The following is a 135,920-nucleotide window of genomic DNA, read 5'->3' on the forward strand; positions in this document are numbered from 1 at the left end:
TGAATATTAAATAATAAATTACATTTTTATCATGAAAATAATCTCAATGCAAAAAAAGCTTATTTTATTCTATTTTTTTTTTCATTCAGAGTGTGGTATGACATTTCTGAGTGAGCTTCATCCCAATTCTTTTATTCAGGCGGGGGAACAAGAGAGAGTTCAAAGTCCAGCTCTTTTCCCAAACTAGTGATGCTCTTTCCCTTTTAAATCGCACCCTCCATTCAGGTCACTGCACAATCGTGGCGGACCTCCCTCCGGTCAAGCCCGTTTCAGACACATGACCCGTGGAACGTGTGGCAGAATCCCTACAGAGGCTAAAGCCTGGCCTTCTGCTCACAAGCCCGGCAGCCATTTTATCATCAAAGGAGCTTTATCTTCCACAATAGCCCAATTTATCTGACAAACCGACTGTTACGCAAGTAAGAGAAACAGCAAAACGGTTTTAATTCTACAATGTACTCCGTACCAGAATCTTGAAGGAAACCCTTGGGCAGGGGTACCAACTCACTGAACGCGGGCAGAAGCACTGAGATCATCAATCACGACTTGGACTGGATTCTTAACCAGCAAAAGAGAAGCCTGCGGTACTACAGCATCGAGCCCCCGACCGGCTCTCTCTCACTAACGAGGACAGAAAAGACTTGAGAGAGATCAATAAAATGAGCGGGCCCACAGGAGCGTGAGCCTGGCCATGCTGCGACTCAGAAATAGGCAGCCTGTCAGACAGAGAGCTGCACAAAGAGAGATAGAGAGGGCTAAATGGAGACAAAACAGATCGAGACAGCAGAGCCAGCAAAAGAGCTTAAAACCGAGAGAGGGACGCCGAGAATGATGGGTCAGGTGTCTGCGGTGAGCTAGACGAGTGAGGGACGCTGCGGATGGAGGCTGAGACGCAGGCAGGATTGTCTAGTCAGTGGCTAATGACATCCCTCGTGACAGGTGCTGGCTTTCCCTACAGGCAGCTGGTTGATTTGCCAAACTCATCTCTTCGTCTTCAAAGGAATGAAGAGAGCAGATGTGACTCAATTCGGTTTGACAGCTCGAGAGGGTGGGAGAAAGCCAGGCAGCAACAGTCGACACATTCTATTACCTAAAGTAGGAATATTTCCAAGAGTACATTCTTCAAACCTCTTTCTCGCTGGCCTTGGCGGTGGGGGAGGACAACGCTTTGAGGTGTTTTAGCACGCTCCAAGCATTGATTAGAAGGGTCGCCGCAGCCAAGTCATGTGAAAGCAGGGCACTGTTTCCATGCCTGGTCTTCCAGGGGAATGTATTCGGTTAAATTAAGGTGAAAAAACACATTAGCTGTGTCCAAAGTATTAAAGTATTACAGCATCCATATACAAGTTCTCTTTGTGAAAGGCAAAGCATATTTAACTGAAAGGTATCAATTCTTACGCTTGCTCTCATGCTTGTGGTAACTACATCTTTCAGTTACAGTAGTTCAGCTATTTTCATAATAGTGCTGTACAACCAAAAGCTAATGCTAATGTTTTGGGCATTTTATTTATTGACCTTAGCATTTCTTGCACTATGTTCTACTTGTCTGACTTCATTCATCAATTTGCATCCTTAGGTGTGTTCAATATTGCATGCTGTTTAAGCACGTGCAGAAGCAGTAAAAATTACTGGACGTAGCACATCTGGCATGCTGGCTTTGTAATGTTACCTCATATTAATTACTTATGTCATTCCAAACCTGTAAGACCTTTATTAATCTTTAGAACACAAATTAAGATATTTTGTAAAAAATCTGAGAGCTCTGTGCATAGATAGCAAGGATCCTTACGCAATCATGGCTCAGAAATGTAGCAAGGAGATTGCTAAAATAATCCAGGTTCAACCGTAATGTTATAAAGCTATAAGAATGCTTTTTTTGTGCAAAGAAAACAAAAATAAAGACTTTATGGAACAATTTGTGTCATTTTTGAATAGAATAACATATGTAAACAACATAGGCGGTTTTGTGTCAGCTGCACCGTGCATGAATAAACGGTTTATGTTTACTAAGCTTTGATCTGAATGTAAACAATGTATCCACATACATACATGGCATGCCAAAATGGTGCTATAGGGTGACACAGAGAAGGATACAAAAAGTATTCTTGAAGTTTAACAACCGGGGGGAGGGGCAGAGAGAATGCATTGGAAATATCTTACTTTGTGTTCCAAAGACGAACGAAGACCTTACGACACAATTTTCATTTTTGAGTAAACTATCGCTTTAAGAATTTCTAGAAGTAGTAAGTCATCTGGGTACTTTTCAACTACTATGAATTTTGACATTATTCATCTAACATACCGTTTTTCCTGTTACAGTATGAAAGTAGACATTCAACTTGCATATAAATTGTTCTTACTCTATTATCAAACACTGGGCACTTGGCTAACTACCTTTTTTAAAACCATTCCAATCAAATACATTCACACTACCAAACCTGGATAAAAGTCTAAATATTGCAGACACACCAGCACTTCACACAGATCAGATTCTTGTCAATTCACCCCTAGTTTTCACCGATGTAAATGAAAACAGATTTGCCTTCGATTTTTGTTGTGATCTCCATTAGGTCTGCAAGTGGAAAATCAGAGCTAAAATAGGCAAGATTAGAAACATCTCTTCAGCAAGTCTAATAGTTATGGACCAACGTTTAATACTTCATTGTAATACTTATTAGTTCAAAACGCAAGCTCAAAGTATGAGCAATAGTAATGCTTGTCTTAGAAAGCACCATTAAAAAGCACGATGTGGATAATTCCAGACTAAAATGAAAAAAGAGCTGCAGCTACCTACTGTATAAATGCAAATTACTCAAATTAGCAGCTCTCTTATCAGTTCTGAACTCAAAGCCCCCAGACATAAACCGTTTAACCACTAGTGCTGCTCATCTAGATTAACGGGAATGATATATTCTGCATTCAAAAGCTTGCTGCAGTATCTTGGTAGTCCTAAGGCAAAAGGGAAAAAAGCATAAGGCTCAAATTGCTAGACCAGTATTCTCCCTGATGACAAACTGAGTATAATATGGAGTAAGGTTTTGTGACTGACTGATAATACTGACCATTGATTGATTAATCATCTTTTCAAATCTAATGTAACATTTTTGCAATTAGGAAGTTTTTATCCAAAGGCATTTACCCTGCATTCAAGCAATAGATATTTGAATTGAAATCATGACCTTGGTTTTTACTGGCATCATTCAATACCGTTACATGTAAGAGTTAAGCACAGTCACTAATGCATGTCGCGTCAAATTGCAGCTCTCACTGAAATGCATTTTCAGTCACTACAAATTGCCATCATGATGCCAATTATGCATATAGATTTAGATGCATCTAAAATACATCTATTCACTTTCTATTAGTCTCCTTTTAAAATTTTTGATTGGTATGCAATAAAATATCCATCATACCTCCAATTTTCCCGAATTACGTTTTCAATTGACACTCCGATACAAAAATGGCAATTGCTCTGGAACCCGACCCTTATTCTCAGTGAAAAGCTCTGATCTATGGAGAGGTGACTGAGTCACTGCTGCGTCCGCCGGCTGGGTTTGCTGCAGGGAGGCTGATACTGAGGTAACAGGATGGGTAATTAGGTTGGAAGTCTGAGTCTCGCAGAAAGACCCCTCGCCCTTCCCCTGCTAGACTTTCTTCAATCCTACTAAAATTAGAGCTGAGCCAAAGGCAAGGCACAACAACCGCGGAGGGTCAAACATGAGACCAGAGAGTGGAAGAGGAAGAAAACTGCAGGTTGGCAGGAGAGTATGAGCAAGCGAGGTGAATTACTAAGACCTGTAGAGAGCGAGAGAGAGAGAGGAAGGCAGAGACAGCCTGTGGTGGTCAGCGTTGTGACTAAAGCACAAGGGACGTGTGGGAAGCCTACGGCTCGGTAAAGAGCACACTTCCCCACCCCCACGCCTCCTTCCGAGGCAACTATTTAACATAAAAATTGATTTATATCGAGCCCCAAATTGCTTCCGAGGGATTCGCTCCCGTGGAAGCGCAGACAGGGGTCTGGAGTCAAGTGTGTGAGCTAATGAGGCCCAGGGTTTCCATGTGAACAGGAAGGAAGAGAAGCAGCGTGCGCGGACACGTCCACGTGGTCTGCAGCAGTGACCTGTGACAGACCGTTGGGTTTAAACTACATTCCCAACAAGAAACGATCTTTAAAAGGTGATTCTGGGGTTAGCTTGAGGAGGCGGATTCGCTTGGAAACACTAACGATAAAAAACATAAACTGCATCAACTGCAACTACTTTCCACATGAAAACGCTCCTGAGGCTTTGCTGCCATTTCAGTCTCACTCAGAGCTAACATATTGGCAGCAGACCAGTGAAGAGGAAGGATGAGAGCGGGCGGATTTGTACCATCGGCGTGGGTTGTAGGTCAAAATGAGAACGGTTTCCTTTTTAGTCATTTAGCTTTGCCAAACTATGCTCTGAAAACACAAGGATGGAAGCAATTACTCATCTATAAATACATGAAGACTCGATGGAAAGCTTCTTCTGCAACAACAAGAGTTCATCACCAAATTTATACTGTAAATGTGGCACGGAAGTGCTTCTCAAGTGCCATTTTAGTAGCTTTACACAGACTGTTCAATACAGCTCAGAGGTGGCATGAATGCATTTACATGAGAAACTACAATTGTATACTGAGGTGTGTTGAAGTAGGCATCATTTAGCTGGGATTTTATGCAGCATTGCATCCGAGCAGGCACAGAGCAGCCTTAACTTGGCCCTGTGAAGACACCATAAGACATGATACTTCCTCTTGAACTTAATGCTTGTTGAGCACAGCCAAAGGGCAGACCGGCGCCTACTTCCCTTCAAGCTGTGTATTGCCCTGCATGTCTCATTGATTCTCATCTGTTGCACCAGATACCTGAGCACACTCACATTAAACACACATTCCATTAAAAACACCACAATTGCTCAACAGACCCTGCTTACATCAAGGTTTGATCTAAACATAGCTTTCTAAGTGCCCGGCTCGTGAAAGCACAACCTCGTTGTGCATTAAAAGAATTCAAAACTAAATGGGAGTCTTCAATTATTCATGAGGGCCGCATGATGCACATCTTATTCATCCTTATTGGTTTCAAAACATGCTCAGCGCAGCAACCAACAGCACAAGTAGTTATTACACAGACAGTCTGAATGTTGCTTGCACTTACAATGGAAGTCTATGGGGAATCCATACAACAGCTGCCTCACGGACATCCACCGCAAACACATTTCTGCTGATTTTACAATCTGAGTTATGAGCCAGCACGATTTTCTGTGGTAATCGGCATGCAACAGATGTTATTCATACAGCTTAAACAAAGGTTTTTTTAATCACAAGTCTTCAACCCTGTTCCTCATCACTGCAATAATGTTGAAAACGACTGTGGACATTATAGTGAACTCTTTCAATCCCATAATGCACCTCATTTACATGCGTACAGTAGTCATGTGTAGACTATGGCTAGCCAATGGAGAACACCTGTGTTACCAGTCTTATTACCAAAAAGTTAAATTGCCCAACTCATTTGTTTTTATTCAAGGGGCTATGTAAGGGATATAATCTATGGAAATTCTGAATGAGAATATAAGGGCTGTTTAAAGCTCCAACTTGCCTCAACACACCTGTGTGGAGGTTTCTAATATGCCTAGTAAGACATTGATTAGCTGGTGTGTTTAATTTGGATTGGAGTTAAACTTTGAATTTCAGCCCCTTGTATAGGGTGGGATGGTTTGGATACAGACCAAACATCCTGCAAAGTCTATTTTCAACCTGCTTCAACAAACCTGCCTATGATTCTCAAGTGATCCTGAATACCTTGATTAGCTGGTTCCGGTGTGTTTAAATAGGGTTAAAGCTGAACTCCACTGGCCAGTAATTCTTCAAAAACAGGGTTGAAGACTTTTGCTTTAAAAGCACAAAGGTTTCATGGCTAAAAACAAAAAATGAAGACAAGGAAGCAACCAAATCCTAAAATTAAACCGTCAAGTTACAATCCTATCTGAGAAAAAGATGGTAACCGATTGAGTGCACTGCTTCTTTAGCATTCAAGAAGTTATTGCACTGCACATTTTATTATATACCATTTATATTATATTTTTATACATTTTATTTTACCATCATTCATTGCTGAATTTGAGTCCATTGCAGCCCATTCTGAAACCCTGAGGACAAGCCATCAAGAGACATGAAGACAAACAATGAAAAACACACACATAGGAGCCACTTCTTGAATTTAGTTTATTTTTGACATTACAAAACAGGTAAAAAAAAAAAACCATCTGTGAAGTATTCTCTTTGTAGTCAAACATAATTTGCAGGCTGTGTGTATGCGAGTGCTCTGGTACTCGGTGCATCCAAAACAAGTTTGAATGACTTTCAAACGTAAAAACATTTTCTTAAAAATTCTGTCCGCTCCCTCAAGTCACCAAATGCTTTCTCTGACCCCAAAGGCTTTAGTTTGCTTATACTGAGATAAGGCCAACAGCTAGGCACTTCAATAAGCTCAAACTCAGTTCAGTTGCACTGTAAATACAGGCTCATCAATCTCCTTAGGAAAACAAAAGAATTCAGACTCCCAGCACATGCATTTCATCACTAATCCCAAGCAACTCCCATGGTTTCCTGACATTGTGTTAGGTGCGTCTGCTGATGTGGATGTTGGAAAACATGCAATGGAATGTTACTTTAGCGACGGCCAAGGTGGAGGTGTCCAACTTTTAGTCCTAGAGGACTACGGATTACTGGAGCCAGATTCCACATGGATTTATTCAATTCATTTTCATCAGAGCACACTGAGAGAGACCTTTAGGAGGCTTAGTTATTACCAGCATTTCACACTAAAGGAGGTGGCCAGCGGCCACAGTACTCCAGGACACGAGCCAGAAACAGTCACAACTCCTCCCTGTGCACTCAAAACCCTGACTCCCTGGAGAGCATGTACTGGTTAGGTGTGAAACTAGCAAAATAGCCATGCAAGAAGACAGACCGTCAGTGGTGTAAGTGTTTTGCATTTCATCTGCATTCGCAAAGCCATGCTTCCTGTTTTCAGCATGCACAATGTGTGTTAAGAGGAAAGAGCTGCCAAGCCACAATCCCCCAGTTTCAGACTGCCACACATGCCTTGCACATTACCCCAGAGGCATTCCCCCAGCAGCTGTAGGCCACGCATGTCCGACGCAAACAGATATGGCCGTGTAAACAAAGAGCCATTAAGTACACACAGTGGGTTTGAACACTTCCTCCTCCTTGAGAGTAGTTTTTGTTACCCTCCCTCCAGCATCTGTGTGGGAAATGAATTAAATATTTCCATTGTCTGCTTTTGCGATTTCTCATTACAGTGAAGTCTGCATACAAACCGGTCAACCTCCTACCCACACACACACACACTCATTTCCAATTGTTCGATGGCACTTGAGCGGTGGCTGATGCTTATTAAAATCTGTGCAGAGGACTGATTTGTCTCTAATGCAATAAGGCATTAGTCCTGTTAGCCAGTCGGCAACCACTGGCGGCTCTGCAGGGGGACGGACACACTGTCAGCAGCGGTAATTGGTCAGAATGACGGGCTCAAATCCTGTGTGTGCTGGAGGGGAGGAGGGGGTGAGCAAGAGATGGAAGCTACAATGATATACTCTGACAGCAACACAGACACATGCCCAGCGCCAAACACAGCGAGCATTAGAAAAAGCAGAGTTTACGGTAAGCTCTCATTTAGGACAAAATAAGACCTTTTTCCACAAGGTAAAAATGTTTATATGATTTAGATCAACTGTTACGCTACACTACTGCAAAGCCCTGGAGCCTTCTGCGCTTGGTTCATCAGACGCAAGATTCATTTGTGATTCATACAAACTGCAAGAGAGCTCCACCAGCACAAACCCATTCAAACATATCTACTCAAGAGCACAATGAAAATTACCATGGCAATTAACGGACAAAGTCTGTGCTAAGAGATAGGGTCCGGACAGCTCCAAATTAGCATGTACGTTCCTCCGAGCGAGGAACCGGGGAAGACATGCTTGTCTTGCAGAATAAAGCACTGGAGTATTGTCTGAGGTAGACGTCTGGAGAGCCCGGACAGAATTTTTTGAGCTTGTTAAAATGATTTCTTGGCCAACATGAGCAAAAGTAGTCAATTTAAAGACGAAGTAAAGTATGCTTAGAAAGCACTTGATGAGGTGAACAGTAAAGAGAAACTTTCAGTACAGAGAAAATGACCTTGCGTTACGACTGGAGAGCCAGTGTAAACAGCACCAAGAACTCAAGCTTTAAACCATTAAGAGGTTGCTGGTTCAAACTTTAGCCGACAGGGCCATCGATTTCTGCCATTCCACACTGTTCAGAAGCCGTTCAGTCAGACTGTCCATGGTTCCTTAAAGGCAGCTGGTGTTCAAAGGTAAGACTGCTCTTACACTGCGAATAAACGCTTGTCTTTTCCTGTAGGAGAATTACAAGTCGATCAGCAAAGCAAGCAAGAGGGAGGAACACACACACACACCTCAGACATCTAAATCATCTACCATGATGAGTCCATTCATCACATTAAGCCACTGGAGCTACCAGTAATTACAGAGATGAGTAAATAGTGGAAACCGGAAGCAAGCCCATTAGGGCAGTGCAACTTTGTGCCATTTAGCGCTTCTTGCAGAACATGCAGATTTGGAAAGCTTCGACTCATCAGAATTAAGATGGACTAAAACTACAGAGAACAAACAAAAGTATCAACTTTTCTTAATGGACGGGCATTGATGCATGTTTGCAGTTTCAGTGGAAAAGAACTGACCTGAGAGGAGGTCTGACATTCGATTAAATGTTCCAATTTCCAGGAATTGCTAGGCATCACAACCTAGGGAAGAGAGAACGCTATGAGCGAACAACCAAACATTGCTATGACAAAAGTATTTTGTATTGAGGAAGCTCATGCAATCTGCCAAGTTTGAGTCATGCAACTCAAGCTTTTCCAGGTATCTTTTTCAAGTAGGACATTTGAGTTTTTCCAATACGTTAAACAAATCGCAAAAGAAAAAAAAAAAACAGGAGCAGCATTACAAACATAGATGGATCAAGATTTGACACTGAGCACTTTTAGCATGAGTTGCATTATAATTCTGCTCTAAAATGTTAGTACAGAAATATTATTATAAGCAAAATCTATTACTGCGTGTTTGTACATATTTTTTTCCACTTTACTTTTATATTTTTAAAACGATTGAATCTTTTAAATCATTGCACGCTGTTACCAAACAGTTTTAAGTATATAAATGTAACACTACTCACGTACAAATTTAGGGTTAGGGTTACCTTTACAATGCTGCACTTAAAGTTTAACAGTCCTCTCCTGTCCTCTTTACTAAAAGCAGCCAACTTGTCTTTGCATCAGTCTTGACAAATATGGGCCCCTGCATAACTTAACTTTTAAATTCAAATTATTTCAGGCTGTAATACATTTCCCATTCTTAGTGAGATCAAAAATAAAATGTCATTCAAGAAAAGTTTAATACATACCCAAGCATCGAATGCTTTAGTTCTCTCTATAGACATTAGGAAGCTATCCAGGTTATTTTAAAGAGCACAGGTCTTACCTCTAGGGTCCTTTTTAAGTATAAAAAGAGAGAGAAACATTAAAGGTGTGCTTTTAATTGTCAAATCAAACACTTTAAACAGACTCCTTTAGTGTAGTTTACGTCTTCAGACTACATGCATTGTTTTAAATTTAAAATCTGTTTTTGAAGAGGAAGAAAGGTTGGAACCGAAGGTTATGAGTTATTTAAAAGGCCATTTCAGATTTTATGAAGACAAAGAAAAATAAACCAGGTTAAAGTTTCATAAAAAACAATCTAGGCTTTATTGACATCTGCTGCAAAACATGTTTTGGACAGATTTAGTTACCTATTTAGGCAAGCTTACACAAGTCATTCTGCATTTTATGGAGAGGATACAAATACTAAATGGCAGTAAAGTACAGTTTGGATGTAGGTTGTTTTTTTTTTCCTTTTTTAAATTATGTACAATAGAGTCGGTTTTAGCTGCAGTATCCCTTTACATAAGAAAGAGATGACCCTTGTGGAGATTGTTGTCCAAATCCTTTTTTAAGCAGTTTGTGCATGCAGTTTATATAGCATGGTGCCATCCATGATAATCTGACTTTGATGATTTTTTTTCCTTTTAAACATAAGTTGCCAAACATGGGTTATTCTACAGAACATTTTTAAAAAAGAAAAGTAACATCTTATTTTAACAAATTAAGGATTTGAGGACATTCCATCTCAACAGCGTCTAATTGGGCTATATTTCAAAACTCTAAAAGATACAAGGAAAAATATTGAGGCCTAAATCTACATTTACAGCTTTTAAAACTATTTAAATCAAATGAGGAATAATCAATGGCTGTTGGAAATACCATTAAAAGACATTTTTGCATTTCAGTAATTTATATTCCTTATTACAAAACAAACATTACGTTTAGGGTCTTTTTGATATGCTAGTATTAAACAGAATTTTGAAATGTAGCCTACATGGGAATCTGCAACTGCACCTCAGCAGAGTTTTTAAAGGTAACACAAATTAAAGTGGCGTCCTGAGACACATAAAAAGTGGCTGTACAGTTGTTAGGCTTTACCTTTCAGCTAAATACTTTTCCAAATCATTGGAACAAATGTTTACCATCGACAAATGCAAAAAAGCAAGGGTAGGTATGAGCAGAGGAAGAGATATCGGCAAAACCAAAAAACAAATCAAACAAACAAAAACAAAAAACAGCCATGTTTAAACTCTAATCCTTCTAAAGGTTATGTTGATTCTTGAGGCATTCAAATGCCATTCGGTCAAGTTTCTTTAAAAAAGTCCGGAGTAAAAAACACAAAACAAAAAAAAAAAAAAAAAAAAAACTAAAAAACAAAAAAACCAAACAGACAATTACTTTTGTCGGGTAGCTTAAAGCGTGAGCTGCCATGGGAGACAGTTGTCATGGCGACGCGTTGGGTGACGTTCCACTAATCAGACTTAGTATCGTCCATAGGGGTGTTCCCTTAACCCAGGCTTAGTCTGTCTCTGAGTGGGAGCTTTTCCTCCGCCAGCAGGGCGCGGTGTCCCATTCCAGTCATCTTGAGCTGCGGAGCAAACAAACAGTGGAACTGTGTAAAACAGCAAGGAAACTATAGCTCACCAAAAGCTAATGTAAATGAATGACCTTCATTAAGCCCCACCAAGTCTTTCAGAATGCCTACTTCCATACTTGTATTTTGGCTTGCATATATATGCGCGCCAAAATACATGACAAGTGTGGTATGTCCACATTCATAGTATTCAAAAAGCCATATACTATTAAAGAGGTACATTCTGTGTAATATGTAATAAAGTTGCAAGTATTAACTAGATGGTATGTGATTTGACACAGCCAGTGTAACAGGCTTTATTTACAAGTAGACAATAACATTACTCAGGACTCATAGGCAGTAATACTTCCATAACCATCTAAAAATGTAGGAACCATTCTGCTCAGTAAAACCAGTGTTATGAATTGTAACATTGTCCTTAGCCTTGAAGTAATTACAACAAATGATTGAAAAACAACAGATTAAGTGACCAGAAAACTAAATTTACCGTAGTTTTCATAGCCTTCCTGTGTCTCTCCATGTCCATAGTCATAGTATTCTGGTTCTCTGAAAAAAACAAAACAAAAAGACATACAAGTACAAACACTGTTCAAATGAACAACTCTTGCACAAGAGAACCTGGCCTGAATTTCCTAAAATAACCAAGCCAAGAACATTACGCTTTTAAGACACTGGGATGTTTCCAAAAAGCCTCCATAAACCACAGTAATTATAAGAGAAGTTTGTCTTTTAAAAGGAAACTTGCACTTTCCATGTCTCAAACCAAAAGAATAAATATAAAAAAAAAAAAATTAAAATATATATATATATATATATATATATATATAACACAAATACATAGACATAAAATAATAATAATAACAATAATAATGCACTAATTACTTACGCTTGTGGCTGATTGTAGTAGCTGTCATAGGATTCATAGCCTGCCTCTGTGTAGCTCTCATCATAAGACTGGAAAGAAGGAAAAAAGTCAATCCACAGCAACAAACTTTAAAGCTACCTTTTAAAAGCAAATTCTGAAAATATCTAATAAAGAAACATACATATTCTTCATACGAGTCCTGGGTCGGAGGGTGTGGGGGTGGCGGAGGGGGCATCCTCTGAGACGCAGGGGCGGGTGGACGAGCACGGTTGGAAGCTGCTCCTCTGGGCGGCTGGGCTGATGGTCCTCCTCTACCTGCAGGCGCTCCCCTTACTGCTCCACCTCGAGGGGGTCCACCACGACCACCACGTGGGGGCATGCCACGACCCCTACGAAAGACAGTGTTAAGCTCTTCAAGTCTTACAATCTGTCTGAATGCAAATCCAGCTAACAATGAGTCAATTAGTCTATTAACAAAAAGGTGCATGCATTAGTGTGGGTACCTGGGTACTCCAGGAGGAGGAAGACCTCCACGGCCTCTGATTGGTGGTCCTCCTCGGCCTCTGCCCCCATGTTCCTGACCACCATTTAGGAACTTCATCTCCATGAATTGCTCCTGGCAAATCTCATCCATCATGTCCTGTGAGACGGGCACATAGCTTACTAACACGTCGATTTCCACAAGTACATTGGGACACGCAAATGGTAGCAGCCAAGAGTTAGACAGCAGCACGAAGAGAAACCTAAGCTTTACATACACGGCCATTAGCCGCAGTGCACAAAGGTTAAAGTCGTTTACAGCAGAAACGCAGTTTAGCGAAACCTTTCAGTCACATAGTTTAGACAGAAGTGAGCTTGAAAACAACCAATTTATCAGATTAAATATTAATCTGCCACCACGGGCAGAGCAAGTGGAGACGCAATCCAACAATGCTGGCGGTGTAGCCCATTTGTAATTCATAAATCACAGCACTGGAAACAGAAAGCTTAGACAAAGCATGATTTCTGGGATGGCCTTAAATCTAGAGCAGATTTCTGAGTACTTACAGGGAACAAGAACTTTTTGATCTCCTCCATGGCATGCGCCATACGCACATATGCCTCAGGAACAGGAGCAAACACCTCAATAAACACATGAAGCTCCATGGACAAGTGTGCATACTTCGGCTCTCCACTCTTCCTCAAGCCCTCCTCCTGAAAAACAAAGGTAGTTCAGCAGATCCACTTTACCCTTAGTTTCTCATTTAACCTTCATTCACACGGCAAGACAATAAGAACGCCATGTATCAAATAGCCTAGAATCATCCTTCATTTCTTTAGAGCCCTTTTAGAAATCCAGCAACAAAAGTGGGTGCCCCTGGTATAAGTCATTCTTGTAACACTCAAACTTTTGAAAAGAACCTCAATAACGCTTTACCTTGGTTTTGTCCCTCATGGATCCTTTCCCCAGCACAGAGATCTTAGCGCCAGTCTCCTCCTGCAGTCTCTTGATTGTGTTCCCCTGTGGTCCAAGGATCTTCCCAACAAAGTTAAACTGCACAAAAGCAACAGAAAATTAAATATTAAACCCACATCGTTTGAAGAATTCTACAGTGCCTCACTTAGCCTGACTGAACTTGTTTTCAAGGACTAAAAGCTCAATAGTTTTGATCTTCCTGAGCAGGACGAGATTAAATGGAATGCATGGAGATCAAAGGCCAGAGTCGTGCGCTGCTCGACACCAAAGCGAGGGGCAACATTAGGCAGTCTGGGAACTCACGCATGAGGGCACTCAGCTAAACTGGAGGGGGGGGGATAATATCACACTCAGGAGGCAACAAAACATCTGTTTCTTTGAACAAACAAAGACGAGTGCCACTATGGAAAAGTTAAGTCCAACATTTCAAAATCAAAGTCAGTCAGCAGGGAGAACCTATATATTTGCGGATAAATATATCCGTGTACAGCTGATAGGTGCAAGCCAAGTCATAAGCAAAGATCTCCCTTCATGTGTTGCCTCTAAGACAAACTCTGTTCACACAACGCACATCCTTTAAAATCAAATCTAAGAAAAAGCTTACAGTAAACCGTTCTAAAAAGAAACTCTTCAATTGGACTCGAGAAGCATAATCAGTCAGGCAAAACTTGCATACCAATCTGATATTCACGTAATGGCTAAAAAGGGGGGGGGAGCAGCGCTCAAGATTGGATTCTGGGAAGAAGCGGAGAAGTAAAATGTTACTTTTAGCTCGTCTCAACTGATCTGCCAAGCAAACTTTAAAGAATAAACAAGGTCACACTCCCAATAAAACAACAGAGGACTCAACGAAACAGTCTGATCACATCTGGCAGGTAAACGCATCACGGGACGCACACCAAAAAAAAAAAAAAAAAAAGCTCATTTAGAAAGATAGATTACAGGCCTTATGCAGGTTTCAACGTATCAATATTTTGCACAATTGTTGAAATATGCCTCAGGTGAGAGCCAACCCACTATTTCCCTCTTTACCAGTCATTTCCAATACCAATGCATTTACCTCCATGAAACAAGTTCTACATTCCTTGAACTTCTTGTACCCCTCAAGGATCCTTAGGCGACCTCTGCTTGCACCGAGGTGTTACACATTCATTCTGAATAAGTGGACACGTAGCGGAGTAAACCAGCACAGCACGCGCTCCCAAACAGCACAGAGACACTCACCTTAGGGTACTGTTTGACTGGTATGAGAACCCGTTCCTTCAGTTTGATGTTTTTCTGGGTGAAGAGGTCCAGATAGCTTTCTGTGTCTTTCTCAGTCTCTCCTTTCTCAACCCTCTCAATTTCTAAAAGAGGGGGAAAAAAATAAAATCAGGCATCAGAACCGAACATTTAAATATAAAAACTAAAGCAACTTGATATATACACACTTCAGCAATCACTGCTTAATCGGCTATTACATGCACGAAACTCAGCAGCTAGAAACAGCTGCACAAGTTTTGACTTCCACTTCAGACAAGGGGGTCAGAAAATGTATGCATTTCAAGAACCAAGGTCTAAACCCCAAGAATCGGTAACCCGATTCAAACCTACAAGACTGCATCATTGAAACATTACAAACCGGATAAGAAGCTGATGTTTACAGGTCTGGATTATTTTCTCTAGCAATCTCTGGGTGATTTTACAACAATGCCCAATGCACTCCTGAGACTTAAGTGGCGCTTGCTTCAGGTTGCAAAGAAAAGTGCTTGCTTCAAAGACTGGCAGCAAACCCCATCAATCAATAGACTCGGCTTTTTAAGGGCTTTTCACTGCAAGCCTGATGCTAAACAACGAACATGCCTCCAAAGGTAACTTAAGGAACCGATCTGCTAATATAAAACCACAAAACACGGTTAACCTCCCACTAGACTGATGATATAAGACATGTGGCGAAACGAGGCCAGGAAAAGACATTTCCTACACTAAAAAAACCCATTTCATCTCCAGATGCAACACTTCCCACACTAAAGGCGCATATGGTCCGGAGCATGTTTTTTATTACTACGACAAATCTCAAACTTAAGGCATTCAGCCGTCTTCAATTTCATCTGATCAGACTTGGACGATTTCACCTAAAGCTTTCCAGACCTTTCAGTCTAGACAAACACGATAAGCGCATGTAGGCTGAGACTCGACGCGTACAAAGAAACGCCACGTTGACCCCCTTTGATACGGAGCCCTCCTTATAAAAAATAAATCAATAAAAAACACAAAGGGCGGCGTTTTTAAAATTTAAAAATAAACCGTTTAAACGCGATTGTAATGCGACAGCCATTTTTAATATCTTACTGAAATATTGCCAATTTCTGAACTCATTAAAAGGGTGATTTACTGTGGTAAAGTTGTATAAAACGCGCGATCGGGTTCAAAAGTTTCCACTTCGTTTAACGCGCGGCGGTTAAAGCAAACCAACACGCGGCTCAAAGGCAGCACTGAAGCGGAAACGGGACCGCTGCCAGGGGGATGATGGGGGCACAACTCTACAGCACTACGCGTTTTAACGGAGAGGGGCACGGCGGAACAACATCGTCCAGCACAAGCGGAGTTTGTCTCTCCGAGAGAGAAAAAAAAGCATTAACTACAGGCGAAAAATGGCTCCGGCAGCACGTGCCCGGCTCACCCCCCGCGAGCCGAAGCGAGACTTTGTAACGGTCGCCCCGCGTCCCACGAACCAGCACAGTCGATCCTCGGCGTCTAAGCACAACTACGGCGCATCTGCATCGCAAAAAAGTTCCCGGGCCGGATCCCCGCGCCCCCTCGCCCTCGTTTTCGCAAAAAACGACGGCGTTTACCTGCTGTGATAAGTTTCATGGCGTGCGTGAACGACGCGTCCAGGCTGTCGCGCTCCGCCAGCAGCTGCGGGAGGTATTTGTTCTCGTTCTCCATGTCGAGTTTCTTAGTTGAGGAAGGTTTAGAAACCAAACGTCCGAGGGCGAAACTATTTCGGTATCCACTTCCTGCGAGAGGCGAAGCGAGGCGCGAACACGCAGGCGACGGCGGGGGGACTGAGTAGCAATGGCTCCTGCTCTCCGGCGCGGGGCTAGAAACAGATGAACAAAAGCTCGAGAGCGGCGCAAATGACTTGAGCTAGCGGAAATTACGTCACGGAGCGAGCCGTGTAGGACCGCCCACTTTGATCTGAAAGTTTTTGGACTGTAATGCATACAAAATTGCGTGAGCCTTGGGAAGAGGCTGCCAGCTCCGTGCAGTGTGTATACACCATATATAATCGTATATATCCGAAATTAACTTTTTTTTCATACTATCTTGTTTATGTTAAATTATTTCGGTTTAATAGCAATGAAAATAACATATTCGTCGTTATTAAAGTGACATTATTGACCTACACAGAGGAACCTTTGTATATTATATCTGAACTCTCTCACACACACACACACACACACACATATATATATATATATATATATATATATATATATATATATATATATATATATACGCATATATATAAGTTTAGTATACATCACACACACACACACATATATATATATATATATATATATATATATATATATATATATATATATATATATATATATATATCACATACAAACATGTTACATGTATACGCCTCAGTTTAGACATGATTCTGATACAGTATTATTGGTGCTCTCCTCATACAAAAATTATCTATGTTCTTCCAGTAAATATAAATCTGCTATGCATGAATTAATATGCTGTTATGCTGTCTGGTTCTTGGAGACATCCACAAACGTTTGCATAAGCTTCTGGGCTCATCTATGTGGTAAATTATGAAGGGATGGCGCACGGCGCATAATATAACGTTTGCTGCCCTCCATTGGACGGAAAAGGGTTTGCGGGCGAAGCACTGGACGGTATCAGCATCTCCTGATGCTATTAAAACCGCAAACGCAAACTTGATCAGTCGCGTATCCTTTGATTTATAAATTACAGTTTCATTAATTCACGTGTTTATTTATTTTACCCTGGCGCAGTCTCGTGCTCTCTGATCCGCCGGTCTGTTTTGACTTAGAGGAACATATGCTGTACTTTTACACCGCTCTTCCTTTATACGCATCTCTTAGATGTAAACGCAGACGTGCTTGTTTTCCTCCATCTCTCAGCTCCTCCTCTACTACAAACACAGCCTCTCTCTGCCAGCGCCGGGGAGCAGCGAGGTCAGCCGTATAGCTCAGCGTTGCTCGGAGGCCAGTGAAACCTTTTTGTCCGGCGAAAGCTTTCAGAACTGTCACACCTGCTTAGGCCTTTAGCACCACTACACCACTAGCACCGCCCTCCGCTCCCCTTTACCCCTCAGCCTCGCTCAGGGTTAACACACTCTGTTTGTGCATGTCAGACTATTCAAACTCATAACGAAGTGGCTGCTGACCGCTATGGCCTTTGAGCTCGGCGAGCGTATACAGTACATTCCTCTCTTTTTCTTCCCTGCCGCCTTTCTCTCTCTCTCTTAACAAGGCCTTTGTGACTGTAGACTTCACAAAGCTGTGTGTGGTCCAGTGCTGTTTGATGGCTAAAGCTGCCATCTGCATTAGCACATAAAAATAAATGTCATAGGCTATTGTTATTTGCTTGTTTTGCTGCATAGTGCTGTTTGTTTCCTTGTTGATATCAATTCCCTGACGTTTCTTTTAAAACTTAAAAGAGTTTAATATAATCAGGCGAGCTGTTTCACATCTCGCTTTGTTCCCTTTAAACTTCTTTCTCATCTTCTCAGCACCTGCTGGCAGGAAGGGTATGATAATACACCTTGTGACCCGAGGCAAACGCTTGAAATTTCCTTCAAAATCTGGTGTAACAACACATTTAACAAATCCCTTCTGCTCTGTTGATAACTGAGAAATGGCGCCTTAATTATGTTCAGAAAACATGCATGCGAAAATACAAACATTGGGTATTAGGTACTGAAATCCGGAGAAGAACACACTTCTGGTTCACCATTAGCTAATCAATAACTTCCCAGAGAACCGAGAAGCTATTCACAGTTACATTATTAATGAGAATAACGCGTGATTCATTTTGAAGTGTAGATCGTGGAAACCCAGCAGCAATGACTACAGTATTACCAAATCTGGCAGATGATTTGGAAATGTATTCTAAAGCGGAAAAAAGCATGACAACTCCATGACAACAACACAAGTGTGTGTAGTTTCTATGGAAGCCTGTTTCCGCCACCGAATAAAAAAAAAATCAGGTTTGCATCTCGCAATTCTGACTTGCAGTTGCAAGTTTATATTCCGACAAATAAAGCCGACAAAAAATTGTATCAAGCAATTTGGAGAAAAAAAGTCTGAAATGTGAGATAAAAAGTCACAATAACCTTTATTTTTTTTCAGTGGCAGAAACAGGCGTCCAAAGGTTTCTCAGTAGTTCTGGTATGAAAGAAACAGTGTCTGATTTAACAAATGAATTAGTTTCTTGTTAGCTAGTTATAGTAGTTATTGTGTGAACCTGTGTAGTCATTAGCGATATAACAGCTCAATCTAAATTGTTACTCGTACAGTAGCATGATAAACTCACCGAGCAAGTAATCAAGCCATACGAGAAAGCTCCCATGGTTTTATTAACTGCTGGTGTGTTGTTTTCCTGATGTTCGAGCGGCACATCAGGCTCTGACTTCACATTGCGAAGCCAATGAATAGTGACTTTTCGAGCCAATTTAGAAGGCAGATCTCGGTGAGGAATTGTTGGGCCTGTTTCTGTTGGCCTTGTGTCCCTCGACATCCCAAACGGAGGTCATTCATCATCCAAATCTCTCTCTGCATCCCTTGAAATGAATCGCACGCACGCGGGTTTCGTAAGGTAAAAATCGAGATTTAAAAATAACTTCAAACCAAGCAATCAATTTGACCCAAAGGGAGGCTAAATAATGGATAATTGTAAGGAAAATAAGTTAAAATTAGCACTCCGGTGTGTTTGATGTGAAGCAGCACTACTTTTAGAAGGGCCTGCAACGGCGCACTTTTCCACATGTCACAGCTTCACAGGAGCTCAGATAATTAATCAGCGCAGGGTTTGATTCCCTTTAACCTGCTTAAGGGCCTCAGGCTAGATCTGTTTCCCGAGAGACCAAAAAAAGCATAAGATACACTAATGATGTTGGAATAATCACTTCAAGCGAACAACATTTTCAAAGCTTTTCCACGCAGGCACACAAACATGCACGCACCAGCTGAGAGTGAAATGCCACGTGTAATGCGCTTTTCCCGCTCTCTCTTTGATCAGTTTCGATAAAGACGGCACGTCAGTGAGACTTTATCCGCTGCACATTTGAGCTCTGGTTTCACCCCAGACCTGTAATGATACAGAGAGATCGGGGGATGCAGGTTCTGTGAGTCCTGCCTTATAATGATCCAGACTGCACGAATGTCTCGTTAATGGTTTGCGATTCTGTCGCTGAGGTGGATGAGGTTAAAGTGCAACGGACACCGGACGTATCGAACTGAACTTGCGTGCGGGTTATTCGAACTTCAGGAAAATAAAGGGCTGTTTTTAAACAAGAAAGCTGCTAGAGATGATGAGCGCTAAATTATAAAAGATGCTGCCATGAAATTATAATGAGCAAATAGAGAGCGGTGATAAATGGCATCTGTGAGAGGCCCATAATGATTTCAAATCACCATGGTTTGCAAGTTCACTTCTTGTTCAGGTTCAAGGATATTCCAGCAACGCAGTGCCAAGCAGAACAAAGAGATTCTAACCCCAGACGGCAACGGTGTGTGTGTGAGTGTGTTTAAAATAAAATATTGTAAATTATTACAAATAATGTTGATTTTTGTATTTGCATTTGTATTTTGTATTTTGTATTTTGTCCCAGATGTAAGGGTCTAGGGTAAGGGAGTGAGAGGAAATAAGTAAACATGGAAAGTGGTTGGGGTGAGTGAGTACCAGTCCCCTGCCGCGCACAACAGACAAAAAAATCAATTATTGTGTATATCTTAATTTATTCCCGTGACGCAAAGCTGAAATGTCTCTAATTAGTGATCCTTCAGAAACCATTCTACTAGAATAATTTGCTGTTTAATAAACATTTCTTATTTTTAGTGGAAACTGTAATACATTATGGTTGCATAACGCAGCTTCTGATAAAAGTTATATAAACATTACGGTCACCTGTCGATTTAATTTCTCCTAGCTCAGTAAAAGTTTTCTTTAAATTTAGACAGTTATTATAGGCGCACAAACCGACGTAATGCATTAATTAATAGCCAAATAAATCCTACTGTGTGTAAAAATGGTCTCACTTGTGTGTTTTATTTTAGACAATCATCTGAGACAATGTTAAAATGTAATTCCAGCCCAGCTAACGGCATGCTTTTGAGGCATTGTGCCGTTTTAATCTCTTTTTCCCTTTTAATCTCTAAAAGTACCACACACCCCTCCTCCATAATGGCTTTGAAACGCTTCTTCTATTGTTTCTCTCAGTGCCTTTGAGGACATGATGTGCGACCTCACTTTGGCTTGTTTGATTGGCTACTATATTTCGTGAAGCGTTATCTCAAGTCTGCTCAGGTGAATTTGACTGTCTAACTAGATCCATCAGGCCTGGCCTTTTGTTTGGGTGAACGCTTGTCTCTCCTTTGTCAGTTTGAGGGAGCCGCGGGCATGTTTCGCAGTAAACGGTGTACTGCCAACTTTACTCTGCGCTTCACACGTAACCCAGTCATACGTACCTCGAGCCATGTTTTCAGCGCGCCCCGGAACGCCACGCATCCTCATATGAACCAACCAAATTAGGGTTAATAGCCAGTAATTTCCTTTTCTTCTCACTTAAATCGCGTTCTGTCCTTTAGGTGGCCTCCATGTGGTGTTTGTCATTCACGTCACTCACCGAAGGCCTTCATCGGGCGGCGTGCCAACGCATTAAAAGACTTTATAATTACTCGTGCATCAAGATTAGCCCCTCCGAACAGATTTCTCCTCTCCCCGCTGACTTTAGTCAATCTATATGTATTGAAACCAAGTAGACATTTAAGTATCTGCAAGGTCAGTGACATTATAGTTGCGTAGCTCCCCTGAGGGAACCTCTGTGGCTCCGATGCTAAAGGTACTAATTACCGCTCTACACGCGCGCATTTGCAAAGAGCAGACGCCGATGAGATGCGAACGGGCAACGGATCGGTGTGTGTGTGTGCGTGTATGCATAATTCAAAAGCTAAGCTGAATATGAGCCTAATGTAAATCATCGGCGGTCTACAGTGGAGATTAACCAGAACAGAAAGGAAAGAGATCGCCATGAGTAAACTACGCCACACGTACCAGGCCAGACTGTGTCTGATCCTAATCGCCTGTCAACGAATTAACAAGAGCCCTCAGCACTTGACAGCAAGACCTTGAGTGCGGTTATCACCCTCGAGTCCCGTCTCAATGTCAGGCCAGCCGTGTTTCACGAGCGCATATGCACACCCCCGCGCTCGCCGCCTGCCAAAGACACAAACACTCGGAGGACGGAGGGTGTAAATGACCTTTTAGAGCGGAGGCCTGAAAGACAGCAAACAGCGAAGAGGAATATCAGAGCACGCGCTCGTTTCACATCCACTGTCCGTATAACATGTGCATAGTCCAAATAAACAAAAAAAAGATGATACAATATGTTTACATTAAAAAATATATATATTTTTTTACATAAACATTCAAAAAAATTTTATTATTATTTATCATTTAGCAAAGATACATAAAATTGGTTAAAAAACTCCACGTTATTATGTTACAAAAGTGTTAGTTTAAACATTTATTTTCATCAAGTAATTTGAAATTGTAATAATGTCCCTGTTTTAGTGTATTTTTGATCAAATAAATGCAGGACTAACTTACTAAATAACTAACTAAATAAATAAATCTCTTTTTTTAATTACTAATATATATATATATTAACACTGGGAATATATTTTCTTTCCCTTTTAAATACATTTTGTACGATTTATTACAATCTAAAGTTTAAATGAATACCATATTTTTATATTTCGTTAAACAATATTTTAGACACTTTTTGCATTTTACCTGTGCAAAACTGCACACTTCGATAGAAATGCATGCCTCCTCTCAACAAAATATGACTGAAGTTTCATTCCGGTCTGAAGCAACAATTCAACTTTAAATACTTTAGGTTCAGAGGTTGATCCAAAACGCTTTAAGATTTAGCAAGCAGCCTTAACGATATGACGTACCGACACATTTTTCAGCGTTAACTGGCTGTGATATTGTGAATCTATAACTCGTCCTGCACTCCGGCGGGCCCAAGTCAAAAGCTATGTTGGCACAGAGGAAGGAAAGAGAGGTCGAGGGTGAGCTTTTAAGACTCCAGACTGTGTTGCTCATTGTAAATGGATGGTGTCTTGCCTTCTGAAAGCTTTTGAAGTCCTCTCTTGATATAACAGGTCTGTAAAAATCTGTGTGGCCGTGACATAACTGAAAGAATGTGCCGTCGGGGGACCTCTGAGAGCGTTAATGTACCATCACCAGATAAAAAAAACCCTACAGGACCCTGGAGAGATGGAGCAGGGCACATCCCATAGATTTCACACTCATTCAGTAGTAATAGAAGGTTTATTTCAAATGTGCTTGCAGTGCATGTCATCAAAAAAGCATGAATAAAGTGCACAGAAAGCATCGGGGTAATCCTTTATCTTCATCAGGGGCTCAGATCTGTCACTGGGGTCTTATTTCAGGAGATTCGCAAGTTTTAAAACGCTGGAAACTGTTGGAAATTGCTCCATTGGCATTGAGTCTGCTCTGTTCGGTTCTTCACTGTTAGCAGACGAGGTTAGCGTGTGTGATCTTGGATGAAAGCACTGTTAAGGTTTCCGACTTATTCAATCTTTTTTCGCTCATTTCTTATATCGCTTAATATATCTAGCAATATAAGTTATGCATGATTTGGAAAAGTCTTGTTTACTAAGGTAACATTGGTTTTTTGGTTGTTGTTTTGTTTTTATATATTTAAAAAGTGGCATTTATTCCTGTGATGCAAAGCTGGATTTTCAGTATCGTTATATGGTCTTCAGTGTCACGTGATCCTTCAGAAATCTTTCTAATACGCTGATCTGCTGCTCAAGCATTTACTATTATTATTAATAATGAAAAGTTTTGCTGCTTAATATTTGTACGTAAACCATACTTTTACTTTTCTTTGCTAAATAAAGCATACCTTTATTTTACTAAATCCTAATGATCCATATATGAAGGGAACTTTTCATTTTCCGCTGGTCTTAGTACACAGTATAACTACAGAAGAGTCTGGGTTTGAATAGGAAAAAAATATTGCAATTCTTTGGTCATTCTTGAACGCAATGCTACTGGTCTAATTGGATCAAGCACTTTATGCTTAAAGTGCTATTGCCGGACGCGGAGACCGGTCGAATGGATTCAAACACAGTGAAAGTCAGCTTATTCGCTCTGGGGGAGTGAGAGAATGAGGCCATTTCCAAAAAAAAAAAAAAAAAAAAAAGTGGAGCGTTCCTTTAAGATTTTTCACTGATTCTGCAAGGGGTGCCCAAACATTTGCACACCACCGCACTTAAAGCGGTTAATCGAAGAGACTTAAAATTGCTTAAGCATGTGCGTACCACGAAAGACATCATTTTATATGTTGTAAGACAGGCAAAATAACTCTCAGGCTTTAATCTCGCCTGGTTGCTGAACAAGCTCTCTCCCTCTGTTGTCTTGAAGGCAATAAAATAGTGGCCATTTCCAAGGATTATGCTATGATTTTCTGTTAGAGCCAGCAGTGTGGACAAGATTTTGACAGATTCAGGGCGGTTAGTGTGATTTCTTTTTACTGCACCCCTCTATAGTGGCTAAAATAGGACACGCTGAATAAGTACGGGTGCCAAATCTAGAACTTATCACCCTCTCAAGGGCAAACCGGCAACTAATGTTCCCTGCAATCGCCGCACTTTAATATTGAGATCAGAAAACAGGGCCATTTTATCACTTTTTTTTCCTCTGTGATCAAATGTGAGCATATATCAGCAGAACTGAAGAAATAAAAAGGTGATAATGAGTTCACAACAGCAGCATCAGAATCAAGAAGCTGAGATATTGTGACATCTGTAATGTCTGGAGAATCTTAAAGAGAAAAGCCACCAGTCAGAGTAATATCCGCTGTTTTTAACAACACTGACAAGACCGCCGGGGACCGTGTGCATTTTTTTGCCGTATAAAGGGGATTACGCTTAATTAAATGTGTGATGTGTGTTTGTTCAACTTAACTGTTTGTTTTTATTGTTCTGTTTTCTCCTGAGAAATTGAACATGAATGTGCTATTCTTGGCCATGGTTTTAGAATTAAGCAAAAATAAAAGATTTAAGACATTATTACTTGAGATAAAAACAAATAATAATGGAAATAAAATCTACAAAAACATCCGTACTTAAAAATAAGATATGAGTAATAATAACATCATTTCATTTAGTTTAATTTGATATATTGAAATGACATTATATATATATACATATATACACACACACACATATATACATATATATACACACACATATATATATATATATACATACACATATATATATATACATATACATATATATATATATATATATATATATATATATATATATATATATATATATATATATATATATATATATATATATATATATATATATATATATCATATATCATATATATCAAATTAATATCAAATTAAACTAAATGAAATGATGTTATTGTTGTTTTTTTCAAAGTATAATAGTATCCCAGTGAGTTTAAAAGAAAAATGCTCAGGTCATCTTTCAAAAACAGACTTTGCTGCCACCTAGTGGCCAATAGATTTAAATGCTGTTGAAGACTTGGCAGAAACGTGCAGATAAAATACAGTTAGATTGGCTTTAGATTGCAGACATTGTGCATTTGTTTGTTTTGTTTCATATATTTATAGTGACCAGTAAGACTGAAAACATGATTGGATTGGAACAACGTGCTCTGCATGATAGTACAATTAAAGCATCGTAAAGACCTTCACACATTTTTCATATTATTATTTTAAATGCCACAGCTCGGCTCTCTTCTGGTCTCTCTCTGATCGTCTCGGGTGTGTGTCTCTACTGCCCTCTAGTGACCGCATCAGAGCATCTCTTAAAGACGTTCAAATCTCACGGATAATACGATATTACTCAATGAATAAATAAATAAATAAATAAATGAAATCCAAATCTGTTTCTTTTGATGGTAGCCACCGACCTCCGTACTATCTCCTCTTCGTGTGGTTACCATTAACAATCTGGTTACTGCTCTTCAAAATGCTTTCTATTAGGTTCAACAGAAAAAAAGTGAACCTTCCCAAGTTAGAGTTACATTTTAATGCATTTGCTCCTGGGATGTGACTATGCGTGTATATTATGCATTAGCCTGTGCTACTTCAAGTCATCTGTGATGCATTATTTAGCTCTAAAGCACATATCGGGGTTAGGTGTCACGTGAGGATGACATCTCAATAAATACAAGCTTTTCAGTCAAAAATACAACTATAGATACGTACATATAATTATGTGAATGCCTACCTTTCAAAATCATTCATTTTGTCACAAAGTTCAGCTTCAAATGAACTGTATATTAAAAATCTGGAAAGGTTCAAGAAGTCCTGACCCACCTAAGCACATTAATTAAGATGAGAAGAAGAAGAATGGAAAAATGTTAAACCTAAGGTAGAAATATCAACAGGCCTGTAATATTTTCTTTCTGCACAAACCATGTAAATACAGACACGGAGATGCGCAGTATCTAGTATGCCACAATATCATGGTATGTTAGCTAACCCGTTTAGTTACAGACATCAACATGTTTCGTCTGACTTCGTGGATGTTACTGAGGTCTCAAATGAACGCTTGTCCTCGCAACTGTTACTAAGGGAATGCGCGCAGACCACGTCCTGTCAATGAGTCTGTGCGGTCATCATTCAAGGGAAACGGACCAATCAAATTTAGCGCGCACAGCAAGTCCCGCCTCCGTACCTGGTTGCCAGGTCTCGGTAAAATCTCCTATCAATCTTAAGCATATAAAATGCGTATAAATATTTGGAGAAAACATAACTTGCTATGGTTTCCGACTCATTAGAACGTTGTTTTTATTGTGTAAATAAGCTATTATTATTATTATTATTAGTTGAAAAATAAAAACGAAAGAGCCTGTTTAGCAACCTATTTAGTGAGAGGGCACCAGTAGCAGTTTTAGTTTTTAAACAGCCCAATCTGTGCAGCATATTCATAATACAATAAATTCAAAATTACAAAGGATGAAATAGTTCATTATATTAATTACTAATGCACTAAATATTATGTTGTATATAATTATAGCTAAACACATTTAAAAGCTATATAATTTTAAAATTATATAAGTACAATTTGTTAGTTCAAACGATTCGTGTATTTTATACACAAACATTTATATTTGTTATAATTAGCGAATACGGTCTTATTAAATTTGCGTATCCATTAGGCTTAGCACACCTTCATCTTAAAAAGGTGGGGTTTATTTGGGGGATCTGGCAACCTCTCATGCATCAGCGTTCACCGTGAATTGGTCTGAACCACACGCGTCTTATTTTCCCGTCGCTCAACTACAGTCTCTCCAAATTGTTCGATTTGCTTGTCATGTAACTGACATTTCCGGAGACAGACATTTACGGGTGAAAGCTTTTGTCCGGGGAAAAAAACCACCGACGTTCAAGATGGGTTGCGCTGGATTCACCTGCTCCAAGAATTCCCTGTGCGCGCTCAACATCCTCTATGTTGTGAGTAACCCCTGCGAGAACGGACGCGACCATATGGCACATCTCCTTCGGCCTTTTGTCGTGACATTAGCGCGCGAATCCTCATACGAGAGGCGCTTCTGTTCGCCCGCGTCTCGGGACTCGTGTGAATTATTTAGAGGGATCCTTTGTGCGGAACGAGGCCGGCGAGCGGTTCTGGTTTCACGCGCAGCCTGCAGAATAACATCCCGGTTTCCTCGCGACTCGTCAAAGTCACATCCTGCTTTTGTTCTGCCTGTGCAGATATCCTGCTTCGTTAGTCGGGAAGCTGATGCTGCGTGCTGATTGAGCTCCTGGACTGGGTTTGATTAGAAAGAAAACGTTATCATCCCCTGGGATCGTTCACTTGTTACTTAATGGGTGGAAGCAGAAGCTCAGGGCTCTTTTTTTCTTTATTGGTCAACGAGAGCAACATGGACGTATATCAGAATACTAAATCTCTGCTTTAAGGAACGAATAGGCTGAAACATGCTGTGTTGTAATGTGTGCTTGTGCTTTATTGCTCCAGTGGCATCACAGCTGTTGTTGGGCCAGTCTCAGAAGACGTGCCTTTTGCTTGCCATTTGTGTTGCCATGAATCACCCCTGACAGGAACCTGATCCCAATCACTTTATTTCATGGATTGAACTTTAACTGCGTGTGTGTGTCATTTAATCGGCCTATCAGATAGTAACTTTTTAGTTTTTCCAATACCCCATAACTAGATATTGAAGAAGCTGACAACATTATTATGAAAACATTTTGGAAGTTGACCAATTAACTGAATATTATATAGGTCATGCCTTCTCTTGAATCTGGAAAATTTAATGCATATTATATATACACATATATATATATATACTAAACTACTGAAAATCAAAACATATATCCTACAATAAAATAAAGTGGAATCTGCTGAAAATTTTTAATTTGGCTTTCCTAAATTTTCGTTTTATTTTTGTTATAGAATTGTTGCATATTTTGACTTTTTTTATATATACATTTTTAAAATTCCTAGCTTTTATTTTTTTATTTCAGCATGACTTTTTTTATTATTATTATTACTTCAACTTTTTAATTATTTAATTTGGTTTCCGAGGAAACATTTCTGCTTTTCAATTAAATTTTCTTTTTTTTTTTCATTTTAAATGTTGTTTTTTTTTCATCGAATTGTGTTTTGATATCACCGTTATTTGCGTTAATGCAGGTGTGTTTCAATAGCTTCACTAACAGTGCCGTACCTCCCTGTCTCCAGATGGTGAGTTTGCTGATGATTGGCATCGCCGCCTGGGGCAAGTGTTTTGGGTTGGTGTCGAGCTTCCAGGTGGTGGGTGGCATCATTGGAGTGGGGGTCTTCCTCTTCTTCGTTGCCCTAGCTGGACTTATTGGTGCCATGAAGCACCACCAGGTTCTGCTCTTCTTCGTATCCTTTACTCTGATCATCCAGTACTCTATATCTCATTTGTATAAATGCAGAATGAATAAATCGTTTCAACCGTTAACGTGAAAGTTAAGGCAATGCATAAAACGGTTTGTATCATTTTCTCCTTGTAGCGTCCAGTTTCTTCTGGTAAACTGGTCCCTGCTGGAGACAGACTGCATAATCAGTCAAAGCAAAATAGCTAGGAAATTATATAGATTTTTTTTTCCCCTAATATATAAAAAAAAGTTGATAAATGTTTTTTAAATGGCCCCATGCACACAAAACTGTGTGTGTGTGTTGAATAATGCATGCCAGGTCTTTGCATTGTATTGCATGATATGCTCTGCATTTTTCTTCATTGCTTCTGGAGATGAGACAGGATTATGATCTGCTCGTGTAATGCATTTCACTCTGTGACCATAGAGTGGTGCAGTTAACATGATAAATGACTTCTCAGATAAAATGAAATGAACTAATCCCAAGATGAATTTGGGCCATTACTAAAAATGCCCTGGAAGACGCTTGTATATGATTACATGCTGTTACTCAGTGAGCAATGGTTGCATGATCGTTTCGGCAGTCTGTTAAGGGATAGGAAACTATTTCAGTATATTACATTTCATACTCAATAAAACATTAAATAAGTTATGTTTGTGTTGTAAGCACTGCTTGCAGCTTAATACGGTTCTGCGTGTCATTGCAATTTATTATTGGATTTCAAGAGAAAAACCACAAAATTTTGCCTTAATTTACTTGTTAAGTCTAATTTTGTTTTATTGAAAGCTCTGCTATTTAATACAGAAGTTTCTACTTCTACTGAATGTAGTGGTGGACGGGGGGTTAATAGTAGCATTACTCTGAATGTTTCTTGTATTTTCATCCTTAATTGATTGGCAATAGTACATGATCATCCTGTTCCTGGTGTTTGTAGTTCAGTTTTCAGTGTCCAGTGCGTGTCTGGCTATCAATGAGGAGCAACAGGTAACACTCATCACTATAATATTCTCGTATTACATATATTATATATATATTTTTAAAAGTAATGTCTTACTTCAACGTGGATGCATTAAGCTGAAAACGAAATCAAAAGGTGTTATCAGCCTTTATAATGTCACAAAAGATTTCTTTCTCAAACACATGCAGTTCTTATTTATCAAAGAATCCTGAAATAAATATAGTGGTTTCCGCAAAAATATCAAGCAGAACAGCTGTTTTCAACATTAATAAAAATAATATTGAGAAATCAGCATATTAGGATGATTTGTGATGCTGAAAAATTGTTTTAAAAAATATTTAAATAGTAATAATATTTCACAATATTACTGTTTGCTTTTTAATTACTATTTTTGATTAAATAAGTGCATTTAGATATTCAAAATGGGCTAAACGGAGCTTTTTTGTAAACCTGCCAATAAACTCTCAAACCCAGATCTGAATAAAACTCTTATTGGTTGTTTCACAGTGTGTTTTGTCACGAGCTCTCACCCCTGTGTGCAGAATCACCTGTTGGAGGTGGGCTGGAACAACTCCCTGACCACTCAGAGGGATGTGGAGAAGAGTCTGAACTGCTGCGGTTTCTCTCGCATGGACATCAACGGAAGCTGCGCCGCTGTAATGCCCTCCAATACTCGTCGTTCTCCTTTAGTGTTCGTGTAGCGTTGCATGTGCTGAAAGATATAAACGACACCTGCGTGGGTGATAACGGTTGCGCTAATCATCTTCATGCTGATGATAGCGTAACGCAGACTGTAAGCGTCAATGGCACGATTTGTTGCATTATAATAACTTGTATTCTTTTGCCCTCGTGCAGCCCTGCTTTCATTACAGCACGTGCACCACGTGTGCAGCAAAGATCCAGGAGCACGCCGGCGAGGTGCTGCGCTTCGTCGGGGGGATCGGCCTCTTCTTCAGCTTCACCGAGGTCAGCCTGCTAAACCAACACCTGATTTCTCTTCTTCCAGATCCTTCATTAATGGCTTGTTTCCACTGTACGGTGCAACCAGAATGTAGCACAGAAAACATGTCAGTGTACCCAGAACATTAAGATTTGCTGAATACGTACTCCCCCCTCAGGCCAACCAAGGTGTAGAGGAGTTTGTTTCTTCATCAAAACAGATCAAGAGCAGTTTAGCATCACTTGCTCACCACTGAATCCTCTGCAGTGAATGGGTGCCGTCAGAATGAGAGTCCAAACGGCTGATAAAAACACCACAATAATCCAGAAGTAATGCGCATGATTCAAATGCAGCAGTTAACCTCTTTTGAAGTTAAAAGTTGCTTTTTCTAATAAACAAATCCATCATTAAGACATGTTTAAACTTAAAACCATTGCTTCCAGCTAAAACATGAGACCTCTGTCTATAATATTGCTATGTTCAGTGAAAAAGACAGCTCGCCTGAATCAAGAGAGATCAAACACAGTTTACAAGAGAAAACAAAATGGCAGCAAACAAATGTGTTGGTGGAAGACAGGGGATGCCCTTTTCACTGGAGAAAGTTACTATGGATTATTGAAAAAAGTCTTGATGGATTTAATAGAGACACGCCGCTTTTTGTTTCATGAGACATTAAGTGATGAACTGGAGCTGTGTGGATTACTTCTGGATTATTGTAGTGTTTTTATCAGCTGCTCGGACTCTCATTCTGACGGCACCCATTCACTGCAGAGTGACGCAATGCTCAATTTGTCCAAATCAGTTCAGGCAAAGAAACAGCCTCACCTACAAGTGCATTTCTTTGGGCGAACTAGTCTTTAAAATGGTTAACTTTAAGTTTCCTGCTCGTTTCAGATCCTGGGGGTTTGGCTGACATATAGGTACAGAAACCAAAAGGACCCGCGGGCGAATCCCAGCGCCTTTCTGTAGGTGTTTGATCCTCTGGATGCGTCGTCTGACCACTGGGTTTCTCACTGGAGCTGTTAAAGGGAGTGTGTTTGCTTTTACTGAAGAGGAAACCAGCCTGTTTGTTCTCGCTGCTATATATTAATATGTGCTTGATTTTTTCAAGAGTACAGTGTGACAGCACTGTGCTGTACGTTATGAGGTTGTACTTATGCTTGAAGAATTCCTCTCCATGAAAGAACAGAACAGCAAAAACCAATATGCAGTACCTACACTAATGGGCTAAACAACAAAGACCACTTGATTTTATGTCGACAGTTTTGTGTGGTAAAAAAACATAGACAGAAAATGAGCTGCCGTGATCAAAACATACAGTGTGTGAGCATGACACCATTTATGTGGACGGTTTATATATGCTGACAAAATCAAAATGTATCCATATCAGTTTCACACCAATTAAATGCACATGTTATCAATTAGCATGAAGGAAGGCGTTAAACCGAACCTGCTGGGAATCACTACAATGCAATAAAATTGCAATAAAAAAAAAACTGTCAGAAAGCTAGATACACTATTGGACTTCATAATTAGTATGAAAATGCAATTACAAAACGGATAGAAGATTGTTTTCTTGAGCACCGTTTGATGATCTCGGATTTCACATTAAATGTATCTGCTTATTTTATTTCCATCACGTGTGTGTTACTTAGTTTACCGACCTGATTTTGTGTATCGTTTTGGCTTCTTGCATGAATTCCTCATTGAAATGTACATCTATATCCAATGGTTCTGTGAACTACGCTCTCAAGCATTTGAAATCAGAAAAAAATATATAAATAAAGACCCTGAGGACACAATTGTGCTTTGGCCAGCTTTGTCTTTGTAATAACTTAATAGTGGGGTTTTCGCATTGCTTAGGGCTAATGCTTTTATTGTCTGAAATCCTTTTAGGGCGTATTTCAGGAAAACAACTTCCTCTAACCTCCAACCAATCAGACGCTGACACGCTCAGGCCACGAGCTCATTGTTTTAAAAAAGTGGCTAGTAACCAGGCAACCGTATGAATCTAAAACACGCTGCCGGTTACGCTGACTCCTCCCACCAGGATACTAGCCGGAGGAGACTCGTTAAAGTGACAGTTACACAAAATATGTAGCCGTCGCCAATGACTGTCAAGTAGTTTTTCCACATTATGGAAGTCAGTGACTACCAGCAACTGTTTGTTCGCCGCCATTCTTATAAATATCATATTATTTTGATTTTGCAAAAAATAGAAAAACATTAAGGTCTGGAGCAACTTTCAGCAGGTTTCATTTTTTTGGGCGAGCTGCCCTTTTAAATGTAAAAACCACACGGCTTCTGCCGCTTTGAATAAAAGGTGCGAATGTAGCAGGGTAAACAAATTACCAAGAGAAGCGAGCTTTCAAACGACTTCATTTATTGAAAAAAAAACATGAAAATAAAGCCCGAAGTTTCACATATTGTAATTTTTGTACAAGGCTTTACAGTGCGCTTCATGCCGTCAGTAAACAAATGACAGAATTACGGTGACCCTCGAGAAGTTACGATCCTTCCGGCTTTTGTGTTCACAGCTCTGTCTTCAGAAACTTCAGGGCTCTCTGCATGTTGCTCAGCACTGTGGAAACAAACCCAAAGCAATGATGCGGTCAGCCAGGCGGCGCGGAATAACTGATTTTGCCATTAAACTCGCTCCCGGACTTACAGAGTTTCATGTCGGCGGGCTCATAGGCGTACAAGCGGTTGGAGTAGCGGCCCGTGATGTCTGCTCGGACGGTCATGGAGGGATCTGCAGGACAGGACGCGATTGAATCGTTCGTGCACACCGTTTCATAACGTGCAGCATGATATATGTAGCGGTCGTGATCAAATCAACTCACCAACAAAGAGGATTCTGGGAACGTACTGGCCGTCGGGAGACAAGTGCTTATCTGTGGTCTCGTACTGTGAAAGAAAGTTCAATTTATACAACTAGAAACTACACAGACTGCATTACACGTTAACTAGGAGCAATGCATTTGTCGCAATGGGCCTATTTATAAATCTGCATTGATGTGAGTTAATTAAATAAATATTGTCAATAACCTAGATGTTAGCCAGTAGGTTTAATTCATATGCATTACGATGAATGAATGCTTCAGAAATACCTTTATGCTATTTAACTGTTAACTTGTTACTCACCACCAAGTTCAAGATGACGAAATCCTCATCGACCAGCTTCTGGATGTCTTTATCCTCGGCGAAGGCCTTCTTCAGAGCTGACGGAGTAATGCAAAACGTGAAAAACGAACTGAGAGCGTTAAACTAGCCGAGAGTGAAAAAGGTCAAAATAAAGGTCGGGCCTTACCCTGGCTGTGCGGGCAGTCCTCCAGGTGAAAGATGACCATGAGGGGCTTGTTTCTAATCGAACACAGTATACAGGTTGTAAAAATGCACGTTTAAAAAAAATCGGCTACACACACAGAAGTATGCATTGCTAAACGCCGTGCTCTATAATTATCTATTAATGAAAGCATTTCTCACTTGGACCGTGACCAAAACAGAGCTTCCTCGTATGTCTGTGCCCAAATCAGCTGATCGCCCCATCCTGAAAGGAAAAGAGTACTGAAAATAAATACTAATAGCTGGTATCTACTCAGCCGGTGTGAATGATCACTACTGCTTAAAAAGAGCTCTGAGATAGCATCTCACACAGTAAATGACTCTCTTATGCCGCTTTCTGCATATACAGCTCGTATGGCGCTTCAGTTATGCTATTCTAACATCAACACATTTTCACGAAAGCCGCTGAGAACCATTCTTTTGGGATGTGGCTGACCTCTGGAGAGAGTCTGAGGAATCCTCTTCTCTTTCTTGGGAGTGGTCTTCTCAGGCTTCCCCATGGCGGAAGACAGGGTCACCAGGACCAAGAGCACCGAGAGTATTCCTTTAAGCATCTTGTCACGAGCCGAAAGAGCGAAAGCGTTTCGATGATGTGTAGCTGTTAGGAAATGACAAAGCATGACTTTAACATCAGTCCCAGCAGCTAGCGGCGTCGAAGGCGACCTGTAGCGGAGCCTCCAGAGATATACAGCAGCACCAAGTCCCTGTAAAGAGTGATCCTCACCTGTTCTGAGCTGCTCTGTCGAGTGTGTTCAGACTCCGGGACTCTCACTCTCTCTCTCTCTCTCTCTCGCACCTGTGCTGCTCTTATACCTGTTCACCTGAAGCCCCGCCCCCTCTCTGCTGCTCTGGAATGTGATTCCGCGCTTTAGTGCCATTCCGCCTTATTTTGTAAGCAAACTTTTCATTAACTCTTTTGTTTGGCTCGGCTCCAAGGACGGGTCAGTTTTGATAAGGTATTGAAGAATGATTGGGCTTTTCGGGATTGGCTGAGCTCTGGTCCGTGATGTCAGAGGGCTACATTGATGGGCTTTCGTAATTTGAGGAATGACGTGGTGCTAGAATGAGAAACCTGTTTATTACGCATGAACGTCTTGATGCGTGTTTTTATCATGCCTCCATCAAGCACGCTGAATTGATAGAAGCGAGTCTAACTGCACAGTGTGTTTCTAACTGCATCTGAAGGAAATCTACTATTTGCATGTAGGAACATTTGGATATTTTACTAGTGCATTATAATCTGTTTTCTGTAATACAATAGGCGGTGTTTTGTGCGCAGGATTCTTAATAGTCTATACATGCGCTGTGTAGTTTGCTGGTGAAATCCTGCCTTGCAAACATTTGCTTAATGAAGCGCTCAAAAGGAAGTTTCTTGAACACCGTTCCTTCGAAAAGACTGACGTGTCCTTAAGACGACTGATTAGGTCTTTTTCTGTGTAATCGTATTATTACTATTATTTTAAATTATACTTTTATTAATATTGTTATTTTATTTTAAATTATTTTATTTCTTCTACCGCTTTTCTGTACTAATTCTAATATAGGTCAATATAGATCACCAGTGACTTAAGTATAATAATAATATATATTAAGTATATTCATAATGTCTCATGTTTAATCACTAAAGTAGTGATTAATGATATATATATATATATATATATATATATATATATATATTTTTTTTTTTTTTTCATTTATTTTCCCCTTTTCTTTCACTTTTACCACTTGTCTGTACCAATTCCATAAAGAAAAAACCACAGCCTTTTATGTTAGTTTTTGTATTTGTATGTTTATTTTATTAATTCTACAACTTTTCCGTAATAGTTAATTAAATTTTATTTATTACTTTGACCACTTTTCCGGACAAATCCTAATGAAAGAAAGCATAACCTTTTATTTTAATATTATTTCAATTATTTCGTTTTGTTTTATTACTTTTCTACACCAACTCCAATAAAGAAAAAGCATCGCTTTTTAATATTATTTAAATGATTTTACTTCACTTTGTTTTATTGCTTTTCCGTACCGTAACTCTAACGAAGGAAAAGCATTAGCTTTCGTTTTAATTGAAAACTGTGCTGATTATAATAAAGGAAAAGCATCACCGGTGCCCTTTCAGTTGAGCTGAGTTGATTTGCTGACATCTGTATGACATGACAGTTGTAGACGGTATTTTGTAACATCCTCTGTGGAGTTGCTCAAAGCGTACAGGCCATGTTAACATTTCCGTAGCAAGTCACTGCTGTAAACTGGAGAGGTGCATGTTTCTGGCTGATTTCATGCTCACTGGAAATGACTAGCTGTGAAGCGAAGGCCCAGCAGAGCCTCTTTCCACCAGCGGCTGCGGGATAAAGTGACAGCGGAGGATCAATGGCGTCTTTGTGCCGAGTGGAATAGAGTCAACCAACACCACTCGCACTCAATGAGGCCAGTCTTTTTATGACTTCACTCTCTGTGTCCTGCAGATGGACATTCGCTGCCCCCCGTATTGTGCTCAAAACGACAGGCATGACTTATTCCAACTTACAAACTAAAGGTTTGTCATAAACAAAACACAGCCGAGCGTATTTTAACACCTTTTATGACCCTTATGTCAAAGTGAAGGTGCTTAATCTTTAGGAAATTATTATAATAGTAATAGCAATAACAACAACGATAATGAATAGCACAAAGTATTAAATAAAATAACATGATTTTAAATAACACATTAATATGTATTTTTAAAAATTTTATCTTATTTTCTTTTGAAAGAGGTCTCGCCAAGTCTGCATTAATTTGATAGTATAATGTAAATAATAATTAAATATAATTCAAATATATAAAATAAATATTTTTTTATTATCTTTTTTACGTTTGTATTCTCACTGTTGAAAGACGATTCATATTTCTGTGGAAACCATGCATTACTGATTACTGGTAAATGATTTCTCAGGATTCCTTGATTAACTGAAAGACCAAAGAACAGCATATATTTGAAATTAAAATATTTAATATGAATGAATATAACACACACACACACACACTGTATATATGCTGTAACATGAATAAAATGCAAATCAAATCTAATATTTTGTAATAACATATATTGTTACAGAAATATACTATATATAACACTAAATAATTATTACATTTATGTAATATATTATTAATAACAGAACATAATCATCCATTTAATGTATAGATATATTTTGCAATTTAATATATTGTAACGATCGTGTCCTTGCTGAAATAAAATGAATAAATCTCACTGATCCCAAAACAAAAGAATGGACTAATTCTACATTTATTTTCAGCCCTGCTACCAAAATGAGTTACAGAAAACACCTGGGTGAACTTAAGTTATTTTACATTCAATAATAAACAATATAAATAAACAGATTAATTCCTTGCAACTATACAAACGCAAAAGAACGATTTTTTAACAGCAATCTAATGTATAGCAGCATTTTAACGCACACCGAGACCCATTGTTTTGTGTTCAGTTACACGGGACGCCTGAACTGCTGAGGTGTCCTTAACTCCGACTGATCCTCCAAGAAGGCAGGCAGAAAGTCGAAGTCAATATTTGTCCCCGAGGGCCGGGCGCGCAGGCCGCTCCTGATCACACACCGCAGCAGCCATCTGCCCGACTCCGCCCTGAGAACACGGATCTGACCGACCGGAAGACAAACGCGCCCGCGAGCGACTGTTAGCCGTTCGACCGGGGAGCGCCTGAACCTAATCCTGTTTTACATATTCAAATGAGGGATTTGGAGGTTTAAAAAAAAGCAAACAGGGAGTGGTCGTTATATAATGACGCTAATTAACCTCTTAGGACCCATTTTTGTTAGATTTTTTTTTTTTTGTTGTTGTTGTTGATGTCTTTAGAGCATTAAAAATAAGGCAAATAAAATACAATTTTTGAATTTTTTTTTTAAATCGGTTGAGGACACGGGGACTAAATAAAAAAAATGGAATGAACATGCATAGGCAAAAGCATTTTTTAAAAAAAAAAACCAAAAAACAATACGTTTTATTTTCAAAATGTATTTACTTTTTTTTTTTTTTTTAACCAAACTTTGTATAAAGACGATTTTCAATTATGTTATAACAGGATGATTCGAAAAACCATTTTTCTTCCGACAAAAATTCTGGTTATATATAAAAATATCTAACCTAAAATTAATTTGCATATGAATGTGCTTTTGGGTCAACGTGTAATAATAGGAGTATTAATTGACAAGGTGTTCATAATAATAATATATATTCCTATCCCTATTCAATCGTTATGTCTTCACAGGAAGCGTAATAAACATGCTTTTAATCGCGGGGTTTTGATATTTGAGAGAAAACGGCACGTTCCGCTGAATTTTGTAACGTTTATTAATTTACATGTAGAAAAACACTTTACATTTCTGAATGTGCCTTTTATTGTGTTTATGCAGAACTCTGACACATAGACATCTCTCCAACAACGATAGAAAAAAAAATTTTATCAGACTTGTATCAAAATAAAATCATGGGAAAATAGTGAATCAAAAGAAAAAAAAAAAAGAAAGGAAAAAACAAATCGAGTCCCACAAGAGACAATGGCCACGGTTTTCACAGAAAACACCTGAATACGTTTGGCCCTGGTGATAGTGGTTTGTAGCCGGGTTCGGCTCAGTTGAACACTGATAGAGCAGAAAAGACCCACACGAGTCCGAGAACATGAACGCACAGCAAATCAAGCCATAGCATCAACACCGATTCTCCTGATTGTCACACTACACAGAACCACAGCGGATTTCTCTTTAGCAGGCTAGGATCACTCTCCATCACAAAGTATCGATTCAAGTATTCAGCGGGACTTCGAAAATGCAAAAGGTGGCGGTTCTGAATAGCATTAACCCCTCGAGTACACGGCGTATCCAAAAATGGGGGGCCAAAAGTGAACACAATGCCAATTCGTGAATGCATTTCAGTGCAAATGATTAGGTTTTGAAAAAAAGTGTACTGAATTAATCCAGGACCATGCGTGAGGCACTTTTCGTGCCGGATAAATGTGGAAACTTGAAAGCTTCTACGCATTTCATAGAAGCGCGGTTTCTCCCTCTTCAATAGAAACCTGAAAATAAAACATCACAACAGTACGGCAAGAGGGTCTGAATTCAACCAGAAAATCTTAAAATAAAAAGTTCTGTGCTGTAGTAGTAACGTTTCAAAGTGTTGATCTGATTATGCAAGGAATACCCGGCGTGCCGATTATAATTCAGACAACCGCACATCCGGTATCTGGGGTTCTGGCCACCAGGAGAAGCTTAAGGGAACCGTACGCCGCTGGCCGAAGACTATTATTTACACCGCGTCCTAGTGGTTACACTCAAGAGTTACGTAGTACAATCTTTAGCAGTCAGGTCAGTGGTACACAGAATCACAATAAAAATATACACGTTCAGGAATCACTATTTACACGTAGGCCGCAAAGTCTAGTGGTCCGGCTCTTCACGAAGCATCTCAGCTCTTCTCACAGCGTTCCAGAGAAGAGTAAAACGGAGAAGACACGAGACAACGTTCAGATCCGATGAAGCAACTGTTCGACCGAAGCAGGCGGGACTGTGCCGTCACAGACGCAAACGTCCTGTTTCAGTTTCTGTGCATGAGGCTCGCTTCGAGTCCTGTTGCCCACTAGTGGTGGCTTCGAGGAACGGCAGCTTGCAGGCGAGTTAGTGTCCGTGCTGAGGAGGAAGGGGCGGCCCGTTTACCCCGGGGTGGTAAAACGCACAGTTATTTTCATACCGACAGTTTCCCTTCATCATGAAGTGGCGGCACACCGGCCTCTTTGACATGTCTGAAGTAAAACGAAAAGGTTGTTGTTATTTACAGGCTCAAAAGTGAGAATGAAGACAGAATTACATTTTTGGGGTGAATCATTTCTTTAAATGTAGGAAAATTAATCAAACGTACCACCCATGTTGTTGTGTCCCCCACGCGGTCCTCCTCGCCCCCCTCGTCCTCTGAAGCCCGGGTCTCCTCCTCGCCCTCTCCCCCGGTGGAAGTGTCCTCCTCGGTGTGGGCCTCCTCTCATGGAGTCGTCGCCCCAGTAGTTGCCGTTGTCGGCCCCGCGGCCCTGTGGCCCGGGCGGAGGGCCCATCATGCGTGGGCCACCGGCATTGAAGGGAGGGCCGTGGCCGTGGGGGGGAAGGGGATGGTTGAAATGTGGTCCAGGGGGCTTGTTCGGAGGGAAACCGCCGTTCATTGGCATCGGCATGTTGTTCATGTTGTTCATGTTCATGCCGGGGCCATGGCCAAGCAGACCCGTGTTCACTGAGAAGTGAGGGAAACAGAACATCACATACGCTGCTTGACCACTGTGTGGTTGTGCCTCAACACAGCATTTTTTGTTACGATTAACCAAAACTAACGATAAAAGGCTTTAGTTTACTGAAATATATCTGAAATAAAATTAAAGACCTTAAATGAAAACGTGAATATAAATTAGTCCAAATGAAAACGTGAAAAAAAAAAAAAATTTACAATTACTGTACAATTACTGATTGAAAATGAACTGATATAAGTATTAATAAGTGCAGATGTTACTGAAACTAAAACTTAAAAGCTGAATAAACTAACAAAATCAATGTATAAAAAAAAAAAAAAAAAAGAACTCCGAAAGCACAAATAATTAACTTTTGGTTAACTGAAAATATTCAACAACAAAAAGAAAATTAAGAAATATTACAATAGTACATAAACAACACTAAACAGCTGAAAGAGAGCAAACACATACTTGGTGGAGCATTGGCAGGTTGGTTTTGATTCTGGTTCTGGTTTTGTTGCAGGGAGCCCAAAAGCTGCTTGATCTTATCAGAGAAATCAGGCTGTTTGATCAGGTCCTCTGGAGACTGGTTAGATCCCTGAGCACCCTGAAAGCCAGAATGAGATGCTTTAAATTAAGGCCGTCGCACATTTCATGTGGTAAATAACACATACTGTACATATCCAATAAATCTTACCATAATAGATGAGAGTAGCTCCTGCACATTAACAGCAGGGTTATTACTGGCTGGTGGGGTGTTGCCTTGCGCCTGAGGGCTGCGGCCGCTGTTGCCCAGACTTCCCATGAGGTTAGCTAGAACAGGAGGCAGCTTGGAGCCTTCATTAGAGCCTGAAGAGCCGCCAGAGGCAGCAGCGTCAGTGGGCTCGATGTAATTCTCCTCTGTACTGCAGTCCTACGACACCACAGAGGAAAGAGATCATCAACATGCCCCATCTGATACTTCATAATGAAAGAAAAAAAATGGGAAAGGTAATTGACTGTCTTACCTCATCCAGTGGGATGAGACGAGGAGGCATGGGCTCATACGGCTCAGGGTCTGGCTCATGAGGAGTGTCTGGAACACTGCAGAGACAGAAGCAAACCATATATGTCCATTTACAGCTCCTCAAGACATTTCTAAGCCTGTTTACATTTTTCATGATTCATTTGTGCAAGGGTTTTAATATTCAACAAAATAATAATGTTAATATTAAATAAAAACCTAATGGGAAATAAATAACACAATCTGAAACAAAATAATAAAAAGTATACATAAAACTAACATTAAAAAAAAAACACACACAATTGTATTAAAACTTAAAATGCAAAAAAGCTATTTAGTATTTTTAATTAACTTTAACAGCATATAAATAATACCAATGCCACCATTATTAATATCATGGCCAACTTTTTTAAAATCGAGTCAAATCCACATCTACATATGGGTTTTAATACGCCATACTATGGGCATTAAATCTTAAAATCCACTAAACATGACACAATACAAGCGTCGTCTTACCTCTCTTTGCTGAGGAAGATCTCCTGCAGAATGCCCATCTCTCGGTCTCTCTGGATCATCTTCTCTCTGCTGCTGGAACCAGGAATGACCAGGCTGCCTACGAGGGTCAGAGGTCGCGGAGGAGTCCAGGGCACCCTCTCCTCCATGGTGTCGTGAGAAAGACGACGAGCCATTTCAAACGTCTGCCTGTCCATCATCAGCTCTCGTTTGGCTGCCTCACCGAAGTCCTTAATTTTATTAACGTTCACTGAGAGAGGGAAAAAAAAAAGTGAAGATTATTACTGAACAAAAGTATTTTCAAAAATTAATAGATTTATATAGCAGTACGACTGTTTATTTTATGGTATTTTTTATTAAAGAGATGGACAAACTTAAAAACCTTACAAACCTCAAGCTTTTAAAGTGCAGTGTAAGTAAAGAAAGTGTTGCTTTACCTCTTTCAGTCTCATCCAGGTCAAAGTAGAAGTACTCTTTGAGATGGTCCTCTTCCGCCCACCGAACGCTCTTCTTTTTCTTTCCTTTCTTAGTCAGACTCTCCTCCTCACCGCGAGGTTCAGACAGAGCATTGGGTTTGTCACCTTAAAACGTGAAACAAGGCGTTTTAAACTCAGCATGTTCTTCCAGGCGGCTCTCACTGAGGCTGTGGCATAAATTTCTACTCCGCTGGACTCACCGGTTTCCATTGCATCAGGGTCCTCGGTGGGCACGGGTGTGCCGGGCTGCTCCAGTTCTTGATTCTCATGAGGAGGTGTCTGAGATGAGGGCGCCTCGGGGGAAGACGGTTTGGCCTGCGCGCCCGAGTATGACTGAGGCCTGCTGTCAAACGGACAGGGCTGTGGAGCGCAAGAGAGACGAGAGGAACAAAACACAGTTAGTGGCTCTGGGGGCGATTCAAATCCATCAAGCATAAACGCATTGTCTGATGTGGCACACCTTGTTAGTGGTAGGGGAAGCTGCTTTTGGTTTCTTTTTCTTGATCTTAATGCCAGGCACTGGAGCCGAGTTGAGGGCATCCAGAAATCCAGTGCCTTCCATCGCTAAAAGGATGAGAAATGGATATTAAGCACCGGTCGGAGAGGAAACTCTACTTTTTTTTGCAGATTATCATAATCATATTGCTCATACTGCTGAATGGGCATACTCACGCTGTGGGGGTATAAGTTTGACTTTGATCTCTTTGGCAGAGTTGGGGGTGGTGTTAAGGGGCTTGTACTTCTTCTCCACTGGTGGTGCATCGGTCGGCGATGTGCTGAACGAACAAAGTCAGAGTTTAATGATTCGTTGTCAAACCCTCTGATGTAAAACTGCATTCAAATTCATTCAAATCATGAATCCATCCTGGATCGCACGTGCCTGTTCATTATTCACGAGAAAGAAATGGATTGTCCATTTACCTTGGCCTTTTGAGAACAGCTGGCTTGATGTTGTATTTATCTCCGAGTTGGGGTGCAATAGGGGGCCTTTTTACAAGAACTGGAGCTGGACTCTCCACCTCCAAACCTGAAGACGCAATGTTTAAAGTAAATGTAAATGGATCATTTATAAAAAACAAAACTACTAATATATATATATATATATATATATATATATATATATATATATATATATATATATATATATATATATATATATATATATATATATATATATATATATATAAATAAATTCTAATGTAATTAATTAAATTCATGAAAAAACCCACCAAAAACAAAAATACTATTTAAAAAAACAACAACACATACCTAAATATCATTATATTACATTTTTTTTAAAAGAAATACTAAAAGTAACACTGTTGACTAACCTGTGGAGCGGATCTTTGCGTGACTTGGAGCATAAGCTTTTGGTTTGTCTTTCTTCTTCTCCTCTTCTGCTCCTTTTTCTCTGGGTTTCACCTCTGGGCGCACTTTTCCATCTTCTTTTTTTCGTTTCTTGTCTGGTGGAAAAAATAAAAGAAAAAAATAAAAAGAGTCTGATTATTTGCCAATAAAGGGTACCCCACTTTCTAATAATTCAAGTTAAAAGTGCATCAAGTCTACTGTAACAAAAACCAGATTGGCATAGAAGACGATGTAAACTGTAAACCGTACCATTGGGTGAGGCTCCACTGGAGACACTCTGAGAGCGGATAATAGCCATCCAGCCGTCCACCAGCACTGACGCCAGCTTTCTCAGCTCTGAGAGAAAGACAGAGGAAGAGTTCAAACCTGTGCTCTGGTAGACAGTAAGCAGACTGCCTGGCATTGATTCATAGAACATGTGCTCTTACCTTCAGTCTCGCCGCTCTTACTCAGATGTTTCACCAGCTTGGCTGTGTTGTTCTAGCAGGAGAGAAGACGACAGACAGAGAGCAGGTGTTAGAAGACTGCGGGGGCACGCGTGAGAGTGTTATGGGCCATGGTGTGGTGAAGTACCTGTTTGAGGTGGTCCACAGTCAGGGGGAGTTTCTGAAGGGTGAGCAGTATGAGCTGCAGCAGAGGGGTGTTAGTGGTGGTCTTTGAGTAGGTGAGCCAAGAGTTCAACAACTTGTAGCCTCCAACTCGAATAAATCTGAGTGGAAGAGACAAAGTTAAGCATAACCTTGAGAACAAAAAGGCTTCAAATGTTTCTTTAGATGGATATTATTCTTACCGATTAAGTACATCGTGTGATTTTGTCTGCAGTAAGATGTTTAGATACATGCATCTGCTGACCATTTTATGTGAGGCCTTCATGAGACTGTTTTAAAAGAGGAAAATAATATCGGTTAATGGAATTAATGGCTCTTTAGAAGGTATCCAGAAAATTAAAATACGGCCTCTCACCTGAAGACTTTAGCAACTCCCTCAAGGCTTCGTAGCTCTCCATCCTTCCCCAGCAGAGCTTCAACTCCTTTTAGCACCTCTCTGGGGTCCACCGGGCCCACGGCCATAGCTGCTTACTGACAGAGGGAGAGAAAACAGGGGTTATTCAAGTGCTTATGCCACTGGGGGAAAAAAAAAATCTGGATATGACATTAAATCACCCAATCAATACTGAAATAATGAGATCAGAGCATTTCAGAAGAGCTCACTGGAACAGGACAACGTTTTATCTTTGAAAAGTTTCTTGTAGTGCACACTCACAAAGGCAACTGTGGATCTTAAGTAACTTTGAAACAACACATTCAAAGACATCAGGAACTGGTCACATGACTACCAAAGACATCACAGAACAGCTGCTGTCAACTCTGCATGTAAGCACCCAAAGACCGGAGAAAAGTTAGATGTTTGCTTCTTTATATAATGTGTATATATATATATATATATATATATATATATATATATATATATATATATATAATATATATATATATATGTAAAAACGTAATTAGATACGGATGATGTCTTATAATTTTTTTTGGGTCACACCCGATACAATCACGACCACGGAGCAGGCTGTCTCCGTTCTGTTCACAACAGCAGCAAAGTAACAAATGTATGTTTTCATTAATAAATACACTACTGCAAGCAACAGTTGGTTCACAAATTCATGTTTCATCACTTATAAAATGATGCTATTGCAAAACTTTCTCTTAAGATTATTAATAGAGCCCCAAAATCTTTATAACAACATAACTATTACACTCCGGCTGACTACTGAATCCTTCTTGGTAAATAAAATGTTTAATATATAATGTCTGGTGGGCTGTCAATATTTACTGGACTTTCTGGTACTAGAAAGGGGCAGCTGCTACAACTGTTATAGTTTAACATCTGACTGCAGACTGAATTACACAGCGTTCATGTAACCAATCATCTAGAATAATCGAATAAGTCTGTCACTTATTTAATTATGCGAGAAACTCAAACCGGATGACTGGTTATGTGAACGCTGCGTAATGTAGTTCATAATTTGAAAAAAGGCAAAAAAAAAAAAAAAGTCTTATTACATGTGTCATGTCACTGTCACAAACCCACCTGCTTTTTATATACTCTGTACATTACCCAAAGTAAACATCACAGGTACAAAAGACAAATAATATAATGGCTGTGAAGTAATGTGCATTCAGGTTATTACACAATTTAAATAATAAGAACTATACAAGAGCAGAAATGAGTGGAAAAGGACAAAATTAAAATTTGAGAATGCACTTAAGAGTTAAAACATAGTTTTTACAATTTCTTTTATTAGCAATTAAGTAATTTTTATAGTGATAACCCTTGTAACCCTCCAAAAGTTCAATTGTAGCACAACTAAGATGTCAAGAAAAACTAGGAAGGGCACAGTAAAGGTGTTCAAACGATTGACTGGATTTTCTTGTTTATCAGAAAGCGCCGTAACACGTCAGCTGTAAACCACACAGAGACTCTGGCATTAAAATTATTTCTTCCTTGTTAAGACGCTGCTGTGATCCATCTGTCTATAAATTAACAGATGAATGGTCCTATAATAAAATGAGATGTTTGTAAACAATTACAAACCAAAACATTTACAATATTATAAGTAGCACCTGTATTACAAAGTCTGAAAATAAAAATAGATTAAAGACTTCACCCATATCCACAACTGTCATTGCTATGGGGTTGATGGATATAAACTGTGCGCGACCCACTTAGATTAAGTGTCTTTCGAATGAATTGTAACATTTAAATTACAAATTAAATTTGATACAATGCACTTACTGTGTACACAATTATTTTTGTAATTGCATCAACAGAACCTACCCCAACCTAATCTTACCAGTTTCCCAACTTAATGCTTTGCAGAACACAATAAATACAATGCACCAAATAAATACACAACAACAAAATAGATACTTTTTTTTGCGGTGCACAGTAGTTAAATCAACTTAATATAAAGTGTGACCAACAAGTATGCTAGTTTTAAACTGTAAGTTTTAAATATTTTCCAAATACTACAGGTTATTAACTAGACCCTTTTATGTTTTAGGTATGTTTTATGTAGACCTACACAGAAGTACTAGGGAAAAAGGGAAAAAAAAGTGCCTTAGTGAGTCTATTTCCTCAATTTTCGTTGCATTTGGCTACATTTCTAATGTTGCCAATTCTGTCAATTTTGGCAAAAAAAGTGTCAAATAAAACTTTCATGAATTTAACAATTTTAAATGTGAAAAAAATATAAACGAAGGAAATAGACTCTGAAAGACGTGATGATCAATATTCAGTTGCAATAAACTCCTTAAGTAAGCAGCTGTATTATCACTAAGGGTTAACTTAAGGTGTTTTGTGCGACTGAGAACAAGATCGTCTAAGTTTTATGTCGCCACCATGTGGTCATCTCTAAACATACACAATTTACAGAAACCGTTTTTGCCACGCGGCAATAAGTAACCCCAAGTGTCATTGTGATCAAGACATGTTAAATTACAGAAACAATGAGAACATGTGCAATACTGCAATATTAGAGAAAAATAATAGATGGGCATATGCCAGTGATAATATCTGATGTAGTTAAAGTCAATTACAAAAAGGCGGCTGAGGGCAGAGTTCCTGGTCGAGAGCGCGCGCGCACGAGAGAGAGAGAGAGAGAGAGAGAGAGGAAAGAGAGAGAGAGTCACGTCATTTGCCCTGCCCACGCGGAGCAAAAGAGAGTATTTCTGCCTTCAGTTCCTCTCACTACAGCACACTTGACTGGACACCGGCGAGACTAAACAACTAACTACAGCAGAAAATGAACAACGGGGCGAATTATACATGTGTGTGTATATATAGATATATACACCGAATGTATATAGATTTTTACGACTATTAAGCATGCATGTGTTTAGCAACGTTTAAATCCACGTTCTACATAATTTCCAAAACAGTAAAAAAAAGGTCTACTAATGTCGAAAAAGTTAGAATTTACTCACTTTTGATCGTGTGAGAAATCAGGTTTTGTCTTACCCGTAACACTGTAGTCGAAGAACTTTTTATAGTCACAACCGAACTCCTTAAACACGGAACAATACACACAACTCCTGGAAACGTCACACAGTTGTCATAACAAACAGGGAAAAGTCAACAAGATCGTGCATGCACTGGAGAGAAAAGATTAACATCGTATCTGTCAGGTTTCTGGTGGGAGAAACACATTTTAACTTCAAAAAAAAAAAAAAAAAAAAAAAAAAGTCACATTACACCATGCCCTGTGCAAGACTGCAACGCTACAGTCGATGGAACCTACTTTCACTTTTTAATCGAGTGTAACATAAACAGCTGGCATCTTTGCGCAAGTGCCACGATGGTTTTGTGTTAGAACTCGTCAACACAACGCATCCAGTGTGGCTCTGACTAAAGGCCAGCAATATGAAATTTACGCCTCTGCTCAACAGCGGCCGCACGGGGATTTGATTCGCCATCTGTCGAAGTCTCCCTCTCTCATATAGCAGCTCGCCCCGAGCTGACAGCGGCTCCTCTGGTTGGCTGAAGTCGGGGGGTGAGCCACGCCCACTATCTTTAACCGCTTGTCTTCGCGAACGGGTGTCTGTCTGGTCGCCATCTTTGAATCCCAACAAGTTTTTAAAAACACAACGGCTGCGTCCCCCCGCCTGCTATTCGTCTCGCCCGCTTGCAAAGTCCTACTATATTTACCCCGCTGGCGACTCACGGATATTAAGACGACACCTCGAGCTGTATTTGGGGATGGTGGCGACGCGAGACAGCCATTCCGAACTACAGCGTTTCCCGTAGATCCAGCCAGAAAAACAAAGCCACCATTGCCTCGAGTGATCCGAGCAAAAGGACAACCCGTCCGCCATTTTAAAGCAAAATCGACAAGACAAATAATACCCTGTCTAACGTACGCACTCGTTAAGCACACGACACAAAAATGCAATCTTTATAGTCAGACTGCTATGCATTTTTATAAGTTATCATTGCCTAGGGAGGTTTATTTCACCAAAACTAGCTCAACGGGTATCCGGTTCCGCCGACTAATAACGGCTAACGACATTATTGAGCAAAATGTTGCATTTCAGTCTGCTTTGTCTCTCTCCGTTCGGCTAAATCCACAGGCGCCACTCGGCAATCTTTATGTGCAGATTGCGTTGGTTGTTCCAGTGAGCTCTCCTCTGAAAAGAATGCAGTTTATAAAAAGCCCCAATTGAATGCAGTCACTTCCTGGCTCTGCCTATGGCAATCTTTATGTACAGATTGCTTATGATCAGCGATGGCTAGCTTATTATTCGATGGTTTATCGTTACTTTAATAATCATTAGGATTACTCCGTCTCACACACAAAGAGAAGCAGGGCGTTGAAGCCGCTGCTCTGGCTTTGCGGTGTGAGCTCATACACTAGCTAGCTCTGCCTCGCTTTATCTCAGCATGCTGCCTGCTTCTAGAAACTGTGGCGCATTTAGGTCGCCACGCTCGATACAGCTATGAATTTTAATCTCTATTTATATCTGGAATCATTTTCAACAAAGACAACTGGTTAACTGTTACGGAGTTTCGATTCAAATTGGTTTGAAAGAACACTTACTATTAATACCTCTCCTCTGCGTCTCGGGTTGCTATTAATATATTGTGCTTAACAGCAACAATTTTCAGCTTTTTAACAGTTTAAGAGAACGTAAACTGTCATGACTTTAGCATTATTGGCTGAAAAATGGCATAATGGGCGGGATTGTGGTGGCTGAAATTGAGCTTTTCCTTCTTGAACAATCTGGAGCAAAAAAGTAGTAAGCGAATGTCCGTTACTCGAGCAGAAAAAAATGAGTTTTTGGGGCTTTGGTCTTCGCACACAGTTGAAAAATCCTCGACGCCAGATCTTCACTGAGACCGACTCAGACCTGAAACGAAACAACAACACAAAGAGACGTTAGAGAAAAACCGAGTATGTGGCGGCGGAAATCCAGACAACGATCAAACGGTCGTTTCTGCCGAGAGAAAGTGACGTGGTAGCCCAACTTTGGGATAAAAGTCGTCTTTTAAATCACAAAAAGGTGGAGAGCCGTCCTCCGACGTGACACTTACCTCAGACAAATCCAGGAATGCTCTGGAAAGGGTGGGACTCGGTATATATAGTTCTGACGTTTTTCGCGTCATCCGCGTCTCGCGCACGCGCTGTCGTGCGTTTCTTTCAACACAAAATGGAGTCGGCGGTCACGCGCGCCTCTAGAAACGACCTTCCTCTGTGTGATTCAAGGACGAGCCCATCCCCCGCCCCGGTTTCCGGGCTATTTTACGTGCTTTCCGTGTAAAGATAATCATCGATTGGTTGGATTTTTAAAAATAAAAACGATATAAGAGTTTACTCCACATCCCCGTGAAACAATATCGGCGTATTCCTTTGTGCAAATACAATAAATAACGGTTGTAAGGCAGATTAGCCTTTATGCAAATCACTCCAATGCTGTGGTGTTCAAAGTGTGGGTTAAGATTAAACGTTAATTCATTAAAACGGTCATTTATATAACCACAAATGATATTCCTGAAACAAAAAGGCAAAACACGGGCACAAAATGCAATGACGACGTTAGCAGGCAAACCGACCAACAATCGTTTCAGGGAAAAACATAAAACAAAAATGTGATTTCTGTGTGGAATATTTGACTGGGCAACTGTATGAGTTGTTTTAAAATAAACAAAAAGGAAAACAATAAACGCGCACTTCCGTCAAAGTACACTTTAACCTCTCTACAACTTCCTTTGATACAAAGACAAAATGGCAGCCTACTTACAACGCATTGGAGTAGTTATCTGCCGCACATTTCCCCTCGTTTTACAACGAAATATTCAAGCACAGGTTGGTTACAGATAAACTATTTCAATATGTGTTTCTTTTCTTTTTATACATAATGCACAACTGTGTCTGTTGTTGTTGTTGTTGTTACGGTTCACTCGTTTCGCGACCAGCATAAAAGACAGTTTACGCGGTTTGTATTTGCAGAGAATCCGTGATTGGAAAATAACTGCTCCATTTCTGCACCTGAATCTTCGTGCTTTATCATCAACACCTTCTGCTGATGGCGCCGAGGTACCGTCTAAATATTCAAACAGACCATGGAAATACATAGAAAGTGAAGGTAAATATGATCGACAAAATGATTGCATTAGGTACTTGTGGTAAAACAGCGTTTAGTATTCTCAAAATCTCTCTTTAGAGTACATTGAACGCTATGGATCAAAGCCTGTGTGGTCTAACTATAGGAGGAACCACAAGGGGGGCATCCCTCCTCAAAAGACAAGAAAGACCTGTATTGTAAGTGCACGCTTCTTTTGAATTTTGATTTAATTGATTGTTCAGATGATTTGTTTTTTTCAGTCCATTGAATATGTGCTAATGGGGATGATTGTCTTGTCATAGAGAGGTGATAAGATATGCAGCAACGCTTGTCCCATCTGTCGTGATCCAAACATCATCGTCCATTACAAGGTTTGTTTTTCAAATTTGTGTCTTTTTTTTTATTGTGTGAGAACAATGTATTTGCAATAATATAATGTAATGTGTATATACACGTTTTTTCTCTGCAGAATGTGAACTTATTGCAGCAGTTCATTTGTCCTCAAACAGGATTTGTGTATGATTGCACTCAAACCGGTAATTATTTTTTAATGCATCGGCGTGTCACATTTCTGGTATTATCATGATCTGATCAACATTTTTCATCTTTGATTGTTTCCTCAGGTGTGTGTATGAAACAACAGAAACTAATTAACAAGGCAATCGAAACTGCTAGAGATTGTGGTAAATTTTTTTGTTATAAGTACCAGTGTGCACAAACAAGTCTTTTTATAAAAAGAAATTATCCGTTTCATTATGTTTCCTCATTCATGTTTTTATTCTTTCTTTGTTTAAGGTTTAATCTTTGTCCAGTTACCTCATGTTGAGTACTCTAAAGAAGACTACTCAAACACTCACGGTGCTGTAGCACCAACCCCTGCCCCGTTTTCTCCCAGTTCTGGAGAACTGTGGTATCACTGGTATGGGAGTATAAAACCAGATGAGCGAGAACTTGTGAGGGTCAAGCGAGTATACAAAGATTACCTGAAACCAGATGTGTGAATCTTATTGTAAAAGAAAAGACATTAGTCAGAGCAGATACTGTGTATTTTGCATTAGATTGAGGCAGTTGGGGATAGACTTACGGCGAGTCCTAAATCACATGTATTATTTAAAACTCATTTATGGCATTTTGTATACTCCAGTGTCTTCCAGCCGTGTTCCTGGAGCCCCCCGACATTGCATGTTTCCTTAATCAAACACACCTGATTCAGAACCACTGGTCTCCTGAAAGCCTTTTCCTTGTTTGTTGTGAAACGGCAGTACCGCCTATTAAACGCACTGTGCTCCTATCCCTCACTCATTTTCATTCCTGTCAGAAATTACACATTGTGTTACTCTGACTAAAGTCTATTTAAATCAAAATTTCATCCAAATGAGGTTTTCATAATGCGCAAGAAGAAAATGTGCATTTCCATTCATGCCGTTACATTTTGTCCAGGCAAGACAAACATAATATAAAATCTCAAATAAAACCTCTAAACCTCAACTTTGTTGCAAAAAATTTTTTTATTTGTTTTTCCCGTGATGATATTTGGATGCATACACTTTCTTCAGTTCAAGTTAGTCAAGTTTATTTCTTCATTCAAGACAGATTAGCTAAAAGGAAGCATCACTGTTCGAACGTGTATATAGGTTAAACTATTTGGAGCTGGTTTAGATTGAGCACTGGGGTTCAGTTCGTTATAGTCGCGTTCTACAAAGGCAGTTTAATACTAAGTGTATGCGTCAGCTATCAGACACCATTATCAAACTGCACAATTCTAGCCCCATCTGTTCACATTTGATAGTGACACGGCTTATTTTATAGCACTGCATCGCATGGATGAACAGAGCTGGTAATGATATGGCCTGAAAGTAAGCATAATACAAGAATGTCAGACATCATGACTAAAGAACAAGAGCTATATGTATAAATTGTCAGCAAGTGAAAATACTGATCTGAAATAGGTCTTTACCCATTTTTAAAAGTAAAAGACCTGAAAAACCCATTTAGGTATTACAGCGTTTATGTGTATCACCCTACACAGTTTGCATGCAGGTGCTTAGCATAATCGGTCAATTTAACAAAGAAATGCATTTAGTATTGAGGCTTTAAAAAGTTTGCAACTTAAATGCGACAAAAAGCCCTTCAGTGATGTAGTTTGACACTCTTGTCATTAACACCAGCCGCTTTTCATTCTTTAGGCTTGTTGACCAGAGTTTCTCCAAGAGCCTCTAGCACTTCTCTCTTGTAGTCTTCAAAGTCTCCATCAATCTGGTTGATCGACTGGTCCTCAACCACCCACAGCTGGCACTGTGTCTCCGTGATGAGCCTGGCATCGTGGCTCACAATTATCACAGCTAATAAGACATTCATATTAAAATGTTAATAATTAAGATTTTACCCCCTGGTTCACACAATAAACCACTGCATATAGTTTGAAAATCCTATAGAACATTTGCATGGATTTACCACCATTTATGCACACCAGATAATTTACCACAACAAATAAAATAAATGGTATTTATGATCAATCATTTTACGAGGAAAAACAAAAACGTACCTCCTTTGTATTCATTGATGGCTTCTGACAGTGCATCAATCGACTCAATGTCCAAGTTATTAGTGGGCTCATCCTGTACATTTGTAAGGAAAGAAAATGTTAAAGTACTAACTTTTTATTAAATTGAGACATTTAAAACCTTTACTCCTTACCAAGATGAGGACATCAGGTTGCCGACAAGCAAGTTCAGCAAACACCACCCTTGCTTTTTGACCACCTGAGGAAAAAATAAATAAAAAAAGGACAATTCAGAAAGAATATCAACAAAAGACGTGACTTTGAAAACCACACGTGTATGCATTCCCATAGTGCTTACCAGACAGTTTGGAAATCTGGATGGTGTGCGCGTGGCTCTCTAAGCCAAAGCGACCCAGGCACTTCCTGGCGTCCTGGTATTGGAGGTTGAAGTTCCTCTGGAGGTACTCTGTGGGAGATTCCTCCATGTTCAGCTGATCAGCATACTGCTGGTTGAAGAAACCTACTTTCTACCGGCAGAAGAACAAACCAATTAGTCAAGGTCGGGTAAAGGTAAAATAAAAACAATGATTTTAAACATCTGTCCTACCAAACGATGGTTCTTCCTCATCTCTCCTTTTGTCTAAAAACAAAAAGCCTTATAATTAGCACCATGAAGGAAACATCATCAAATAAGAAAAATTTGTACACTTTTTTTTATTCATATAAAAGCATTTTTTAACAAATATGAATACTTAAGATAACCGGTACTTACAGGATTTAATTTTCCAGTCAAAAGCAGGAGCAGTGTACTTTTTCCAACTCCATTGGGCCCAACAATACATACTGAAACAGAGAAAATGAACAACATTTTCTTGTGTGTATTTTTTTTTTACTGTAATTAAACTACTAGTCATTATTTCTACAGACTTACTTCTGGACTCCATGTCTATACCAAAGTCCACATTTTTGAACAGAGGCTTCTGGCTTTCATAACCAAAGTCAACACCTGGGATTGAAAGAGAAAACAAACCAAACTGGTAATCAACCACCCACTAACTCAGATAATAATAAGAAGCTTAAGTCATAGAAGACTGACTGTGCAGGCCGAGAATCGGCGGTGAGAGCGGAGGAGGGTCAGGGAAGGTGAATTTGACCGTATATTCCCTCGGCCTCTTGAGGAGCTCAGTGGCCTCATGGCTCTCCTCCTCCTGGCGGTTCTTCTTCCCCTTCTGCTGTTTCCTTGTCAGGGCCTCTTTTGTCTGTTTCTCCTGAAAACGGATAACAGAGAATGAGTGGAAGGGTTTGAGAAGACTAAGATTGTGAAGACATCTAGAAAAAGTCAAGGACTTACAGCTTGTTTGGTGGACTTTCCTCCAGCCTTCAGGTCTTTGAGCTTTTTCTCTTGCTTTTCATACTGCTTTAGAAGCTCTTTCTGTTTCTGTATGTACATCTTCTTAAACGTCACTAGGAAACATAAAATACATTAAGATGATTAAATGTCTCTCAGAAGGTTTCACCTGTGTTGCTGTTCAGAAACGAAACTCACGGTAGTTGCCCCTGTAGTAGTAGAGTTTCTGGTTGTCCAGGTGAATGATATCTGTACAGACGTCATCTAAGAAACTCTGGTCGTGGGACACAATTAGAAGGGTTTTCTTCCAGCTCTGCAAGTAGCTGAGAGAAAATAAGAAATGGTGATTCATCGGAAGAATATAGCACAAGGTGCAACAGTATTTTCTAGTGAAGCATCAAGATTAAAAACACAGGAGCCTGACAATCTTTAGTGTTGCAATCAAACTTGATACAATCAAAACACACCACCAACTAAAACTTATCATATATAGGCTATTGATAATTTGCATGAAATGTAAATACATCAACTAAATGGATTTGTTTCCTTAATAGTATCGCTTAAAGGAAAAGTAATTACTTGTTAAGCCAGATGACAGCGTTAAGGTCCAAGTGGTTTGTGGGCTCATCCAACATCAGCAGAGTGGGCTCCATGAACAGAGCTCTGGAAGAAAGATAACTTTTCTCATTTCTCATCTCAGCGTCAGAATTAATTTTATTTTACATTGACAAAATTACTGTATGGACCTTGTATAAGTTTTTTTTTGGTCTTATATTTGGGGTCTAAACTTTGACATGTCAATAATACATCCAAAACAATAGGTGGTGCCAAACGCACGTAAAAATATTGTTTCATGAAACACGTAATGTAATGTCTGTCGTAAAGATCACATGTGAAAACAAAAGAAAAAGAAAAGCTTAAGTCGTAACGGTCATGTTAGTCTGTGATTTTAAAACATAAAACAGTACACAGATTTGAAGACTACAAAAAAACTAAAAAAAAAAAAAAAAAAGATCTTGGTAGGCTAAGTTACTACAAGATGGATATGCTATATTATTAAATTAGTATATCAGAAAATATATTTTCGAAACATTTTACCAGTATTTACCATACCAAAAAAAAAAAACAAATATATGCAAAATATGCAAAAAAATTCTCTAAGTAAAACCAAGATTTGGTTTTCAAAAATCCTTTTTTCCAAAAGATGCATCTAGAAAAAAGAGGGTTGTCTTATATTCAGGTCAGTATGGTAATTAACAGACTTTTTCCTCATCGTGCCCACCTAGCCAGGGACACTCTCATCCTCCAACCACCAGAGAACTTCTTAGTAGGTCTGTTCTGCATCTCTGGAGTGAAAGACAGACCAGCCAAGATCCTACGAGCTTTAGCCTCTGCCGCCGCTGCTCCAATGGCCCTCAGCTCCTCGTAAACCTGCGATTGACACACACAGAGCTATCCATCTCTACTCCATGGATCATCGTGTCTAGAAGACCTCAGTGAGCTGCTCTCAGCTGACCTTGTCGAGTCTCTCAGACACACTGTCGTCTCCTTTCTCCAGCCGACTCTGTAGCTGCCGTTCCTCCTCCAGGAGTTTCAGTCTGCGCGTGTCTGCCTTCAGCACCGCCTGAACTGCAGGAGTGTCGTCCGCCACCACCTCTGACGAACAACGAAAAGAAAGTAGTCAGGGACCCGTACAGCGGGATTCACCTCATTACATCTTGCTCAAAGCAGTGGGGTTGCCCTCAACTAAAGATTTCTTACTCAAGCACACGCATGAAGCTTGACAGAGCATAATAACAGAAGTTTCTCGCTAGAATTGACTGAGATGGCAGAAAACACATTCTGCTTGCTTTCATTAATTTTACAAAAGTGTAATGTTTTGCTGTTGAATCAAATAAATGTAGACCCTTTACAGATCCAAAAGATTTATTACTCTTATAAGGAAAAATATAAGTGTGACTTCACCAGTGTGGTTCCCAATTTATTTTTTCATTGCGACTAAGAGACTAATAAAATTTCAGTCCGAGCCTCTTCTATTCGACTAATGGTTAGTCAACTGTTACAAAAAACTAAATTGGAAACAGCTACTAATGACAACTAAAACCATAAAAACATTGTCACTGAAACAGAAACATTAACTGAAATGAATATCAAAAAGTTAACTTATTTTATCTTGTTTAAGTTACCTTGATGTAATAAAGTAATGAAAATTAATAAATCCTAACGTCAACAAACATAACAAAAAGTATTAAAATTTAAAATGAAAATAAATAAATAAATGATATAATTATATAAAAAACCTAGAATAGTGTACTATACTAAAATATGACTAGTTTGTACTGTACCTTGCTCACAAAGCAGCACATCAATATTGGGAGGAATGCTTAGAGCTCTGTTGGCAATGTGCTTTAGAAGAGTGGTTTTCCCTTTCCTGATCCAAACAGTAAACAGGAGTATAGAAACAGGTTTTACTAATCGTAACATTGCAGAACTGAACAAAATTGTTTTGTGCGATGTAGTAATGCGTCACATTGAAGCCGTGAACCCACCCATTTGGTCCAACCAGACCGTATCGTCTCCCAGCAACAATCAGGAGGTCTGCATTGACAAACAGCTCTTTACCATGAGCCGAAATGCTGAATCTTTCCAACTACAAACACATGACAGAAATCAGTACATAGCACCAAGCGGTTTTCAAGTGTCTCCACCATCTCCCAGTCGTCTAACCTTGATGTCGGAAGCGTTTTCCAGCATGGCCTGTCGAGAGGACAGCTCCGCCTGAGAGACGGAGAAGTCTCCCTCTATAGCGTTCTGAGCTCGGACGCTAGCCACCTGCCGCTCATACTCGTCCTGCACAACACAACAGGAAGTGTCCCCAATCAGTGTTGTCCACTAAAACTATTATTTGGTTAGAAAAAGTAACAGTAGTTATTTTCTTCCTATTGTGTTCCAAGAAAGAATTATCATACGCTACCCTTTTCTTTTGCTTCTTCTTCTCTTTTTTAGTCAAGTTAGCGAATCGGTCTTCCTCTTGTTTCTCTTTGGCCTGCTCAGCTGCGATGGAATCCTCAGCACTCTGCGGGACAGGAAGCAGGAGTTCATGAAAACAAACACAAAGAAAATGGGACGAATGAACACTTGAATATTCTGAATATTTGGTATACAAACAGAGAAGATCGTCGTACCTTCATTGTGTCATTTTCGTCACTCTTTTCCTCCTCCTCTTCATCATCCTCATCACTAGCAGGAGGGCGATCAGGCTTCCCTTTCTAAACGCCACAAAAAAAGACACCATGACAAACATATTTAACTTGGACATTTTACTGCAATACTTTTTATTTTAATTTCTCTATGTGGAACAAAAAAAAAAAAAAAGATTCTCAAGAAAATATTTTAAGCATATGAAGTTTTGTTTTTAAGAAATGCATATTTTTATGAATAAAAAGTGACAGTAAAGACTTTTATAATGTTACAAAAAGTTTCTACTAAGACAAAAATAAAAAAATTATAATAATTTGGATTGAAACGGACGTGCCTTGATGCCACTTTTTAGAGCTTTTGGAAGCAGCTAATATAAAACGTTTTTGTAAATCAAATCAATATTTAAGAGTGATTCCTGAAGGATCATGCGACCCTGAAGACTAGAGTAATGGTGCTGAAAATACTTTGCATCAGAGAAATAAATAACTCTAAAATATATTCAAATAGAAATAATTTGCAACTGTAATATTACTCAATACTTTCATCTTTAGTGAGGTTCCTGATCACAAAGAAGTATGTACATTTTAATGCATAAATACATACATAAAAAAAATCTTAATCTGACCTTAGGCTGTTCCTTCTTGCCTTTCTTCTGAGACATCTCTTGTTCCTTCTCTTCAACTTCGTCCTCCTCCTGTCAACATTAAGATGCCCTTTAGGTTGCGCACACCTGCATCTTTCTTACTGGCTTTTCAAAGCAAATCGTGTCCATCAGAACATAAGTCACCCACCTTAGACGGTTTAGCGGTGGCTTTCTTGCTCTTTTTCCCTCCTTTCTTTTCATTCTCATCTTTCTTCTCCATCTCTTCATCTTTTTCATCCTCTGAGGCCTCCTGCGTTTGAGAGAAGACAGTAAACCAAAGCTCCTCCAGGAAAGAGCAGAGCACCACTCACCAATCAGACACAGTGTTAGTAAGACAGGCTGGAATGTACAGAAAAGAGTTAGTTTCCACGATGAGCCAAGCACTTCCGTCACGTAGCAATAAAGATAAAAACTGCAAGCTGGGAAAGAGACAGAAGATGTGAATTTGGAAACAAGGAAATGGTGCATGAAAGTGTAAAGAAACGATCCCATGTACCCACCTTTATTATCTTAGGTTTAGCCTTATCTTTTTTCTTGCCCTTGGTTACCTTCTCAACTTCCTGAATCACATACATACACGTACAGAAACAGGCACAGGCGCTTATGAATGAAGAAATATTCAAACGTTCCTCCCTTCTGTATAACAAACAAAGTGTTTGCTGCATGCAGTCTTGATTACTGGAATGATTTGAAATGATGTCACGAATCAGCCTTGCACCGTACAAGCCCTCCATTAAGACGGATGAGAGATGAATGCCGATATTACATGATTCCACTACACTTCTAATGACTGAAACAATGAGTGCACTGATCTATAAAAGAAATGGGATGCACATGGAATGAATTCCACTGGGAATGAGGAATAAACACAATATTAGAGAGCAGGAGTCATGTGGTTTGTGACATATGTGTTGTGGTGAGGCGCGTGAAGTCTGATGCTGCTGTAAAGACAATATATCATGAACAGTGACAGTACAGACGGCCAATAAAACGACTGGAACAATATGTATCAAGGAAGTCTTCCATGCAATTTCTCTTTACAAGAAAATAGCGGTATAGCAGCACATTAATCTTTTATATTGTTAATTCCTATTTTTAAAAAGTGAGGGAAAAAAAACTACTTATATTGCACATAAAACTACTTTAAAGAGCATTTTGCAGTTTGATTAGTTTCTATTTGCTACAGTTTATGGCTTAATATAGGGTAACGCTATTAAAATTGTACAAAAATAAGTTATATAAACATAAGGCACATAAATATTAAGCTGAAATACAAGCAAATTAATGAATACGAAACTAATAGTTGTGATCCACTAAACTAATTGAACATATATAATTAGTTAAAGCATTATATGAATAAAACTGACTAATTTCCCATAAAACTAAACATACGTTTATGTCTATTTGATGTACGTGTATATAAGTCTACACATATTCAGACAGAATGACTGACTCTGAAACGGGAAGCACACACCTTCGAGCTCTTCTTGCTTTGGGGTTTCTCATCAACCTCGTCTTCATCACCTGCGTCCTCTTCATCGTCATCACTTCGCCCCTGACTCAGCGCAGCAAATATGTTGCCGCCCTAACAGAAAGAGAAGGACAGAAAAAAAAAAAAAAAGTAAAAACTCAAGGCTCTGTGGATGGGATCACTTACTTAGTTCCATACACAGGAGACTGCATCCCAGTGAAGAGAAGCACCACATACTATATCAAAGCAACTCACTTTGTTTTTCTTTCCTCCTTTGACCGGAGCAACCACTGCAAAATAAAAACAAACCACGTTGAATGTGCGGTGTGACGTGTGGCATACCGGCGCGAACCAACCAGTTTGTGACATTACCCTCTTCCTCTTCATCTTCATCACTGGGCTGGACTGAGAGTTTCTTGAGGCGCTCCATGACCTCTGCATCATCCTCCTCATCCTCATCGTCTCCTGGTTTCCCTTTCCGTCTGTCTTTCTTTTTCTTCTGAGGCTAAATTAAAAAGCAATCCAAAACACGACATATTTGACTGTAAATAAACATACTTCAAATTTAATTAAATATACGATAACACATTATTTTAAGGTGCCCTTAAAACGTTACATGTACTTACACGTAACTAACCCCAAGCCAAACCTAATCATGTAGTAAGTAAATGTAGTCATTTAATACTCGCTACTGAAATGTATAACTACACTGTAACAAGGACATCTTAAAATAAAGTGCAACCAAATATATTTATATAACATTTATAAACATTGGAGATAAATAAAATGATGCACCTGTTTTCCTTGTGCCTCTTTGACTGGTGGCGGCTCTACTTTTTCTTGTTTAGTGTCTGATGCCAGCTCCTCAAAAAACTAATCATAAAAACAGATATATAAAAATACAGCAATACACAAACAATTCAGAAGAGGTATCGGTTTTAAAAAAGTATTTATTATTATATTTGCAATTGCCTTCGGTTCTGTTAGAGCCGGTACAATCATTAAACAAATATTAATTAAATATTTATATTATATTTACTTTATAAATTTTTTTAATTTATATTTTCTCTTGATTTAAAAGGATAATGATGTTTATAATAAAAAGTATTAAAGAATGAACGGACAAAAACTTACACTCTTCTTCCCCCTCTTATCCTTCTTTCCTTTCTTGATATGTTTGTCTAAACAAAAGAAACACCTTCATGTTAAGCACTTTTGCACACATAAATGCACTCAAAACACACAGGCTCAAATGAATATGCGCTCTTTGACAGAAGACTGTCAATACCTCAGAACAAATGGTTTGTGTGTAGAATTGAAAACAACAGCTTTCTCAAAACACCTAGTGAGGGGACTACCTATACAGCATTTTTAGTCAGCACAGGCACGCTCCCAAAAAATGCTGTCTAGGTAGGCAGCTAGCTCAACCGCTATATCAGCGTTTAAACTCGCGCGGCTGAAACACACATCAGAAAGTGAATATGGTCTTAAGTCATATCAGGGTGACAAAATGATGCAACGACAGTGAAACATCAAACTCCGCAGCACCATAAACTTGCGTCTGTCGCAAGCGTAATGGGCGAAGCCAATATAACGGCAATAATTCACAACAAAATCTAACTGCAACGGAGTTGTTGTCATGTACACTTTTCCCAAAGACCATATTAACGTCGTTAGTATTAACAGCCCGCGGTGTAACAGAAACGCATGATCTTACCTGTCTGTGGTTCATCGTCACCCTCCCACTCTGCGACTTCTTTTGATTTCTTTGGCATCTTTCTGCTAGACCCTTTCGGTCACGAGGAATAAAAATGCGGTGCGTTAAACGAGACCCGGGGATGTTTCGCAGCTGACAATACACACGAGCACACTGTAGCTCAGCGAGCTCGCATCACATGCGGCCTATCCGCTCGCTGCTTCACACACTCAAACGCCGGGAGCTCGGTTCGCGACAGCGCCACGACCCCCCTCAGGCCGCCAGGGGTACTGCACTGGCGCTGAACGAAACAAACGCTTCAAAGAAAAAGCCGTAGAACCTACAGAAAAAAGACAATATAATAATATAATATAATATAATATAATATAATATAATATAATATAATATAATATAATATAATATAATATAATATAATATAATATAAACCTACTTTCAAAGATACAGTTTTTAGCACTTTGCAAAAAATGCTGTAAAATGAGTGTGTTGTCAAAAATAAATACATTTTCTTTATCAAGTAACTAATAACGATATAAAAAACAGCATCCTTTAAAAAAATAACAATAAAATAAAAATAAATAAAAATTAATTAATTAATTAACACGGTTTTTGCACACGCAGATAGTTTTTTTTTTTCAGCCTATTGGAGATGTTGCCACAGTTCTTGTGGATTTATTCTGTCAGAATTTGTTTAGTTTCTTCATGCGGTTCCAGACAGACTGGATGGTATATATATAAATTTGAAAGTTGTTATTGATAACTGTACGTATGTACTGTACGGTAGAATTGACAATAAAGCAGACTTGACTTGATAATACAATATAATGTAACATTATGTAATATAGATAATACTTTATTTTAGCATCCTTGTAATTATATTATATTATATTATATTATATTATATTATATTATATTATATTATATTATATTATATTATATTATATTATATTATATTATATACTCATGAAAAGTTTGCGTAGTTTTAGAGACTTTTATTTTGAAAAGAGAAAGCCGCCATAGCGAGGGCGGGGCCGAGCGTCTTCCAGTAGGCCTCGTTCGCCGCCGGGTGCCGCTGTAACGGCAGGTCCCGCTTCTAGAAGGGACGGACGCATGCGCAGTCGCGCGGACTGGTCCTGGGCAAGGACATAAGGAGAGTGACATTTGTGTAACGTTGACAAAAGATTCGTATTCTTTCTAAATCGGACAGAAACGGTCGTGAGTCAGATCTGGAGTCACTCCCGCGTCTCTGCACAGTGAGCTGACGCTCCGCAGCGCCGCGTCGGATTCAGTCAGGACAGGTATGCATTTCATGTTTACAAGCAGGACAGCTAATAAATGACTGGCATGTACAGATATGAAGACTCAACAGACTATTAACTCAACTGTCCAAACTAAACGCACGGTACCCCTATTCATCTGGATCGCTTCAAGCAGAAGCCCTGATTATTTTGCAATCGTTCACTATGTTTCGGGATGAATTGGTAGTATTTTTTTGAGCTTGTCAGCTCCGAGTGAAAGTGTTGATTTGTAAAGTATGACCAAAGCGTGATGTGCATGTGTCCGGCTGTAAATACTGTAAAGAGTCGTCTAATCTGAAACGCGGCGTTTAATTCAAAGGGACGACAAGGCAACGTATTACACACCTCCACCCTTTTATTTTTTTATTATGTATTTCTGAATTAAGGACTTGTGAGCATTTTTGTGCATAAAGACGTGGAGCACGGCCACCAAAGGCGCATAATTATATTTTCTGAACCGCTATTATATTGATAACTCACTAGGCTTTAAGACACCGTCGTTGTGTTCAGCTTTTGCCTCTTTTCTGCCTCACACTTGCTGCTGCCACTCACACACTCTTTAGTGAGCTAGCTGTTCAGACAGCATTTTTGGTCATCTATGAGGGTCAAAATGCTCCCTGGGTTTGAACCCTTTCCTTCTTAAACGTCTGCCTGCAATTTATGTCACGTGCTCCTGCTGTACTAGAATACATTAATATTTATTTAATGTAATTTAGCTTATGAATCGTCTTTTTTTGTATCATAATTTTGTTTGCATTCAATTTGGCTGCAGTAAGAGTTTTGCGCTAGTTATAAATGAGCTTTGACTGTAAGCTGTCTTTTTTTTTGACAATAAAGACTTTTATAATATTTAAAAAAATGTATCCACTTCTATTTTTAACAAATAATCTATAATACTATATATGTATATATTATATATATGTAAATAATATATATATATATATATATATATATATATATAATGTATGTATATGTGTGTGTGTGTATATGTGTCTGGTTAATGTGATTTGTAATGTTTTTTTTGTTTTGGTTCAGGGTAGTTTTGAGGGACAGCCGTTTCTCTGTGTATGAGTGAGTGATCCGAGGCAGCGGTGGATGGGAGACTTCACGTTCACGTTCCTCTGAGTAGCTTGAGGATGTCGTCCCACTGAGACTCCCTCGAGGTCACCTCAGCACCCTGACCTGAATGGCTGTGTGCAGAGGGGGCGTCTCTCTTTGGGTGGGGTGTGTGAGGAACCATGGCGGCAGGCAACCCATGACGAAACGCTGCTGGAATTTATGTCAGGTACACATTGTAAAACGCATAAGTTTACCCAAAAATTAAAATGAGCTACCCCATGATTTCCTCTCCCTTAAGCCATCCTTGGAGTATATGACTTTCTTCTTTCAGACAAACACTATTGGAGTTATTTTAAAAAATGTTTTGGCTCATTTAATGGTGAATGGGGGTTAAAGTCCAAATCCATCCAACATACGAAGTGATGCATTTATAAAAATATCTATATTTAAAACTTTTTAAACCCCAATCTCTACCTCCGCTAACTGTCCAATGCATGTTCACCACCATTCATTTTTTTTTAAATAAAAATTTCTTATACTGCTATTTGTCTTCTGAATACACCAAGGATTCCTTAAAGGTGAGTAAATCATAGGGGTACTTTTAATTTTTAAGCAACCTATCCCTTTAAGATCGGTACGCCCAAACATCTGTGTAAAGAAAAATGTTCAGTTAATCAAAACAATCAAAGGTAGAATGATTTGGTCTCTAATCAGATTCTCATTTGCAGAGCGCCGAATTTCACTTGAATGACAACTGTAGGACCCTGAGCAGTGGATCGGGGGCCTTGACTCCTCCTAACAGTCTGCGTTACCTGTCCATTAAGCAGCCATCCCTGTCCCATCCCTTCCACCACTCATGCCAGCCGAACCGAGCAGCCAGCCCAGAGGAGGAGGAATGGGAGGAGGCCATCGGTTTGCCTGTCCTGCTCAGTCCCGGAGAGAACGATGAGCAGCACACCGTGGTGGAAGTGCCCTTTCTCGGGCCGGCCAAACTCGGCGAGCTCCTTGCTTTGGTACCCAACAGACCCTTTGACTTGCTTTTTCCTTTAACCACCGTTGACGGGAGAAGAGAAGATGACATTAGCATTAGCAGAAAGACAGGTACTGAGGAAATCCAGCCGACGGAGAGGGGCTCTTTCAGGAGTCTGTTTGAGGCCGAGGGATGCCCTGCGCCTTTTATGTTGGGATCTCGCTTCTTTTGCTTTCACTGCCCCGAGACGGAGTCCGTTTCGGAGACCGCACCCGAAGCAGGAAAGGGACGGGACGAGCAGAGCTTTTATCCGGTCCTCAACGTCATACATTACAGCCATGCTGAGACTGAGAGGGTGGACAAGAGCTCCAGCCAGAGAGACATGAAGGATGAAGAGAAGCTGGCCCTGATGCATGAAAAGCTGAGGGTGGAGGTAAGATGGATGGACCAGTTTTTAGAAAAGTTATAGAAGTCCTACGGCTAATTGTTAAGGTTCTACATTGTGTTTCAGCTTCCCAGTTTCTTTGTGAAACATCATGACTACAGCATATACTCTGAAGACGTTGAGTTCATCAATGGTCTTCTGAATACCAAAACAAGGTAAAGGGTTTCTAGGTGCATTTATACTGTTTTTTTTAGGCCTGTAAGTAGATGCAAGTGAACCTCTGTGATGGTTGTTTTTCATACTCATTCGGTTACATATTGCCAATAAATGGGTGCGGTAAACTCAGGAGACGATAACAACTAGTCTTTACAGCTTAAAGAAGGTCAACAACACAATTTACACAGTTTGAGAGGTTTCTGCAAGCGGAAATATCACGTTTTGTCACCTCAAGTTGTCAACCTTTTTCTTTTAGCTTTTCTAAGACATGAAAAGTTTTTTAGGTAAAGTGAGTAATGTTTTTTTTAGTTCTCAAAGCTTCTTTCTTCTATAAAAAAGCATTTTTGCTAACATGGAAAAAAATGTTTACAAATGAAAAAAAAAAAAAAAAAAGTATTGCAAGTAAAATGTTTTAAATTTCAATCTAACGTTTTGAGCAAATAAGTCGTCGGTGGCTTTGTTTGCTAATTACACAGTGACAGACGTGACCCTCGTGATCCAAAAAGAGTCAGAACTGGCTGTATTTATCATGTTCTTAAAGTACGGCTATGTCTGAAACGGCACGGCTGACTGCTTAAGGCCTGTTCCTCCGTCTCTGAAGGGGTCGTGTAGCGTACCAGCTGACTCTGACGCTTTGGCGATTGATGTGTCTGTGTTACTATGCGGAGGCTCAGCTGGAAGTGCTGAAGCTGACCAAGCATCCAGAAGATGGCTCCATCAAAGCTCGCTGGAGAGTCAAAGGCCTGCCCTTCCACTCCGTTCTGGTCTTCTTCTACAAGAAAGACAAGAGCCACCTCTACAGGTGAGACGCGCTGCGATCGCTCAGCAAAACCTTGCTCCGTGTTAGTCTTTGTGTGGTCTTAATACTTTTTTTCTGTTCAGAACATACGACGCATTCTCCACCTTCTATATTGGCTCCGATGGACGAATACACCGGCATAAAGTTGAAAAGGTTGGGTTTGCTTGCAGCTAAATCTTTTTGGAATTCTTTTTTTCTATACTTTAAAAAAAAATTAAATATGAAAATAACATTTTTTTGTTGTTTTTATTTTTTAACGGCGAAAACATTTCTGAATCATACGGTTAAAAGTTTGTTGTCAGCATGATTATTTATTGTTTCTCTCAGAGTGCTTTCTCTCATTTTGAGCAGATAAAAGCTTAATTGTCCAGATTCAGTAAACCGATGAGGATTAAAAGACAAAAGAGAGGACAGTTTTGTTTTAAAACGCTGTGTGAAAAACCAGGAAAGAGATGCGAGTGAGGATTTGGAGATAATAGTAGCAGAACACATCTGCACAGCGTCTATTAGTTTGTCATGTTTGTTTTTATATATATATATATATATATATATATATATATATATATATATATAAATAATAAAAACAAAATCAGGAGGATCAGAACACAGCTAGAGGACTAAAATATATTTATAATCTTATAAGATAATCTTTTAAGACTAATGTCACATTAAGATAGCAAGTTTTATATTATATTCTTAAATATTAAATATACAGCTCATTCAAGCAGACAAATAAGGATTATTTGTAGTGCAGCCTTATTCAAATAATACAATTAACATTTTATGTTATTAAATTAGCGGAGCAAAATTCATTCAGTTATTCCTTTTAAGTTTCAAGAACTGTATTTTAATAAAAAAACAATAGTTATTGAGGATGAGAAAATAAATATTTCACTTAATTACTTACATCTTCTGTTTTTTAACACTATAATTTAGATATTAAATCATTTATTATTCATATATTAATTGACGTACATTTAAAGGGAAGGTTGATGGCTTTCGAGGCCCTCTGATTGAATAACATGTCATTTCTGGTTTAATCTTCGTGTTTTATCTATGTTGGCAGGTTATGGAGGCCAGTCCTCCCTTGCTGCCCAAAGTGACCTCCATGCTGGCCGGGGCTCTGGTGGCTCTGGGCATTCAGGAGCACCGTCCCGCTCTTAACCTGCTCCCGCTCCTGCTGTCCTCCCTCCGACAGACCCGAGCCTGAGCTGGACCAGAGCGTGGACACGTTTGGTCACACCATTAAAAAACAAAAGACTGAAAAAGATACGGCGCTGTATTGTGTGGGTCGAGTGAATGAGATATTGGTAACCAGTTTTGGGGGAGAAAATCCGCAGGAACAAGAACAAACGAGTTAAAGCTGTCGTCACTTGAAACCATCTTCCTCGCGCGCTCTGCAATTTCCGTTTTTCGAGCCTCGCCAAACTGGTTTGGATCGTAAACAGGTTTCAGAGACTAATACACAAGGCCATGACTTAACTAGGAGGATAACTAACACACAGGTTTTGATGAGCCGGTACGGTCCAGCTAAATGCTATCTGTAAGTACATTCAGGCAGCTGGCTTTTAAACACATGCCAGGTGAAAGGTGAAGATGGTTCATTCACAGTAATCAATCAGCAGATGAATTGGTCGTGATATTTAAGTCTTGGATCAGTTCACATTGTAATAATTAATTATTTTTTGTATTTATATATTAATTGGAGTTTTCATCAGTTGCATTGGTTTGAATGTTATAGAGGAAGGTACATGAAAACCAGGGGTTTCATTTCACGTTTTTTGGTGACCTTTAAGGGAAAGTGATGCCAGGGACTGCCTTTGAGCATAGAGAGTTTAGTTTCCTGTCTGGACTTGTTCTTGTTTGCCCTTCCTTTCCATGTTTGAATTGTTTTCGATGTGCAAGTCACATGGTAGAAGTTATCAGCCATTATGGCTCCCTGCATCAACACATTGCCAAATCTGCTTTGGTCTTGCCATGCCATCCATGTAAATGAAGCACTCTTATTTGAAAGACACGCGTGCTTTCAAATTCTTTCCCAGTGAAGTATACCTGCACGTGCAGAGCAAAGCGTGGGTTATTTTTCTCCAGGTTAATCGGTCAGTTTATCTCTGTAATGACTGTCAGTGCTTCTCCTCCCACAATGACAGTTCAGCTGCTCTAGCATCCTGCGGTAAAGACATAGACCAAACACTTTAGTGGATATCGTGTGTCACAGAGTAGTCAGAACACATCTCTCTCAAGTGCTCACGCTTTTAAAATGGACAATAAAAGCATGAAACGCCGTCACTCCACAATCTGTCCAATTCCAAGCTGAAAGGTCAACCTGTTAAAGCAGATCCATATAAAAAAAAAAAACATGGCTGAGTAATTGTTCTGGTGATTATTTCTGCGCTAATTACCCAAAAACCTGTGTTAAAATGTTAATGTGTGACAAATAAATGCATACTGACATTGATATTTGTAATTTCTGTTTTTATGTCTTGTCTATTTCCATTTAGGTATTTGAATTATCTGGAAAATAACATTTTTGTTGCATATAAAGGCATTCCATAATTTATTTTCTATAGGTTCAAAAAGGACTTCAAATGTATATGAATACTTATTAGATTATAGTTTAATTTCTATTTTTGTTACAGCACACTACCATTCAAATTGTTATTTAACTTTTTTTTATTATCAAAGCTGCATTAAATTGATCAACGGTGACAGTAAAACAAATTTTTATATATATTATTTTTATATATCTCAAAAGAATAAAAACTTGTGTAATGGTAGTGTTGCATCACTTTCATTTTATCACAATTTATCAAATAATGCAGCATTGGTAAATATTTAGGACATTTAAAAAAAAAATTGCAAGAAAAACAAGATTTAAAACATAATATTATTTTATACTATTGATGTTTTTTTCAGCTATGTCATCAAAGTTTAATAAAGATGAATTAATGTAATTTTGATCAATGAATGCAGCCTTGTTAAGTATTTAGGACTTTCAAAATTTCAAAATCATAAAAAAATATAACCAGCTGTGAACTTTTGAAGGATAATGTTTTATTTATTAAAATGTTCTAACACGGCTGCATCATGGTTGAGACAATATTAATGCAAAGACTGTCATCCAATGATTCAAATTCCTAGGCATCTTAAAAAAAAAAATACCAATTTGTATTCAAATGAAAGTCATTGCGTTTGCTTTAAAAACTAAACCACATTAATGTAAGTGGCCAAACATATAGAGGCAGACCCAGCCGTCTGTTTAAAATTAGAAGTAATTCTAGACTTGAACCATTTATTTTGTAACAGCCACATTCATGAACAACATGATGGAGCCAACAAGATGTTTTTGGCATGCAAGAAATACTTACAAATAACAGCTGTATGGCATCACTATGACTAAAACTCTTCCAGTCCTCAGTGACGAATGTGCAGCGCTGTACATCTAATCATGTTCAACATGTCTGGAGCTTGTAAACGTCAATCTTGGCATCTCCTCTATCTACACACCGAGCAGGTTGAGCTGGAACGAATGAGTTTTTCTTCACGTGTATGTGCCTGCTACTATTGTCATTATTAAAACAACTTATTACAACAATGTACAGCTAATTTACAATAGACAGGGGCGTATATAAATCCCGTCAGAGTAAAATTGAATGTTTTGACATCTACTAAGATTATAAGATGCTGTTTCTGACAAATAGATGCCACGTAGCGGAAAGAAAGTCTAGTTTCTTCTGCCTCCAAGGCCGGTCTAGTTCACCGGCTCTATATTTAGCCACTATCCACACATTTGACTACGGCAGACATCCGAGATGTGTGTCAGTCGCCAATTTCAAAACAGCTGGAACCCCTCAATGCATGAGACGCTATTGGCCGATCCTTTGAGACGTCATGGTCACGACTATGTTTGACAGATGACAAGAGAGTAAACAGAGCTGTAGGGTTAGGAGTCCTCAGAAAAAGCTCTGTGAGTGTTGGGAAAGCGCTGGTGGTTGTAGTCTGGATCATCACTCAGTCGTTTCTTTATATCGCTCTTCACCTGGAAGACAATGAAGGATGCAAAAGATTCACAATGACGTGCATTTCAGAGAGCAAGATCACAATCTGTATGGTCTGCATTACTATTATCTTGTAAGACTAAATTTGTAGCTTTAATACCGCAATATAGTTCAAGCTAAAATCGAAGGACAAACTGAAAACCACTTCAAGCAGGGGTGGCGGAAACAGCGTACCGTCACTCAGCCTTCTCGAATGTCTTTTTGCTCTCAAACGAAAAAGAAGTTCAATTGAAGTATATCAGGGTCTTTAATGATGTGGGTCTGAAGGGTTACAAAAAAGCTCCAGGCAGGTGAGTTTTAATCAGGGGTGGAGCTGTGCTCTGATAAACTGTGGCTCTCCAAGGTCAAAGTTCACCACCCTGCTGTATATATATATATATATATATATTCAATTACTATGGAAAAACATTGAAACTCAATTACTAGAAACAGAGCTCAGAAACAGAGCTCTAAACGATTTTAGTTGTTTCTTTTAACTGAAACCGCTGAAATATGCTAATATAAATATTATATATGAAAAAAAATTGTTAGTACTAAATATTATATACTAAAAATAAAAATAAAATGTTATATAATTTTATTAAACATAAATTAAAAAGAAAACAATGCCTAAATATAAATGTCTAGAGAGAACAAAATGAGTTGTATTAGCAACACTTCAAAGTCAAGCTCCATTACATTTTAATTAATTAAAAACATAATAGATAAGCTCTAGATATTTAGAAATACCTGTACTGTACTGGAAAATAAGACAAAATGCTTAGGAAGATATTAATTTTTTGCTGTTTGCGCAACTTTTCCCATGTCCCAACTTATTAAAAGGCTTTCTGCTCTGATTCAAGACCTTGTAAGGTCTTTCTTTGTGAAGGGGCAAGTGAGGACTAAGGAAGGGGGTGTCTCAGGACAGAGTTTCGTTTCTTACCTGCTGTGTATAGGCTTCCTGCAGCTCTGGCGCCTCCAGCTCCCCCTGCAGGCTGTCTGGGGCAGTAACAGGTCGCACCCCCGCTGTCCTGGCAGCTCGACTCACGGCCTCAGCGAGAGAGAGGTGAGGACCCTCCCCCTGCACGGTCTGTGAGGTGACGAAAGCAGTTCTAATTGAATTGCTCATTTTGCATTGGCGATTTAATCGTAGGCGCACAGACCTTCCTCCTCTTGGCTGGCATCCCATGCAGATAAGCATCAGACAGAGGCGGTTGTGCTTTCATCTTCCTCTGGGTCATCATGTCATGTCTTATGATGGGAACCCACTCCTGATTAACATATCGAAAAACTCATTACCGTACACAATATCAGTCATTGGTTTATTTGTGCTATTAACTTTGAGCTTATTTGTACACCAGTGTACTAAAAAAGGCGATAAAATGAACGTTCAGCAGAATGAATCACAACAGACGACGGAGTCTCACAGGTGGAACAGTTGCTGCCCATGGCTCCGCCTCCCCAGTTGACTCCTCCCTGTCCGCGGGTGCCATGGCTACTGCTCCTCGTGTCTCCTCTAACAAAGGCCTGCCAGGTGGTTCATCACCATCAGCAGTGTCTCCTGAGGATGCCATGACTTCCTCTGCAGTGGTGGCAGGAGCAGGAGACAGACCCTCTTCCATCTGTCACATATAATCACAAATTACCATCATGACATACGGTTCATAGTGCAGAAAAACATCCAGATGTGTTTAAGGCCTCAGGGACAGGAAATACACAAAGGACATTTGCTTATGATGTGTGCGTTATTGTTAACTAGACTAATATATTTTTTTGAAACAGCAATTAACTGAAGTTTCATAGACAGGGCCTAGTCTAAGCCAGTCTACGACCATAGTTCAATTTGGACAAGTAATTTGTATTAACATGCCTTAAAAAAGGACTACTGGTGTGCATCTTAAAACAAAACAAAGGCACTGATGTGTTTTAAGATTTCAGTTGAATCAGTTTAAATTTACATCCTTGGGTTAAGCCTTGTCTGTGAAACCGGGGTTAAGAATACAAAAAAGAAAAGAAAAAAGAAAGCAAATTCTTCTTTTTATTATTATTATTAATATTAATAATAACAACAATAACAAATTTACAAAAATATTTAAGTATTAAAAAATATTAGTGTTAGCTTAGCATTTAAAAAAAAAGAAAAGAAGAAGAAAAAAATACAAGGTTGTATTTCTTTGATCCAAAATACAGAAAAAACAGTAGTAACATTGTAAAATATACTTTCTTTTTGAATACATTTTAAAATGCAACTTATTACCGTGTTGGAATTTTCATTCTAATGCTGGTTTGCTGCTAAATCAACATTTATTATTCTAAAATTTTAGATTTTTTATATTAGAATTTTTATATTTTCTCTTAATTTCTTTTTCTCCTGATACTGAATACTGAAGTGATGATGCTGAAAATTCAGTCTTGCTAGCACATAAATATTCACAAAAATAAAAATCTTCCAAATCTAAACCTTTTTAAAGGTAGTGAATAGACTTAAATGTGTTTTTAATCAGTTCATTGAGAAATAGTTCTATGCACCAGTAAACTAGACTCAATCTCGTTCAGTTAAAACATACCTCAACACTCATATTATCTGACTGATGGCTTGCAAGTGCTTCCGACTCTGTTCTTTGAGATGACTCGCTCTGTATGTGAAAAACATAACAGACGCATATTAATTCCTGCAATCTGCGGTTCAGTTTGGGAGTGAATCCTGACGAGAGGGTGAATACCTGCGTATAGATGACGTAATGCTGGATTTGGTCTTCAGTGACTGGATTGTGCTCTAAAATCACGTGCAGCCTCATGGACATCATACTGGTCAACCAGTTCACCAGACTGGGGTTTACTTCAGCTGACATTCTCCTCTGAGTGAGGAGTAAAACATGAACGCGTCAAAAGATGCCTTCGGTGCATCACCAAACAACCTTCATGAGTAGGAGTTAATGAATCTTACAATTCGGTGGTTGATGACAGTGGTCAAAGCTCTCTGCTCTCCTCTTAAGCAGTAAAGATTGAGAGCTAAACACTCAAACAGACCCTGGGTGCACATATACAACAAGCGCTGGCCAAATGTGTTATCTGGGGAAAAAAACCAAAAAAACCCCACAAGAAACAGCTTAATTGTTAACAACAAAAAAAATATTACAAATTGTTATCATTAATTTAATTAAGCTGTATAAATTCAAATTTAGATGATTAAAACTAAAATAAAATTTAATCTAAATAAACAAAAAACCCACTTATAATAAATGTCAAATATATAATTATAATATATAAACAAATATATAATTTTTGTATTTTACAGATTGCCAAGCAAGTTCATATTTGATCGTTGTATCATATCTTTTATCATATGAATCATATCATATCTTATATATAAAATATCTATATTCTTGATTTAATTGCTTAATATAAAAAGGTCCTCAATGAATGTAATTTGAATACTGGGGTCAATTATTTGGGATCTGTGTGGACAGTACAGTGATCACCTGTACAGCGCAGAATGTGAGTAGCCATTCGAGTGAACTGTTGTCTCAGGAAGGATATGTTGGTTTGGATGATGTCCACTCCCTCGCGAACAGTCACAGTGGACTAAAACAGACACAGCCCAGAGACTATCAGTTAGTGTGTATAATGAACAGATGGTACAGTATAAATGAAGAGCAAACAAGACTTACAAAACTCTCTGCAATGTACTCCTCTAGTCCATTGATCAGATCCTCAGCAGCACTCTAAACAACAAGAACGATACCGTTAGCACACATTAGTACAGTGCCAGTATTTACATCTACTGGACGCTTTTATACAAGGCGACTTTTAAATAAGAACAAAAGGAAGCGATCAGATCAAAAAAAGGAAAAAAAGAAATAAAATGCAAGTGCTGACAAGTCTCGGTTAGCCTAAAACAACACACGTAGTAAGGTTATTTATTTTATTTTTTATATATATTTTTAGAAAACAAAAAAGAGTGCATGTGGGTTTTTTGTTGTTTAGTTTTTGTTATTTATAATTATATATTGATTTTACTTAAAGACTATAAATCCCTGAATCAGGATGCATTTTCTGCCATGTGTTTTGCAAAATGTTTGCTATCTGGTCATTGTGAAAGCACATGTGTATGAGGAAGTCCACTGATTTTTGCTTATTGGTTAAAGTGCACTGACTAAAAATGGACTAAAATGCTCAAATTAAACTAAAACAGACCAAGGCTAATAAATATGACAACTAAAGTAAAAATAAATTATACATATTACACACTAGTGTTCATTTTATAGTCAAAAATAATATAACAATTGAACCAAATTATTGAGTCAGTTGAGTACATAACTCATTAAAGTCATGTAAGAAAAAAGTATGAGCTCAGACTCACAGATATGTTGGCATCGGTGGGCTCTCGGCCTTGCAGATAGTGTTCAGTGAAAAAGGCTGTGAGCTGGGGCTGGATGCGGCTCAGAGGCTGAGGATTACCATGTAGCAGCAAAACCATGTCTACCATTGAGAAACTCTGACACACCAGAGACAGCAGATCTCCAAAGAACCCTGCCAAACAAACAAAGACAGACGGCGAGTCAGTACAAGTGCATCAAATGCAACTTAAAGTTGGGCCAACGAAACACGGAAACTGACCCACTGCGTCTCCAGTTCCAGGAGTGAAGAGGTTGCTGGTCTGGGAAAGTCTCTGAATAAACTGGGCGATGCTCTCAGTGTTGCCTTGACCAGCACCCAGAGAGCCCATCATTGTCGACAGCACACCCTGCACGATGCCTGTGAAAAGCTCAGGGCTGAGGGTCTCTCCACCTCCACTAGGAGGCTGTGGGGTAGTAGTGTGGGCGGCTTCTGAAGGGGCAGAGGGCGTGGCTTGCGAGGGTGGAGGCTGCTGGTTTGGTGGAGGAAACACAGGCTGGCCGGACTACAAAGAAAAGGACGCTCAAATGAACACATTTGGTAAAATCAGACTATAATAACCCATTTGCTTAGAAAGCCACCAACCTGAATGAACTCAGACAGGCCCTGGATAAACGCAGGGACGCCTGGAACAGTCACTGTAATGGAGGGAGGTCCTCCAGACACCCCTGAACCAGCTCCAGCAACTCCTCCCAAAAGTGAGCCCAGCAGCTGAGCTAGGTTGTCTCCCGGGCCGGCCTCCTGGGACTGCCCCACAGACGCCGTGCTGGTGGTGTGGGTCGACGTCTGACCGGACGTGTTAGCAGAGGATGGAGGAGCAGAGGAGGAGGAGGTAGAGGAGGAGGAAGTGGTCGCTGTGGAGGTAGAGAAAGAGAAGGAATGGGACGATGATGTAGTGGACGTCTGGTCGCCTAAAGATGGAAAACATGGGATGTTTATAAGCTGTGTGATGCTGGATCTTGTGCAGAAAACCGAATAGGTAAGGACCACTCACCTGTGTGCAATGGCAACAAAAGCTGCCCTACCAAACCACTGACCATCTGTGTGAGTGGAGAGGACGTCATAGGGCTGCCCTTGATTCAAGAAAAAAAAGTTTTATGTAAAGAGATGAGATAAACTCGAGTTTTGAGTGGTGTAGAATAGTGCTTGTCATTATAGCCACTAATTATGTCCTCACTGGATGCAATGCACAGGATAGCTGGCCAATCAGAGCACACTTCTCAGAACGATGAGCTTTGTAAAAATGTACCCGTTTCAGAAAGGCTGAGCATAGAGGAGTAACAATAATGTACAGTAATTAATGAGGACAATAAGGTGTTTTTTAAACCTTAAATCCTTTAACAAATTGCATTACACCAAATACACTAAATGTTTTTCAGATTTCAGGATTTTGTTATTCAAAAAGATAGAAATAACTAACCAGAGGTTTGCAAGTATGACCACCGATTTTTACGTCTCCAAAACAAGAACGTATCTTAAAAGTTCATACCTGGTTAGTCTGTTGTCCTGCTGATGGGGGCACTGTTGCCCGCAGGTTGATGGTAGTCCCTCTGGTGCTCATGGGTTGTGGGATACGTGGAGATAAGGTTGGCCGTGTGATGACCACCCTGGCTTGAGGTGGTGGAGGAGCCGGGCTATCTGCATTCTGGGCACCTGCAGTGCCTGCGGTGCTCTGCTGCTGCCCCTGGTGTCCAGCAGAGGCTGCAGTTGCCATGGCGACAGCCTGCTGGGAGATCTGATGCATGATGGCCTGCATGAACTCTGGTGGCAGTCCTGGTACATGGATGGGTGCTGTTGTTCCTTCAGAGAACAGACGCACAAAATTCAGTGAAAAGTGTCTATTAACACTGCTGAAAAACTAAACTGCTGCAAGGTCTGAATTTTACTCAAGACTACAAACAACAGCTGCTACATCCCAGTGCAAAAACAGTACTTTAACAACTGAACAATTTTACTGAACAATTTTGTCATCATTAACTCACAACCACGTTGTTCCAAACCTGTTTGACTTGAATTTTGAAGAATGTCAAGAGTCGTGTTTATATCATAAATTAACACCATTTTTGGTCATAAAAAAAAAAAAATACTATAATTATACTTACTAATATTGTTTTGTTTTCAGTGTAAAACAGCAAGTCAAACTGTTTTGAATGACATGAGTGCATATAAATGATGATAAAGCATATTATTTGAGTGAATGAATTTCTTTAAAGGAATAATTCACCCAAAATAAAAATTACCCCATATTTTACTAACTCCAAAGCAATACTAGGTGTATATGACTTTCTTCTTTCAGACAAAAAAAATTTATCCTAGCTATTCCAAGATTGGTAATGCGGGTGGATAGCGGCCATTATTTTGAAGATCTGTAAATCCATAAAACTAAGCTATACACCTTTGGGGGGTTATCACATGTCTTCTAAAGCAGATTGATGGGTTTTGTAACAAAAATATTTCTAGTTTTAAAATTATAATGTAAATAACTGACTGAGCACTCAGTTTCAGCTTCTTGGCTGACTTCTGACTCAACATATGACATAATATGATGCAGAGGTCAGCCAAGCAGCTGAAACTCTGTGCTCTTATGGAAGTCACTTATTGATGGAATCATTTTAAAAATAAAAATAATTTTTGTTACAAAAACCCATCGATCTGCTTTAGAGGATGTGATAACCCCGTAGGCGTATAGCTTAGTTTTTACATTGCAGTACTTCTGGATATATATACACAATTTACAGGGCTTCAAAATAATGGCCGCTATTCTAAGCTTGGAAAAGATTTATTTGAAAAACAACTCAGACTGTGATTGTATACACCTAGGATGGCCTCGGGGTGAGATAAATATGAGGTCATTTTCATTTTTGGGTGAACTGTTCCTTTAAAATACTACCACATGTTAATGTTGGCACAGCTGGTAACTGACTATAGAGAGAGGTGGAAACTAACCAGTCTCTCCAGCAGCGCTGGGGTTCTGTTGCCTTTGGCCCTGCGCTCCACTGTCTGAATCTGCTGCACAGAAATGCACAGATCAGTGGTCGGCAGTTACACTACAGCTACCTATTCCAGGTCTCAAAATTCCTTTTCTGAAAGCAACCATTTTAAATTGTAAAATCACATCATGATGAAGAAAAGTGTTTGAAGTATTGTGAAGTTTAGCAGACCAGGAATGGGCAGCATGGCTAAAACACAGTGCTATGAACACTTGGTTTCTGATTGGAAGGGCTGGTGACATACCGTCCAGGTTCATCTGCATCATGACCACTGGCTCCATGGTCTGGTGAGTGATTCTGATCACTCTTGGAGTCCCCTGACCGTGACCCGTCTGTTGGCTGGTTCCATTCGGTGGAGGAGGAGGAGGTGCCTGACCCTGAGGCTCTGATTGGTTGCTGGGCTGCGAGGTTTGGGCCTGACCATCGCTCGTCTGTCTGCTGTTTGCCGTCATGGTCACAGTGGAGCCCAGGTTCATCTAGATGACATATTTTGAGGTTGATTGTTCGATTCTAAAAGCATGAAAGTAGTTTTGCATGTACACTTGGTTAGCTCACCGGAATGGGAATATGAGACGGTCCACTCTGCAGCACAACAGGGGAGGTGTAGTGAGACATGGGCCGCACCACATGTAAGTGGCGGGGCGGCTGAGCTGATAAATTGCATCGGAGGTCACTCAGAGCCACCAAGGTGTTGCCAAGGAGATGGAGTGACTCTCCAATCAAATTGAGAGTACGCTGATCTTCCTCTCGCTCTTGAATCTGTCCAATAAATCAATTTTCAGAAAATAAACATGCTGTACAGCGCAAGAGACAATTGTGTAACATTAAACAAACTAGGGCATACATTGTTATTGTAGTCAGCGGAACTGGCTGCTCCAAGGATGGAATGTGTTCTTTCCATGAACGGACGGAGACGCTCCTCCACCCTTCGTACCTCTGACAGAACCTCCACCAGCTCTAAAGGGCTGGGGTGACTTGAGACAAGGAAAGAAAAATGCTAAATAAAAGCAATTGGTCAAAGACATCATAGATACAGTGCTCAATTTTTTTTTGGAGCTTTTATTCAGCAAGGACGCATATCAAAAGTGACTAATGTTAACAAATACTTATTTAAAATACATGCTGTTCTTTTTAACTTTATTTTCAACAAAGTTCTAAAGAATTGAAAATAAATCAAAAAATTATCATGGTTTCAACAAAATATATTAAACTGTTTTCAAAATTGAATGCAATTCACTGAGCAAGAAAATGTGAATTAGAAAGATATTTTAAAAAGTATATTAAAATGGAATAATTTGACAAAATATTACTTTTTAATTAACTATCGTTCATAAGACTACCATACAAAATATTTAAACTGACCTCAAACGTTTGTACAGTAGTGTATTCCCCAAAATAATATTAGAAGTAATCATGACATTAAAATAACATATCTCGAAAAATATTGAAATTATTTGACTCACTGATGACTTTTTTTTATACTGTTTTTTTACTGTACATCTAGGAATTAAGATTAACTCTCCCTTTAATGGTCACAGCACGTAACATTTCTAGAAATTTGAGATTTTAGATGAAAATATTATTTAAAAATGTAGAACATTTTTATTAACCAAATGAAATCAAAATGACGTTTCTAAGAGCCTGGTAAATGTTTTTTTTTCTTATCATGGACAATTGTATTTGTCCTAGGCCCTAATGTTTTCTCTTACTTGGGTCCAGAGTGAGTTGCTCCTGTCTGTGAAGCTGAGGATGAGGATGAGGAGGAGGGTGGAGGTGGGGAGCTCTCCATTGGCTGTGCTGAAAATGATGATGATGATGGCTGAGGATGTGGTGTCTCTTGCTGAGATGACGGTTCACTTGGCTGACCCTAAAAAAAAAAAAAAAAAAAAAAAAAAAGTTATTTTTACCAGAAAATATGCAATATGCATATATACATACACATAACTAGAAATCCAAAAACACTGTTTTATTTGTTGGATGTAAATATTTGTTCTGCACCTCAAGCCTGTGGATTAAAGCCTGTGTCTCTCGCAGCAAGCTTTCAGCCAGCTGAAGCCTCATCCTGGGCTCGCTCTGCACTGATTGGTCCACGTTGATATGGACATCCACAGAGCCACTGCTCTGTGAGAGAGGAAATAAATGACTGTAGATGTGTCCAGAGATAACCTTTCAGACCGTGACCAGACAAAGCATAAGTGCTTCTAAAACAAACATTTAGTACGCTGCTTCTGTTCATAATTATGTAAGTATTATCGGTGAAGTTAGAGGACGCGAGGATGACTCACTCCTGTGCTGGTGCTCACTCTGACATTGCGCCCCATTTCTCCAACACCAGCCAGCATCTGCTGCACTGACATCTACATGGGCGACATTTAAATTTTCTTTAATAACACATGTATTACAGAGCCGATCTGAGGTCACGCAGCCTACTGCGAACACGAGTCTCTTCACATTAGGAAAGCACTGTAACCTGTATTTGCTGTGGGTCCATGATGTTCACAGGCAGGTTAAAAGTGCCCAGCATTACGTAGTTGTTGGCATTACGGTCATGTGGAGTTCCTGGAAAAGTAGAGGATTGAGAAGAGCTGGATCCTCCATCCGTTGCACCCGAAGGGCCAGAAACTCCACCTCCTCCACCCCCAGACTGACTGCTCTGAGGAGGTGCTCGCTCCACAAGATGAATGACCTTTCCATCAACATCTGAAATAGAGCAAAGACGTTTTTCATCATTAACATACACAACTAAAAACCAGATCCAATCTGACCGGATAAAAAAGACTGCTCAATAAAGATTTAAATGATAATAACGATTGTTTAGCTTTAAAAAAAAAAAAAAATTAATAAATAGAAATTATTATTCATTCAATTATTAGTCAATCAAAATTGTTGCACTAAAATTATTAAACAAATTTAGCGAACACCAATTCTCATCAACATTTTTATTAATTTCAAACAACAAAAGGCTTTGTAATGTAGCACAGAGGCTGTGTTAAAGTGCATTTATTTAGTAATCATAATCACAATCAATATGGTCGAGTTTCATGTTTAGATTCGGAAAACATGCAATTAATCGTGGAGCCATACTTTGTCTTACTTTTGCCAATGAAAACATGTAAAAACTTTCTTTCTTAAATGAATCAGCATTCTTTAATAATTCAACGATACTTTAGACATTTAAGAATCGCATACTACTACTGTTTGGCGCTGCAACTTTAAACCGATGCAGAATTGGTTTAAGGATCGGTTTCCGAGAATCGATTCTGAGCTTCCGATTTTCCCAAACGGAAGAAAGGATTTGGTTTATTTCAGTTAACCGAGCATTATATTCGCGAGTCATAGAAGATGCAGTCTTCCGTTTGAGAAAGGGCCTGGATGACTTGACCGAACGCGCACGCACTTCTTTATCAGATCACCATCTGCTGTTACAATCTAAACTCAGAATCAATTCCAGAGGAATCGCCATGCAGTTGGAAAATCCCAATGCCCCTGAATCGATTCTGAATCAAATTACCATCCCAGCCCTACTACTATTCCTGCCACAGAAAAATATGGTCAAAAACAGAAAGTAGTATGCTGTTCCAAATTCAGCAGCAGTCACTCGTTCAGTTCCTGAATGAATCTGTTTTAAGTGAAATGCTTGAGCTAATATTCAAATTCACACAGCAGCGGAATTGTATTTGAAGCTGACAGACGTATTTTCTTTACCGGAGTGAGTCGCGAAATGTCTCGTTCACACAACAGCCTACAGTCCCATGAACGCGCAGTGAGAGTCCAGCCGCTATTCCTTACCAGTAACCATAGCGACAGTAACCGAAGCGATATCAAAGATGGCGACGTTCATAACGCTCATAACTTTCTGACATGACAAGAGTCCAAATTAGCCACTTCAGACCTTCACTAGCCAACAGCAGCTTTTAAATGTGGGCAAAGAGCGGGGCATTTGAATCACTAAACACAAAACCGACGGGATAAAACATCGGATGTCCCGCAGTTTATTTTTCCGTCACCGTAAGTCAACCAAAACACGCGGCTCTCGCGCGCCGTGCATGACGTGACAGACCACCAGTCCAGTCCAGTCCTCCGTGAATGCGGTTGTCACACTCGTAAATAACCAAACTGTGTGTGAACGCAAGCGCATTGAGGACTCAAACACGGGACTGACGGCCGCATTCTGCCGCTGCGTGAACGTGGCCAACGACTCGCTAAGAAAGCAGTCCCCTGTTGCCGCCTTCTGGCTGGAATGTACCAAAAACAGACACGCGGAGTGATACACGAACACCTAACAGTTCCCGTGCGTTAAAACAGACCCAGAGAAGCCACTCACTGTATTCTGCGAGTGTCCTTTCGTCCTGCAGCACTTTACCCTGGTAGATCAACCTCTGCTTATCCACCGGGATTTCGACGGCGGAAGCGATGTGCGCTTTAAACTGCTTCACAGTCCACTGTGAGAAAGTAGGAGAGGTGACAATCAGCTTACAAAGGCAAACGTAATTGGTTTATCGATGCAAAGTGTATTTAACAGGCCTTTCTATATAGCGGCCTGCGTTATAGGTTGTTAAACGAGCTAGTTGGGTTGCAAGCAAAACAGCCATAGCACAAACACGTTCCCCTCAAAATGTTTTTTGTCTACGACTGATAATATGAAAGCACACACAAACACACCTCTCCCCTGACAGTGAACGTCCTGCTCTGAGAATCCAGAGTTTTCACTGTCACCTCTATGGCTCCTGGTTCCTCCATGACTCCAGAGGATCTTTAAAAAAAGATGAAGATGAAGAAGGCTTCCAAAAAGTGAATGTTAGCAATTAACCTCTATGAATCATACCATGTATGTTACACTGCTAGCGAAAAAAAACTCACTGTCGTCAAAGAACCCGACTACTAGTTTCACCGCGTATTATGATACACAGAAACATCACACGCTTGCAGTGCAGCTTCGGTAATTATAACAGGAGAGTCTCGTTTTGTCTCCATAGTAACGTTGGGCGCTACTAGCGCTGTAAATGCTAACAGTACTGATATCGTGTCACCCACATGATAAACACAAGCCATATTTTAATACAGCGTATAAGCAAAATAGCGACACCTATTATTAAAACACAAATCAATCATTGGCCATTCATGAGTGTTATTGCTCAAGGCCATTACTATGTAATATACCAGGCTAACGACAGCCAAAGCGATTCGGTTGTAAATTCTAGGGGAAAAAAACAAACGTTAACGTTACACATGAAGAGCGGCAAAGTATATCTGTCTTAGAAATGCAAATTAAACACCTTACTTTTAAGGGATAAGCGTGGCAGTTCAGCGATTTAGTGTTTAATTATAATTTTATCCCCCACAACAGCTATAGGGACATGCTAGCCAAGCAGCTAGCTAATTCCAAACGGTGCCTGGCCAGGAAGTGATGTCACGTTCTGCAACGATTTCAAAATAAAGCTACGATACTAAATCCGAAAATGTGTTTATATGTTCACAAGTCCCTTAATATACTCTGCAGACTTTGATGCAACCCGTGTTATCATTGACTCCTAAACGTTGACGAAAATAACAAAATTCATAGGAATGAATGAGTTTATCACTTAAAGAGTGTTATTGCCGGCGTACATTTTCAACCCCTTACCCTCAACCGTTACTGCCTGAGAGATAATTTTCTTAATGTGTCCCTGCGTTTTTAGTTTTAATTAATTTAAGTAGATTTGCGTAGCATTTATGCAGATTAATTTGCAGACAATACAAGGAAAAAAAACATAAACCTCCTTTTTCCGAAAGTGGGCGGGGCTAATGTGCAAGTTATAATGCTATTGGCTCAAACTCAGCATATATATATATATATATATATATATATATATATATATATATATATATATATATATATATATATATATATATATATATACACGGTTCTCTATGACTCTGGATTTCATTGAATAAATTTTATTTGTGTGTAATGCTGTTCAGCAAATGAAACAATGAAATATTTATGTAAACTCATTTATATTTACTTGTTTTATAAAACCTAAATGACCAAAAATGTCAAAACTCAACTACCGGCATATATTTCTCTGGGGTCATACCAGACTAACCCTTTTGTTAGACCAGCTAACCTGTTCAGGCTAGCTGTAAATTTGAACAGGGTTTTGATGAGTGAGATGAGGCAGACAAGAAGAGGCCGGTAACTCAGAGCTAGCTTAAAGGCTGAGTGTATCAATTTGTTGGGAAATTGCATGTGAGATGAGTGTCCCTGATGGAACGTCTACATTTATGCAATTCTCCAATCACACTTCAGATGTGCTACAGCCTTGCTGCCATGACAACAGCATTTATCATGACATCACGTCCCTAGAGTGACTCATACTGCACAGGTCTGAACAAAAAAAAAACGAAATATCTGTGTGCATGACAATGAGAGAGGGAGAGGAGGAGAGAAATTGATGAGTTTGTCCGACAGCATTCACCTAATCAGTAAGGGCAACAAACAACACACAGCCGGAGATGATTCAGTAGACATCCACATATTTAATTCTCTATGTAACAAAAATAATTACACATCTTTGTTCCAGGAGCTTTACGATATTGAAAAAGTGAACAGAAACCAGACATTTAGAAATGCACAGCACACATACAGTACAGAAAGCATAGTATTGCACGAATGGACACATTTACTCCCTTTTCAGTGTTTTCATTTTGGGACAATGTTAGAATTTGCAGTGGAAGGTTACACACCTTTTTAAGCTGTAATGTAAATGTTAACGCAATCAAAATACATTTTGAATAATTGGGTGCAAGTTCAGAACATCCATGTTTACATATATATTTAATATATATCTCAATTATCCAATTTTAAGAGTCTTTGGCACAGAAAGGATCATATCGGACTCGAGCTCAGAGGCTGATCGGTACATTGCACAACATCCACAAGGCCCATTTTGCACTTCCCATAATCATTACCAATGACCATAACTGCGTTTATGTAATCTAATCACAGTGATCATTAGATAGTCAGATGGTCAGTCTGAAAGATTGCAGACCATATATTGAGTAATGCTGGCACAGCTCTGAATTGTGGTCAAAGATGAAATTCAGTGACAGTGACCAATTAAATTAGATTCTCCCTTGTGAAAAAGATGCACACCTTAGCATACTTTTAAAAAGAGTACTTAATATGCTTAAGCGTGAACTGTTTTCTGACACTTAACCGCATGTTAATTACAAATTGGTTATTGCAGTTTGAATGAACATTACATGCAAGAATTTTGGAGTTTTCTTTCTTTTCACCCACTTAAGCAGCACTTGAGCATCGTTGTATTAACATGAATTCATTTAAAATCTCAATTCCGTGTAACATTTTATGTCAGATATTTAAATAATTCTGTATGTATACATTTGTAATGATGAAGTTGTAGTTTAGTGCTTTTAAAATAAATTAACCAAAGTAGCACTTTACATGAGCTTTAATATGTTAATAAAAACGAATCATGACAAGAGATTTTTTTTACACATAATGATTTAAAATGACTTTTAATTGTGACATTATTACAAAGGTTACCTAAGTGTATTAAGAAATAGTTATACAAGTATACTTTCTTTAAGTGGCCTTTTAATTCCATAATATTATATTACCTTTTTTTTTAATTTTTAATACACCTAAAAAATTTGAAGTACACTGCATGTGCACGTACAGTTAAGCACACTTCTTTTTCACAAGGGATAGCACAGTTTAGTATAAAGAAAGCTACCATGTGACACAATAAGAAAGAGATTACACTTGCCGCTCATGAGCAGAGGTGTAAAACAGCAGCAGAGGTGTGTGAATGCGACAGGAGACACATCCCACGAGGATTTCACAAGATTATGAGTAGTGTAAAAGCAGTTGTGACAAAAATCTGCTTATAGGCGAGTAAAGAAATTGCTTCAACTGCTGTTCTACATCGCTGAGGATGTAAAGTCACAGGATATGCTGCAAAATAAATCGGATTCATCTTTGAGTATTGCTACAGCCTTTCACTAATGAAAAATAAGTCACTTAGATAAAGATGGATAAATAATACAAATAATCATTGCTTATTTGTAGCGCGATGTTCCGGTAAGAGCCTCCTCATTGGTATCTAGAAGTATAGAGTTTTAAAAGAGAAATCTGCTCATCAGTGGATCCTGTGCAGTGAACTGAATGAATAATTATTACAGATCACTCATATTTTGGCAGGAAGCAACAGTTTAAAGTTAAAATGCCTTAACGCATGATTTGATTCCTACGGACACTCGTAACTGAGAGAACGGAGTGCTGTGGATTACTTCTTTATCATTGTGATGTTTTTATTAACAGTTTGGACTCACGGCACCCATTCACTGCAGAGGATTCTTTGGTGAGATAAATTGCTCCAAATCTGCTCTAATTAGATTTATGTACTTTAAGGAGGGTTGCTGTTAAAATTCACACAAACTATATCAGGTGGGGAACTCAGCTGGACCCCCGACAGCCCTGGTTCTCAGTGAAATCCTAGCGTTTGCTAGGATCTGGTGCTAAGTTAACTGGGTAAATGAATTAACATGTTTCACCACAGGGAGGCAGTCTAAAACTAAAGCTATTTCCTCTACTCACTACATAGTGCAACAGTAATTTCATGTTAGTAAGTATTGCGGCATAGTAACATTAACAAGTACTACACATTCTGCGTCTGGTTTACATTTGTGTCCACTTATATTACAAGAATAAAGAAAGGTAGTTGAACATTGACAATATTCATACAATTAAAATCCCCTTGGGTGACACCTGCAAAGCTTATGAAAGAAGAGATGAACTAATAAAGACAGAACTAAAGCTCTCATGACCGAAAAAGAAACACACAGCTCACCAGTCGCACCAGGTAACAACAAACACGACGGCGTAATACTCCTAGCACTGGCGTGAAGATCATAAGAAAGAATTAATACAAAGGTTGAGGCATTTGTGTTCTCTCACGTGAACTCACACACTCGCACGCTGCAGCTTTCGCACCAGATTATAGTGAAGAAAACACACACGTTAGTTTCCCTCTTCCGCAGACAGACCCACACACGTAAGTACAATAAGGGTTTTTTTTGTGTTAGCACAAAAATCATTGCAGCCGTGTCAGATTATGAAAGCAGTTCTAAGGTAGAGAAACATTTACATGTACATATTAAGCATGTGTATAGGCGTTATGTACAAAATGTCATCATGTACATATATTGTCAGTTCTCTAGCTAAAGCTACTCCTCATTTTCTGGCATGACCCGTTACGAAATACCACCCTTTCACTCAGCCACGGCTTTTCAGTTTTATCTCGGCCAATAACGCAATTAGACTACGCTCCGTGATGGTATCGTCAGATTATGGCAATGCGTTCAAACTCCACTAATGTGTCAGTATTATTTGCTGCAGTGTTATCTGGTGGGCTAGAGCGCTGTATATGAAGGCACCCACAAATGTCAAAGGATTCAGTCCTGCCCTGAACTCTTGTAATGCTCTTACTCTGGCACAGCCTGTAACCGGGCACGTTGCTGTTCTGACATTTTCAATCTGGGCGAAAAATAAACAAATAGAGAAATAATTTAAAAAATAGTAGAAACATTTGGCCAATAGATAAGCAGATCATTTTTGTTATGCGCAATAACTGATAACCGGAAGCCCTCTTTCTTGTGTTCTTGTAATCTCTTCTGTAGATAAATGAATAATAGAAAAAAATGCAGTTTTGTCGTAATAAATGAAATACAATTAAAAACAAAAATGTACAGTATGAAAATTTCAAACAAATTTACTGCCGATTATATTTAACGGTGTTGTTAAATGATTTGTGTGTTTTAAAGATAGTAATAACTTCAAGTGAGTGTTAGATGACAGAAAAGTAATGTGAAATGAGCATGAACTATTAAGTATCTTAAATACCAGGTCATTTCAATATCCACCAATAAATAAAAGAAAATAAATAAATTGGAACACTAAATAATCAGATTTTTTTGTAGTGAAAAAAACCCCCAAATCTTTCTAAATTGTATATTTAATCAATGTCTTGTTTGCCGCTTCTTTGTAGTTATTTGTCAAGTGTACTGGCAACTTCTGAGTGAAAAATAAAGTCATGCCCAAAACTGCAAAAAAATTCTATCTTTAAAAAATCTTGATTAAAAAATGGATCAGAATCAAATGTAATTTTCATTTCATTATGTATTATTATTACATTAAATTAGTCGAATATGCTTCTAATCCTAAAAGGGAGTTAGTTGGCTCAGAAGTGACCTTTTTGAGCAAAGAAATGTCTTGTATTAGGGATTCAATCTTTTGAACTTTCTGACTCTCTCTAGAGGCTGGAAAGCAGACAGAATGTGTAATAAGTGATACGGGGTGGAAAAGACTCTCTCTTGCATGACTTTGACTAATCATTTCAAATCACCATAATCTTTCCCTTAACATTCGCAGGATTATCATGCGCTCTAACTTATGTTCAGCTGTATGTACATTTCCTCTCATTATCTATTACCTACATCTCTCTAGAAGTCTGTACATGGTTCTCCTCCCCTCCCTACACCCCCAGCCCACTTCACTCATCTTCCTCCTCTCCTTCCTTACTTCTGCATGTCACACTGCAGTAAAAGAACAATGGAGGGGTCGCTCTTGGCCGCCTCTTTGAACTCCTCCAGCGTGATCTCGTCGTTGTGGTCCTTGTCCATCTTGCTGAAGATTTTGTCCACACGCTGTTGTGGGGTCAGCCCGTCTTCGTTCATACGCATCATGATCACCGTCCCAACCATCTTGTAGATTGCCTGGACCAAAAAAATGGGATGAACACACTTCTAAAAGCAAACACATGCATGTGACGCAATGCCTTCGCTGAATCCCTCACCTCGATGATCTCCAGCATCTCCATGCGCGTGATCTTGCCATCTCCGTCCAGGTCGTACATGTTGAAGGCCCAGTTGAGTTTCTGCTCAAAACTTCCCCTGGAAGTGATGGACAGCGCGCAGATGAACTCCCTGAAGTCAATGGTGCCATCACCGTTTTTGTCGAACGTCCGAAAGGCATGCTGGGCGAATTTTGAAGCGTCGCCATAAGGAAAGAACTGAAAGATACGCAACAGATACAGCACCTGGCTTTTAGAACACTTTATAGTATCATAAATACATAGCCCTACTTAAGGGAATAGTCTGCCCAAAATGATAATCCCCGTTTTATAGTGACTTCTCATCATTTTTGCAGCTTTACAGTCCCTAGTCATAATATGATCTTATTTTATGAAGGTCAATATTCTGCTTAACATCTATTGTGTAAGAAAAAAGAAAGCCCTACTGGATTGGAACAGCATGAGTGTAAGTAAATCAAGACAGAATTTCATAAAATCAGAAAAATCGTATTTTGGTGGACTAACTAGGTATGTTTTGAAGCATGGCAGCTGGTTTGAGCTGGTTTAAGCTGGTCGTTGGTTGGTCATGAGCTGGTTTAAAGCTATTCCTGATCTAAGGACTATGGTCAAACCAGCTGCCCTGCTTCAAAACATACCTAATCAGAATATGCCTTGACAATATTTTTCATTATGTTGTTCATCATGTTTTTTTTTTCACGAGGGTCACAGTGAGAGTAGGTATATCTGGTGTGTTAAGCACCCCTTTGACTTCCCTCACCTTGACATAGAGTTGCTGGAACTCTTCCAGATTGAGGATGCCAGATGGACAGTCCTTCAGGAACCCCTTATACCATTGCTTCAGCTCAGCTTCGTTGAACTCTGTACTCTTGGTCAAGTCATCAAGCACCTCAGGAGCAAGCTTGCTGTTGTGTTTCCCCATCTTTCTACACCTCTCTGTGGACAAGGTGGGCAAAGAGCCATTAAAATACATTCACGCTTTATAGATTGACAACAGCAATCAAAAACAAAGTTCATACAAAAAAAACTAGTTTCATACATTTCTCATCATATTTGCCTCAAGTATTAGAAAGAGTATAGAGAAAAACCTTGATCATTGAAAAAGGCTTTTATTACTTAAATGGTATTGCATGTTTTCTCGAGTTGAGTCCCCAGAATATATTTGGTCTACACTGCTGCTGCTGTGAGCATGTTAGAAATAATACTGCTGCTAATATACAATTAAATAAACCCCATATAGCATACATTAATTACTTTGCAGCAGATCTATACGGGTGGAGCTGGAAAAGGAGGAGGGATTCTGGAGCACGCTGCAAACTGCTACAGAAAGCACTAGTCAAATATTTAAATGTTGAGCAGCGAGCTCGTTTGCTACCAATACATGAGAAAACCAGCCAGCTGTGCTGTGTGATAATGATGTCATTAGGTCAGGTTGAGTTAGACCCATTGGACTGCACCATCTATAGTTTAATGCCAGAACTCTCAGAGTGAGGCTGTACAATTTAGCCACCTCATAAAATCGGGCTGATATCACAAAAATAAAAACAAGCTATTTTTTCAACACTATCCACCTCATTTAAAATGACAGTTCACCCAATAATGAAAATTCTGTCATTATTACTCACCTTCATGTCGTTACAAACACGTTCAGGCAAGCATTTTTGGAACACAAATTAAGATATTTTTTATAAAATTCAAGAGCTTTCTGATCCTGCTTTGACAGCAATGCAACTTCCATGTTGAAGGTCCAGAAAGGTAGCAAGGATGTTGTTAAAACAGTCCATGTCTTGAATGTGTTAGTTCAGAATTATACCAAAAATATTTTGATTAGTTTTCTGAAGATGAATGAGGCAATCAATGACAGAATTTTAATTTTTAGGTCAACTAACACTTTAATGTAAGAGTTTGATACTGCACACTGGTATTTCTTATCATATTATTTTAATGTAATGTAACTATAAACACACAGTTTGCAGAGCAAATAGTTTTACAGTTTACTGCACTTTGTTATCCTTGTAGTTATTTACCTACAATACTGTATAAATCTAGCTCTCTGATTAGACCTAGTCACAGTTAATGTTTCCATCGCTTCTGTTAGCAGCTGTTGCCTGCTATTCTTCTGGGGTTTTACACTTTGTCGTGACATTATGGCTTATAACATATCTGCCTCTAGCAGAATCCGAGATAGATTAAACCAAATCCAAATTGCCCTGGGCTTTGAAAATGGATATATTTGGGTGCACAAATGACAAATGAGGCACTGCGTTAATGAGTCATTATCTCCGCTCTAGGATTATTAAAGTTCATTAAATATTGAACAGGTCTAAATAGTTGACGAGGGGCACATGACGACGGAATACAGCAGCAGCAGCTTCGCAGAGGAACTCATCTGAGACTCTCTGAGACCCGGTCGCCCACGGCGCTATTTTCTCCCCCTGACGGAAGGTCATTTTAGTGGGATCATGATGACTAATAAGAGGTGAGCATTCATCTCCTCTCATTTTCTCTTGCTCTTTTCCACTCCCTCTCTGTCGCTGACCTTTTTTGGAATACAGCGGTCTGGCGGCTCTGCTAATCTTGGCATCTTTCTGATTAGTTAACTTCAGACAGGGGGTTTAATTAAAGATCTAAGTGGTTAATGAACTGTATGGCTGACAACATTCGCCTCAAGGCTCTGGAAAGCTGATTCTTTGGGGCTGGTGAGGCGATCCACTATTGTTTTCAATCAGAAAGGCTTCCATCAAACTCTGCAAGCACTCATGCCCACAGGCCGACCTTTGTTAACTCGTTTGTAAAGAGTGACTGCTCAAAGAGCCGGCGTGCAGGAGGAAACAAAATCTGTCAATCATTACTCCAGAGCCCTCTATGAAACTGCAAGGGAAATGAAGAACGGCTCAAATTGGAAAGCGATGTTGGTGGAGGGGCTTATGAAAGTTAATCTACACCCATATTGCTTTGGAACCTGTGAGCGAGTTGTGTTGTTACCTGGGAGTTGTAAACACACTTTGTGGAAACATTTTGCGCTAATGGTTTTGGATTGTCGTTTAAGCAAAACATACACTACAGCACTGAAGTTTGTTGCACTTTGGTCTAGGCCCAGACTGGTGCAGCTCAGCAGCATCTTCTGTACACACTTGTGAAAAACACTGGGACATTTGTGTCAAACTTTGTGAAAATAAATGGCTGTGTAAAAATGTATTTGCGGCATTTACTCTTCTAAAGCTGCATGAATTGAGCCGAATTCAATTGTTGCCTGGACCCTGTTGTTAATTCTTAAAATTAATATTTTTATAATGTGAAGTACATAATTTTCTTGTAACCATGTTTCCTGTACCACTTTTTAGCAGTATTAAGTGGACTATATATTAACTACTATGTACTTACATTTAAATGAATCATTATATACAATGCATGTATTGTATACATACATGTTTTCACACTGACCCAAAATCCTTGCATGTAATTAGATCTGAGAACAAAAGTTTTGTTTGATGAAGTTTGCAAATTTGTGTTGCAGTTCATTATGGGATTGTATTTAGAGTCAGGAAAGGAGAAAAATGAACTTGTAAAGCTAATAGGTCCCATAACGCTCACATCTTTGGTAAGTGGGTGGCAATTTTTGGCACATGAATACAATTGAATAAATGTAACCATTACGGTGCTTACAAGTAATTGGGATTGATATATATGCTAACAGTGTTTCAATGTTTTGGCTCAACATAGCGAAGTTGGAATCGAAGTTGTGGTATGCTTTTATCATTTTTGACTTTGACAATCTCAAAACATTTTACAACCCGTTAATATCAACATATATCTCAAAAAACATCAAAATACCGGGTTAAAAAAGGGCCTTTGAGGTCTGGAAGGTGAGGGAAGTGTTTTTAAGAGGGCCAGAGGCCAACTGTGTCTGGTGACCAGGATGAAGGACGGACAGAGCAGCCCCACCAGAGCCATGGACAAGGCCCAATTTAGTGCCTGTCAGGAGAACAAATGTTGCAGAAAACTGAGCTTCTAAAACACCTCGGCTGATAAGAAATATGGGCAGCCTAAAAATGAATGGAAAAATTACAAAGTACACCAAAAACTTTAATCTTCTGATTGGCTTGTGTTGAGAAATAATGGTTTAATTGGGTCTTAGAGTTACAATGGAAACTCTGACTTCTTTTCCCGGTTGTTTTCTGTGGAATTAAATCCCTCCTGAGTTTCTGTCTGATGAGTCAGTTCCTGCTTCATTTGCCACCCAAAAGGACATTTCTGCTTATCAACGAATGCTTGCGTTTTTGTGGCTCCTATAGGATTATGATGACTGCTTGCGGATTAGTCTAGCGGTGCTAAGGGAAGAAATGTGCGAGACATTGTAAAGGTGCTGCCTAAAGTCACCACACTGCTTCTCTTTCTTTGAGCAAAAGTAATGCTTATCTGTGAGGCTTGGCAGATTAATGCTTCATGTTTTAAGTTGCTTAAACCACATGCAACTGCCCTAAAGGTTGCTGGCTCGTCAGTGAAAAATAAACTTCTGAAGGGCAGCCAGACAGGGCTACACGGTTGGCTTTTGGCTTCCGAAAAGGTAAATGATTGCTCTGATAGCTTTAAAAACTGCTCTTTCAAGGCAAACATTAAACTCCTCTCAGGAAAATTAAATCTGTTAATTGTACGCTAATTGTACACTAATACATTTTTTTAAAATATTATGTGACAGTTTTAGATGGGATGCCATTGCATTTCAGATTTTTTATAAAAATGTATAACAGTAATAGATTTTATTAAGATGTCCAGCCTGAAGAGTTTTTATTTTTTGCCTATTAGTAGTAGTAGAAGTAGTATTAGTAGTAATAGTAGTATTAGTATTAGTATTTGTACAAATCTGCATTATTTTGGCTATTTGACTACTGGTTATTTTCCCCTTGCTACCTAGCTGACATCCGGTAAATATTGCTTTATTGTTTTTTTAGAATAACTTGCACAATTAACTTTAACAAAGTAAATATAGTCTTTATAGTCTGACTAAATATAGTCTGACTTTATGCTGACTTTGAAGATAATAAAATAAAAAATGAATAGCTCTCACAAACTTCCTGTGACGAGGCCAAGAGGTCACGCACATTAATTCTGCTTCATGTTCTTTCAGTGATTTTTAACAGAGTCACGCATAGCTGTTACCTTCCCGTCAGCAAGAAAACGGAGCAAATGTCTTTTGTGGCCTTGTTTCATGGCCTCTCCTATCACTTTCTCCCTTTCATCAGTTCTCCATTGTCACTCGGATTGATCGATGGACAGTGATTGCCTGTGTGGTCACCGCTGATGTCTTTGATATTCCAGCCACATCAGTCTGTGAGTGTTCCTTTTAAGAGCCACCAAATGAGATGAGAACCCTGGGAGCCGGGACGTGCTGGACACTGGGATATTGGCAGTGGATTAATTCCGCCACAGCGCGCGCGCACGCACAGACAAACACACAACGCACACAAACACAAATACACACACGTACAAAGACGTACAGGTCTGGAGCTTAAATGGATCCCAGGTGGGAAAAATGATTTTTTTTTTCAAGGCTTGGACATTGTATTGCCAACTGTCAGAGATTGAACGAGAAAAGAAAAGATGACTCAATTTGAGTCTCTTACAGACTTTATTCACCTCAGTGACCCTCGGCAAACTCTTTCGAGATTGACACACAAAAATGGCAGTAGGAACTGAGAGTTGGAAGAGTAGTTTCGAGATTTCTAGATTTAAACCCTGAGAAACACACAGAACCTGTCATATAGCAATGGAGGATCACTTGCTCATCAATAGATCATCTGCAATGAATGGGTGCCATTAGAACGGGAGTCCAAACAGCTGATAAAAGAATCACAAATAATACAGTCCATCAATTAAAAAAAAGTACTTTTTTAAATTTAAATGAAACCTCCATTATAATATTGCTTTCCCAGTGAAGGGACAGTTTTAAGTTAAAAAGACTTAATAATGTATTTGCTTCACATGGTGTTATTTAATAGACTGGAGTCATGCAGATTCCTTTTGGCTTATTGTAATGTTTTTATCAGCAGTTTGGAGTCTCATCCTGACGGCACCCATTCACATTGGTGAGCAAATTATGATATTCTACACTTCTTTAAATGTGAAATTAAAAATGTAAATCTGAAGAAGAAACAAACTCATCTAACCTACATCTTGGCGGGCCTGAGAGCGAGTACATTTTCAGCAAATGAAATATTTTGGTTGAACTACTCCCGTCGCTGACCTTTGATTCCAATAAAAACTAGCCGTTTCTTTGAGTTTCTTGCCTGAGCACATGTGTCTCTGCTGAGAGTTTCCAACAAATCCAGTCACCACTGTCTTCCGTCATTGCCTTTAAGTCTCTCTCTCTTAACTCCCTGTGACAGCTCAATATAAAAGGGGCCATGAACCTCACAGGGACAGAAACTGGGTTTTATCTGCATAGTCAGACATGATAGATCAAACGCAATGAAGTAGCTGTCATTTAAACAAATGGAGCTTCAAATGAAAGTTTGGGAGGAGTATGTTCATCTAATCCTGTCAATCCCAACACAAGGATGAATGGCTGCTTTTCTTGTTTCTGTAATAATTCTTGCGGCATCGTTCTGTCATCATTGCCTTCCCTTTGCATTATTTCGATATAGCTGAATAACTGATAAAAAAAATTACATTTAGTGCTTTTGAAAATGCATCAGAAATCATGAAATTGTATTGTTATACTGTTGTATACAGGCGTTATTAGAGATTATAATGAATATGGGTAAAACTAACTTCAACCGAAAATTTCTGGATTATAATTTGAAAATTGTAATGAATATATTATTAGCACATAAAGGTGAAATGAGACACAAATACACATATGCACCAGTCCAGCCCACAAACACACATCCGACTGAGTGTCACTGACCTGAATAGAAAGGGTGCTGTAAGTACTCTGTAAGGACGCTAGCCTTTTCACAACAATGTTCCGGCCCTTTTATGGTGGACAAAAGTGGCATGTTACAAGTGTGCTTCATCAAAACCCTGGGATGATACCACTGGTGAATAATTGGTTGCCATGGTAACAGACCGGGAAGCTTTCACAACCCTTGTGTCTCAATATTCAGCAAATAACAACTGGTTAGAACCTATGCCATGGATGGATGTTCTCTTTGGGTTATTTTTGCTATTTTTTCGCATGAAATACCAAAATCGATTAATCTTAAATTTGATTTATTGTTTTCTATTCAGGCTTGGGTTGTAATTTTAATTTAGCCATTTCGGTCAAAAGAATTCTCAAGTCATTAAAATAAAAAGGGGGGGAGTAGTATGGCATAACACTTTGTTCACAAATGTAAGACCACATAAAAACATTGGGTAATAATTTATTTTACTGTTACACCTATTAGTTGCTTATTAGCATATTACTAAAATAGTAGCTATTTATTAGTGTTAATTAAGCACATATTAATGCCTTATTCTACATCCCTAATCTTATCCAATACCTAAACTACCTGACAACTACCTTACTAGCTATTGACTATTGATAAGCAGCAAATTAAGAGTTTATTGAGGGAAATGTCAAAGTTAATAGATAACAGTTGTTACCTATTCTAAAGTGTTAACAAGGAAATTTAAAATAGAATTTAAATGTGTAAATATATAAAGATTAATACAAAGAATAATACATATTTTAGATTCTTCGCTGTTTCTTGCTTGCTAATTGAATGTAAGCATTATGGATGTATGATATATAACCATTTATCGAGAAATACCTAGAAGCCCCTCCTATTTTCTTTTTCTTTTAATTCAAAAAGTATGCCGTTTTCCATAACTGATGTCACAATGACTAAATTCAAGCTATTTATTTATATTTATATCAGCAAAGTCAAGCAATTTTTCTTAATACTTAATACTTAATAATTTATTGGCCATTTATCTGTCATTAAAGCCAAAGGGACAAAAACCAAATACTATTTAAAAATGACACTTTTCAATGCACTTTTCACTAAAAGTAACATTACTGTGTAACATAAGCAGTAAGTTGGAAAAATGCTAAATCATGATCGGCATACGATTCTTCCTCAACCTGCGAAAGTTTAATGGATGCTTACGTCACTCCTGAAGCTTTTTATGCCACCTTCAGTTCAATTACAGGTGAGTCATAAAATTCTCCACTGACTCATGTGGCATAACAACCAATAGTGGGCATAAATAATGCAGCTGTTTGGAGATATGCGCGCTAAAGGTCAGCCATGCTTATCTGGAGTCAAAGGGGCACATCCAAAACTGTCAGTCATCATCATCATCATCTGCCAAAGGAGCTTTTGTGAGCAAAAGAGCCAGAATAAAGGAGGTTCTTCAATTATACATGAACAGATCAGTGGTAGTCCTTTTATTTTCCCCTGTCTCTGTCAGTAACAACAAACCTCTCCGTCTCTAACTGTATATCTTCTCACAGCCACTAATGCACAACACATACACACACACACAGGGCATGGTGGCAGATGGTTCAGGGCAGTAATTTAAGGTAGTTGCGGTAGGCAAGGGGCTGCCGGGTCCCATGTGGGGTACAGGGCAAAGACAAACAAATCACTTAGCAACCGCAGGACTGTAGCTATGCTCTCCAGCTGGGACACTCAATGTAGGATTTTCGAAAAGCATGAAATGCCTAAACAGCAGTAAAATAATAGATGCACCACACTGCATGGAGCATATTTTGCAGTTAACAAAACCTTTCGAGTCTCAAATACTAAAAATGCTATTTTACTACATAAAAACCCCTGTCAGACCAACAAAATTACCCCAAATGTTGTCCCAACTAGTCAAACACAGTTGTCTGAACAAAGAATTTCATATTGTCGAAATGTTGAGGCTCTGTGAGTTTTATTGTGAGGATTATTGTTTTTGCTGTTTGCTGACTTGTTTTATCTTTATTGTTAGTTATTTGTTTTACTTTGATGTAGATTAACATTTGTTGGTTATCACCGTTCTTGAGGTCAGTGTGTCTAGTTTTGAGGCCTAGACGTTGTCCTTTTTCTGTTGTCTTACAAACAATGACAATGTTTTCTAGACTAATTTACCCATTAAAGTGTGTCATTTGAAAAAACCAAACAAAAAAAACCAAACAAACATATTCCAAGTGACAGGTTAAATATGTGAATTTTCAATTTTGTGCCAAAGTCTTTGGGATTTTGGATCGATCTGAATTCAAGCGTTCCTCACTAAATATTCAAGGTGATTTTTTGAGCTCTTTACAATGGAAAAATGTCTCATTTACTTTTATGTATTTTACATTAAAGACTTTCAGGAGAAACATCTCGGATAAAGTTGATGCTATAATGCGACACAGCTGAGAATCCCGCCCAAGCAATCCCGTCTAAGCCCCTAAGCAATCTTTTTTTTTTCTTTGGGATAAACAGCTAGTCATGTTTACTAGCTCTAAACGAGTCCCACAGCATCGTGTTAAATGAGACCTTCTGGTGTTTCTATAGTGATGTTTCCCCACTCCAGTGCTGAAGAAACATATTCTCCTCTCTCAGGAGAAGAGGGCAACCCAGTGAAGGTCACCGCACCTGCTCTCTACCTCTCAAAATATTGTATGTACTAAGTACTGTCATTTGTATCTGCTAATGCAACACTGTTGCAGCTGATGGCTGGAAATACAAAGAAGCATAATGCAGTATTTTGAGGAACCTAAAAGCACTGCAGTTCCACTCCACAGTATATAATGAAACACTCAAAATGCTTCCTCAAAATCAACCAAAATACCAATTAGTGTTATTGCTAAAACAAACCATGAAGCTTGTTGAGTAGAGGTATAAGTATTTCGACTTTTTAGCTGATTTTCACTTTTTAAGCCATATATTTATGCAGAAGTAGAGATACGTTAAGACAATGTTATCAGAGGCTCATTTCCCTTCACCAGTCAACTACCTCTTAGATCACTTTGGAAAACACATAGTAATGGCCTAAAAACCCCACAACTCAATAAAAACAGAATCGTACACAAAACCAACACCAACATTGTGGCGGCACGTTTTGCACAGGCTTTCGCCATGATAAAAATATGGTATTAAATCTCATATAAGCAATATAATATTAGCATTAATATCCATTTAAATAATATCACAATAACATAACTATAATAAAAGAAAAGAAAATATAATATAAATTAAAAAATAGTGCTGTCAAACAATTAATCACATTCCAAAATAAAAGTTTTAGATAATATATGTGTGTGTACTGTGTATAGTTATATATATATATATATATATATATATATATATATATATATATATATATATATATATACACACACATGCATGTATATATTTATGTTATGTTATAAAAATGTTATTAAATATATACTATATTATTTAATTACATGAATATAAATATATAAAAGTAAATACATGTAACTATTTTCTAAATATATGCTGTATGTGTGTGTGTGCTACCATACCATACCATATATACGTCACCAGTTAAACAAAATATGCTTGTGGTTTAGGAAAGGTTTTAAATGTTCTTCCACTACTAGAGTACAAAACAGCACCACTGTAAAGAGCTGATTTCAATACGCTTACGCCATCCATCTCTGTTAAGCAGAACTAAATATTGTACCATTAAACGGCTGTTCCAGATGCTGCAATAATACAACTTGAGCAAAATCAGTATTTAGTATTCAGAACGGTGTGTCACACAGGTGCACAGTCTTTCTGGGTTCATTTTATTGTGCTGCATTTGATTTAAGTGGCTTGGCAGGCTGTATTTGAACTGTGCCCTCTCAAGGATGGTACTTGGTGGGGAAATAAATGGGATTATGAAATGCGGTGACCGGTCTGGGCAGTCGATGTAGTGCACACTGTAATGTCTCTGAAAGAAGTGCACTACATAAAGTTTGTTGCATACAGATTCCAGTGAAAAAAAAGTATAAGTCAATTGCAAACATCAAAAGTTTAAAATATCATGTATCGGGAGGTGCAAATGTTACATATATGCTTAGTTTCTATTGTCAGTTCAATGTAAAATCAGTTTATGTTCAAATCAATAGGCTTGAAACTGACAAGCAGTCAGACCCTAAAGGATGCACTGCACATGCTATCTATAGATTTAAAGCACAGTGGGCGTCATTCTATACTAACGCTATGATTGCCACGAAACAGTCAGTCCTAATTCTCAAAATTAGCCTTATCATGGTTTGAATTTCACATCCTGCCTTATCTATATGCTGTAACATGTTGGGTAAGCGCATTGAACAATTTGTTTCTAACACCCCGGGGCGTCATCCGATAACTCCAGCTGCTAAATGTATCTGACAGCATCCCCCCGTTATGACACTGTACTTGCCTCTCATTCAAATTCAGAACGGGAAGCAGAGCAAAAAACAACAACAACTCCAGGAAAAAAAAAAAAAGATTAACAGAAAGAAAACAAACCGCAGCGCTTCTGTTTGACACGACGAACATGCACAATATTAACAGGATCCTATCGGAGAGGGGATCAAAACGCAACAGTCCTCATTCGTTCTTCCATGCAGGCATTCCTTTGTTTTTCCATATCGAGCCGCCCGGAGGCCATTAGATCGGTCCCACCAAAAAGCTGACAACTGTGTGTGGCTTTCAGAGCTCAGCCATTTTAAATCTGCCATCCATCTCCACGAAAACCAGAGCATGTGACGTGGTAATCAGCCAGTCGGCCATGCGTGTGAGTGTAGTGCTATACTTCTCAATACTCTTGTTGGGGCCAAAATCCAGGGGACGGCTGACTGTACGACCCACCCCAGTACTACTACCTTTCGCTCAGATTCAATAGGAAACTGTCTGACGTTCCTAATTATTACACTGATCAAAACGTCTTGTACACAATCTTACGTGCCTATAGGAACTGGTAGTTCAAGCTTTCTGTGTAATTTTTTTTGCTGTGAACTGATTTTTGTAAATAACTTCTTTTAGTAACACTTAATTTCTTAGTCTCTTAACTAGTTGCTTATGAGTATGCATATTACTAAAATAATTTATTAGTAGTAATTAAGCAAATATGAATGCTTTATTCTACATGACCTTGTTCTACATCAATAATCCCAATACCTAAACTAAACAATTAGGTTACTAACTACTAATTAGTATATTATAAATTAATAAGCGTTATTGTTATTGTTGGTATATTTCATGACTAATACATGCTGGCTTGATGCAAGGTTTATTTGAATATCTGTAAATCATTTTTTAAGAAAATCATGAAAATGTGAGTTTTTACTGGCATCTATGGTTCTATGAAGAATCATCTATAGAACCTTTCCATTGGGTCTTTATAGTGGAAGAGGTTTTTTGATGTTCTTCGTGCTTAATAATCTTTTAACAACTGTTGACTGAAATGTCCTTTTGGAACCTTTATTTTAAAAGTCTTTTTTGTACATCTCTCATTCAAGATTATATTGCATTTTATATATTTGCCATCATTTAGGTTCAAATAAGAGCTACATATTCTCCAATATCATACTACATGGACCGCAAAGGCCTGATTTAGCAATAGAATGCTTTAAAAAATACACGTCAGGCTTTACAGAGCTAATGGAGAAAGCAACTGCCATGCTCCACCACAACAGGACAACTTTTCAGACATTTCAAACTAAGTAGGGATTTTACAATTACCCTGCACTCGAGCAATTGAAGTGTGTCATGGTCAGATAAAGTAATGAGGCCGTAGCCCTCCACTCTTCTCACCATTGAAACCATCCCACATCTCTGTGCTCTCTGCCGTGTTTCATCTAAGCATACATAATCACTTCTGCATCCATTCATTATTTGAGCTTAATGAGCAGTGGCCGTGAGACATACTGAGCTCATTGAAGCTTCATGGCCACTCGCAGGCCCATCCAAATGGCAGCATGGATGCAAACAGACGTGGTGCCAACACACACTCACAACTGATCATTTTAGTGACAGTTCAGTGGTGAGCACTTGGTGACCAGTGAACAGAGCACTCAAAGAGCAGTCAATTATTTATTAAAGTTGAAAATTCGAAAGGTAGATTGTTTACAAATGTAAGAGCTTGCATTCACAAAGAAAGAAACCGAACAGCCATGGGATGTGTTTTTAAAATTGTGTAAGCTGTTTACCTAGACAGCTTCTTTGGTGGCTGATGCCTAAAAATGCTCTAAAAGCCTATTATGACTAAAATGCTTCATGAGCTTATGAGCCCAAAACTGTCCTATAATGCCACAAAATGCTACATGCATCTATGATACATGCCCAGAAATGATCACTCAAAGTATGCTTTATGCACCTATAATGGCCGAAAATGGCTGCGACAGATGATGCTCAAAAAAACAGCATGCTTCTATGATGTCAAAAAAGAAATGCTACATGCATCCATAATGCCCAAAAATGATCCTTAGGAATAATGCTGTATGCACCTATAATGCTCAAAAAAATGCTGCAACAGCCTATGATCCCTAAACAATTCTGCATGCATCTTAAAAAAAAAAGAAAAAAAAAGTGGCATGTGCCAATGATCCCCAAAAATGCTGTGTGCTTCCATGATGCTCAAAAATGATTCCTAAACTGTGAGATGTGTCTAAAACTCACTGTGTGCACCTGTGATGCTGCACAAAAATGCCAAAAATGATGCTGAAAGAAAAAAAGGCTCCTCACATGTGCTACACGATGTCCAAAAGTGATGCACAAGTCCATGATTCCCAAAAATTCTCAATGCACCATGAATGATGCAATATGAACAATGAAATATTCCTAAAATATAATATATGCATCTGTGATGCCTCCAAATCAACCCTAGAGCAATGAAATATGCTGTACACACATGATGCCCACAAAAAAAATGCTACACAACGAAAACATCCAAAAATGCAGCAGGCATGATTCCCAAAACTGCTGCAAGCACCTGTAATGTCCAAAAATGTTAGACAAGTCCATGGTGCTGCAGTTTTCCATGATGCCCAAAATAAGGCACTTCTGATGGCCACAAATGCTGCCTAGGAAGGCAGGTGGCTAGGTTTTGAGACACAGCCATGATGTCCCACTCATACATGCGTGGCGCAGACACAACACTGAGTCACATCCACGCATCCATGAACTTTTCTGTCACCGCGCTATTCATAAACAAACCTTAACGCCTCAAGCTTGTGTCAACAGCACAGGCTAATAAATGCAAGTAGGATATAAAACCACAAGCTAACGTAACACCCATTTGAATATTAGACCAATTATTAGTTTATTATTGGCGGCGCTCAAATGTTGTTGTTTTTTTCGCATGCTCCACTTTGTTTAATCTTACTTTAATAACATCAATACGAATGCACGATACGGCAATGCATGACAAGAACGTCTAAACAACATAGCAATGTGTGCCTTTTTTAATTAAAAGTTGTAATGGCGCATAATTGAAAAACGGTTGTCCCTTTATAGCAAAAAAAAAAAGTGAATGCAATTGTGTACTAACTGCAATATAAAATCTTGTATTCAGCGAAGCTTGAAGGAGCAGTGCGCGCGTTATGAACTGACACGATGAAATGACAGACAGGTAGATAACTATTTCAATGCAGATGCGATATTACTCACCCGAATTTCGAAGTATCCGGTCTTTTATTTATCGCTCAAAGTGACTTGTACTCTCGCGGTTGGAGGAGTAAACTGTACTTCAGCAGAGAAACGCCACCTATTTGTTTCTTCTCTGTGATGAGGAGGATGAATGGAGCGGTTTCGTTTCCCTTGCCAACACATTTGCATAAGGACCGCCTAATCCGTTCTCTGATTGGCCAGTATCAGAGATTAGAGTGACTGTCAAAAATCATTCGTTTTTAATTGGATGTTCTCAACTGTCAGTCAAATACAGCTAGTTGCCGCATACCTTACGAACTGGTGCTTGTTGCACCTTCCTGCGGGCATCACTGCGTGCCAACAGAGGAAATGTGCGTGTTTATCTTGACTCGAACAGGTACTTCTGCTTTACAGGAGTGCATGTTGTACATGTGAAATAAATGTGACACACAGGTAAAATACATTGGATATCTATCTATCTATCTATCTATCTATCTATCTATCTATCTATCTATCTATCTATCTATCTATCTATCTATCTATCTATCAAAAAATGTTTGTTGGTGACTAGAGGAGTCGATTTTAGATTCTGGTGACAAAATGTTTCTCAAATTGCATTGGTTCAATTTTGAAACCATTATAATGTCAAATTTGTTTAAGACTTGCCCAAATCTTTTTGTTTACTGGAAACACGTTTGTATGTTTACAGTTCATCTATTTTTATAGCAATGTGTTACATGTAAATTCGGAAATAAACATTTGCAAGTCCAAGTTTTGAAGTAAGCACTTTCCAGTTTAGCGGACATCACATTCATGCCATATATTTATGTATGTATGTCTGATATTAATAACAGAATAAATGATTTTGCATAGTTATGAAGAGAAGTAACTCGTCAAAAACTGTTGACAGTTGCACTTTACTCTTTTGCAGACAAAACTTGCTTAAATGAATAAGAAATTCAATTCTGGCTTGAACAAGAAACGAATAGCTCAGATATCTGAATCTCATTCAATAATTGAACCAAAGCAATTGAGAAAAACTCTAATACAATACCAGGTGACCTTGTGTTGTTTTCCCAATACCCAACGCTCAATTCTAATTACAATATCGACACCATAACAATTGCTTGATTAGCAAATTGTTTTCTTCTGAGACGCAGCATTGTATTTTTGTCCTTAATTTCTTCCCTTACTTGTTTTTAAACGGTCTCGTCCTGTCCTTGCTTTTCATCACATTGCCTTTGGATCTCCTTGGCCATTTCGCATCGCATCAGAAATGGTGTAATTGTTTGCTGGACTCACCTTCACGCATATTCTGGGTCACTCTAAAAGAACATCAGCAGACATGTCATGCACGTCCCTCCCGGTGTCCTCCCACTCCTGTGCCTCTTCCACAGATGAGGAAAGATGGCATCCGGCACTTTACTGGCAGGTGACAATATCTGAGACAGCAGGTATCTGGTTGCAGTTACCCAGAGATGGCCAGCATTTGGTTGACAGTTGGTTCTCAATGGGCTGCTGTCACGGTCAATTTAAAGCACGTTGATTAGCCCTGCCATCCACCCGTCTACTGAGCACGCGCTTCCAGAAGTTCAGCAGAATTAGGAGACCACATATGATACTGTGAACTCTTGCTGTGATGTCCGGTCCTTTCTTTGTGGATTTTTCTTTGGCATGCTTAGACATGGAGATTTTTGTGTATATTTTCACAGTAGATAGCGAGAGTACCAAGGTTAAATTCAGGGCTGAATTGCTTGTAATGTACCCATTACAGATTACGTAGCCTACCCTTTCAAAAAAATGGGAAAAAAGTACATTTAAAAACTGAGCTTGCAGATAATATATTAATGAAAACACATACTTTAAAGTATACTTATTTTAATGTGATTTAACTTGAAAATTTACATGGAGATGCATGAAAGTCTATCTTAAAGGGATAGTTCATGTAAAATAAATATTATGTTAATTACTTACCCTCAAGTCGTTCCAAACCCGTATGACCTTCATTCATCTTCAGAACACAAATGAAGATATTTTGGATTAAATCCGAGAGCTTTCTGATCCTTCATAGTCAGCAAGTTAACTACTGCATTCAAGGCCCAGAAAGCTAGCAAGAACATTGTAAAGATGCACAAAGAAAACACAAAATAAAGAATTTTTTAAATAATAATTTCATGCTCCATGGTACCGCCTTGAAAGCTTTTCAAATACTGACACGGGAGAGAAAGAAATGTCGGTTAAAGTTATTTTTGGTAACGTGGTATGCGTTGCTGTCTATGGAGGATCTGTCGGATTTCATCTAAAAAAAAAACATCTTAAGATGACTGAAGGTCTTACAGTTTTGGAACGACACGAGGATGAGTAATTAATGATAATTATGCATTTAAAATAATGCCATTTTATATAATTTTAAAACTAAATTCTATATTATATTATAATAAATGAATTCTTGAATATATTTTTATAATACATTATTTTTTATAATACAAAAATCATTTAGTTTGCACTTGAATATATTCATTTAAAGACATTCTCCATAATAAGTATATGTTTTTTTTCAAATGGGCAGGCCACAGGGACCGGTGTAATGCTAACCGGCTAAATCTATTTAAATTTTGTCTTAGGCCAGTGTTGTATGTAATGTAGACTTTCTAAAAACCATGCTAGCAGTAATTTGACGCCAGTTCCAGTTCGTAATGTTCGTGATGGTAAACAGATTTGGCTTTCTCTTCAAGAGGGCTCGAGCTTGAGACTTGAGAACTACAGTCCCGCCAAACTACTTAATAAATGAAATTAGGAAAGAGCGGACAGAAACAAGGCATGGGATGAAATGGTGGAGGGAGGCCAGAAGAATCCTTGGCATTGAAGTAAGCATTTGTTCATATGCTCTTCTAACATTAACTTTAATGTAATAGAAGTTTATATCAATAATGGCCAACAAATACATATGTGTCTATGTGTCACCATAGGGATAGTGCAGATGATCTTGAGGGTCCCAAACTTTAGCCTTTAGCCTCCATCTGCAAGCTCAAGCTTCTTAATTGTGCAAAAATCTTCTTCCATCATGAAAACATGGTTCTTTTTACTATTTACAGAAAGGTGCTTTAGGGACCTGAAAACGGTTCTTCTACCTCATTGCTCCAAAGCGCTCTTTTTGGAAACCCTTTTATTGTATTTCTAACGAGCCCATCCTAGTGTCCCATGGTGCTGCTATTTACGGAAATGCTGTAAACCCCAACATAAACATCTAGCATACATCATTCCCAAACCTGAAGCACATTGCCACCTCAGCTTTGTTTTTCCACACACGGCCCCATTTAATCTTCATCCATTATTTGGCATGATGGAAAAAAAATAACAGTTTAACAGTTTAAACGACCTTTCCGCTCGTCTCAAAGGACGCCCTCCCCGCCGCCTCTCCCTCCATCTCTCTGCCAACTGCCCACCATTGTAGGGAAAACAAATTAATTAGAGTCTGAAGAGCTGGAATCTTTGTAGCCAGCTAATCAACAGTGGTAATAATTAAGCAAAGAAGAGACGGCGTGTGCATTTAGAGAGACGTGCCGGGGCTGGATCAATGGCAAAGGTATCATGGAGCTGCAGAGCGTCCAATCAGGCTCGTCGTTGCAGAATTACCTGACCTCAATTCCCCTTCTCCACACATCCTGACCTTTAAAGCAGAGAGACATTTTATTTCCTTTTTATATCAGAGGACTTTTAATCAAATTAGGGCAAATGTCTGGCTCTGACCCTCTTTGCTGAGGTCACGATTTGCCATTTTGTTTATCCTGTGACATAAAGGTTAGCTCAGAAGATGAGTCTGCATGATGCTGGTTAAAGATGCTCACGCTGGATCCTTTACTAAAAGCAGCAAAGAAATCTGTGAAAATTCTTCTATTTATAAACATATATAAGAATGAGCTAGATTTTTACAATCTTTTAAGGATATGTGGGAATGATAGCTCGATGTGCAAAACAATACGTAGATGTTGTGATGTATGTTTAAAAAACGTGCGGATGTAGAATTTGAGATTTTTTAGTTTTGTTTCAAAGTATAAACTTGGAGTATAAGTTATTAGGGACGCAGTGTGTAATATATCAGTCATTAGCCAAATATTACAGATTTTTGTTTTAAATTAAATGTATGCATGCATTGATTCGTTCATTAAAAAATGTATATACATTTGCAACACTATACTACGTGTGTTATTACCTTGGCCTTAAATTAAACAAAACCAAGTGTTTCAGTGGCTGATTAACGGACAATTTGACATCTTTATTCTTTTGGGAATTTATAAAAGCTTTCTTTCTTTTATTAATGCAGCGAACAGAAACATAAACATTGTATTCGTTGTGCTTTTATGTCACAAAACATAAAAATGTGCCCAATAATACATATCTACTAATTTCTTAGATATCTAATTAAATTAAAAACACTTGTATATGAAATCATTTTAAATAAACAAATAAAAAATGGTAGAATTTAAAGCAACTGATTTGATTTGTATAGATTATTTTTATTTAATTTATTTAGGCAAAATCATAATCAGTCATGAGAATAATTACAAGCTTATTAATATCGCGTGGAATTTTAAAAATCGTACATAGTCTTGCCTCACTTTAGCAATCATCACTAATTAAAATTAAAATGTGAATGTGTATAACTGTTTAAATAGTAATGAAAATCTAAAGATTGAACTTCTTTTATAACCTATGCTCATATACAGCTAAATATGTTTAGAAATAATTCACTGGACAGACCAAATGTGGTCCTGAGTTGTGGACCAGAACAGAGCATCTCAAGCTTTCATTTCCTAATGCTCCATGCAAACACATCCCTCTCATCTCTGGCTAGAGAGATTTATGAAGCTCCCTGTGTGAGGTAGACGGCTACAACCTGTAAGCTGTCTGTCTGATGATAATATGTTACCAGGGGTATATATGCCAAAACCCGTGACCTGATTCACACTGACGAGCAAGCTCTGAGAGTCCACGCTGACATTCAGACTTAACATAGAGTTAACAACTCTCAAGCATCTCTCAAGGTACCTAAGAAAAGACCTGACGTCTGAGTCACTGGGGTTAATGGCTCGAGGTCTTGCTGAGGCCCTTCCGTTGTTAACAAGAAAAATCTCAATGACTCACAAAGTATCAGTCTTCGTCTGCCGACTGAGAACAACAGAGAAACCTGAAGTAAAAGGGCTGTAGTCCAAACAGTTTGCTCCTCTGTTAACATTTACGTCAGTGTGATCCAAGGACACAAAGGCGCTTCTTCTCAGCTTGTCATGTAGGCAGACAGTCTCCGGCAGTGACATTGATGTTTGATGTTTTGGTGGCCGTTGGCTCATCCGTTGCCTGTCCAGTGCACATCTGCCATCAGCAATATACACCCTGACACAAACCATATCTCAGACGTTTGACTCCGAAGAGCAGCCTCTGAAACCACACACATCCATTAAGGGTTGTTTTAGCTCATTCACATTACGTCTTGATCGTCGCTCTGGATAAGAGAATCTGCTAAAAGCTTTAAATGTAAATGTTTACCAGCTTTGATAAACTGAGTATATTTGTGAACAGAAATGCCAGCCAGACTGTCACGTCTTTGGACTCTTTTGTTGTTGTTTTTGTCTTGTGTCATGTGCTCTCTGTGCCCTACCTTCCCTTCGTGTTAATTGTATAATTGTCTTCACCTGTTTCCTGTTAATTGAGTCAATTTCCTTGTGTATTTAGTCCTGTGTGTTTGTATTCAGTTGGTCCGATCGTCGAGGTTAATACGTGGTTTATGTTCTGCCTGCCTGTTTGTATATATTTATTTTGCCCATTTAGAGGATTAAATCTGTTTAAGTTTATTTTACTTGTCGTGTGCTCCTTCGCCCAAACCACAACCATGACACAGATGCTGCGCATTTCATAATGTGAAATATAAAAAATATGGGTGATGTAGAAATACATTAAAAGCGAATCAGCTAAAATGTAATATCGTGTTTCTTGTTTAGGTTTTATTTACGCCATCAGTTAAATAAATAAATGTCCTGTGCTTTTAAAGGGGAAAAAAGGCTTAAATTAAAAAAATGTAATTACTGTAATTAAATCAATAGTAATTTAACACTGACACTGTGTAACTTACATGTTAAACACAGTTATTGTTATTTTCACCATACATATTTTTTTTTATAAATTAGTTGAGTGACTCATTCAATGATTCACTCACAAATACTCTCATTTGTTTAAAATCTGGACTGATCTGTGTTTTTTATTGGGTGAAATGAATGATCCAAAGATTCACTAAAAAATGATGTTATTTTTCTTTTCGTTCTGCATTCTTTCAGTGTCGCAAAACTAAAGTCGAGCCACCGATATCACTGTTTACAGTGTTTTTGGACCTGGATCATTTCAGTTGTGACGCTGTCTATGGAGGGTCAGATAGCTCCCAGATTTCATCAAATCTATCTTCATTTGTGTTCCGAAGATAAATGTATCTCCTATGGGTTCAAAATGACATGAGGATGAGTAATCAATGACAGAATTTTCATTCTGAGGTGAATTAACCCTTTAAAGTACTTGACAAAGTGAACAATCAATCTTTACTGCAGGTTGTGGGATTTACCTTTAACACACAGAAGGATGGTATAGGAACCTGCTTTATCATCTCTCATCCTTGTCAGTCTTCCTTCCGCTTTACCTCGACCCCTCCTTTCCTCAGCACCTCTTCATACACCTGTCACACACTCACACATTCTGCCTCCCTGGATGCGGCAGCCCTGACCTAGTTTCTATAGCAACCGCACAGGTCCTCCAGGGCAAAGAAAAGGCCTGTGACAACCACCTTGCAGGTTCCTCCTTTTCTTTCATCTGCAGAGAGGCTGGTGAGAATAATGAGAGAGGGATGGAAAGAGAGAAAGAACAAAACAAACAGAGAGTAATCTGTCTATTAGACGTCTACTTTTCTGTCTGTGATTTCCCCATATACATGTTACTATAAATATCCTCTCGCTCTCTCATTCCCATGTCTCTCTCTTCTTTTCTCAGGCGGGCTCTATTAAGCATCTCTTGACCTCACATTCACTGCTACTAAAGTGCAATATTTCTTGGAATATAATTCCTGTTCTTTCTGTACCAAAACACTATGAAGCGCCTGTTGAACCAATTATAACATTAGATTACACAAAGCACATTACAATCAATATGAATTACTTAAAATCAATTAAAATCTTAATAAAATCATTGTATGAATGCGTGTGCTTGTGTATGTGTGTGTGTGTGTGGGTTAGGCTTTACCAATGTCTGACAGGGTCGTACTAATCTATTATTACTTGTGATTTTAATATTAGAATATTTTATATTATAATGAGTGTGCTGGGTATTTTTTTTTTAAATATACACATGTACATGCACATATAAAAATATAAAAAAATGTACGTTATTAACCTAACATTGGCTTTCAGCCGTGATTTATTCACGATACAGCACAGCCTCTCGTACCTTATTGCTTTTATAAACGATTACGACGTTACCACACAATAAAAAAAGTCAAACTAAAAATATATGTATTGAAAGTCGTTAAACGCAGTCCTGCAGCAAAAAAATAGTCCCTGACAGCAACAAAAGCAAGAGAATTTTCCCAACACGCCTTTCATCTAACAGAGCTTAAATAAAAACAGAGAATAGCTTATCATCCGTTGCATCATTTAGTCTTTTGGTCTCAAAACAGACTGATCCGTGAGCATCACTAAAGTGTAAACAGACGGACATATTCACATATATAATCATACCTTCAACAGAAAACTAGTAGATACAGTAATATTCCCTCATCGTTCGGAAAACCACACAACATATCTCCACATGAGAAATGTTTATTAGTCAGGGAAGGGCGTCTCAAAACGTCACTCACACTTCATCAAATAAATTACACGCACTTAATTTTGCCGAAATACATAATACATGGAACAGTTTTATGCTGTATTATTGATTGTTTATATTGCTAAGGGTGTTGCTCGGTGATACACAGAACTGTTTTATTATGGTGAATAAAACACAGCTGCTGGCCAATCAGAATCGAGAAACAGAACTAACCGTTCATAAATAAATAAGTGTACTCGACGTGTTGTACTTATAAAATGTATTTATAAAATTTGACATTTCTCAGTGAAAACAGTTTCTAGATGATTTGCACATTTGTTCCAAAAACATATCACTGCTGTACATGTCCCGAAGACATATCACTATGGTGCCATATTCAAAACACCATGCTACTTTAATAACAGAAGCAAAATAAACTACACGAGGTGCTCTGACGTCCCTTTAGAGGCGCGACAGGTGTTTTCCGTGCTGCTACAATAACAGGTGCTGTGTGTTTCTCTAGTTTTTGTGCATGTATGTGGGTTGGCACACAGGCCAGCGGGCTCGGGCCAGGCCTGACCACAGGCTGACCGTGGATGTGTGTCCATGTTGTGAGGAGGAAGGGAAGGTGCCTCAGATTAACACTTCAAAGGCACAAGAGCCCAGTGTGGAGATTAAAGCCCAGCGTGTATCAAAGCCCCTCAGGCTGCCAACAACACACAGGTGTCCCACACAACACTGTCTGTGTGAGCGGGTGTCAGGGGTGCTGGAGGAGTACAGTATTGATCATAATGCGGACAAATGACTGCGATATGTAGGATTATGAAAGGAAATGAAAAAAATGAAGAAACCTATTTAGCATTCATTTAAGGCTTGTGTTGCTATTTCACACAAACATGTCTGGGTTGTATTACTCCAAAAATCCAGTAGCAACAACAACAGCAAAGACGCTAATAGTAATAATATTTTCCCCCCAAAATTGACCAAATTCACTTTTTATGTTTTTATTGTAATGGGTGTTTTTCTGTAATATGTTATTTCTTACAGAAAACGTACTACAATTGCATTAAAAAATGCAGGGTCTGTAAGTTTCTTTTAAAAAGAAATTAATATGCAGTACATCAAAAGTTAGCATAAACACTTTTACAATGCAAAAAAAAAAAAAAAACTATGTACAAATGCTGTACTTTTAATCTTTCTGTTAACCAAATGATAGTCTACTGAAAAAGGTGGGCTTCTAAAATAAGAAAAATAAAATAGTTATTAGTGGCACAACTGTTGTTAACATTGATAATAGCAAAAAAAAAAAAAAGAAAATAATTAATAATAAAGTTAAAAATGACTTGAAAGATTTCTGAAGGATCATGTGACACTGAAGACTGCATCACAGGAACAAATTACATTTTAAAATATATACAAATAGAAAACATTATTTTATTATTATATAAAAACATAATTTTAAATTGTGATAATATTTGACTAGCAGCATTTTTTATCAACTATCTCTATCTTTAAAAAATAAAATAAAATAAATGCCAGTGTCCCTAAACTTTTGGAAAGTATATGAAAGGTGTACTGTATATAATAAACACTGATTAGTTCATACAAAAACTAAATGTACTCCACATACGTCATATTTTATTACTTGCTGAGACAACAAAACGCATAAAAATAGTATACATTGTTGTGTATACAGTCTCCCATTACTTTACTGACTTGTTTCTGACATACTTTTATCCACAGGGACCTACCGAAGACAGATTAGAGATGCTGAGGTTAAGTGCACTGCAAAATGTGAATAACGGCAGAACACAGTAACTCTAATCTGTTTCGTGGAGAGCTCCCATCTTCTCACCCTTCTCCGCTCCTCAACCTGTAAAGACCACCCCGCACAGAGACCGCTGTGAAGTGCATTTCACGTCAAGGGGAATATGTGCCGAGCAGATGTCACGACACACACAGACGCTCAACCTTCCTGAGGATGTGACTCAACCCGCCGAACATCCATTAATTACACACGAATCATGCTCTCGTCTTTTAGAAGAATGCACGCTCGGAAACACGCTCGCCATCGCTTCTGAAGTGAACAGCGCTCGATAATTCTCTTCAAACGTGTGTTTCTTTGTTTTTTGGGCTGAGTGACAGAGAGCGCTGTGGGTGGAGCTGTCAGGGTTGCACTGGAGTTATGACCCCACTTCACAGAGCCGCGATGTGAGCGGGACCACATCCACATGAGAGAATTTTTATCCGATACCCGGATCAATTATACTCAGCTATTGATCGATAAACCACAGGGGCGGGACTATGGAGGGATGAAGGGAGAGAGGTAAAAATAGAAACAGACAGACAAAGAAGAGGGGTGAGGAAGAAAAGAGGGAAAATGGGAAAATGAGAGAAGGCAAAAAGAGAAGACAGATGGGAGGAAGGAAGAGAAATGTCTTGTATTACTGATTCTCACTGGTTCTATTTATAGACTGAATGGTCAAGTGTGTGTGTGTGTGTGTGTGTGTGTGTGTGTGTGTGTGTGTGTGAGAGAGAGTTTTAGGGGGGTTGGAGTGATTGATGATGTGTAGAGGAGGAAAAGAGCCCAAATCAACCAGAATCACCAGTTACACTTGAATGAACAATGCATGATTCTCAACGCTCTCACACACACACACACACACACACACACACACACACACACTGCAGTCTATATCACACAGACTGCATGCATCACACAAAGGCTGTCAAACAGCCAAAAAAAAAAAAACACTCACAGGGAACTTTTATTGAAGTCTGTTGTTTTTTTGTTTTGTTTTTTACGAACTCTAACATTGGCGTGAGAAAATGCACAAGTAATTATGTTAATTGAATATTTGAGAGTCAATATTTGCTCTTCTGTGGTTTGCTTAGACTGTAGTGGTTTTAGCTGTTTGCCTATGTTTGTTTGCTGTCTATTTCATTCTTCCACACTTACCTATACGTCGATCCTTCTAAAAGGCTTCCAGAAGAATGAAATAATAATATAAATGAATAGATACATTTTATTTATTTTATAGAGTAGACTGGTTGAAATATGCTGCACAAAGAAAATGCAAAAAAATAAAAAATAGAACATTAATTAACATTAAATAAGTATTACCATTGTGTGTGTGTGTGTGTGTGTGTGTACAGCGAGAGATCGAGACAGAAACTGCAACCATTGAAGTTTAAACAAATATTTACACAAAATGTAGAAGATCAGTAATTTACACTCAATTATTCTACATTCAGTTCATGCACATTAAGAAAATAAAAATAAATCTCTGTGTAATATATATAACCCACCCATTTACTGCTTATAACATCTGAATAAAGTTGTACTAAGATCGATTGAATAACCCAAGGAACAGGTTTGGGAACAGGATTTCTAGGATAGTATCTTTATTCTGATGAGCACAAGCACTGCAGTGTACAAATGGCCTGAATATATTCCTGGGAAGTTGAAAGTCGGTCCTCTTTGGAAAATATGGCAAAATTTTAAACCCATGTAAAAAAAAAAAGATAAATAAATAAAAATAAAAAAGGTAGCACAGTATGGGAGAGTATGTATCCTCCAAACCATCTTCTGTCCCACGACTGCCATCAAGAGTGTAACACAAACACGAGAAGGCGTTGAAGCATACACACCTGTGTGTTTCTGCTCCACCGATTCCACTTTTACTGTGTTTTCAAGCGTGCATGAGCACTGCAGGACCTTCATTATTACCGCATCATCATCACGCTTAAAGATGACAGACTACAGCGAGTGCGTCTTCGGAGTGATGGAGCGTCTGTCTCGCGCAACGCTTCGGCCTCGGCGACCGGAGGTTACCATGGCAACAGAACACCCGCTCTGCGGCTTCATTAAGCGTGACCGGAAGCCTGTGGGCAAACACACACACACACACACACACACACACACACACACACACACACACACAGTCTGTAAACACTCTCTGCTGTATAATAGTGCATAGAAAATAATTTTTTTCCTCCTTCATTTTTGGGTTTTGCGCGCTTCTGTGTTTCAGTCACTCGGATTTCGTTAGCTTTGGCAAAAGACATGACTTGAAAAGACTGCCATCCAGTGGCACGGGCCTGTATCAATCATACATCGCCTACCCAGCGTGAATAAAAATATGTCGATAAAGGGCACATTTGAAACTACTCAACGCACGAGCGTTTGTCTGTTTCTGGTCGCCCCATATGCTGTCACACATGTATGTGTTTTTGGTTCTCGAGCCAAAACGGAAGCAGAGAAAGAGGATGCATCTGAGAATGGACACTAGAGGGAGCTAACGATCAGTTTATTCGCGTCAGCTTTTAGGCGGTTATTGGTTCAATCAAGCATTTCTTGATCAGATAAACACGATGAGCAAACGAGCAAGCGCATGCTACAGCTAAATAGGAAGAACAAGTAAACCGAGTAAATACATGGAGAGATCACACGTTAAAGCTGCAAGCGGCTTTTGTTGCTTAACTGTGAAATATTAATACTGGGACATAACATTTATATTACATTCAAAATTGGTATAATGTGCTATTTGACACGATCGCTGTCACTGACGATAAAGCTGAAAAGGTAGCCCACATCTTCATGCGATAGATTATGTACAATTTGAGAGTGCACTGGAAGTTTCAATCAGTTTCTGAAACTATGCTGTTTTAAATAACTGTTTTTCTTCAAATATTTAAAAAATTTAATTTATTCCTGTGATGCAAAGCTGAATTTTCAGTGTCACGTGATCCTTCAAAAAATCCTTAATGTTTATATAATGATTTACTGCTCAAGGAACATTTGATAAATGAGTGAAAACAACATCAAAGACGGAGGCACTGGATTTAAAGGCCTCCGCACAATGATTATGAATATGCTCAGTATTGCAAAACATTTTACACATTCACATTTTAATGTTTTGGCTTTGGTGTGTTGGTGCTGTATTACACACACACACACACACACACACACACACACACACACACACACACACACACACACACACACACACACACACACACACACACACACACACACACACACACACACACACAGCTACTGTACAGTAAAAGTTGATTTATAAAAGCAATGAAAAATAAATGAAATCCTTCCGATATCCTTATATATATATACAGACGTGGACAAAATTGTTGGTACCCTTTGGTCAATGAAAGAAAAACTCACAATGGTCACAGAAATAACTTTAATCTGACAAAAGTAATAATAAATAAAATTCTATAAATGTTAACCAATGAAAGTCAGACATTGTTTTTCAACCATGCTTCAACAGAATTATTAAAAAAATAAACTCATGAAACAGACCTGGACAAAAATGATGGTACCCCTAACTTAATATTTTGTTGCGCAACCTTTTGAGGCAATCACTGCAATCAAACGCTTCCTGTAACTGTCAATGAGACTTCTGCACCTCTCAGCAGGTATTTTGGCCCACTCCTCATGAGCAAACTGCTCCAGTTGTGTCCGGTTTGAAGGGTGCCTTTTCCAGACTGCATGTTTCAGCTCCTTCCAAAGATGCTCAATAGGATTGAGGTCAGGGCTCATAGAAGGCCACTTTACAATAGTCCAATTTTTTTCCTCTTAGCCATTCTTGGGTGTTTTTAGCGGTGTGTTTTGGGTCATTGTCCTGTTGCAAGACCCATGACCTGCGACTGAGACCAAGCTTTCTGACACTGGCTAGTACATTTCTCTCTAGAATTCCTTGATAGTCTTGAGATTTCATTGTACCCTGCACAGATTCAAGACACCCTGTGCCAGACGCAGCAAAGCAGCCCCAGAACATAACAGAGCCTCCTCCATGTTTCACAGTAGGGACAGTGTTCTTTTCTTGATATGCTTCATTTTTTCGTCTGTGAACATACAGCTGATGTGCCTTGGCAAAAACTTCGATTTTTGTCTCATCTGTCCACAGGACATTCTCCCAGAAGCTTTGTGGCTTGTCAACATGTAGTTTGGCATATTCCAGTCTTGCTTTTTATGATTCGTTTTCAACAATGGTGTCCTCCTTGGTCGTCTCCCATGTAGTCCACTTTGGCTCAAACAACGACGGATGGTGCGATCTGACACTGATGTTCCTTGAGCATGAAGTTCACCTTGAATCTCTTTAGAAGTCTTTCTAGGCTCTTTTGTTACCATTCGGATTATCCGTCTCTTAGATTTGTCATCAATTTTCCTCCTGCGGCCACGTCCAGGAGGTTGGCTACAGTCCCATGGATCTTAAACTTCTGAATAATATGTGCAACTGTAGTCACAGGAACATCTAGTTGCTTGGAGATGGTCTTATAGCCTTTACCTTTAACATGCTTGTCTATAATTTTCTTTCTGATCTCTTGAGACAACTCTTTCCTTTGCTTCCTCTGGTCCATGTCGAGTGTGGTACACACCATATCACCAAACAACACAGTGATTACCTGGAGCCATATATATAGGCCCAATGGCTGATTACAAGGTTGTAGACACCTGTGATGCTAATTAGTGGACACACCTTGAGTTAACATGTCCCTTTGGTCACATTATTTTCAGTGTTTTCTAGGGGTACCATCATTTTTGTCCATGCCTGTTTCAGTGATTTTATTTTTTTAAATAATTCTGTTGAAGCATGGTTGAAAAACAATGTCTGACTTTCATTGGTTAACATTTATAGAATTTTTATTTATTATTACTTTTGTCAGATAACAGTTATTTCTGTGACCATTGTGACTTTTTCTTTCATTGACCAAAGGGTACCAACAATTTTGTCCACGTCTGTATATATATATATATATATATATATATATATATATATATATATATATATATATATATATATATATATATATACACACTTATTTGCTGCTCAAGGAACATTTGATAAATTGCAAGTTTATACATTTTTTGAAACACAAAATTAAACGTCATTAATGTCATTTCTGATACACTGAATGCATATATAAACTCTGCATATTACTGCAGACGGGCCCTCAATAACATGACATACATTTCTATACTTTTGATACTTGCTAATGAAGGACTTTGTGGCTGTCTGCATTCTCGTTGTGTCATCAGCCAATCAAGAGGTAAATGTCCGGTCACATGACATTTACGCGTTAGCCAATTCTTTCCAAATCACTTGCAAAGGCAGAAGAAACACGTGCATCCAGGTAGCAAGCCGAGCAACTCCCACCGACATAAATGCAAACACGTACGAGCCGCCTCAGATTCATAACATCTTTCTACAGCATCTCAGTAGTTCCTTCAGCCCTAAATGGGCATCACCGTAGCGCTCACAACCCAGTGTGCAGGTCCTGTGAGTGTATTGTGCGAGCTGATTGATTGTGGTGAGTATGGAGTGTGGGCTCAGGGCGTGGGCCGCGCACCGTACAAACCCGGCTCAATGAGGCTCGCGCACTACACCACAGTTGCCTTGGTGATAACTCTACGTGACGTCTGTGTGGAAGAGAAGGGAAGAGTATGTTTGGAGTGAATGCGCCACGTGGAGGAGCTCAGAATGAAAGGGAGCGAAGGACGGTGCCACGACTGATACCCGGTAGGAAGAGGCTGGCCGTGGCGGAGGGGCAGCTGTCTTACAACCCTCCCTCAGAGCTCAGACACACAGGTGGAGCGGTGCCAGCGCCTGCAGAAGAGTGCGTCTTTGTAATGAGCCTCTTCAAACACTATCAGTGAAAAGCAGGCCTTGGATTATTAGTAGCGTGTGTGTGTGTGTGTCTGTGTTTGGGACTCATTCCAGGCCTTGTCCGTCTCGGAGCAGACCTCTTCGCCCGCAAAATCGCATGCCTCGAGGAGCTGCTCGCTATGTGAATCACTGAGTGTGTCACTCTCTGGTCATCCGAGCCTTTCTTTTCCCTCCTCTCCATCGGGTCTCCATATGGAGCATTGTGTGGGGCTCGGGCTGCACCCCTTCTTTTCACTGACACACACGCACGCACACACACACACACACACACACACACACACACACACACACACACACACCGCCTCAGGGGTGTCAGAGAGCTGCTAGGGCACAGCAGCGGATTATAATACAATAATACGGGTTAAACGCAGATGCCTTCACGAGACACCGAGATAAGTGGAAACAAAACAGTACATCAGAGACTGGATTTAAAGGCCTCCGCACAATGATTATGAATATGCTCAGCATTGCAAAACATTTTACACATTCACATTTTAATGTTTTGGCTTTGGTGTGTTTGTGCTGTATTAGTTTACAACACACACACAAACACAATGTACAGCATTCATTATTGTTGTTGTTATTATAATAATTTTTTATTAAGTAAGTATTATTATACTACCTTAAGTATGGTAGTATAGTGCAGTTAAAGTAAAATAAAATGAAATAAAATAAGAATATACATTTTTTGGAGCTACTGTTGATTTATAAAAGTTGATTTATAAAAGCTATTAAAAATAAATTCACACAATATGCAGCTTTTCTTTTTATTATTAATAAATATTTTTAAATTTGTAATTATTTTACATGAATCTTCCACTCTGGGATTCATATATATATATATATATATATATATATATATATATATATATATATATATATATATATATATATATATATATATATATATAAATATTTAAATGGAATTGAATTAAATTGAATCACCCATTCTGGGATATACATATACATTTTTAAATGTGGTAAATATTTAAAATATTTTTGTAGCTACTGTACAGTAAATTATAAAAACTATAAAAAACATACATTTACATAATGTGCAGCTTTTCTTTTTTAAATTATTATTATTATTAACAACAACAATAATACAACAATAATAATAATAATAACTTTTTTTTATTTGTACTTATTTGACATGAATCTTAAACTACGGCACATTCAGATTTATTCTTTAGTGTGGTAAATATTTGAATGAATGAATTGTCATTTTCTGGTTGGGGGTCATCTCTCATTCGTTTTCTTGTCCCACACCTTCCAGTAAACCAAGGACAGATGTCCTGAGAAAAGAAGGACAACAACTGAGAGGCACTTAATGGAGGTGATCACTAACAACACCCAGAGAATAAATACAGAGGTGACAGAAGACAGTGATGAAACAGATAAGATAAACAAGTGAAAAGGGAACACAAGCTGGTCAAACAAGTGTGGAGAGGTAAAAAAAAGACAGTATTGATCTAAACAAGCCATAAAGAACTGCCTCCATTTGTCCACTCTCATTCTGAACTGACTGCTTCAGGGTCAGGAGGACATTACACTTGGCTTTTTGGCTCTGACCTTTAAGATGCACAAACCCCCTCCTCTTTCAGGTCAGGCCAGCGGTGTGTGTGTGTGTGTGTGTGTGTGTGTGTGTGTGTGTGTGTGTATCAACTCTACATCTGTTTTATGCAGTCAGGCTTAATTAACGTGATAGATATTAATAACCATATTGTGAGGACCCATTTAATAGAAGCTGAATTTAGTACTGTGTGTTATATTAGTGGAGATAATTAGAGTCAAACTATCCATGTGCAGATGAGAGGAAGAGGAAAGATGTCATTTCCCCTTTTGCTGTAGAATATGACCCTTGTAATCTCATATGTCTCTTCTTGAATGTCAGAAGAGATCACAGAACTCCGAAAACAGACAATCGGTTTAATTCATACTTAGATTTTATTTAAAATCAACGACTGGTTTGGCAATCATCTAATAAAACTCTCATATTAGCATATAAAATCAGAAATTAATGACTTTTCTTTTGTCAGAGATGATAATGAAAGGGCAGTGATTATTTGGTAAAGAGATTATAAATACAAAATAAATATGACTAGGTTCTGAGGAAAAGTGCAAGTAGGATCTTCTTCTACAAGGTTCATGTTAATTCTCTATAAAGGGGAAGTTAAACAGGAATATAAAACTGTGAGATTTTGGCCTATTTTTAAATAAGAGCAACAATCATTTAAATGAAAACACAATAGAGCACTTAAAAAAACCTTCCACTCATACACTTTAAGAGAAAAATCTCAGTTAGTTGATTTTTAAATGAAGCACACTCCTGAGTTGTGAGCAAAATAATGTTCCTAAGAGAACTGAGTGCTTCTGGAATGTATTTTTGCATACTTGTGTGTTTTCTCATTATGGCTGGAGACGCTTAATGGAGAGGGACAAGGACATAGAGAGCGTGCAGTCTTCCTGATATCACTTCTCACTTCGTTTTATCCTCTGTGCTTTTATGCCTCTCTGTACCCATCATTTCATCCTCAGATCTGATGGAGAGATGCATCTAATGCGCTTCAAATGGTTATGTTATTGGGAAGCAACATCAAACACAATATTCTCATAGCTTCCAGCTGTATCAAAGACCTCCCACAGTCATCATGACTCGGGTTTTTCATAGGCCGGGCCGATTCTAGCACGGCAGGGGAGAGACGTTTTTCCCCAGAGAGAAGTGAAAGTGAAAAAAACAGGTTGTGAATATTGCGCTGAAAAACACACAGCGCTCCATTCTCACAAACAGACTGCGTCACACAGCACAACAGTTAAAATTAGTTTAATATACACAATGCCACAGCATTTTCATGTAAACAGGACTGCAGGCCCCAGCACATGCAGGGTTTTTTTTTACAAGTACAATACAAGCATTCAATCATACTTAATCATACAGGCACTAAAAGTGCACTGTATGATTCATTTACATCTACCGACGTTTTTCCTCAACGCACAAGTAAGCCCGGTTCGTTCGACACTAATGATGAGGAGAACAAGAACGTTTGTAATGCGAAAAGCTAAAACTGTTTGCATTGCAAACCAGTGTGTTATAATTAACATAACACATTAATACACCATCATAAAACATGCTAGTGTTCAATATCAAGCAGCATAACTAACAGCTAAAAATAGCTGGACGCAGATGAGACAGGAAGCTAAAGGCATAGAATTTACAAATTGCGGCACCCATTTTTACGTCAGGAAAAAGGTGGATGCATAAGGCCACCTAATATAAATCGGGACCCAAACATTTACATTGATCCGTGCACTCATATGCATGCTCATGAATAAATCAGCATAAATTTGAATGAATGAATTGAGTGAATGATTCAGTGATTCACTCATAAAGATCATACTTTATTTTTTTTTTTTAAATAAATTCGTGTTTTTTAACAAATCAGTTGAGTGAATAATTCAATGATTCGACTATGAAGACAGTGGCTATGTCAAAAAATTGTTAATATTTAGTTTTAAAAAGTGTGTTTTATATACTATGAATGTGTACTGTATAAATCTAATGTGTATGTAGGCAACATCCATCATATTATCATAGTCATGTAACCTGTCTTACACTGCCATTCAAGAATCATCTTACATGGCCTTATGGGATAGTAATCAGAAATAGTTGGTCATCAGGACTTTTCGGCTTCTGTTTTGTGAATAATGTGAAATTGGACATTATCTCACATATTGTTTACCCAAGCGGGGAATTATACAATTCTTGATGCAGCCGCTAGCTTAATTAATTCCTCATTTAATGAGGGTTTTTGAAAGACTCAACTGAGGGAATGATTCAACAATTCATTCATAAAAAATCACTTTGGACAGTAAAGTGTCCACTGGAATCACATTATATCACAATCATATCTGAAGCAATAAGTCATCAAGGTAGTTTTTGCCTACTGTTTTGTGCCTTGAGAAATACCCTTTCACATGTAAATGTGATTTCCTACTATTATAGGATCTCTATAATGGAGGTGTTTGCATATTTGAATGCAGCCAATCACTTCTATGAATGAATTGGTTGAACAAGAACAAAATCATCACTAAAAACAGTGGACTATACCTTTGGAATTTCTTGCACAGGTTAATCGTTTTGTTACGTAAGACCTAAGAAACCACAGGTATTAATTTTGTGACGCCGGATGGAGCAAAGAGCAGCCAAAATGTTTGAGCAGACGAGCACGTTGTTGCTGACCCAGTGCTCCAGTTAACTGCTAATCACAGCAGTGATGAAGTGGAGCACAAACCCGAGTTCCATATGGGAGCAGCTGCTTTTCCTAAACTCACCACGGGCCTTTTCCAGCCAGTTAACCAGCACTCACACACACACACACACACACATGGGTACACACACTTCTTCACGCACATATTCCCTCATACAGATGTGCACACATAAGTACGCATCATGTGTACTGCAGCACCATAAAACAAACCAATCGAACTCATCTTCTTTCTTCAAGCAGGGCTCTGCAGATGTGACCAATGAAGCGCATCCACACAAAACTGAAAACGCACACGCAGTTTGTTTCCCAGCGTAAATGTGTAGGTGGCACACTTCCATTGTTAGGCTGCATTTTTCTCGCTCTGGAGAAAGAAAATGTTGTAACGTCTCATGATTTAGAAAGAGACTCTCTCATTATTCCTCTGTCTTCATTTTCCTCCCTTTAACAACTTCGCCCCACCTCTCATTTATGTTGTGTCAAGGTGCATATTTTTATAACGGCGATGATCAGAGGTTTACTCAGGCTTTCTGCATTTGAAACAGTTCAGTACGTGGGTGCTCAACCCCATCGCAGATATAGCTGATATGATGTATGAAAGCTCACTATATGAGTCACTGTACAAATGTCTATCTCCCCCTCTTTCTCCACGCGTGGGAATGAAACCGTGCCAGCTCCGACTGTGAACATCATGCCTTTCCGTCACGTTTCTCCCATGACAGATATGTCCTAAATAAACATCTTGAATGACTGCAGATTGCAAGCTCAAATACTTGCTGCTGGTAGAAGATCTCTCTTAAATCAATAAGATGAAGTATCGTTTAAATAGGTGGTATTTGATCAGCTATAATAGAGATGAATTCCAATTCTACATCTTCTAAAGTTGCCTGTGCTTCCTTTAGGTGGCTGCTAGGCTGTTTATACACTATGTGCTATCTTACAAGTCACATTTTTAATTTTATAATTTTAAGTTTATAAATAATTTCGTTACCAATCAAATTAAAAATCAATATCAACAAATAATATTTTAACTGCAGAGGAATGTAGGTTAATGGCATTTAGATGCATTTACACAGATGCTGAAATGTATTAACCGAGAAAAAAATACAAATGCATAAATTTCATGACCCTACTGTTTTAAATATACATTTTTCTTTAATAGGCTTTAATAGACCAGTAGGTGGCAGCACGTGTCTTTTTAAGAGTGATTAATCACTCAGCCATTAATTTAAACGATTCATTCAGACGGCTGATTCATTTAAGAACAAAGCAAGTTCCTGTCTTTATGAATGGGTTATTGAATCATTAACTCGTTCATTCAAACAAATGTATCATTCAGTAACGAAACACTGTGTCATATTGTTCAGAGGTGCGCAACTGTGCTGTGATTTGTTTGGAACAGTTTTTCTTTAACCAAATTGAGGAAAAACAGTCAACGTTGACAACATTGTGTCCAAAATGTAAATTACTTTAATATGGACTCTTGAATAAAACAAATGTTCAATTTGCACTGTTTTTCAGGGAAAACATGCCTCTCTAGGTGGCTTCATGCTGCGTAAATATGTAAGTATAAATATCAAATATAAATAGTTCTCTGTATTTTACTGCAGTATGATAAATTTAACTAGTCAACTGTAATTCCTCATAGCACACTCTACAGAGCAGCCTTAATGAAACACAAACAAAATGATAATTTAGGTTGATTAAATTTCACTCCCATATTTAAATGCTTTGTTGTACTAAAATTTTTACAGTGTGTACATGGCTTATGATTCAGGTTAGAGTGGCTGTTATGTTGTAAATGGATTTCTGTTCAGTTTCATGCAGAAACGAATCATTTTGCTTCATAAGACCTTGCTGTATGGTCAGGAGCCACAGGTATTAATTTTGTATTATATGCTTTTTTTAATCTCAAAAAAGGGCAGACGCGGACTTGAATTTTACGAATCATCAAGGACCGCAGTTCCATCGAAATATGTTCTTTGCAGTACTACTGAAGAGAAAAACGTTGTCTACATCTCAGAAGGCCCAAGGGTGAGAAAATTAAGAGCAATTGTACAATTTAAGGTAAACTTTTTCTTTAACTATGACAAACACTGTTATAATAGTGTTCACTAACTCAGAACCTCAGTGACACTCGCCTCACGCTTCTCAAGTACCTACAGTAATCCACACTTTCTTCATGAGAGTATGACTATGCCTCTTCCAGGCAGTTCCTGAAGGTAACGCAAGGCTTATCTCCAAATGCTCCATTATTGCATCCCCTTGATATTTCTTCCCTGAGATTGGTCTCCCTAGAGGTTTTCGCTGAAATTCAGAACTCTTACTGGATGCTCGAAGCAAGCCCAGAAAGATGTGGGTAAATTGGAGAGCCCACAGGTTAATAGAGATTAGTAGAGCAGATGTTTTGTCAAGATAAGGAACTCCCAGGTCTCCACAGACCCACCCCACTCCCACACTCATGCGTTTGTGAGCCGTTCCAAGGAGATAATGCACATTAATAGAGTTTGCTGAGGTTTAACTCCCAGATCTCCTCCAGCGGGCCTTCTCCGTGGAACCTGTGACTAAACAGATTTGCATCTGCGGTGCATCATTATAGCTGAGATCCCCCAGAGCTTTCGTTCCTTTACCTCACCACAATAAAACCACCCAGCACATTCATGGTTCAGGATTACGCAGAAACCAACTTGCACAAACAAACTTTCAAGGTCTCCATTTTACAACTACCCACAAACAAACACTTGGCAAGCAAGTAAAGACCAGCAAACACTGTTCTTCATATTCTCCTCTCATCTATACTGTGTGAAAATCTTCTCCAGCCGGGTTAATGCAGTCTCAGACAAAAGCCTCAATAGGGCTCTAAATCTAAAACTTGATTGGCCAAACATTTCAGCCATTTCTTCCATCATGTGGATTCGAGTGTGTCATCTACCTGCACTTTGCTTTCACACTGTTGCTTTCAAGAGCTACTTTAAAGGGTTTACCTTCTTTTAAGGCTTAATTGTGTTTATGGGGTGTTCATGTGTTAAACCCCCCCCCCAAAAAAACCCTATTCTATTCTTAACTTAGGTCAGATGTAAGCCAGGGTATGAAATGTTCCCATAACCTTTAAATAACATTCTAATCACAACAAGAAAATAAGATATTTCAACGTTTAAAAAAATGTCAAAATAATGTTCCCACATCTGGGTAAAGAGTAAAAGGATAACGCTAGCCTAAACAAGGCAAAGTATCAAAAAACAGTTGTGCAATGCATTTTTCACAAGACCAGTTAAGCGCAAAACTGAACTGAATCCATGAAGTCTGACCATTTTTTAACAGGTGATTGCATGATTGAGTTGACCAATAAAACGGTCATTGGAGTTTCCTCTTAATTGAATTGAATTGAATCAGCGAATGATAGCTTATTAACAAGGCTGAAGAAGCACCTACAACATCTTTACTCAAATCACACTTATATCAACCTATTATGTCCTTCTGAATGTTGCTTTAGGAACAGTGATACAGTTTGATACAATGTGGACTGTTTATCAAATCGTAAAATAAAACAAGGATAATTGGAATATGTTTTTAATGCTATGTAAGCGTTTGCAGTTCTAAATTATTTCATTTATTTCAATGTGTTACTTGCCGGTCACTTAGGAGGAAATCGTGACCTAATGGTAAGTTCCATTACTAAAATTCTGTAAATGTGAAATTTACCAGCCATTAATGAGTGAAAATCGTTTCTAAAGAAATCCTACACCATTTGCTTTTTCCGGTGTACCACCCCTAACTCCAGCTTGTCATTTATCATAACCTTCTTAGAGTAAACAATTACTGAACTCTATTTTCAGTTCGAAAGAGAGGATTAAGAATGTGTTAGCATAAGATAAACACACAAACACACTATGCAGCACTTAATCTTCATATTAAGACAAAAGCAAGCCTTAACTATAGTCAGACTCACACAAAACCTCAGCAGCAGTCTGAGATGCTGTGGGCAGAGAGGAGATGATATTGGTGCAGTAACATTAATCCCAGCTGTATTCTCACAGGCCAGCTCCAGTACAGTCAATACGGAAAAGAAACTCAATACTTCTAAACTGCATACAGCAGAATCTACTACTAGAATCATTAAATACACTACTCAGAGGTCAGTCACAATAGTGCTTACAAGAATTTCTATCTATCTAGACATTACTCCCCTCTAAGATATTCCTTTAATACCTAATCATGTTACAGACCTGATGTCAATTAACTTAACTTAATGAGTTGCTAGATGTTCTCCCAGCTGAATTTTTTCAGCCCTTTGTTGCTGCCAAGTTGTCATCATTTGTTGTCACCTGTAGCAGGTATTACATTTAAAATGAACTCATTTAGTGGATAAAAGTGCTTAGGTTTTCAGCTAAAATATTTGGTATTCTCTATGTTCTATTGTAAAAAAAAAACATTGGCTTATGTGATTTAAAAGTCTTCGTTTTATTTAAATTTAAAAAACGACAATATTTCTGGAATTCAGATTATAAATATACACAGTATATCATCGCAATAAATTAGAATGTTGTGGAAAGGTTCATTTATTTTAGTAATTTAATTCAAATTGTGAAACTCGTGCACACAGACTGCTTAAGTCTTTGGCTCTTTTTTTATTGCGATGATTTTGGCTCACATTTAATAAAAACCCACCAATTCAGTATCTCTACGAATTAGAATACGGTGACATGCCAATCAGTTAATCAAATCAAATGAAAATTTGAAAATACATGACATTTTGGAGCGCTTCCTGCTTCCTCCTGCTGGCCAGCAGGATTTGGCACTTGCCCACACCAGAAGCACCAAAAGTTGGTTAAATGGCCATGGTGTTGATGTGCTTGACTGGCCAGCAAACTCACCAGACCTGAACCCCATAGAGAATCTGTTGCATTGTCAAGAGGAAAATAGGAGATAAGAGACCAAAAAATGCAGATGAGCTGAAGGCACCGGGCCAAAGAAACCTGGGCTTCCATACCACCTGAGCTGTGCCATAAACTGATCACCACCCTGCCACACCGAATTGAGGCCGTAATTAAAGCAAAAAGAGCAGTACAGTAAATTAACATACTTACCAGAAGGCCAACAATTACTAAAATTGTTTTTTTTATTGGTCATATAAAGTATTCTAATTTGCTGATAATTGGTGGGTTTTTTAAAAAAAATTCTCTTTTTATTTTCTAAATGGATATTTCACACAAAATGTAAAACCTTGGAAGCAGATGGAACCAAGAACTGTCACACTCATAAAAAGACAAAAACCTAATTATATGTAAAAGTGGAAATACAGTACTTGCACCAAGTCATCTGAATTCATACGATAGTTTTGTGTGCCCTGAAAATCATGCATTTTCTTCTTTCATCTTGGATATTCTGCTATAAATAAATCCTTTTGTGTTTCACAGATGAAAGACAATCATACAGATTTTAAATCACCAGAGGGTGAGTAAACAATGACAGAATATTCCTTTTTGGATGAACAGCCCCTTCAAGCGCTATATGAGAGCATATTGGCATGTGACAATATGCTGTGTCATACTTCCATATTGAACGGCTCCGTATTTGTGCCCTCCGTGAGGCTAAATGTGTGAGGATGAAGGTCTGTCATAAGCGATCTGAGAGCAGATCCTGGCAGCACACAGGTGTTAGAGTCAGGGCGGCCCTCATTATCTTCACTAATGTGCGTATGATCTCGGCAGTGTTGAGTGGGAAGACGTAGTGATACAGTGAGGTCGGATTTGAGATGGCCAATCTGAGGTGTCACAACAAATGTACTGTACTGCCACATTTTCAGTTCACCTAAAAAAAAAACAAGTGACACACACAAAGATAGACTTTTTCAAACATTTGAAAAACAGTCTAATTATAATATGTGTGACACTGGACCACAAATAAACCCCCCCAAAAAAAAAATAAGTGACTAAATAAGCTTTCCACTGATGTATGTTATTTTATATTTGGTTGAGATGCAACAATTTGAAAATCTGGAATCTGAGGGTGCAAAAAAAGGAGAAAAATGCCTTTAAACATGCCTTTACATGATCATTAATTGCTATCCTAATGATTTTGTCATAAAAGAAAAATCACAAATTTTCACCCATACAATATATTGTTGGCTATTGCTACATATATGCCGTGCTACTTATGGCTGGAAACAATGGGAGAATATCTATTGCGTGTTTAATGATAGCCTCAGATGCAGTTGGCAAGTTTCAATATAATCTCTGCATGTACGCATGCACTCAACATAAATATCGCCATCTGCATTTCCACTGCCCTTCAAATCACTAAACCTAGCGTCACTGTGGTATGAGAAAAAGCTGTGGCCTTAGCAAACCCTGCTACCAAAATAAACGCAGAAACTGACAAAGCCTCAAAGAAACTGAGAAAGCTCATCGTCACTAATTGTTCAGCCACACTGTTAACAGCGTCCTTCCCATTTGATGCGTTCAGATGTAGCTCTCGGGAGTGTGTACTGTATGTTCTCCTGCTCTCGTAGGGAACATCAAGGCGCTGTCCTTTCAGAACCATCGATTCCCTCCCCGCCTCTGCTCGTTCTCTCTCTCTCTCTCTCCACAGAGTCCCCCCGCCTGCCGCTGAGAGCTGGTACGGCCCCTTCTCCCGCTCTTTCTCAATGCATTTTGCCCTTATAAGGAGAGAGTGAGACCAGGGAGAGGAACGAGCAAGAGTGTAGCTGGACCGTACTATCTGCTCACGTTTTAAGGGGGTGTTCAGAGGAGCTTTGTAAGAGTAAGGGGAGGCGGTGGGGGGCAAGTGATGTAGACGGTGTGAATAACGCCACCTTCTTTGAGTGGCCCCGAATAAAAGGACGAAAATAGGTTTAGTTGCAGGGAGGGAGAGAGAGGGATGTGATTAATACGCCTATGGATTTCTCTGTGGGATGACAGCATGTTACAGCATGTTTGTGAGGGTTATTTTCAGACGAATGTGGCGTCAGTCCTGTATACTGAGTATCATTCATTGAGTGGGATCATTTGAAGACTTTTCTTTGTGTCGCTCGCCACCCCCACAAAAGCACAAACCAAATGCCATCGCAGGCGTCATAGATGAAATACATCACATCGGAGACAGGTGCAGACTTAAAGGTATCACAAAAGCCCTTGCCACGGATAAAACCAGAAGAATCAAGGTCACAAAACCCTGCATTAATCAAATATGCCATCAGTTCCCTGTTCTCATCTGTTGATAAAGCTGGTAGAATGCTAGCAATGATTTCACATGCATGAAAAGACTTAAAGTGTGCGCTAGCATCCTGCGTGACCTTTTTTTTTTGGGTGGCTGGATGTCTATGAGCTACTTTATTTTGGTCTGCAGCCATAGGCAACTGTATGGGATGGCACAACTGACCCAAAAATAATGGATGTAGTATGAATTATAGACAGCTCAGCTTTGAACTACATGGAAATGTTGTTCGAATATAAATATTTCAGCTAATAGAGGTACATATTTTCTGCTGAATTTGTACTCCTCAAACCAAAAAGCTGCCAATGAATAGACCTGCATGGCTGACACGAGATGATGTCAACTCTGGCTTAACCAGAAGGGTTGACGAGTAAGGGTTTGCTGGTAAACTTCTCGACTATGCAAGTCCACAAGACTGGTATAAACAAGGACATTAATGATAGTCTATGATGGCGCACCTAAAAGTCTGCAAGCCAGGGGTGCCCAATCCGGTTCCTGGAGATCTACCTTCTTGCGTAATTCAATTCTAACCGTGATCCAACACGCCTGTCTGCAATTATTAAGTGCTTCAGAAGATCTTAATTAACTGTTCAGGTGTGTTTGATAGGGGTTGGAACTGAATTTTCAAGAAAGGTATCTCCAGGAATAAGACATGAGTGCCTCTGCTGCAAGCAGTTGGTAAACATACGCTAGTTTTTATTTACCTTGAAGGTCAGAACTTGAAATGACATAACACCCATGTTAAGATAATCAGAGATTTCTATATTGCCTAAAATAACCAGGTGTTGGCTGTTTGTGCCGTGCAGATTGATCGTTATATGACATCAAAGTACTGCGACAGAGATTCGAAAGCATAAGAAGTGGTCTGCTTTGCTTTGCATAGCTCTCACGGTACTTAGATGTCATACATTGATTGATCGAGCGCAAACTGACAACACCTGAATGTTTTGGGCAATTTAAAAATCCTGGGCAGCACGTGTCCTCAGGATGTGCCACGTCTGGTCACCTTAACCCAAGTGGACTGTTCAAGTAGAAATGTAAAAAAAAACAACATATTTTTATGTTATAAATACATAAGAAGCACAGATAATGCTATAGTATCATGTTGGATAGTACTGTGCGCAATATATTGAGACATAGAAAACCAACCATCCATCCACCCATCCATTTCTGTTGATGCATTGAACAGCCATATTGTACTCTGTAGTCTGTAGTTGTAGTGGTTTTGTTTTGGTTTTGAAATGCATTACTTTTGCTATGGTTACAAATATTGTTTACAATATTCCAGTGTTTTCGACCCTCGACCCTTTGACTTTTGAAAACGCTGTAGAACCCATTTTAGTTTACAAACACTGGGGTTGCATTTCTGTATGAATGAACCAAAACAGAGAGTTGGCATGGCTACCCACATTCACCTAATGACCAGGTGAACAATAACATTACATGCATTAATGTATATATATATATATATATATATATATATATATATATATATATATATATATATATATATATATATATATATATCTCCGTTGTAGTTTGTGTAGTATAAACAGAGATGGTTTCTGAAATGCAGCGGAAACAAATAGTAGTCAAGAAACATTTTCATTCTAAAATGCAATTTTAAAACAAAAACACCCGAGTGTAAATGGGGTCTGAAGTTCTGAATCAGAACTCTCACTTGGGAGAGAGTTCCAGTTCAACGTTTCTACTGGGAAGTCAGAATTTCCAACTTCTGAATACAAAAAGAACACATGCTAAAGTTTTAAAGTTAAACGTCTTCCAAAAAGATCATTCTGTCATCATGTACTCTTACAAATTTTGCTAATCTTCCAAACAAACAGAGATATGAATTCTACCAAATGGATAATTTGGAACAACATGAGGGTAGAATTTTTGTGTGGACAAACCCTTTAAGAACAATATAAACTTGTGTTGTTCAATAAAAAATGGCACTCCAAGGCATTCAAAGTAGGATTAACATTTTAAAAAGCCGTAACTGAATCGTGGCATACCGAGATACAAAACGACACAAACAAGCAAACTAAAAAGCCAGACTCGTCAAAGCTGTTATTTTAGGATTAAATGGCATGAAAGAAAATCTGTATTACAGTACTATCAAGAAATGCCAGTGTTTTCTGCTTAGCACTACTGTCCACCTACAAGTGATAAATGTACAGTTCTACCCACTGGAAAACCCAATGAACTTCCAGTCTAGCCGCTATTAAATACTTCAAAACTTCGAAATAAGTTTTCTTGATTTAAGTAGCGGCCTACGCGGAACATTTCAGCAATTATTTGTCATTGCCTCTCGCCTCAACTGGACCATTAGTTAAAGGATAATAATGGCATCAGTTTTGGCCTGACGGTGGTTCTGTGCAGTGTTCAGTGTTGGAGTGGAGAACGCCAGAGAGCTGTGATTTCACGCAAAGGTCAAACTCGACTAAATGCTAATTAGCATGAGTCATCACATCCATTCAGAGACCTGAACACATTATGCTACGTATGTAAACACGGCAAGTCACACTTCCACATTCATTACCGCCAACGGCCTCAAATTACAAGCACAGATTTATTCTTGAACTGTCAGTCAGAAGAAAAGGACTCCAAACTAATTTGTCTCAGCCAAATGATAATCTTGTAACATGCACGCTCTTTCACACGTATACATCCTTAACGCATATCCGTATCGCATGCTGCACATCGCGCTTGGAGTTCAAGAATACAGCTGTTCGCTTGGATTCGGCATATCTCGTGTTTACCGAACCACTATCAAGCAGACTGACAAACAGCCGTCTTCACTAGGGCAGTTTCACCCTCCATGGGAAGATTTAGGTCACTGGGCTAATATTTGCATAATAAACGGAAGAGGACGCAGAAGAGGATGATAGTGAATGAGAGGGTGTTGAAGGAAAAAAAAAAAACAGCTGATGCTTCAGATATGAAGACATGATGCAATAGCAGATAGTTTGATTGTAATGAGATGTTGGTCTCAGAATAACGCTATTATTCTGAAAGACTTTGAGGAGATGTTTCTCTTGTAAATATGTTTGTATGACATTTTCAGCTGTTCCACTGAAGCAGAATTGAGTCGTTTGAGCTATAATAGACTTTAGTCTGAGTGGCCATTTTAAATGGATAGTTTACAGCAGTCCACTAAATGTTGTGTTGCGGGATAATCAGATGTTGAAAATACACTACTATTCAAAAGATTGCAAGCAGTAAGAAAAAATAAATGAATACTAAAATTGTATACAGCAAGACAGTAAAGACATTTAGAATTATACAACGATCTTTATTTCAAATAAATGTTCTTTATAACTTAATAACTTGCTGGAAGTATTCTATCCTTCAATCTAAACAATCTTGTTTACTCAAAAATATTACTGCGTTCAACAATGATAATAATAATAAATGTTTCTTGCAACACAGGAATAAATTATATTTGAATATGTGTTTAAATAGAAAACAAATATTCTAAATTGTAATAATATTTCACTTGATTATATAGCTTTTACTGTATTTTTTCAAATAAATTCAGCATAGAAGAAAAAAAAATCACTTAATCATTTAAAATCTTACTGACCCAAATATTAATGGGTGTCTTTCCACAAATTTACAGCTAAAAAAAGATTAAATTATGTGATTGAATAACCTACACCGTTGAGTAAATTACACAAAATGTATAAATTCAGTTTAGGAAATTATAACCACTTAGGCTTGTGCAAAGTTGTTAAAAGATAATATTTTATGTATATATTTTTATTCTGTCTTGTCATTCCTTGTTTTAGTTCAGCTCACTTCTCATTTCCTGTCATTCACAGTCAATATTATCCGAAGTTAGAACGTGTCATAAGAAAACATAAAAGAAAGGAGAAAAAGATATGAGAATACGGTCGCTCTGTGCAGGATATTGTCAGGTGCAATCTCTCCGCTCGTTTTTTAATGTCACAATAGCATTTCCCCACACACCACCTCAGCACGTCTCTGGCAATAAGCAGGTCTGTTTATGACATCAGCAGGAACAGACTGCTGATTGGGCGCCACTGTAGCTGTCAATCATACCCCATCATACTTCTGTTAGCAGTGCTTGTTAAAACAAACAATCGCTATTATTGCACCTCACGCTTGGTATTAAACAATGTTTTAAACCTAACTCAACAACTAAGTGTGCAGCTTTCACGAATCAAATCCCGCAGCTTGTTGAAGCATGTTATTGCATTTTTTATTTAATAGAATTTGACATTTTTATCTGGTTGGTGGCAAAAAAAACTCATGGACATACGTTCGATAAAGAACCCGCGTCATTTCTAGAGATCAGAATACCATAGAGATGCCACCGAAATGTATTCACCTAGTCAAAATTACACATATAAAGTACATTTTCAATATTAAGCATCAATATCGTTACATTTGCTGTGAATGGTTTCAGATTTTGCCCACAACCATGAATTCAAATCTAAATAAAATATTCATCAGGCTGTGGCAGGAGTAAAGCACATTACAACAGAAAGAATACGTGAGTCTGAAAGTGAAACCTCACAACATCCTCTTATTTAGGGGAGTGCAGGCTGACAGGAAGGCTTATATCTATAATTAGATATACATTTGTCTGAGTCTTTTTTTAATGCGCTAACATTACACTGGTGGAGCCTCACGCCGGGGGTATGCATGTTTAAAAGCATTGTCTCAAAGACACACACACACACACACACACTTCTAACTCCACATGCTGTTGTTCTTCGCGATTTCGAAAAAATGTTTTATTTTATTTTTCCACAAAGCATGATTCACCCACTAACGTCTCAAAACGCTACGCCGTGTTCCTGAACGTTTTGATGAAATTGAAAGCAAGTAACTCTGTTAAACTGGAACTTAAAGAAAAAAAGCTTGAGGCTTTTAGTCATGCTTTTCAGCTGAACCCCATTGACATAAATATTTAACTGCAATACCCCTCAGATTCAAAGTTAGTATTTTAAACATCACATTCACATTTAAAACATTTACAAAGAAATGGAAAATACTGCGGACTAAAATATACTAAAATATCGGACAACAAAACCAGTCATAATGTACATTTTTATGAATTAAGATTTCTGCATCATCCAAAAGCTGAATTAATAATATTTCCACTGACATAGGGTTTGTTAGAGGACAATCGGACAATATTTGGCCGAGATGCAACCAGTGCAAAAAAAAAATATATATATTAAATAAAAATACTGAGAAAATCACCAACGTCAAAGTTGTCCAAATGCACATTTTTATCAATGCATTTTACTAATAAAAAATTCAGTTTTGATATATATTTGGGGTAGTAAATAAAAAAAAACATCTTCATGGAACATGATCTTTAATATCCTAATGATTTTGCCATTAAAAAAAACTACAATTGTGACCCATATGTTTGGCTATTGCGACTTAAGACTGGTTTTGTGGTCCAGGATCACATATATTGAATTAATCATGCAACCCAAGAAACAGTATTTTCTTATAAAACACAGTCCAATACTTTTCTTAAACGTACAACTATTTTTTTACTAGTAGAAAATACTTCAGTTATCTCATCATCCAGTAGTTTACCGTAGCTCTGAATGCATCTTGCCTTAACATCAGTCCTTTGCTAGTCTACATGGCTGGATGTCTTCATGTATACATTAGTGCATGAATCGTGCGACAACCACAAACAATAGCTATCTTGGCCACTTAGACATGCCTCGTTTCACCCTCGCCACCGCGACTCACCGCCTTCTCGGGGGGGGGGCTATGTCCATGTCACCCACCGACGCAAACACAAACACACA

The 135,920-nt window shown here is 38.7% G+C and overlaps 9 protein-coding genes and 1 long non-coding RNA gene across 19 annotated transcripts; 3 read left to right on the forward strand and 7 right to left on the reverse strand.

The window, feature by feature from the left end:
• Positions 1–6,230: 6,230 nt before the first annotated feature.
• On the reverse strand, positions 6,231–16,552 carry khdrbs1b (KH domain containing, RNA binding, signal transduction associated 1b). 3 transcript variants are annotated; one of them, XR_006247052.1, is made up of 11 exons: positions 16,282–16,552; positions 14,672–14,793; positions 13,409–13,525; positions 13,039–13,185; positions 12,495–12,631; positions 12,173–12,380; positions 12,013–12,080; positions 11,614–11,672; positions 10,931–11,120; positions 8,795–8,857; positions 6,231–8,448 (listed from the first exon to the last, which is right to left on the reverse strand). XR_006247052.1 is itself a non-coding variant. In XM_043217747.1 (9 exons), exons 1-9 carry the CDS (start codon positions 16,373–16,375, stop codon positions 11,014–11,016), a joined length of 1,059 nt encoding a protein of 352 aa, XP_043073682.1. In that variant the 5' UTR covers positions 16,376–16,540; the 3' UTR covers positions 9,827–11,013. The 3 variants fall into 3 exon arrangements, 1 of the variants encoding a protein (XP_043073682.1); XR_006247051.1 differs by lacking the exon at positions 6,231–8,448 and having other exon boundaries at positions 8,794–9,603; positions 16,282–16,540; XM_043217747.1 differs by lacking the exons at positions 6,231–8,448; positions 8,795–8,857 and having other exon boundaries at positions 9,827–11,120; positions 16,282–16,540.
• Positions 16,553–26,975: 10,423 nt separating this feature from the next.
• tspan13b (tetraspanin 13b) lies at positions 26,976–32,353 on the forward strand. Its single transcript, XM_043217011.1, has 6 exons — positions 26,976–27,236; positions 28,489–28,656; positions 29,557–29,637; positions 30,154–30,267; positions 30,467–30,577; positions 31,446–32,353. Exons 1-6 carry the CDS (start codon positions 27,174–27,176, stop codon positions 31,518–31,520), a joined length of 612 nt encoding a protein of 203 aa, XP_043072946.1. The 5' UTR covers positions 26,976–27,173; the 3' UTR covers positions 31,521–32,353.
• LOC122323284 lies at positions 30,213–31,477 on the reverse strand. The gene is made up of 3 exons (XR_006246989.1): positions 31,377–31,477; positions 30,443–30,642; positions 30,213–30,323 (listed from the first exon to the last, which is right to left on the reverse strand). It is a non-coding gene; the product is annotated as an uncharacterized LOC122323284 (long non-coding RNA).
• A 564-nt stretch (positions 32,354–32,917) lies between the features above and the next one.
• On the reverse strand, positions 32,918–34,767 carry agr2 (anterior gradient 2). Its single transcript, XM_043217224.1, has 8 exons — positions 34,621–34,767; positions 34,333–34,494; positions 34,038–34,101; positions 33,862–33,914; positions 33,696–33,772; positions 33,395–33,458; positions 33,220–33,303; positions 32,918–33,132 (listed from the first exon to the last, which is right to left on the reverse strand). Exons 2-8 carry the CDS (start codon positions 34,448–34,450, stop codon positions 33,083–33,085), a joined length of 510 nt encoding a protein of 169 aa, XP_043073159.1. The 5' UTR covers positions 34,451–34,494; positions 34,621–34,767; the 3' UTR covers positions 32,918–33,082.
• A 3,473-nt stretch (positions 34,768–38,240) lies between these two features.
• Positions 38,241–49,445, reverse strand: ppp1r10 (protein phosphatase 1, regulatory subunit 10). 2 transcript variants are annotated; one of them, XM_043218401.1, is made up of 18 exons: positions 49,136–49,445; positions 44,497–44,612; positions 44,324–44,410; positions 44,107–44,242; positions 43,962–44,013; positions 43,783–43,869; positions 43,497–43,628; positions 43,087–43,192; positions 42,838–42,941; positions 42,626–42,729; positions 42,366–42,525; positions 42,127–42,270; positions 41,693–41,939; positions 41,181–41,256; positions 40,871–41,086; positions 40,645–40,780; positions 39,822–40,181; positions 38,241–39,705 (listed from the first exon to the last, which is right to left on the reverse strand). In XM_043218401.1, the coding sequence occupies exons 2-18, from the start codon at positions 44,601–44,603 to the stop codon at positions 39,581–39,583; spliced, it is 2,379 nt and encodes a 792-aa protein (XP_043074336.1). In that variant the 5' UTR covers positions 44,604–44,612; positions 49,136–49,445; the 3' UTR covers positions 38,241–39,580. The 2 variants fall into 2 exon arrangements, with proteins under 2 accessions (XP_043074336.1, XP_043074337.1); XM_043218402.1 differs by having other exon boundaries at positions 47,560–49,445.
• Positions 49,446–50,251: 806 nt separating this feature from the next.
• mrps18b (mitochondrial ribosomal protein S18B) lies at positions 50,252–52,148 on the forward strand. Its single transcript, XM_043218403.1, has 7 exons — positions 50,252–50,401; positions 50,546–50,681; positions 50,760–50,857; positions 50,963–51,031; positions 51,130–51,196; positions 51,284–51,343; positions 51,456–52,148. Exons 1-7 carry the CDS (start codon positions 50,321–50,323, stop codon positions 51,659–51,661), a joined length of 717 nt encoding a protein of 238 aa, XP_043074338.1. The 5' UTR covers positions 50,252–50,320; the 3' UTR covers positions 51,662–52,148.
• A 1-nt stretch (position 52,149) lies between these two features.
• abcf1 (ATP-binding cassette, sub-family F (GCN20), member 1) lies at positions 52,150–61,754 on the reverse strand. Of its 2 annotated transcripts, XM_043218399.1 has the most exons (27): positions 61,544–61,754; positions 60,961–61,007; positions 60,622–60,699; positions 60,199–60,331; positions 60,082–60,116; positions 59,830–59,940; positions 58,856–58,915; positions 58,504–58,605; positions 58,338–58,406; positions 57,697–57,780; positions 57,486–57,587; positions 57,239–57,361; positions 57,061–57,161; positions 56,857–56,942; positions 56,028–56,167; positions 55,794–55,942; positions 55,091–55,174; positions 54,710–54,834; positions 54,515–54,627; positions 54,260–54,431; positions 54,095–54,169; positions 53,936–54,006; positions 53,771–53,803; positions 53,522–53,690; positions 53,358–53,422; positions 53,206–53,278; positions 52,150–53,002 (listed from the first exon to the last, which is right to left on the reverse strand). In XM_043218399.1, the coding sequence occupies exons 1-27, from the start codon at positions 61,599–61,601 to the stop codon at positions 52,836–52,838; spliced, it is 2,625 nt and encodes an 874-aa protein (XP_043074334.1). In that variant the 5' UTR covers positions 61,602–61,754; the 3' UTR covers positions 52,150–52,835. The 2 variants fall into 2 exon arrangements, with proteins under 2 accessions (XP_043074334.1, XP_043074335.1); XM_043218400.1 differs by lacking the exon at positions 58,856–58,915.
• Positions 61,755–62,646: 892 nt separating this feature from the next.
• c19h6orf136 (chromosome 19 C6orf136 homolog) lies at positions 62,647–68,725 on the forward strand. Of its 2 annotated transcripts, none has more exons than XM_043217584.1 (7): positions 62,647–62,838; positions 63,874–64,123; positions 64,626–65,300; positions 65,379–65,467; positions 66,070–66,270; positions 66,351–66,420; positions 67,334–68,725. In XM_043217584.1, the coding sequence occupies exons 2-7, from the start codon at positions 64,025–64,027 to the stop codon at positions 67,475–67,477; spliced, it is 1,278 nt and encodes a 425-aa protein (XP_043073519.1). In that variant the 5' UTR covers positions 62,647–62,838; positions 63,874–64,024; the 3' UTR covers positions 67,478–68,725. The 2 variants fall into 2 exon arrangements, with proteins under 2 accessions (XP_043073519.1, XP_043073520.1); XM_043217585.1 differs by having other exon boundaries at positions 63,879–64,123.
• Positions 68,726–69,301: 576 nt separating this feature from the next.
• Positions 69,302–83,101, reverse strand: bag6l (BCL2 associated athanogene 6, like). Of its 5 annotated transcripts, none has more exons than XM_043217579.1 (25): positions 82,974–83,101; positions 82,355–82,445; positions 82,017–82,134; positions 80,163–80,392; positions 79,978–80,049; positions 79,691–79,813; positions 79,402–79,559; positions 78,537–78,666; positions 78,248–78,451; positions 77,937–78,168; positions 77,649–77,711; positions 76,192–76,502; positions 75,697–75,775; positions 75,288–75,613; positions 74,925–75,207; positions 74,668–74,837; positions 73,976–74,029; positions 73,787–73,889; positions 73,252–73,376; positions 73,028–73,162; positions 72,872–72,940; positions 71,732–71,926; positions 71,468–71,575; positions 71,248–71,394; positions 69,302–70,306 (listed from the first exon to the last, which is right to left on the reverse strand). In XM_043217579.1, the coding sequence occupies exons 2-25, from the start codon at positions 82,430–82,432 to the stop codon at positions 70,211–70,213; spliced, it is 3,609 nt and encodes a 1,202-aa protein (XP_043073514.1). In that variant the 5' UTR covers positions 82,433–82,445; positions 82,974–83,101; the 3' UTR covers positions 69,302–70,210. The 5 variants fall into 5 exon arrangements, with proteins under 5 accessions (XP_043073514.1, XP_043073517.1, XP_043073516.1 ...); XM_043217582.1 differs by having other exon boundaries at positions 75,288–75,556; positions 82,974–83,063; XM_043217581.1 differs by having other exon boundaries at positions 77,649–77,708; positions 82,974–83,062.
• Positions 83,102–84,992: 1,891 nt separating this feature from the next.
• hpcal4 (hippocalcin like 4) lies at positions 84,993–103,265 on the reverse strand. The gene is made up of 4 exons (XM_043218467.1): positions 103,128–103,265; positions 89,327–89,502; positions 88,552–88,767; positions 84,993–88,471 (listed from the first exon to the last, which is right to left on the reverse strand). Exons 2-4 carry the CDS (start codon positions 89,486–89,488, stop codon positions 88,274–88,276), a joined length of 576 nt encoding a protein of 191 aa, XP_043074402.1. The 5' UTR covers positions 89,489–89,502; positions 103,128–103,265; the 3' UTR covers positions 84,993–88,273.
• Between the last annotated feature and the right edge of the window lie 32,655 nt (positions 103,266–135,920).

This window comes from Puntigrus tetrazona, chromosome 19, assembly GCF_018831695.1.
Source record: "Puntigrus tetrazona isolate hp1 chromosome 19, ASM1883169v1, whole genome shotgun sequence".
In the NCBI taxonomy this organism is placed as follows: domain Eukaryota; kingdom Metazoa; phylum Chordata; class Actinopteri; order Cypriniformes; family Cyprinidae; genus Puntigrus; species Puntigrus tetrazona.

Excerpts from the sequence above, each read along its gene's own strand:
- khdrbs1b (XM_043217747.1), bottom strand. The coding sequence starts at position 16,375 with ATGGAGAACGAGAACAAATACCTCCCGCAGCTGCTGGCGGAGCGCGAC. Across the intron at positions 13,186-13,408 it reads CCATGAGGGACAAAACCAAG|GAGGAGGGCTTGAGGAAGAG; the intron begins GTAAAGCGTTAT and ends TTTGTTTTTCAG. Across the intron at positions 11,673-12,012 it reads TACTACAATCAGCCACAAGC|AGAACCAGAATACTATGACT; the intron begins GTAAGTAATTAG and ends TGTTTTTTTCAG.
- tspan13b (XM_043217011.1), top strand. The coding sequence starts at position 27,174 with ATGGGTTGCGCTGGATTCACCTGCTCCAAGAATTCCCTGTGCGCGCTC. Across the intron at positions 27,237-28,488 it reads CGCTCAACATCCTCTATGTT|ATGGTGAGTTTGCTGATGAT; the intron begins GTGAGTAACCCC and ends CCCTGTCTCCAG. Across the intron at positions 28,657-29,556 it reads ACCAGGTTCTGCTCTTCTTC|TACATGATCATCCTGTTCCT; the intron begins GTATCCTTTACT and ends GATTGGCAATAG.
- agr2 (XM_043217224.1), bottom strand. The coding sequence starts at position 34,450 with ATGCTTAAAGGAATACTCTCGGTGCTCTTGGTCCTGGTGACCCTGTCT. Across the intron at positions 34,102-34,332 it reads TCCTCAGACTCTCTCCAGAG|GATGGGGCGATCAGCTGATT; the intron begins GTCAGCCACATC and ends TTTTCCTTTCAG. Across the intron at positions 33,773-33,861 it reads GGACTGCCCGCACAGCCAGG|CTCTGAAGAAGGCCTTCGCC; the intron begins GTAAGGCCCGAC and ends TTACTCCGTCAG.
- ppp1r10 (XM_043218401.1), bottom strand. The coding sequence starts at position 44,603 with ATGGCCGTGGGCCCGGTGGACCCCAGAGAGGTGCTAAAAGGAGTTGAA. Across the intron at positions 41,940-42,126 it reads CCTGGATGAGACTGAAAGAG|TGAACGTTAATAAAATTAAG; the intron begins GTAAAGCAACAC and ends TCCCTCTCTCAG. Across the intron at positions 41,087-41,180 it reads GTCTCATCCCACTGGATGAG|GACTGCAGTACAGAGGAGAA; the intron begins GTAAGACAGTCA and ends GTGGTGTCGTAG.
- mrps18b (XM_043218403.1), top strand. The coding sequence starts at position 50,321 with ATGGCAGCCTACTTACAACGCATTGGAGTAGTTATCTGCCGCACATTT. Across the intron at positions 50,858-50,962 it reads AGACAAGAAAGACCTGTATT|AGAGGTGATAAGATATGCAG; the intron begins GTAAGTGCACGC and ends GTCTTGTCATAG. Across the intron at positions 51,197-51,283 it reads GTATGATTGCACTCAAACCG|GTGTGTGTATGAAACAACAG; the intron begins GTAATTATTTTT and ends TTGTTTCCTCAG.
- abcf1 (XM_043218399.1), bottom strand. The coding sequence starts at position 61,601 with ATGCCAAAGAAATCAAAAGAAGTCGCAGAGTGGGAGGGTGACGATGAA. Across the intron at positions 57,362-57,485 it reads AGAAGAAGCAAAAGAAAAGG|GACGAGTATGAGCGGCAGGT; the intron begins GTAGCGTATGAT and ends TGTGTTGTGCAG. Across the intron at positions 56,168-56,856 it reads TGTGCTGCTTTGTGAGCAAG|AGGTGGTGGCGGACGACACT; the intron begins GTACAGTACAAA and ends GTTGTTCGTCAG.
- c19h6orf136 (XM_043217584.1), top strand. The coding sequence starts at position 64,025 with ATGGCTGTGTGCAGAGGGGGCGTCTCTCTTTGGGTGGGGTGTGTGAGG. Across the intron at positions 64,124-64,625 it reads GCTGCTGGAATTTATGTCAG|AGCGCCGAATTTCACTTGAA; the intron begins GTACACATTGTA and ends TCTCATTTGCAG. Across the intron at positions 66,271-66,350 it reads GACAAGAGCCACCTCTACAG|AACATACGACGCATTCTCCA; the intron begins GTGAGACGCGCT and ends TTTTCTGTTCAG.
- bag6l (XM_043217579.1), bottom strand. The coding sequence starts at position 82,432 with ATGGAGGAACCAGGAGCCATAGAGGTGACAGTGAAAACTCTGGATTCT. Across the intron at positions 75,614-75,696 it reads TTTGTTGCCATTGCACACAG|GCGACCAGACGTCCACTACA; the intron begins GTGAGTGGTCCT and ends TTCCATCTTTAG. Across the intron at positions 71,576-71,731 it reads GGGCAGCAACTGTTCCACCT|GAGTGGGTTCCCATCATAAG; the intron begins GTGAGACTCCGT and ends TATGTTAATCAG.
- hpcal4 (XM_043218467.1), bottom strand. The coding sequence starts at position 89,488 with ATGGGGAAACACAACAGCAAGCTTGCTCCTGAGGTGCTTGATGACTTG. Across the intron at positions 88,768-89,326 it reads TCCAGCAACTCTATGTCAAG|TTCTTTCCTTATGGCGACGC; the intron begins GTGAGGGAAGTC and ends CGTATCTTTCAG. Across the intron at positions 88,472-88,551 it reads AGATGCTGGAGATCATCGAG|GCAATCTACAAGATGGTTGG; the intron begins GTGAGGGATTCA and ends TTTTTGGTCCAG.